This window comes from Capra hircus, chromosome 7 (genome assembly GCF_001704415.2).
Source record: "Capra hircus breed San Clemente chromosome 7, ASM170441v1, whole genome shotgun sequence".
Lineage (NCBI taxonomy): Eukaryota > Metazoa > Chordata > Mammalia > Artiodactyla > Bovidae > Capra > Capra hircus.
Window position 1 is genome coordinate 64,058,794 of NC_030814.1, and position 121,896 is coordinate 64,180,689.

The following is a 121,896-nucleotide window of genomic DNA, read 5'->3' on the forward strand; positions in this document are numbered from 1 at the left end:
TTCCTACTTTTGCATTCCAGTCGCCTATAATGAAAAGGACATCTTTTTGGGGTATTAGTTCTAAAAGGTCTTGTAGGTCTTCATAGACCCATTCAACTTCAGCTTCTTCACCGTTACTGGTTGGGGCATAGGCTTGGATCACTGTGATATTGAATGGTTTGCCTTGGAGACGAACAGAGATCATACTGTCATTTTTGAGATTGCATCCCAGTACTGCATTTTGGACTCTTTTGTTGACCATGATGGCTACTCCATTTCTTCTAAGGGATTCCTGCCCACCGTAGTAGATGTAATGGTCATCTGAGTCAAATTCACCCAACCAGTCCATTTTAGTTCGCTGATTCCTAGAATCTATGTTCACTCTTGCCATCTCCTGTTTGACCACTTCCAGTTTGCCTTGATTCATGGACCTAACATTCCAGGTTCCTATGCAATATTGCTCTTTACAGCATCAGACCTTGCTTCTATCACCAGTCACATCCACAACTGGGTATTGTTTTTGCTTTGGCTCCATCCCTTCATTAGGGAGATATAAATCGAAACCACTAGGAGATACCACTAGTGTATTATGATGGCTCTTACCAAAAAAGAAGAAAATAACAAGTGTCAGTGAGGATGTGGAAAAATTGAAACCTTTGTGCATTGCTGGTAGAAATGTAAAATGGTGCTGCTGTGGAAAACAGCACAACTATCTCTTAAAAAAACAACAACATAGAATTACTATATGACCCAGATATTTCACTTCTGGGTATAAACCAAAGAGAAACAAAAGCAGGGACTCAAACAGATATTTATACACCCATGTTCATAGCATTATTAACAATAGCCTAAAAGTGGAGCAACCCACGTCCATCAACAGATGAATAAACAAAATGTAGGCTACTACTCAGCTTTGAAACAGCAGGAAACTCTGACAGACACTACAACATGAAGGAACCTTGAAGACTCTGTGCTAAGCAACATAAGCCAATCGCAAAACAGCAGACGCTGTGTGATTCCAGCCACGAGGCACCCGGAGTAGGCACACTCATACAGACAGGCGGGAAGGTGGGCCGGGAGCGGGGTGCGGGAGGAGAGGGGAGCGGGAGTTCCTGTGTAATGCGTATAGCGCTTCACTTGGGGATGATGCAACATTCTGAAGAGAGATGATGGTGATGGTTACAGTAAGTACGATATGAATGTACTTAATGCCACTGAATTCTGTACTTTAAAAAAGGTTAAAATGGCAAATTTCATGCTATGTGCATTTTCAACTTTTTTTTTTTTACGTGTATCTGTGTTTATGCCTCTGCCTACCCAGAGAGACATTCAGAGGGTGGTACCCAGGACTTCTGGAGGCTGAACCCACCACCAGAGCCTGTCTGCTGCTTGCTGGAAGGACTTTCCCTGCAGCCCTCTTCAGCGGGCACCCTTTGAGGCCCCAGTTACAGCTGAGCCCCATGTGGCCCCCACCCCATCCTCCATCCCTCTGTGTAGCAGAGCACTGGGACCTCATTAAAGTCCCTACTAAGTGTCTGCTCTACGGCCAAGAGAAAGTAAGTGGGGCCAATGACTTTGCTGTAAGTTTAGCGTAAAATTAAATAATAGGTTTGCCACTGCCTTTTCTTTTTAAACTGAGCTTCTCTGCCAAAACACTAAACAAGACAATCTACAGAACATTACATATGTACAATACCATTTTTATTGTTATACACGCACAGAGAAATTTCTGGATGTGCACAGTGTTAACAGCAGCTACCTCTGGGTGGTGGGAAACAGGATTTTTTTTTCATTTTTCACTGAGCATGTTTCCTACTTGAGTCATGACAGGATGAATCAAATATTATTTTTAAAAGGCAAGAAACTGTGATCTGCAGGACAGCGAGTGGCCTTCTGCCTATAGGTCCCTGTCCTTACCCTAGAGGGGTCAGTCACCACCTCCCCCGGATGAAGTGTCAACGCCCAGGATTCAGTCTCACACACGGAGGGGGAACAGGCCAGTAATGACAGGTGGTGTCAAGTAAATCTTTACAGATTTTGACAGAAATGAAAATTTTTGTTTTCAAATACTTTCTTCTTTAAACAGATGTCAGATTAGTAGGTGCCAAGAGGAGTGTTCAGAGATTAGAATTTGTAATGAGCTTGTATTGCGAAGCAGAGAGAACTCAGTTTAAAAAGGCTCTCGTAAGCGGGGCACCCACCCATGTCCCCTTTGTCCCCTCACCCTCTCAGTCCTCCAACTCAGCAGCCTATTTACACTCTCACCTTGCCTGCACACATACACGTGCACACACGCACACACACACACCGTGTGTGCCTGCCAGCCAGCGTGATCATGGAATCTTTATTAAAGAGGTCCAAATTACCAAGGTTTTACTGCACTACTAAAAATAGTCATGCTTACTTAGCCTGTTTAATAAGCACACCATTTCTAATTTTTCTGCCTGAGTAAACTGAAACATCATTCCAGAAATACATTTTTACTGAAACAAGAAGGCTTGTTTTTTCCTTCTTCGTTCATACCCTCTTCTCCCTCTTTCCCCTTCTGCCTCTTCTCTCCGTCCCCTGTGTCCCCCTCGGCCCCCCCCCTTCTCTTTGTGAAATTTCAAAACACAAAGGGGAAAGGAACAGTAATTTGGACTTGGCTTTTACGCAAAATGGACCAATTTTTTTTAAGTGTTGGTAATTTGTCCCGAAAATGGATATAGGGAGTTGGGCTGGAAGGGCTTTGAAGAATGGGCTTTTATGAGTGGAAAAAGAGGCCTGAGTGTGCGGGAATGTGAGCTCTGCCTCCCTGCGTGCCTGGGACGGTGCGGCACGTGTGATGACTGTGGCTGAGAGCGCCATTACCACCATTATCACATTATATGATTAGCATTCAGCAGAATCAGACAAAGCATATTAACCCATTTAATTGAACCAAGGGCTTAACGTCCCAGTGACTTCACGGAAAGTGCTTGGCAAACCCTCCAAGACATTGCAGCCACAAAGCAGCCGGCCACTTTGCTGCTTGCCAGGCTGTGGCAGGGCCTTTGAGGGTTTCCCCAAACTGTTCCCTCCTGTGGCCTCTCTGGGAACTTTCCAGGACACACTGGGATGGATGCTGATCCCCACCCTTACTCTAGCCTTTTCACGCACACACCTCTCTCTTCCTTTGGGCAAACCTGATCTAATAAAGGATATTTTTAAACAAAACACACACACACAGAGGACAGTGTGGCAAAGGACCCCTCCTCCATCTCCCAAGCTAGCACTCCTGTTGAGTCACAGAGGCTGGTCCCTGAGTACAGGACACTGCTCATGGCTCCTCCTGAGCCTGGTGTCCACACCTCCAAAGCTGCTGCTTCTTCCCCCGTCTCCTGCTGAGGCCACCCCAGGGAAGTCCCCTGGGGATGGCTCACGGAGACTGGCCCAACACATCAAGGCAAAAATGCCCACTGAGCCCAAGGTTGGGAGAGGTGCCTGGGGGAGGCCGGGACCCTCTGGATTCTAGCCCTGGCCTGGGCTCCTTGTCCCTTCCTGGAGCCCAGCTTTCCTCTTCTGTCAGTGGGCACTGGACCTGCCTGCCTGCTTCCTGGAGTCTGCTGGCAGGGTTTGAAGGAACCATGGATGTGACCAGTATGTAAGGCTTTCGGTTGGGCTGTTGCTTAAATTGTCCTTTATTATTTCACCAACTTCCTACCACTGGAGAATCTCTGAGTGGGAAAGCTCTTTCTTGGTCAACATGCCTAGCCTCCTCCCCATTAGATTCTTACTCAGTGCTCCTGCCAGCTGGCTGCACAGGGAAACATCTCACTCGATTTCACTGGGGACAATGGCCAGCAGGACTCAGCAGGTATGCTGCACTGCCCCCACATCCTCCACCAGGACAGGAGCTACCACTTGAGTGAGATGGCATCACCTTCTCACCCTGAAGTCTATTTCCGTGGGGTCTGGGCAGTAAGGCACAGCGAGATCCCATCACAGGCCCAGCCCAGCCAACCTCCGGGGTGAGAGCCAGAGACCAGCAGGGTAAGAGTGTGGACTTTGGAGCTAGACAGGACCGGGGTTTGTCTATACCCAAGTGCAGCACTACCACTTGCTGCCACATAACCTCTATAAGCCTCAGTTTCCTCATTTGCTCAATGGGAATAAATGTGAAAAGCTGTGTGTAGTGTTTGGCACTGTGCCTGTGACATGCCAGGCTCAAAACACCTCCTGGGTCTCTGCTGCCTGCTTTCTCCCTCCACACTGGGACTCTGAAGCTGACTGATGTCAGCTGGTCTATCACTGGGATCCAGGTAACCTCCAGCATAACTTCTCAGTTCACAGCCCTCCTCACCTGGTCCTAGAGGAATTAAGGTCTGATTTAAGGACAGGTATGAAAGTTCAAGGGTAAGAGGATGAAAAAGGAGCTATCAAGGCTAACCAGAGCAATCTGGGAAGGCTTCCTCTTAAAGGGGACCTGATGCCGAGTCATGATGGACAGGGCGATGGAAATGGGTGTGCAGGAGTGAAGGTGGGCTGGGCAAAGGGAAACCCTGGGAGATACGGGGAGAGGAAGCAGAGACAGAATAGAGGAAATTTAAGTGCTTAGGTACAGGGCAGCAGGCTGTTCTCAGAGAGGAAGCAGGGATCAGAACAGGTCAGGTCACTGCCCTGCTTCCAGATTGCCAAGCCCAGGTCCTTGGGATCCTGCTTAGCATATGTCCCCAGTCTCCCCCTGCCCTTGCTTGCACTGCGGGCTGCAGCCACACCAGCTTCTTTCCTTTGTGTCTGCAGTTCTTTCTGCCTGGAATGCCCTTCCATCCAGCACAGGCATAGCTGTGCATGCACACACATGCACACTCACACACATGCACACTGTTTAACATTTTTTCCTTTTATGTTTTTGCTACACCATGCATCATGTAGGATCTTAGTTCCCTGACCAGGGATTGAACCTGGGCCCTTGGCAGTGAGAGCATGGAACCCTAACTGCTGGACCACCAGGGAATTCCCAGAACTTTTTTCAAGATGAAAACTGTGTTGTTTTTTCTGATTACAAAGACATATTGATTCTTAAAATTCAAAAGGTTCAGAAAAGAGTGAGGAAAAAGTCAAGACCACCGTCCCAGCACTAATATGATTATCCATCTGGACATCACTCAGCATACACACATGTGCGTGTACATATGTTACCCACTCTCACTCACTGTTACATAAAAGACATATCACGTGTAACTTTAGAAGCCACTTTTTCAATCATATAATATCAAGAACATCTATTCTTATCAGCAAATCACTGTTTTAAGGGCCACATGTATGGATGGACTCATACTAACTCAACCAGTCTCCTCACCAGTGGGAGCTGATTTCTTTTGCTGTGTTTCCATCACATCTCGGTGCATTGTCATTTGGCTCTTCAGGATAATTTCATAAGCAGAACTGCTGGGCCATAGGAACACACGAGTAAAATCTCATACACACTGCCTTCTGAGAAAGCCACACCTCTCTGCTCTGCCAAAAGGGGACAGGGTACCATCTCTATGCCCTGGCCAAGACTAGGTTTCGTCTATCATATTTGCCACTTGAAAGGAACTATCTCACTGCCAGTGTGTGTGTGTGGTTTTATTTCTCCCTTTCCAAATGGTGCACGTATGGACAGTTCTGCACCTGGGTTTTTCCACCTGACACTTCTTTCACACCTTTTCCACTTGCTCATTTGTGAATCAGGTAAAAAGTCACTGACACAGGTCAAGAACCTCCCAAAGCACCCCCCTGGATGCCCACAGCTTCTCCGCTTGCTGCTGAGGTGTCAGAAGGCACAGGAGCAGGCAGAGGGCCAGAAAGGACTGACCACAGCATCACCACCTAGGAGGCAGCCTCCTGGGCCCAGGGCCGCTCTGCACAGCCCTGCCTGACAAGGCCGGCTCATCCTGCCTGCTGAGCTCATGCCTGCTCGGAGCGTCCTATCAGCCCAGCCAAGCCTCCCTGGGCCTGCTTGACTGGAACCCAGGGAAGGGTGATTTCTAAGCCAAACCCCTCTTCTGCCCAGGCTATAATTTCCTGATTAGGCACCACCGTCACCACCCATCTGCACACACTGATTGCTTCCTGCCACCCTTTCCATCCCTGGAGCTCCCAGGACTGCTAAGTCAGGACCCACTGGGCCAGCAGACTTCAGAGCCTCCACGAGGCAACAAGAAGGGGCCAGGAAACTGGCTAAATGAGGCTGGTCTGAGGGACCACCCCTCCTCCTCCCAGAGGCAGGCCCTGCTCAGGAGGGAATCATGGTTTGATTTTTAGAGTTCAGCAAATCGCTTTGATAAGAAAGAACAAGGCTGCTGTGAGACTGCAGAGGGGGCCATGTATGATCTGTGTTCAGATACTGACTCTGCCCCCCAATGATGATCTCACCAAGTAACAGTCTTTCTGAATGTTGTCTGTCCACTTGTAAGATGAGGATAACATTTCCCTAGAGGATTGTTGCACAGTATCATAGCAGAGTGGTTAGAGCCAGAAATGCTTGGTTCTTCCCTCTTCGTTATACAGCCTTGGGTACATTGCCTCTGTGAACCTCAGTTTTGCCACCTGTTTAATGGGAATAATGAAAGTGCCTAAGCGTTGTTATGAGATTCAAATCATGTATGTCAAAGTATTTGAAACAGAACTGATAAAAACAGAAGGTGGTATTTTCCACAGTCAACAGAGAGAATAGGTCACACCTCTGGAGCCTCGGCTGGACCTCTGCTTGGACTCTTCCTTCACTGGTCCAGCAGCATGTTTTGAAGAGTCTTTTCAGCTCATGCCCCAATCCTAGACATCAAGGCCCCAGTGGGGAAGGAGGAAGTCAAGGGGCAGTCATGCTCTCAGGATCCTGAACTGGGGCAACGGGGGGCCTCTGCTGTGAGAGGTCATTGTCTCATTACCAGATTACAAAAGTTGGGGGTCAACCTAAGAATTTTACAGCAGACTTTTCATCCCTCGTTGGCCTTTCATGCCTCCTTTTGAGACCTCAGTTTCACTTTACAGAAGGCCAGTCACACTTAGCACCATTACCCTCAGAGGTACTTCATCTCAGCTGGGGGCTCAGTGGTGGTTTTTAAAGCCCTCTCAACGTATCCCAGTTTTAGCCTAGGAGGTCCCTATGACAAATGGTCTTCTTATAACGTAGATCCCACGTAGTCAGTTCTCTTCATGGGGCTCCATTTTCCACAGACAAGGTTCAGCAACCAGAAATCATTCCTCAATAATTCCCATCATTCATGGGCTCTCTCCAGGAGTGTCCGTGGGGATCCAGTTCTCACCCAACGAGGATGCCTGCTGTCCCCACCTGTCCCCTTTCCATTCTCGCCCTCCAGCTGGGTCAGTCTCGGTTCAGAGCCTCTGACTCGTGGCCTCAGCTTTCACTTCCTTCTTCCTCCCTGTCCCAGCTCCTATCCTGTAGGTCTAGTGAGCCTCTCCCATTACCCTGCTTCTCCGCCATGGAGGAGAAGCCAGGAGCCGACCAAGGAAGCACCAACGCTCCCCTTTCCTTCCGGCTCTCCAGCCCTGCCTCTCCCATATCCCCAGGGCTCCAGTGCACCAAACCTCAGGTGAAATCAGAGCAAGAACTCGGGGAGGTGCAGCACGTGGCTGACCATGCACAGAGGACATTCTTGGTGCAGAGTGTAGGGCAGAGTGAGGTGAGCGCATGTTGGTAAATCTTACCCCGTTACACTGAGTGCCTTTCTCATTTCCCAACCCCTGTAACTAGAATCAACAATGATTACCTCTCCTTCCCCAATAGCCTAGTTAGGAATTCAGAGCCATCTTCTCCTGACCTGGTGAAGGGCAGTTTGTTTCAGGTGTCCCGTCTCACCCGCCATTTGGGGAAAACTTCAAGGTGTGCAGTTTCCAGCATCTCAGTATTGAGTTTTTAGGGACTGTTGGAATAAAGAGGAGCACTTATAGTCTCAGTCACTTCCTGGATTTCCATATTACAGAGACTGTTTCCTGCTGGTGGAATCAACAAGCAGTTAAAAAAAAAAAAAAAAAAAAAACAAGCCGGCCACCTTCCAAACACCTCTAGCCTTGGATTCCATATTCCTTCCTACAAGAGCTGGGGGAGGGCCTGGGAGTGACCGGAAGACTTGAGCCCAGGTCCTGGGTATCCCACTGCAGCCCCAAACTACCCAGCTGGCAGGATGGAGATAGGCAAGCCATCTGGGGACAGCTCTGCCGGATCCCCGGGTAGGGGGGCGGTGGGTAGGAGGAGGGTCCTGCTTTCCACCACCAGGCCCGGGCAAGCAGAGCCACTTGTGCCCGAAGCAAATCAACTGAAAGCCTTGGCCAAGCCTGTTTGAGTTGGTGAGAGCCCAAGTGGGAATTCCAATCTGCCAGTGTTTGCTCTGCAGGCAAATAGAGCCAAACAGAAATGCTGCTTGGGGACTTCACGCCAAATATCCACTGGCTTGTGCTGCCAGCAGTGCTGAGCCAGCCCTCTGCACATCACCCTCTCCCAGTTCCTGCTCTGTGAAAGCCTTCTGCTGGTGCCCTGCCAGGCAGAGTGCCCTTCTACACCGCAGCCCTGCGGCCCATGCCTGGGCTTCCCTCCTGGGCCCCAGGCCCTGAAGGTCCAACGGGCCATCTGGCCACCCTGCACCAGCTCTACCTAGAGGCCCATTCTCCCCGACTCCTAGGTTCCTGACCTCAGCTTCCTGCTCTCAGCTCCATACCTTCAACCCCTGGTACTATGTCACTGGCCCTGTCCCGCTCAGCCCCTGGCCAGGCCAGCCCACTGCAGCTGGCCACATAGCAGAGGCGGAGCTGACAGCCGGGAAGCACGGGCCATACATAGCTGACTGTGTCTTTTTATTTTTTTTAACACTCTCAGGTGCATTTTATTTGATCCTTATAGTGAGACGTGAGTTCAGTCCCTGGGTCAGGAAGATCCCCTGGAGGATGAAATTGCTACCCATTACTGTATTCTTGCCCGGAAAACCCCATGGACAGAGGAGCCTTGTGGCCTACAGTCCGTGGGGTCACGAAGAGTCAGACATGACTGAGCAACAAACACTATAGCTGAAGAGTTTTATCAGCCCATTTCTCAGACGAAATAGCTAAGGTTTCAAAAGACCAGACACCTTGCCCAAGGCCACCTGATTAAGGAACCCCTGCCTCCTGACTCTAAAACCGTGGTTCCCTGAGGAATTTTTGAAACCTTTTGTTCACCCACAGAGGCCTGCATGTTTCCTTGTGAAAGCAGGGGAGGTGTTTTCACGTTCCCCCAAGCAACACTGGCACATCCAGAGTGGAGAGCTGGCAACATCTGCCTTGTCCCAGCCCTAAATCAGAGCCACTGCCTGAGGCCGGCACGCTGGGCTGTCTGGGCTGTACCCACTAGAGGCCCCCTAGAAGCCCCAAACCTGGAGTCACCCCCTTCACTGCTAGGCACTGGAGGCATCCCTCGCTTACTTCGGGGCCCCCTCCAGGGCACAGAGTTCTCTCCAGTCCGGGAAGGGGCGAGGCCACGCTTCCTGCCCTCGGAGGGCTCCCCTGCGGCACTGTGCTGGGCCTCATGCTCCAGAGCAGTCCTCAGCAGCTTCGCACGATGCTCAGTTTGGTCCTGAGCGTGAACATCTGCAGATGGAAACGATTTGAGGATCTCAGAGGACACATGCTCTCCACAGTCAAGCAATTACTGTCACTTCCTCAGGGACATTTCTTCTCAGCCATTCTAGGCAACCATAGGAACCAAGAGGGCCAGGAGGAGACTGTGGCTTTCTCATCACGGAACCCCCAGCACAACTCAGGAAACAGCAGTAAAGGCTTCCGCAGGCCCTTGTCTTCCTCTGGCTTCAGGGGTGCCATCATCCAGGCCTGGAGCTCACGGACCCGCCATGGGAGTTTGTCCAGCCATTCTCAATTCTATGTGTTTTTCTACTTATCAGCCTCCCCAGGGTGGGCCTGGGCCTTTCTGTACCCAGCAATAGAAGCTGGTCTCCCACCCTAGCCCGACCCAGAACTCACCACTTATCCAAGAAGAGGGCCCTGCCAAGCTGACAGGCCTCAAGAACACTCCCCAGAAACAAGAGCAGAGCAGGCACTGATGGACCTCTGGTCTGGCCAGATGGGAGCAAGGGGTGCCAGCCACCACCCGCCCCACCACCACCTGGGCCTTCAGATGGCTCCAACACTGGTGGGCCAGGGCCTTGCCAACTGCGGGACTCATCTGGCCAGGGATGACACGGAAAGGGCTGCCTTTTGAGTAAAGGGTTCTAACTAAGGGAAGGGAGCAGCCCAAATGCCTGATGCTGCCACTCTTCTGGGGCACCACTATCACCGTGAGCCTCAGGAAGAGCGGAGCAGAATTCCAGAGAGAGACCTCCATGGCACTGCGTGCAGAGAGAGAGCTGTAACCCTGCAAGCATGGGGGTGCCCACACAGGCGAGCCAGCAGAGCTTCCTGGGCCAGTGGGGCCACACCAGGTCACAGGAGCCATGCTCTCTCATGGGACTGTGGGAGGCCCTTCTCAGTCCAGGGTCCAGGTGGCCTTCCCAGGAGCCCAGTGGGACCTGGCTGCGGGGGCCGAGGGAAGGGAGAGCCAGCGTGGGCCCCAGGTGTGGCCTCTGGCAGGGTGAGCCTTGAGCTCCTCTCTCCCCACTCCTCATTCCCAAGGCCTCGCTGTGTCATGTGAGGAGGAATCAGACTTCATGGGCACCGACTCGGGTCAGCTCCCAAAGGTGGACAGATGTCACGATCACAGCAGCAGCCACACAGAGGTCAACTCAGAAAACATGTGTTTAATGGGGGGCGGTGAGGGGAGGCGGGTCACAGCCCGCGAGGCCCATGGTGGCTGGGTGCCCACATCCAGCTACTTCTCATCGACCTTCTCCGAGGACTGGGACTGCTTCTTCTGGGGCAAGTCTTCAAGCATGAGGCTCAGCACGTGCACGATCTCATAGTACAGCTCCTGAAGCCTGGGAATCGAGGAGGAGGGCCTTAGCTCACAGTGGGCTCCACTCCACCCGGCCCTGCCCACTGCTTGCTTGCACCTGCATGTCCACCGTGCCTGGCAGGTGTGGGTCAGGAAAGAGCAGGGACCTGAGAACCAGACTGGGCTGGGTGGGAAGGCCAGGTTGGCCAGGGTCCCTGGGCTTCGGGAGGAAGCTATCTCACTGCCCATGTTAGGTTGGAGATAGCAGACTCCTGGGCTGAGTGAAGTGACTGCCGGAGGGCTGCCTGGACACTGCCAGATCTACTCTTGGGCCAACACCAGGCACTCCTAGACCCCCTCCGGTCTACAACTGTGTCCCTCTTCTTCCTGCAGTAATGGCCAGTGTGACCCCAGCTAACTCACACTGAGCACAGCCCCGGGCTTCACACACACTGCTTTCCTAGTGTCAGTCCTTCCTGTGACAGGTGGGAAAGGGACAAAGACTTGGCCAGAGTCACACAGGAAGCAGTAACAGAAGCACGTCAGGAGCTTCAGCTTCTGACTTGCAGCCAGAGGTCTTTCCTCTGCCCCACTGAGAAGGGCTTGGTGAGGTGCTCTTGGAGAATCAAAGGAAGCAATGTTTAAAAACAGGTCAGTTTTTTAAACTGAGGAGGACCAATGGGCCGTGCTCCCCCCACCAGCAGCAGACCTGCCCATACAGCAGCCCAGCCCCTGCACACCCCCCAAGAAAGACCTGGCTCTGCCTTCCCTGCACATCAGCCAGCACCCCACCAGGGCCCATGGGCCAGGGTCAGCGGAGCTGGGACTGACTTGTAGATGGTAGCATCCTGGTTATCCAGGGTGGACAAGTAGATGTCAATGAAGGGCAGGCTAGTGCCAAAATCATCCAAGACCATGGGGTCAGTGTGCCGTAAAGTCTTCTTAAACTTCTCCACCAGTTCAGTGAAACTCTTGTGGTCAAGATCTTTCTAGAGAGAGGAGCATAAACAGAGCAAGACGATGAGAGTCTTGCTACACGAAGACCCGGGGACCCTCCACGAGGAACGCAGGCAGAGGCCTGACCCTGGCCCCAAGATGAGTCCTGAGTACAAGCACAGGTCACCCCAACCCCTTCTGGGCCTGGACCCCACTGCCTGGGGTCACCTGGTGAGCCACTATGAGGACAGGTGACATGGAAGGAACTGGGATAGCCTGAGCACGGCTCAGCATTTCACCCTGTTGTGGACAAGTCTCAGGCACGCAAACCAGGGGGATGTCTCCACCTCGGAGAGGAGGCTGAGGAGAGAGGCACTGGCCTCGTGGGGAGAAAGGGGTAGTGGTTCAGGACCTGGCTGGGCACTCCAGGCAGCTCAGAGGACTTCAGCCCTCACAGTTGTATCATGCTTGACAGAACATCTCCAGCCCATTGAGCTCATTCTTGTTCCAGTTTAGAAAAACTGAGGTTAGTAACACCTGTCAGGGCCTCTGTGACCTCCCCCGCTCAGCGAATGGGAATGGAGCCTGCCTGGCACCCAGTGAATCCTTGGGAACAAGACTGCTCCAGGCCAGTGGCCCAGCAATGGAGTGTTGTCCATGAAGGAGGGAAATGTTAGCGCTTCCCTCGTGGCTCAGATGGTAAAGAATCTGCCTGCAATTCAGGAGACCTGGGTTCAGTCCCTGGGTCAGGAAGATTCCCTGGAGAAGGAAATGACAACCCACTCCAGTTTGCTTGCCTGGGAAATTGCATGGACAGAGGAGCCTGGTGGGCTATAGTCAATGGCCCAGCAATGGAGTGATGCCCATGAAGGAGGGAAATAGTATGATCACAACACTCAACACTTGAAGAGGTCCAGAGAAAATACAAACAGGTAGAGAACACAGTCTGACTCTGAAAACTAGAGAGGGGTGGGCAGCCGACTCTCCAAATGCACAGATGCCTAAGGCCACCCGCCTGCCACCCCAGCCCCCAGGCCCGTCTTCCTGACCATTCCTTCAGCCCTGACTGTCTTCTGCTTGTCTGCCTGCCCACGGAGACAGCCTACCTGGGTCTGCATCAGCTTGCCAACCTCTTCCTGCTGCCGCTTCAAAATCACTTGCTTCTCTTCCATGAGGTTCATGCGTCTCTCCAGCATCAGCTCCTGCTCAAACTTTTTGATGGAGTCCTAGAGGGCAGGAGGATGGAGGTAAGATGCAGGGCTATCCCTGTGCACTGTCCCCACCTCCCTCTTCCCCAGTCTCCCACTGCCACTCAGGCCCCTCAGCAGGAGGACCCCCTCACAGGGCCAGCCCCCAACTCAAGCTGCCCGCTGCAGCTGCAATGACCTCCCAAGTACCTGTCCCACTGGCCACCATCATGAGGGAGGGCTCAGGGAGAAGGGTTGCTCCGGCATAGAGATGGGCCCACCTGGCCCCCTCCCTTCCACTTCCGGAGCAAGACGGCTCAGAGATGATCCACCTGCCACACTTAACCAACAACCACCCCGCCGCCCCGCCAGTCCTTACAAGCGCCACCTCACCTCCGTGTGGATGATCATCACACCCACAAACATGCTGAGGAAGACAAAGGAGGCAAGCAAGATGAAGATGATGGTGAACGAACGGCTCAGAATCAAATTCCGGGCATCCAGCTGCTCCTGCAGGTCTGTCCAGCCATCGACCTGTGCAGGCAGGGCAAGTGCCCAGGCTCAGGGGGCAGGGCTCCTGCTCACCTGCCCTAGGGGAGCCCTGGCCCTACTGAAGAGCAGGCTGGCTCTTCTTCCACATCAGCCCCTCCACATCACACCCCCTAATCCACAGACTCCAGTGCATACAGGCTGGCCTGGAGATGCAGGGCATCACTGGGTGTGGGCACTTCTGGCCAATGTGCCCTAAGGGCTCTTCTCCAAAAGGCCTTCCAGCCTTCCCCAAGAGACACTGCCCCTCTGCCAGGCCCTCCTTTGGAAAAGACCTCAATCTTGCCAGAACCCAATAGAATCTAGACTTTGAGACTCAGGTTTTGCAGACTTATTCTGCATGGATTTGTGACAGCCTATTCCCCAAAAGGCTTCGTGATGTGGGTTTTCCTTCTAAATTACACTTCAATTAGGATGAATTATCTTTTGAGAACTTTTAAAAAGTTTTACCACCCCGTGGGGCAAATAAGAATGCGGTAGGGAGTCACAAGATTAGAGTCAGTGATGGACTCTTGGCTAGGGTGCTGGCCTGTGCCTAATCCTGGGAGGCCATTCCTCAGCTTCCCCCCAACCCCAGCTAAGTGTCTGAGTGTGGGAAAGACCCCAAGTGAGGCCCAGCATGTCCACACACTCGCACCAGCTGCCAGTCCCCTTTCAAGGCCCCTGCCTGCCCCCAACCCCTGCCACTATTCCCAAACATGGTACCGTGGCCAAGCTGAAGAGGGTGAAGAAGGCCAAAGCCAGGTTCCCCCAGTTATTCATGTCACCCCCCTCTGGAAGTCCAAACAGGCAGAAGCCCAGGATGGCAAAGATGTACATTAGGATGAAGAACAGGATGAGCACGGAGGCCACGGTGTAGGCTGTCTGCCCCATGGCAGTGATGAGTGTCTACAAGGCAGAGACACAAGGGCTAGGTCAGGCTGCCGGCTGGGCTGGGCTCAGAGGACAGCGGTTCAGCCTGTCCCAACCATAGCTGCCCCAGTACCTGATGCCTTGCCTAGCACATGGTAGATGCTCCATAAATGGTTGAATGAACGAGTGGGAACAGTGTCCAGATTGAGGGCGGGAGCAATCTAACAGTGGTTCACCAGGGCACGGCCTCCACGCTCAGTCACCCATGGGGGGATCGCCTGTGTTGCCCCAGGGCCCGGGTAGTTGCCCCATCAGCACCCCTGAGCACTCTACTGGAACCCAGCCTGCCTCTGTTCATCCCAGGGTGTCCTGCTCCTGCTCCTCAGCTGAGGGCCAGCCCTGAATGCTCTTCCAGGTCCAGGAGGAGCAGGGGAGCCACCTTGGAAACAGGAATGAAGAGGGCTCAGAGAAGTGGGGCTTCCCAGGTTTTCTGGGCCCCATCTCACAGGCAGGTCTTCATCTTGTGATCTCAGTCTTCGTCCATGACATGGGTGTTGGTCTTATCTCCCACGCCTCATTGTTCGTTCTCCCTGCCCTGGAGTCTTGCATATACATGTTCAGTTGCCTAGATCTGTCCCTGATACCTTGTCAAGGTAGGGAGATGTTCCTATTTCAAGATGCAGGATCAGAAGCTCAGAGAAACAAAATGTCTCGTCCACAGTCACATTGTGATACACCGGCAGGGCTGGAACCCACTCTCCAGCCCCTTGCATTGTGCCACCATTGTCAACTGCAAAAATTCTTTTTTTCTAAGCCAATAAACTATTAACATAGAAAAGGAGGTACTGGTAGAGCTGGGACCCAAGACAGTAAAGTTCTGACAGTTCGAGGTGAAGTGTGAAGCAGAGAGACAGCCAAGGAGCACCAGGGCTGCCCTGCATGCAGACCAGTCTGGCAGCTGCCTGCAGGAATAAATGCCCACCCCACACCTCCCTCCTCTCCTCGGAGAAAGAAAACCAGTGTTTGGGGATTCATTCCAAAAGAATTGAGATGTTTAAAAAAAAAAATGCTGCCTCCACTCCTGCAAGAGAAACAGAACTTCTTTCCCAAGATTACCAAGATTAAAGAGGTAAGAAGTCACAAAGAACGCACCAGTGGGATGCAGCGTGTAGGTGAGGTCTGCACGGCCAATAGGTCCAAAAAAGCCCCTTCCCGGAGAAGCGTGGGCCTGAGCAGAGCCCGGGCAAACACACTGGGCCCAGGACAAGCGCCTGAGGGCGTGCTTGGGCCACCTCTGAAGTGCGCTCTGACACCACTGAGCCAAGTAAAGACCGGCCACCAGCAGGAGCAGGACTTCCAGAGCTTCCTGAACAAGTCATGAGACCCTCCCCTCAAGAGAAGCTGCAGACTTTTAGTTTTCTGGGGGAAGACGTGAGTGGCCAGAGCCATCAAAGAGCTGGAGGCTCCTGGGCACATACTCCAAAGGGTCTGGACCATAAGAAAAGCAGTCACTCTGCAGCACGGGAGAGAGGGAAAGAGGAGATGGGCTCGAGTCAGAACAGCTTTCAACGCTCAGCTCCAGTGTCTAACTGCTGAGTGACTGTGGGTCTCAGTTTCTTCCTCTGTAAAACATGGCTAACACCTTTCCTAGAATCGTCTGAGAGGGAAATGAGATAAAACAGGTAAAGATCAACCTCCCACACAAGAGGACTCAACCACCGTAGGAGAGAAACGGAAGTACCATTTCATCGGGGCCCTATCGCCCGCACTCGCAGAGCCGCAGCACTCCAGGCCACTCACCCGGATGCCGCGGCTGTAGGTGATAAGCTTGAGGATGCGCAGGGACTGCACACCGTCGGCGATGTTGAGGTAGGGGTAGTGCTTGCCCTTGATCTTGCGGAGACTGTAGGGGATGAAGATGATGATGATAATGACCACATCGAGCAGGTTGTAGCCATCCTTCCAGTAGTTGACGGGGTCCACGTAGAGTTTCATGCAGAACTCAGAGCTATAGATGGACACAAAGATGAGCTCTGAGACCTGCAGGGCGGCAAGGGTGGCAGGGTCAGACCAAGCTGCACACCTTCCCCCGCCTGGGCCACCCGATGAGGGGCATGTGTTGGCAGGGGCAGGATGCTCCTAAGTCAGCCACAGGACAGAGAAACCCAGGCAGAGTCCCGGACACACAGTGGACACAGCGTGCCTGATTCCCTTCTCCTTCTGAGTCTTCCCTACCCTGTGGCCTCGACCCAGAGAGCTTGGGAATGACTGACCGTCAGAATGACTATCGAGGCCCAGTGGGAAGTATACATCAGGCAACACGAAAGGAAGGCTCCCAAAGAGAAGATTCCAACAGCCTTCTGGCCAACTTTAATACCCAGATGAACAGAGATGAACTACTCACACATCTACTTATATTTACTCTATTATCACACCTACTTAAAATCAGTTAACTAATCTGCTTCTGAAGAATATTCTGCTTATTTTCAACTGTTTCACCTTATGAAACAACCTTATTCAAATTCTTCTGATGTATGAACAATTCCAGGGGATTTTATTTTACCAAAACGCACTTTTTGAGGCATCTAAGTTTTTTATTATCGTAAAGAAACACAACAATGAATGAGACAGAAAATGTCCAGCCCCTATGAAACGGACAGTCTAGTAGGAGAGACAGAAATGAAGGTTTAGACAAATACATATATATCGTCACACAGGAAGGAATGTGAAATGGCCACAAGGGAGAAAGGGACTGGTCAGGTGGGGAGGGGCGGTCATGACAGCTACTTAGAAAAGGTGAAGAGTGGAGGCCTTGCTAAAGCCAGGAATGCAGCCATAACAAAATCTAGAATACTTCCCAGGGGCGTGCACAAGCGTCCTAAAGTGAGGAAGGAATGGCAGAGCCAGAGTGGCTGGAACAGAAAGGGGCGAGCAGAGCAGGAGATGAAGGTGGAGAGGCCAACTGTGTACGGAGGGCCTGGCAGGCCTGGGGAAGGCTGTGAACTTCAACCTGAGCCTTGGAGCTTGAGCAAGGAAGTGACGTGAACTGATTTACAGTTTTAAGAGATCTCCATGGAAATGACAGTGTGGGGAAGCTGGCGGGAATAGCGACTAGGAGGCAAGTTAGGATGGAGATGATAGACAGTAGAAGAATTAATTCTAGCATCACTCAGGCAAGAGACTGGGTTAGATTGCACTGGACTGGGGGACAGTGCAGCGCTGAAGAGAAGAGGACAGATTCCAGATGGATTCTGTAAGCAGTGAGGACAGGACTTTCTGATGGACTCAGGGATGTACAGAAGGCACGGAAGATTCCTCACACAGAGCAACTGGGTAAATGCTGATGCCTTTAACTGAGATGAGTTTGCGGTGGGTTGAAGGGGGGGGGGGCTAGAAAGTTTCTAGAGGGAAATAGAAAAGGTTTTGAGATACACCACCTTTTAAACATGTCAGATGCTATCACTGGAAATCATAGCTCAAGCCACAACTATCCATTTGGATTACATTAGGGCCTCTGGTGGTGTTATTTGTCCTGTACACTTATATTTGTGGTCTCCACATGGCAACCATTTGCATACACTTTTATGTTTGTTAACTACAATGAAACATTTAGATACACAAAAAAGATGTAAAAGAATAATATAATGAACAACCATATACTACCATTTAGCTTAAGAAATAAAATATTACCATTACAGGCAGAACATTGATCAAATCCCCTTCCCTTTCCACAAAAGCAAGCCTATTTCAAATCTGGAGTATGCCTTGCTCATATATTTTATACTTTTACCACATATGTATCCCTAAAAGTATATGGTATGGTTCTGCATCTTTCATATACTACATAAATTGCATATATACTAAAGTATCCTTTGGGAAATTTTTTTATTTAAAATTATAAGATTCATCCATGTTGACATATGTAAACCTAGTTTAGAGTCTACCCACTATTTAGCAATTCCACTTATGAAAATATTATAATTTTTTAATCTAGTTACCCATTGGGTGATATTCAGCTTCTTTGTAATTTTTTACCTATAAAAGCACAAAAAGTTTGAGCAAAAATACAGGGCCACTTAAAAAGCAGACTTGAGGTCCTATGCCCCTGGGCCCTCCTCTCAGCCAGTGCACAGGCAAGATGGTTGGGGGTACAGTGTCCTTGAACCTATGAATAGATCCTCCGTGTCCCCAGGGACTCCTGCCCACAGCACACCAGTTCTGAGCACCCCTCGGGCTCCCAGCTGCTGGAGCGCCCAAAAGGGAATTCTCCTGTTTGCTAAGATTCTGCTGTGCCTGGAGATTCTAATCTGCCTCAATCGGTGATCAAATGATATTCACTACTATCTTATTTACCATCTATGTGTATTACCTGTACATCGAGATACAGATTACCAACTTGCCTTGGAGTGATTTCTCCCAGACCCTCATAGTAGTCACCCTCTGCCTGATCACCCGTTGTTCCTAATTTGTCCCCAGATTTTTTGCTGGACCTGCTACATGTGTTTCAAATAGCTTCTCCTACACTGACTTATCTTTTCACCTCTTTAATGATCTTCTGATGAACACAAGTTTAAAGTTTTAACGGAATCAAATTAACCAAACTTTTCCTTCATTGCTTATATATTTCATACCTTAAAATTTCTTTCCCTCCTGAGATCATATAAATCTTTTACATTTTCTTCTAAACATTTTGAAGTTTCACTTTTCAAGTTAGGTCTTTAGCTGTGTATGCTGGAAGGTAGAGATTCAACTGGAGTGTTTTCCTCCATAGGTACTGTTTAATGAAGAAACTGTCTTCCACCACTCATCTGCAGGGCCATCTGTCAGGGGCCAGGTTTTCATCCAAGCCAGGTCTGATTCTGAGTACTGTGTCCTGTTCCACTGGTCTATTTGTCTATCTGTGTTGTCTATTCATGCATTTCATCCTGCTTAGTTACTAACAGGCCTTACAGAAAGACTTATAGAAAGCCTTACAGAAAGACTTCTCCCCTTTTCACTTTAAAAACCATCTTGGTTTTCCTTTCTTTCATTCTTCCATCTCAATTTTAGCATTGGCTTTTGGAAACCCATAAAAAATCCTGCCAGATTTCTTATTGGAATTGCACTGATATTATATAGTTTAACCAGGGGAGACTGCATCTTGAAGAAACTGAGTCTTTCTATGCATGACCTAATATATCCTTCCATTTCTCTACATCTTCTTTAATAACCTTTATATATTTCTTTCTCTTTAAAAACCTCACAATACTTTTATTAGATTTGCCTCTAACACTTTCTGTATCTTATAAGAAGTGCTGTGTCTTTTGTTGCTGATATATTAAATATATTTTATTTCTTAATCATATATCTACCAAATTTTCTGGGCTTTATTTTTTATTAACTTATTAATTGTATTAACTTTATATCTATTCCAGATTCTTTGGGGATTTCTATGCAGAAATCATAACACCTGTGAATAATTACAGTCTTTTAAAACTTTCTTTCTAATTCTTAATTTTTTTAATTCCTTTTCCTTGTATTATACATTGGCTAAGACACTGATACAAATCTTGTCAAGAATAACTGGACTACAGCTTTTAAAAAAATGCTGTTATAATTTCACCATTGAGTGTGAACTTTGATACAGGTTTTTCATAGGTACTCTTAATTACTTTAAAACAAATCCTTTCTATCCCTAGTTTGATAAATTTTTATCATGAAAGATACTCAAGATAAACTGTTTTATGCATCTCTTAAAGTGATTTTATTGGACTTTTTTCTCCTTTAGTATTTTAAGCTAGTTAATAAAATACCTAGATTTTTCTAATACTTGCATTCCTGGAAAAGCCCAGCTTGGCAATGTTATATATTACCTTCTTCATATATTTTTAAAACTTCAGTTTCCTAATATTCTGTTTGGGATTATAATGTCCAAGTTCATGATATTGGGCATAATTTTCCTTTTTCATTTTGTCATTGTGTAGTTTTGGCATGAAGGTTATACTAAGTCGTCCCTTAGTATTCCCAGGGGACTGGTTCTAGGACTATCCCACGGATAAAAAAATCCAAGGATGCTCAAGTCCCTTATAAAGTATGGCATGGTATCTGCATACAAGCTACACATATTCTCCCCACATACTTTAAAACATTTTTAGATTACTTACAATGTTGTTCAGTCGCTACGTTGTGTCTGACTCTGCTACCCTATGGACTGCAGCACTCCAGGCTTCCCTGTCCTTCACTTTTTGGAGTCTGCTCAAACTCATGTCCATTGAGTCAGTGATCCTATCCAACCATCTCATCCTCTGTTGCCCCTTCTCCTTTTGCCTGCAATATTTCCCGGCATCAGAGTCTTTTCAAGTGAGTCGGCTCTTCCCAGCAGGTGGCAAAAGTATTAGAGCTTCAGCTTCAGCATCAGTCCTTCCACTGAATATTCAGGGTTGACTAGGGATTAACTGGTTTGATCTTTCTGCAGTCCAAGGGTCTCTCAAGAGTCTTCTCCAGCACCACAGTTCAAAAGCATCAATTCTTCGGCACTCAGCCTTCATTATGTTCCAACTCTCACATCTGTACATGACTACTGGAAAAACCATACCTGGAATTTTGTCACCAAAATGCTATCTCTGCTTTTGAATACATTGTCTAGGTTTGTCATAGCTTTCCTTCCAAGGAACAGTACAGTTCAGTGGCTCAGTTGTGTCTGACTCTTTGCAACACCATGGACTGCAGCACACCAAGCTTCCCTGTCCATCACCAACTCCCGGAGCTTGCTCAAATACATGTCCATCAAGTCAATGATGCCATCCAACCATCTCATCCTCTGTCATCCCCTTCTCCTCTTGCCTTCAATCTTTCCCAGCATCAGGGTCTCTTCCAATGAGTCAGTTCTTCATACCAAGTGGCCAAAATATTGGAGCTTCAGCTTCAGCATCAGTCCTTCCAATGAATATTCAGCACTGATTTTCTTTAGGATAGACTGGTTAGATCTCCTTGCAGTCCAAGGGACTCTCAAGAGTCTTCTCCAACACCACAGTTCAAAAGCATCAATTTTTTGGCACTCACCTTTCTTTATAGTCCAACTCTCACATCCATTCCCGACTACTGGAAAAACCATAACTTTGATGAGATGGACCTTTGTTGGCAAAGTAATGTCTCTGCTTTTTAATATGCTGTCTAGGTTGGTCATAGCTTTTCTTCCAAGGAACAAGTGTCATAATTTTATGGCTGCAGCCACCATCTGCAGTGATTTTGGAGCCCCCCAACATAAAGTCTCTCACTGCTTCCATTGTCTCCCCATCTATTTGCCATGAAGTGATATGACCAGATGTCATGATCTTAGTTTTGAATGTTGAGTTTTAAGCCAACTTGTTCACTCTCCTTTTTCACTTTCATCAAGAGGCTCTTTAGTTCTTCTTCGCTTTCTGCCATAAGGGTGGTGTCATCTGTGTATCTGAGGTTATTGATATTTTTCCAGGTAATCTTAATTCCAGTTCGTGCATCATCCAGCCTGGCATTTGCCATGATGTATTCTGCATATAAGTTAAATAAGCAGGGTGACAATATACAGCTTTGATGTACTCCTTTCCCAATTTGGAAAAACCAGTCTGTTGTTCCATGTCCAGTTCTAACTGTTGCTTCTTGACCTGCATACAGATTTCTCAGGAGGCAGGTCAGGTGGTCTTGTATTTTCTTTTCTTGCAGAATTTTCCACAGTTTGTTGTGATACACACAGTCAAAGCTCTGATGTCAATAAAGCAGAAATAGATGTTTTTCTGGAACTCTCTTGCTTTTTCCATGATCCAGTGGATGTTGGCAATTTGATCTCTGGTTCCTCTGCCTTTTCTAAATCCAGCTTGAACATCTGGAAGTTCACAGTTCATATACTGCTGAAGTCTGGCTTAGAGAATTTTGACCATTACTTTGCTAGCGTGAAAGAGGAGTACACAGTAGTAGATATAATGGTCATCTGAGTTAAATTCACCCATTCCAGTCCATTTTAGTTCTCTGATTCCTAGAATGTCGATGTTCACTCTTGCCATCTCCTGTTTGACCACTTCCAGTTTGCCTTGATTCATGGACCTGACGTTCCAGGTTCCTATGCAATATTGCTCTTTACAGCATTGGACCTTGCTTCTATCACCAATCACATCCACATCTGGGTATTGTTTTTGCTTTGGCCCCATCCCTTTATTCTTTCTGGAGTTATTTCTCCACTGATCTATGGTTTTTCCAGTGGTCATATATGGATGTGAGAGTTGGACTGTGAAGAAAGCTGAGCGCCGAAGAATTGATGCTTTTGAACTGTGGTGTTGGAGAAGACTCTTGAGAGTCCCTTGGACTGCAAGGAGATCCAACCAGTCCATCCTAAAAGAGATGAGTCCTGGGTGTTCAGTAGAAGGACTGAAGCTGAAGCTGAAACTCCAGTACTTTGGCCACATCATGTGAAGAGTTGACTCATTGGAAAAGACCCTGATGCTGGGAGGGATTGTGGGCAGGAGGAGAAGGGGACGACAGAGGATGAGATGGTTGGATGGCATCACCGACTCGATGAACATGAGTCTGGGTACACTCTGGGAGATGGTGATGGACAAGGAGGCCTGGCATGCGGTGATTCATGGGGTTGCAAAGAGTCAGACACAACTGAGCAACTGAACTGAACTGAACTGAAGAGGTGTACAATTGTGCAGTAGTTTGAGCACTCTTTGGCATTGCTTTTCTTTGGGACTGGAATGAAAACTGATCTTTTCCAGTCCTGTGGCCACAGCTGAGTTTTGCAAATTTGCTTTCATATTGAGTGAAGCATTTTAACAGCATCATCTTTTAGGATTTGAAATAGCTCAACTGGAATTCCATCACCTCCACTAGCTGTGTTTGTAGTGATGCTTCCTAAGGCCCACTTGACTTCACATTCCAGGATGTCTGGCTCTAGGTGAGTGATCACACCATTGTAGTTATCTGGATCATTAAATTTTTTTTCTTATAGTTCTTCTGTGTATTCTTGCCACCTCTTCTGCTTCTGTTAGGTCCATACCATCCATTTCTATCCTTTTTTGTGCCCATCTTTGCATGAAATGGTCCCTTGGTATCACTAATTTTCTTGAAGAGATCTTTAATCTTTCCCACTCTATTGTTTTCCTCTATTTCTTTGCATTGATCACTGAGGAAGGCTTTCCTATGTCTCCTTGCTATTCTTTGAAGTGAAGTTTGCTCAGTCGTGTCTGACTCTTTGTGACCCCATGGCCTATACAGTTGCATTCAGATGGGTATCTTTCCTTTTCTCCTTTCCCTTTTGATTCTCTTCTTTTCTCACCTGTTTGTAAGGCCTCCTCAGACAACCATTTTGCCTTTTTGCATTTCTTTTTCTTGGGGATGGTCTTGATCACTGCCTCCTGTACAATGTCACAAACCTCCCATCCATAGTCCTTCAGGCACTGTCTATCAGATCTAATTCCTTGAATCTATTTGTCACTTCCACTGTATAATCTTAAGGGATTTGATTTAGGTCATACCTGAATGGTCTAATGGTCTTCCCTTCTTTCGTCAATTTAAGTCTGAATTTGGCAACAAGAAGTTCGTGATCTGAGCTACAGTCAGCTCCCAGCCTTGTTTTTGCTGACTATACAGAGCTTCTCCATCTTTGGCTGCAAAGTATATAATCAATCTGATTTTGGTATTCTTGGCAAAATTCTGTTACCCTTTGCCCTGCTTCATTTTGTACTCCAAGGCCAAATTTGCCTGTTACTCCAGGTCTCTCTTGACTTCCTACTTTTGCATTCCAGTCCCCCATAATGAAAAGGACATCTTTTTTGGGGTGTTAGTTCTAGAAGGTCTTATAGGTCTTCACAGAACCATTCAACTTCAGCTTCTTCAGCATTACCAGTTGGGGCATAGACTTGGATTACCATGATATTGAATGGTTTTCCTTAGAAATGAACAGAGATCATTCTGTCATTTTTGAGATTGCACCCAAGTACTGCATTTTGGACTCTTGTTGACTATGATGGCGACTCCATTTCTTCTAAGGGATTCTTGCCCACGGTAGTAGATATAATGGTCATCTGAGTTAAATTCGCCCATTCCAGTCCATTATAGTTTGCTGATTCCTAAAATGTCGATGTTCACTCTTGCCACCTCCTGTTTCACCACCTCCAATTTACCTTGATTTATGGACCTAACATTCCAGGTTCCTATGCAATATTGTTCTTTACAGCATCGGACTTTACTTCCATCACCAGCACATCCATAACTAGGCGTTGTTTTCACTTTGGCTCTGTCTCTTCATTCTTTCTGTTATCTCTCCACTGATCTCCAGTAGCATATAGGGCACCTACCAACCTGGGGAGTTCATCTTTCAGTGTCCTATCTTTTTGCCTTTCCATACTGTTTGGGGTTCTCAAGGCAAGAATACTGCAGTAGTTTGCCATTCCCTTCTCCAGTGGACCTTGTCAGAACTGTCTACCATGACCCATCCGTCTTGAGTGGCCCTACATGGCATGGCTCATAGCTTCTTCTTAAATAGATGCTTTCTATTTCCATATCATTTTATTTCATAAATTTGATGCTAATCATGATAAAAATGTTTCATTGCTTTCAACATGACAGAAAATATGGGAATGGCATTTCTGTTTCGGCAATAGAACCAGCAGCTTATCTTTCCAGAAAATGTATTCAGAAGGATTCTTTATCTGGTAAATGACGCCCAGAGCAGTCTGGGGACAGTTACATTACCTACATCATTGTGCTGCTTCTTTCCAACCCGACGACCAGCACCGTGAATGACAGCTCACAGCTTTTGCATGTAGATAGCAAGTTGTCCCCCCCATCATTTGATGAAGAGATTATTTTTCTCCCCCTGAAAGGTTGTGGCACCCTTGTCAAGAGTCAATTGGCCATAGGTATTTGGATTTATTTCTAGAATGTCAACTCTATTCTATAGGTCTGTATCTGTCCTGTGAGTACCACACTCTTTTCATTATTATATCTCTGTAAGTTTTTTAGGGGCTTCCCTCATAGCTCATTCAGTAAAGAATCCTCCTGCAATGCAGGAGACTCAGTTCTATTACTGGGTCCGGAAGATCTCCTAGAGAGGGAAATGGCAACCTACTCCAGTATTCCTGCTTGGAAAATCCCATGGATATAGGAGCGTGGTGGGCTACAGTCCATGGGGTTGCAAGAGTCAGACACAACTTAGAGAATAAGCCAACACAGAAAGTTTCTGAAGTCAGAAAATGCAAGTTCTCCAACTTTTGTTCTTGATTTTCAATGTTTTCTTGGCTATTCACAGTCATATGGATTTAAGAATCTGGTTTTAAATCTCTTTTTTTAAAAGGCCATTGAAATTTTGACAGGAATTGAACTGAATTTGTAGTTCACTTTGGATAGTCCTCTTAATAAGTTTTTTAATCCATGAATATAGGATGCTGTTACATTTTTTATTTAGGTTTTAATTTCTTTTAGCAATGTTTTATAATTTTCAATTTATACATCTCTCATCTCCTTGGCTAAATTTACTCCTAGGTATTTTATTGTTTTGAATGCTATTGTAAATGGAATTTTCTTAATTTCCTTTTCATAATGTTCCTATTAGTGTACAGCAATACAACAAATTTTGGTTGTTAATCTTGTATCCTGCAACTTTACTGAATTCATTTAATAGCTCTAATAGTTGAGTTTGTGTATGGATGTATTCTTTAGAATTTTCTATATATAAAATCAAGTCAAATTTAGGTAATTTTGGTTCTTCCTTTCCAATCTGGATAACTTTCAGTTCTTTTTCTTGCCTAACTGCTCTGGCTAGAACTTTCAGTGCAATGTTGAATAACGGTGAAAACAGGCATTTGTCTTGTTCTTAATCTCCAAGGAAAGATTTTCAGTCTTTTACCATTGAGTATTATGTTAGCTGTGGGATTTCTTCATAATTACCCATTATCAAATTAAGAAATTTCCTTTCCATTTCTAGTTTGTTTGTTTTTTTAACCATGAAAGGGTGTTGAATTTCATCAAATGCTTCTTCAGTTATCTACTGAGGTAATTTTGTTTCCTTCACTCTACTGATGTATTACATGCATCGCTTTTCCCGAGCTGAACCACCGTTCCACTCCTGGGATAAATTCCACTTAGTCGTGGCATATAACCTTTTTAAGTACACTTCTGGGCTCAGATATATCTTGAGGATTAATGCATCTATATTTGTAGGGATGTTGGTCTCTTTATTTCTTGTGATGTTTTTGGCTTTGGTCTCAGGGTAATGCTGGCCTCATGGAATGAATTCAGAAATATTCCCTCTTCTCCTACTTTTGGAAGAGTCTGAGAAGGATTGGTGCTTGTTGTTTTTTAAATGCAGAGTAAAATTAACCACCAAAGCCATCCAGTTCTGGGCATTTCTTTGCTGCGAGGCTTTTGATTAGTGATCCAACCTCTTTATTTATAGGTCTGTTTCAGTATGTCTGTTTTCTATTTCTTCTTAAATCAGTTTGGTAGGTGATATGTTTCTAGGATTTTTTCCATTTCATCTAGATTATCTAATTCATTGGTGTACAAAGTGTTCACAGTATTCTCATATTAAATGTTTTATTTCTATAACGTCAGTAGTAACGTCCCAGCTTTTCATTTCTCTCATTATTAATTTGAGTCTTCTTATTTTTAGTCAGTCTAGCTAAAAGCTTATGAGTTTTGTGGATCTCTTCAGAGAACTGAACTTTAATCTTTTATGTTATTGACTTTTCTCTGTTATCTCTCTATTCTCTATTTTGTTTCACACTCTAATCTTATTATTATTAAAGAATGCATGCAGCCTCCCTGGACTTGAGTCTTGCCAGTCTTTGCTTGTGTGTGTGTGGCTGCACTGGGTCTTTGTTGCTGTGCGGGCTTTTCTCCAGTTGTGGGGGCTACTCTCTAGCTGCAGGGTGAGTTGCTCACTGCACTGGCTTCTCTTGTTGCAAAGCACAGGCTCTAAGGCATGCAGGCTTCAGAAGCTGCGGAGCATGGGCTCAGCAGCTGCAGCTCCCAAGCACAGGCTCAGTGGGCTTAGTTGTCCTGTGGCATGTGGGATCTTCCCAGATCAGGGATCAAACCCATGTCTCCTGCAGTGGCAGGTGAATTGTTTACCACTGAGCCACCAGGGAAGTCCATTCTAACCTTTTTCACTTCTTTTCTTCAGCTAGCTTTGAGTTTAGTTTGTTCTTTTTCCAGTTCCTTAGGGTGTAAAATTAGGTTATTAATTTGAGATCTTTCTTTTGTTATAATGCAGACATTTACAGGTATAAATATTGCTCTGAGTACTGCTTCTGTTGTAACCTATAAGTTTCATTATGCTTTATTTTCATGTTCATTTGTCTTAAAGTATTTTCTAAATGCCTTTGTAATTTCTTCTTTGACCTATTACTTAATAGTTTGTGGTTTAATTTTCATATATTTGGAGATTTTTCAGTTTTCCTGCTTTTGTTGATTTTTAGTTTCATTCCATAACTGTCAGGAAAGATAATGTATATGATTTCAATATTTTTTAATTTATTGAGACTTGTTTTGTTGCCTAATATGTGGTCTATCCTGGTAAATGCTTCATGTGTACTTGAGAAAACTATTATATCTTCTGGACGAACTGACTCTATTGTCAATATATAATACCCCCCTTTGTCTCTTGTAACAGCTTTCTTTAATGTCTTTTTTTGTGTGATATGAGTATATCCAACCTAACTCTCCTTTGGTTTCTATTTGCATGGAGTAACTTCTTTCATTTTTCATTTTCAATCTGTTTGTATCTTTGAATCTCAAGTGACAGCATATATTTGGATTTTTTTTCTAGAATCAATTCTATCTTAATTGGAGAGCTTCACTTATTTAAAGTACTGATAAGATAGAAAATATTTCTCCATTTTGCTATTTGTTTTACATAAGTCACATCTTTTTTGTCCTTCAGTTCCTCCACTACTGCTCTCTCTGGTGTTTGATTTTTTTGTAGTGTATCATTTTGGTTCTTTTCTCACTTCTTTCTCTGCATTTTTAAAGTTAGTTTTTTGGTGGTTACCCTCGAGATTACAACTGACCTCTTAAATTTAAAACAATCCATTTATTTATTCATTCATTCATTTGGCTGCACCAGGTCTTAATCTTCTATCTTTGCTGCAGCATGCAGAATTTTTTACTTTTCGCATGCCAACTCTTAGTTGCAGCATGTAGGATCTAGTTTTCTAAGCAGGAATAGAACCCAGGTCGTCTGCACTGGGAGCATGGAGTCTTAGCCACTGGACCACCAGGGAAGTCCCAACAATCCATCTTGAATTAATACAACCTTAGCTTCAATAGCACATTAAAAATTTTGTTCCTATAAATTCCATCCCTCCTCCACTTCATGACAAAACACACCTAAATATAGTGCATGCTCATTATCTATCTATAATTATTTTGAACCATATAGAAAAAGAGAGGAGTTTGTTTTCAAACCCAAAATACAATACTGGCTTTCATATTTACCTGTGCAGTTACATTTATCAATGCCCTTTATTTCATCATATGGCTTAACACATTATTGACCAGAGACATATTAACACCGTAGGCATTCAGTTCAGTTCAGTTCAGTAGCTCAGTCGTGCCCGACTCTTTGCGACCCCATGAATCGCAGCACGCCAGGCCTCCCTGTCCATCACCATCTCCCGGAGTTTGCTCAGACTCGCGTCCATCGAGTCAGTGATGCCATCCAGCCATCTCATCCTCTGTCATCCCCTTCTCCTCCTGCTCACAATCCCTCCCAGCATCAAAGTATTTTCCAATGAGTCAACTCTTCGCATGAGGTGGCCAAAGTACTGGAGTTTCAGCTTTAGCATCATTCCCTCCAAAGAAATCCCAGGGTTGATCTTCAGAATGGACTGGTTGGATCTCCTTGCAGTCCAAGGGACTCTCAAGAGTCTTCTCCAACACCACAGTTCAAAAGCATCAATTCTTCGGCGCTCAGCCTTCTTCACAGTCCAACTCTCACATCCATACATGACCACTGGAAAAAACCGTAGCCTTGACTAGATGAACCTTATGTTTCTGCAAAAATCCCCTGGTCAATAATGTGTTAAGTTACTGTCTAATTTCATTTTCACCTAAAGGACTATCTTTAGCAATTCTTGTAGAGCAGGTCTACCAGAAGCAAATTCTCTCAGGTTTTGTTTACCTGGAAAAATCTTAATTTCTTCTTCATTTTTTTTGGAGGATAGTTTTGCTGGATATAGAATTATTGGTTGACAATATTCTTCTTTCAGTACTTTAAACATGTCATTTCACTGCCTTCTCTCCTCACAGTTTCTGAGCAGAGATCAGCTGCTAATCTTATTGAGGACTCTTTGTATGCAACAAGGTGCTTCTGTCTTGCTGCTTTCAGATTTCTCTTTGTCTTTGACTTTTGATAGTTGATTACAGTGTGTCTCAGTGTGGATCTCTTTGTTTCTCCCCAGAGTTCACTAAGATTCTTGACATATTCTTTATCAAATTTGTAAACTTTGGGGCCACTATTTCATAAACTATTCCTTCTTCCTCTTTCTCACCTCTCCTTCTAGAACTCCTACTGTGTGAATGCTAATATGCTTTATGGTGTCCCACATGTCTCTTAAGACTGTTCATTTTTCATCATTCTTTTCTCTTTCTGTTCCCTAAGCTGGCTAAGTCCAGCTGATGTGACTTCAAGTTCACTGATTATTTCTTTTGGCTGCTCAAATCTGCCCTTGATCTTCCTAGCGAATTTTTTTATTATTATACTTTACAGTTCCAAAATTTGTGTTTCACTTCTTTTTATAATTTCTCTTTATTGACATATTCTATTTGCTGAAACATTGTCCTCCTAATTACATTCAGCTTTTTGCCTGTGAATTCCTTTAGCTCTCTGAGCATATTTTACAAAGTTGACTTAAAATCTTTGTCTGGTGTGTCCTCAGGGACAGCTTCTGTTTACTTCTCCTGTGTAACAGAATATCTTTTTGAAAAGTGGATGTTTAAAAATTTACAATGTGGTAACTCTGGAAATCAAATTCTTTCCTCTCCTTATTGTTGGGTTTGTTGCTTTCCATGGATAGTAGTTGTCTGTTTAGTGACTTTTGTAAAGACCATATTCTTTGTAATGCATGACTTCTGAAGTCTCTTCTTTAGTTTCTGGTCAATTAGTATTTAAACAGAGGTTTTCTTAGATGACTCAGGGAAAAAAAGAGGGGAAAAGGGAAGAAAAAAGAGAGAAGGAAAGAAAGAGAGAGGAAGGAATGAAAGAAGGAAGAGAAAGGACTAAGAGAAAGAGGGAGAAGAAAAACTCTCCTCATCTTTGCAAATGGCCTCTTTGTTGAGGAACTCCTTCCATGTTGAACCAGCCCACTTACAACTGAAACTAAGTGTTAATTTTGAGTTTGTGCTGAGCCCAAAGCTCAGTTACAGTGCAAGCCTGGTATCTTCTCAGGTCTTTCCTAAGCATGTGCCCTGCCCTGGACATGTATGGCAGACAATGCTCTCTTATTCCAAAGCATCTCTCTCCCTGGATTTTCCTCTCAGGCTTTCAACATGCCTATTGTTTGCTTCAGGTGCTATATTTTAGCTCCAGGGAGCAGTGGATCAGTCACTTGCTTTTCAATGGTTTTGAGAAATGCCCAATGCATAGCCACTTTCTGCCCTAAAAAAAATTCCAGGTTAAGCAAAATAAAGAAAATAGCTTCGGACCAGTCCTTCAGAGAGCCCTCTGATAGGCCAAAATAGACAAACACAATTCTTAATGAACAAAAATCTTCTCTGTTCTTTCTAGACCCAGGGGGGCCAAGGTCCCACTCTGGGAACACCAGCTGCCATCTTCAGGACCATCACCTTGATGAAGAGGGATAGGGCCAAAGGCAAGTAAAAATGCTGCAAAGTTTTCCTACTATCTTTTTAGAGTTCCCCTTTCTTGACTTTCTTTCTATTTAGCTTCCCTTTTGGCTCAGAGGATAAAGCGTCTGCCTGCAATGTGGGAGACCCAGGTTCAATCCCTCGGTTGGGAAGATCCCCTGGAGAAGGAAATGGCAACCCAGTCTAGTATTCTTGCCTGGAGAATCCCATGGACAGAGGAGCCTGGCAGGGTCGCAAAGAGTCGGACACGACTGAGCGACTTCACTTCACTTCACTTCTTCTTGACTCAATGTTCACTCAGTTTCTGTAAACTTTTGGCTCTTTTCCAGAGTCCTGACAGTTTTCTCTCCTTCTTAATTGTTTCTGTGAACAGATGGATTTTTGAAGCTACCTACTCTGCCTTTTCGCTGGCATCACGCGCGTCTACATTTTTGAAGAACAGTTTTTGCTAGATTTTGAATTCTAGTTTGATAGTCTTTTTTAAAGCACTCTGAATATGACATCCTTTGCATTCTGGCAACTGTAGTTGTGGATGAAAAGTCAACTACTCATTTTATTGAGGATACTTTGTATGCAATGAATCACTCCTCCATGATGGTCTCAAATTCTCCCTTTGTCCTTGTCTTTCAATAATTTATTTACAATGTGTCTAGGTGGATCTCTGAGTTTATCCCATTGGAGTTTGTTGATTGTCTTTGATGTTCAGATTGTTTTTCATGAAATTTGGGGAGTTTTGGGCCATTATGTCTTCACATATTCTATCCTTTCTCTCCTCTCCTTCTGTGACAGCAATTGCATGCATGTTTGTATGTCTGATGGTATATCATGGGTTTCTGCTCATTTTTATTCATTCATTTTGCTTTCTGTTCCTCATACTGGAAATCTCAATTGACCTGTTTTTCTGCTCTTTAGTTCTTTCTTTCACTACCTCAGACTTGCTGTTGAATTCCTCCAGGGAATTTTCATTTCGATTATTGTACTTTTCAACTACAGGATTTCTATTTGGCTCTTTTTAATAATTTCTCTTTACTCATATTCTCTTTTTGGTGAGACATTGCTCATACTTTCATTTAGTTCTTTAGATGTGGGTTTTTTCCCTAGCTCTTTGAACATAGCAGCCAATTAAAATCTTTGTCTAGTAAGTCCAACAGATGGGCTTCCTTGGGGTGAGTTTCTATTGTTTACTTTTTTTCTTGTGTAGAGACCATACTTTCTTGTTCTCTGCATGTATCACAATTTCGTTTCTTTTTTTGGTTGGAAATTGAACATTCTTAACCATATAATATTGGAAACTGTGGAAATCAGGTATTCCCTCTCTTCCTAGGGCTTTGCTGTTGTTGCTGTTTTTTTTTTTTTAAGAGAATTTCCTGCACTAATTCTACATGACTTTGTCATGTGTGGCCACCAAATTCTCTGCTCAGTTATCTTAATGGTCTGCTAATAAATGAACAGAGTATTCCTTAAATTCCTGAAATCCCTAAGTCTCCCAGCCTTGCCAAGGGGCTCTGTATGCTGGGGCATGTATTTAATGCCTCAGAAGTTTACAACCCTTAATTTATTTGCTGCTTGCACAGAATCTCAAGATTAGTTCGAGGTAACAGATCAGGGCCTTCTCCGTGCTTTCCTCATATCTTCACTGGGATCCCTAAGACTGTAAATAATTTCTCAGTTTTATAGATAACCAGGGGCTTTCATACATATTATTTCCAGTGATCTCAATAGCCACCCTGGAAGGTGTGTGTTAATACTATTTTACAAATGTAGCTGAACCACATAGAGGTTAACCAACTTGCCCAAATTCTCACATCTAGTGAGACAGTAGTAAAGCTAGGGCTTGAACCCAAATCTGTGTAAGTCTGCATCCTTTCCACAGCACAGAACTCCCTTGGGCTTACAAACAAAGATCACTACCGAAGCATGTTTAATAATCATTGTGGCTTCTGGAGAACAATCAGAGGATTCAGATCCCTCAACTCATCTCTTCCCCGATCCTTACCCGAGCCCTATACTTGACATGATGCTCTACAATCCGTGACCAAACTCTGTGGGATGCTGGTATGGAATGTACTGCCATACCAACACATTCACAGAAGTTGTGCCAAGTGGACACTGCACATTTAAGACACTGATTAGGATATTCCATCACCTCCACCACCTCTGACACCACATTCTGTTGATGTTAAACCTTTTCATCACCAAGAATGAAATTTGCTATTGACCATAAATGAAGATAAAAGTACCTCTTCAATCTTTTTTTATTGTAGAATAAAACACACATATAGAACCACACAAATACATAGCCTAATGGACTGTTCCAAAGCTAACATGCCTGTAACTACCACCTAAGTCCAGAGTTAGAACCTTGCCAGCTATCCCAGAAGCCTGTCCACATGCTCCATCCCAACCACAACTCCCTCCGTTTCCCCCAAATCAACCATTGTCCCTGTATTTATAGAGATCGCTTTCCTGCATGTCTCCATAGATAGAAACTCACGTGTGCATTCCTAGAACACATTTTTTTATTAAAAGCTTTCTCAAAATTTGATATGCCTTTTAAGTCTCCTATTCATTTTTTTCTTCCTTTCCTTAAATTTATTTGTTGAAGAAACCAGGCAACTTGACTTGTAGAATTTCATCATCTGGAATTGTGCTGACTGCACACTTATATTCTTCTGTCCTCTATTTCCCAGAAATAGGATGCTAGCTGAAACGACTTGATCAGATTCAGATCTGATCTTTTAACGTTTATTTTTATTATTTATTTATCTGGCTGTGCCAAGTCTTAGTTGCAGCATGCGGGATCTTTGATCCTTGTTGTGGCATGCAGGGTCTTTAGTTACAGCAGGTAGGATTTAGTTCCCTGACCAGGGATCAATCCCATGTCTCTTGCACTGGGAGTGCAGAGACTTAGCCACTGGGCCACCAAAGAAGTCCCAGGTTTGATCTTTTTGGTAAGATGACAGGTTCTGTTCTTTTATAGGAGGCAAAAAAATGTCTGGCTGTCTTTCTTTTTATGAGGGAAGCGATCACTAATGCTCAAAATGCCTAAATCCTGTAATTCACTCACGGTTGAAAAACTGATATTTTAATTCTATCATTTATTTTTATTAACTGGGACATTTCTATAAAGAGACGTTTCCCTTATCTACTGTGTTGTTATGCAATAATACAACTCATATAAGAAAGGTCAGGAAAGCTTGATTCCTTCCCCTAATTTAACAGTTTCTGACATAAAGTATTAGTTCCCTGTGCTGCTGTTCTCAGTCACTTCAGTTATGTCCAACTCCTTGCGACCCCGTGGAAAGGCTCCTCTGTCCATGGGATTTCCCAGGCAATAATACTGGAGTAGGTTGCCATGCCCTCAGGGATCTTCCTGACCCATGGATCGAACCTGCATCTCTTATGTCTCCTGTACTGCAGGCGAATCCTTTACTGCTGAGCCACCAGGTATCACCTTCTAAAAGTGACCCATCAGCTTTTTTTGTATCATTATAAACTTACAGATTATTTGGTGAGTTTAAAAATCCACTGTAATTATTATCCTTATTGAAGCTCAAAGAGTCCCATCTTTAGCCAGCAGGAGTCTCATCAAGTTGTCTCCTGAGTCCTTCTGACATGACCCCAGTAATCTTTGGGCTTCCCTGATAGCTCAGTTGGTAAAGAATCCACCTGCAATGCAGGAGACTCCAGTTTGATTCCTGGGTCAGAAAGATCTCTTGGAGAAGGGATAGGCTATCCACTCCAGCACTCTTGGGCTTACCTTGTGGCTCAGCTGGTAAAGAATCTGCCTGCAACGCAGGAGACCTGGGTTCTATCCCTGGATTCCCTGGAGAAGGGAAAGGCTAGCCACTCCAGTATTCTGGCCTGGAGAATTCCATGAACTGTACAGTCTATGGGGTTGCAGAGTCAGACACAACTGAGTGACCTTTACTCACAGTAATCTTTGATAGCTTCCTTGCTATGTGTACAAGATATTCTGAGCTCATTTGGTATAGTTTCAGGCCTAAACCTGCAATCAACCATGTCTCAAAGAATCCCTAGCTCCTTCTAGTGATAAACAGTATTTCAACACCACATTATGGGCACTAAGGATGCATAATTGTTAAGTTGGTCAGTGTTCTAGGTTTCTCAATGGATAATTATAAAATATCTTAGGAATTTATATTGATACTTAGAATTTAAATGCAAAACTACAGGGTTTTACATTGTCTATATTATAATCATATTTCCTTTCTTCCATGAGTAACCTGGTTCTCAAGAATACTGACGATAACAGAATTAAACTGTCCAACAATTACTCATCTGCTTTATCCTGTGTTACACACACAACAGTCTCAGAGTAATACTAAGAGCATCACCAGAAAGTTGATCTCTGACAAATGGTTTAAAATTTTGCATTGACTCTCCCATTCTTCCCCATTTTAATCAATACTATATCTTGTCAGAGTATATATTCATTTGTAATATATTCTCTCCTTGTTAACCCATGATTATGATTAGTTCTATAAATAAAAACATATTTTACTGTTCATTGCCTTTCCAATGTTGATACTTCTTTAATAATTTTAGTTGGCTGAAACTTATTCCTTATTAAATAGGTTCCTAAGAAAGGGCTCATGGGAGCAGTATTAGTCAAGATTTTTTCATGTTGATGACAGTTTGTCTATGCCCTTTAAACGTGAAAGTCAGTTCTGCTGGAGCTAGGATTCTTGGCTCACATTTTCTTCCCTAAAGTATCTTAAATGTTTTGCTCCTTTTTCTTTTCTTTATTTTTGGCTGTGCGGGGTGTTCACTGCTGTGCAGGCCTTTCTCTGGTAGTGGAGAGCAGGCACTATTCTTCATTACAGTGCACAGTTTTCTCATTGCGGTGGCCTCTCTTGTGGAGCCACAGGAGGGCTTCAGTAGTTGAGGAGCATGGGCTCAGTAATTGTGATTCCTGGGCTCTAGAACACGTGCACGGGCTTAGTTACCCCACAGCATGCAGGATCTTCTCAGACCAGGGGTCAGATCCATGTCTCCTGCATTGCCAGACAGATTCTTTACCCCTGAGCCACTGGGGAAGCCCCATTTTCGTTCAGCATAAAGCATTACCACAGCAGAGTTTAATAATAATTTTCTTTTCTTTATAAGCCTCTTAGCTAACATGCTAACAATTTCCCCCACACCTCTTTCCTTCAAAGCAAAAGTGAAAGCTGCTCAGTCGTGTCCGACTCTTTGTGACCCCATGGACTATACAGTCCATGGAATTCTCCAGGCCAGAATACTGGAGTGGGTAGCTGTTCCTTTCTCCAGGGTATCTTCCCAACCCAGGGATCCAACCCAGGTCTCTTGCATTGCAGAGACTTCACCAGCTGAGCCACCAGGGAAGCCCAAGAATACTGGAGTGGATAGCCTATCCCTCTTCCAGGGGATCTTCCCAACCGAGGAATCGAACTGGAGTCTCCAGCATTTGCAGGCATATTCTTTACTAGCTGAGCTACCAGGGAAGCCAAAGGGATTCCTTCGTATTCTTTTACTAGAATATGTTCTGGTGTTTGTTTAGTCTATATTATCAATATACAATGAGTACTCTTTCAATATATAGTTTCAATTCTTTTATTTCAGATAACTTTTCTTAGATTTTTACATTTGAGTGTTTATTCTGTTTCATTACTTTGCTTCTGTTTCTATTTCACATTCAGAGATTCCTATTATCCTTAAGTGGGATCGTTTTTCCCCAATCTTCAATGTTCATCATTTTCTCTTGAATTCTTTTTAATCTCATTTATTACTGATTTTTAATTTAAAATTACTGATTTTATTTATTTAAAAAATAAAATAAAAATTTTATTTCTCCCATTTAATCCTGTATGTCTAAGTCCTTATCTGCTGTATTTAATTGCTCTTAGTCTAATTTGGTCTTTATTTTTTTAATGATTTTATTTCTAATTCTTTCCTGAGTTCTATCACTTCACTCTTTTCTTTCCTAATATCACTTTTGTAAAAATTTACCTTGTTCTGAAAGAGTACAGGTTTTATCTGTTTTGTGAACATGTTTTTGTTGTGGGCTTTCATTATCTGTAGTGATATTATTCTCCACTTTGTTCTTTTGTTCTTATAATTTTGTATGGGATTTTACCACAATATTTTTCTATTATACTTTTTTATATGAAATTAATTTTCCTGAACTTTTAGGAGAAAGTGTGATTCTAACTTAAAATATCTATTCTTGACTTAACACATGATAGCTTGATTTTTGAGGTTTCCTGGTTCTGTTTTCCTCTTCCAATTTTATCTGAACCTCTCTTCCTTTCTCTGGGTCTTTTACCTACTCAATTTTCACTCCACTTCCAATATTTCCCATAAGTACGGAACTCTAACATTGAAAGTAGCCTTGGACGGTCAGTTTTAAAAGCTACAGGGTCTGAACCATTCTAGCCCCTTCATAAACAGCAGGAACCTCTTGTGTTACCCTACAAGTAATAGATTAGGCAACACACTCTCTGATATCAACTTCTATTCAATACTTATTGACTTCCCTCTGCTTCCTCTGCTACAGATGCTAATACTATGCAGTGTGGTTCTTGGTAAGGATCTCTTGCAACTAGTTTTTGTTGCTGCTGTTTTTGTTTTTTTTTTGGTCACATTGCGTACCATGTGAGATCTTAGTTCCTTGACCAGGGATCAAACCCACATTCCTTGCACAGGAAGTGTGCAGTCTTAAACACTGGACAGTGAGGGAGGTCCCTCTTGTTAACTAGTTTTGATGTAAATGCTGCTACTACTGCTGCCACCATCCTCTCAGATTTTAAGGTGTATTTTAATAGTCCTTAGAATTTTTCTATAAAAAATTTTTGAACAAAATGTCTTAAGAATCTTAGAATTAAAAAAAAGAAGAATCTTAGAATAGTTTCAGAAAGAAAACAGAAGGAAATGGACCCATTTTGTCTGCTTACCTCAAAAAGTCTGAACAAGTTGTATCTTGTTTTATAATCAGTCCACAAGACCATAAAAAAGGCATTCATTGAGATGGCGCTAATCATAATTATCTTAAAGAGATGACTCATTATGACTTTCTTCACAAATGCCTGAAGCTGAGTATCTTTCCTCCTGTCAAAAAGTTGAATAAGAGGTGTGATTATCTCGCAACAGAGCTAGATCCCCAAACGATGCTCACGTTTTTAGGAACTAGGGTCTGCTTTCCCCCTTCTGTGACTATAAATCTAAACTATATCTATACTTCAGATTTGCAATGAAATACTGACTAGATGACCACTGAAATATGTATGACAATCAATGGGAGGGTCTGTCCCCACTCAATTAACTCAGTTCATTCTCTCTAGACTTATGGGAAAAAAATGATTACCACTCCTTCTCAAACAAAGCATAATCTTCCTTTACTCATGCAACAAATTCTCAGTGAAAGCGAAAGTTGCTCAGTTGTGTCCAACTCTTTGCAACCCCATGGACTATAGAGTCCATGGAATTCTCCAGGCCAGAATACTGGAGTGGGTAGCCTTTCCCTTCTCCAGGGGATCTTCCCAACCCAGGGATTGAACCCAGGTCTCCTGCATTGCAGGTGGATTCTTTACCAGCTGAGCCACCAGGGAAGCCCAAAAATACTGGAGTGGATAGCCTATCCCTTCTCCAGGGGATTTTCCTGACCCAGGAATCGAACTGGGGTCTTCTGCATTGCAGGTGGATTCTTTACCAACTGAGCTATGGTGGCTCAAAATTTTCAGTAACTACTATTCAACTCACTCATTTATTCACTCAACAAGTTTTTACTGAATGATTACTATATGCCAGGCAATACAGTAGGCCCTTGAGATGTAAGGTGAAGTAAAACTATATACAGTCAGTCTAGTAGGGAAAACTGCTTATCAAATAATCAACCATACAAGCACTTACAAATCAATGATTTAAAAAACTGACCACTCTAAGAAAAAAGGGGCAAACACATAATCAATTCATGAACGAAAAACAATGGTAATGAAGTCCCCCTCCCTAGAATGTTCAGTGGCACTACTAATCGAGGAGGTGCAAATTAAGTAAAACCATTAATTTTGCTTATGAAATTAGTGAAGACTTAAACTTGATAATATTTAACGCTGGCAAGAGCACAAAATGATGGAACATTCTCATAAACTTCCAGGGGAATGTAAACTGACCAATTTTTCTGAAAACATTGGTTGTGTTCATATCCTCAGACCTAAGGAATCTACCCCAAGAGAAAACAATTGGAAATGCAAACAGTGACTTTAGCCTAATGTGATTATCTCACCATTATTTGCTGTAATAAGAACTTGGATACAATTTAAAAGTCTAACCAAAAGAAGACAGGTTGAGTAAACTATGGCACATCCAGCTAATGGAATATTGCATAGATATCACAACATGTCTACGTATTTTTCATGATTTAAGAAAAATGCTTATGACCCACTGGATAGCAAAACATAGAAACAACACAATATAAAAATTCTCTACTTATCTCAACTGTGCAAAACAGGTAGAAAAAAATTCAACATGAAATATGCCAAAATGTTGCCAGTGTCTGCCTATTGATGGTAAAGTTATAGGTAATTCTTTTTTCCTGTTTATATTGTGTTGTTCCAATTTTTTTTCATGTAAGAAATGAACAGTTTCACACAGTAAAAAAATATATATATAGAATGTATATACTTCTATAACCTATAAAAATAAAATATATAATTTCCATTATCTGATTTGAGATCATGTCTATTACCAAAAAAAAAGCCTTCAAATTATCTAACACAGTATTGAACAAAAAATGAAAAGATGGAACAAAGTAGTCATTTGGTCTACAGGTCAAATAAGAGTGTGACTGAATATCTGATTAACCAGCCAACTGTGACAGTAAAGCTCAGACAATTGTTTGGCTGAGACTTCAACAACCTCACCAGTCAGAGAAATCAGATTATCCAGGATGAATCCCTCAGTTTGGGAAGTGGAAGAGTGCCTATGAAAAGAGGCTAAGAGCCCCCAACACTGCCATCTGCATACTTGTTAAGCAAGAGAAATAAAGAATATTTACTGAAATTTCCATAATTTCTCATAGAACATATGTGACGCATTCTCGAACAGTGAGTCAGAAAGGATTCTTGCTTGGTCCTGGTGATAAAAGTGCTGAGACATTTTCCAAATTTTCAATCTTTATTCCTTGCTTTAACCATCCAACAGAAAATCTCTGCTTAGGAATCTCCTCGCATCTATATTCCACAAGGCCATGGAGAAGGGTCCACAGAGGGAATCCTTGCTTTATGAGGTCACTCTTCACAGCCCAATATGTTACCAGCCAGCAGGCCCCTGTAGGGGAGAACTCCCCACTGTTTTAACCACAGATCCTCTCTTCCCAAGGAGACCAAGCACCTCTGTTCAGCAGAAGAGTCATGAGTGAATGAGTGAGTGAAACTCGCTCAGTCGTGTCTGATTCTTTGTGACCTCATGGACTGCAGCCCACCAGGCTCTCCTGTCCATGGGATTCTCCAGGCAAGAATACTGGAGCAGGCTGCCGTTCCCTTCTCCAGGGAATAGAGTCAAGAGCACCCTGCAATTGGGAAGCTCTGGGATAAAACTAGAAGACAGCAGAAACAGGCCAGACAAGAGCCTTCCTTCTTCAGGAAGTACCCTCATCTGCCCTTAATAATGTGTTAGAATAGGTCAAGGGTCATAGAAGAGGGGAAAGCAAAACCCTCTGGGCTTCTAAAAGCAAGAGTGCACAGCCAGGGCACAGCACTGGAGACACCAGGAAGGACAAGGAAAGATTCTGATGGGTTTGGGGCTAGAACACAAGAGACAGGAGGTGCAGAGGTTATCCATGCCCCACACGGGCTAACTGGGGACCCAGAATGTACACATATGAACCACCTAAAGAGTGTAAGAGACGAGTCTTGGGGTAGAAATGTTTTAGGTTCAAGAGCAACAGGCACTATTCCTCTGTTCAATTCTTGGGATGAATATATTCTTATTCTCCTACTCCTAGCTCCTTTGACTTCCAAGGCAAATCAATATATAGGCTTCTGGGTAGTCCTGTGTTGAATTAAATGGTTAGTTAGCCAAATTGGTCAAATTCCTGGAAACTTTATTTCTCGGACTATAATAGGAGGTAAACACCTCACCACCTCCAACATCCTAAGTATTCTGGAACAAGTGTTTTCAACTATTTCTCATAGAAAAATACTCTTGCAGGCAAGCAGAATACTGAACTGGGAAATAACATCTTATCAGCAACAGCAAAGCTTTAAGCAACACTGATTTATGTTCTCAGGATTCACACTTTGGCCTCACCTTCTTATTCTACATTCTCTTCCTCAGGAGTCAAGTTTCTCTGATGCCTCCTACTGCCTCCTTTGATCATACGCCCCCAAGACCTTCCGGGCTTCTGCCTACACCCACAGTGGTCTCCTGGAAGAGCTGCTCCATCAGTTCTCCGTCTGTTTCCACGTGCCTCAATACATCAGTGTGTCTAATTCTGTCCAGGCATACAGGAGGCCCTCGGTAATGTATGCTATGTGAATGCATGAGTGTCCTTTGGGAGTCTTATGCTCACTCAAGTAGCTGAGCATAGAGGAATTTTATTTCCAGGAACCCCGAGAATATACTCCTATGTGTCCCCTCTTTAAGCACCAAAGCACACTTTAGGGAGAAATGAAGAAGAGACTAAGAATGTAAAAGATTCTTGGGACTTGCCTGGTAGTCCAGTGGTTAAGAATCCATCTTGCAATACAGGGAATGTGAGTTCGATCCTTGGTCGGGGAACTAAGATCCCACGTCATGGGGGAGCTAGGCCTGCTGGCTGCAGCTACTGAGCGGATACTATTAGAGCTTCTATGTGCCACAATGAAAGAGCCTGTGTGACCCAACAACATGACACTGCCCCCCCAAATAATATTTTTTTAAAAAGAATATAAAAAATTCTTCCATGATGCTTAGAGGGATAAGGAAAGATGGCAGGCTGGGAGCATTCAAGAAGAGACCAGTAGATCTTGGTATATGACATCAGCGCAGCCAGCAATGTGGTTTCTGGAGCCACTGATGATGAAGACTGGTCTGGGACTGGAACTCCAGCTGATGAGTGGAGCCAAAGGTGACCCGCTTCTCTAGGCCTACTGAAATCACCTTCATGGATAGGTGGGCAGGATAAATATCTTGGGATGAGAAGCTAAAGGGCCGTCTGTCCTGCCGTTAACAGCAACTCACCCTCTGCCTGACCTGCGCAGCACCACCTCAGCTGCACACAGCCAGGGACGGTCAGAAGGCACAGCAGCTTGTTGACTCAAAGTCTTCTAGCCAAGTCATTCCTAATTCCACGTAACTGGAATTGAAGCACAAAACTCACTTATTATATCCAAACCCTATTACAGTTCCTGCTGTTTTGCAGGAAACTTTACAAAACTGAAAGTTATTGAGTCCAACTAGCATATTTTTGAACACTGGATTAGAAATTATACAGACTGCTCCACATTAGTAGTCCAGTACTTCAGTACACTGATGGAAGTTAGGAATGTGTCCATATACAACATATATGCTACTGCTTTTTTGGCTCAAGCAAAAATATAAAAGAATCATGCTTATCCTATTTATCTAAAGATTTCCTAAATCCTATCAATATCAGTAATCACAATTTTCAAAACTTTCACTAACTTCATTTTAGAAAAGAACACTGTCAAATGTCCTAGCCCTGATTTATTATCTATGGAAGTCACACAAAGGGTCATAGGTCATGTCTACTTAACCCCTCCCACCCTTTACTCCAGTGATCATTTAAAAAAAAAAAAATGAGGGAAACCAAAGCTTGACATATCAGAGAAAACACTGTTATCACAAAGATTTGGAACAGAAAACTTGGGGGCCTCCAACTTTGACAATGTCTCCTTTAAGTTAAAATGTCAGTTACTTTGAGAAAATCTGGGGATTTGTTCTGTTGAAATTTACCCCAGGGAGTATTCTCATAGACTTGTGATATGAGATCTTTGATTCTCTAAAGTTCATGAGTTCCAGCAGATGTGACATCCCTTAACATGGACCTGATGTCAAACCCTCACGTAGATGCCGATTACTAGCTACATTCTCGGGTCCTGACCATAGCAGTTATTAGCTATACCTGCTCTCTCCACTGGAAAAGGCGATGGCACCCCACTCCAGTACTCTTGCCTGGAAAATCCCATGGATGGAGGAGCCTGGTAGGCTGTGGTCCATGGGGTTGCTAAGAGTCAGACACGACTGAGTGACTTCACTTTCACTTTTCACTTTCATGCATTGGAGAAGGAAATGGCAACCCACTCCAGTGTTCTTGCCTGGAGAATCCCAGGGGTGGGGGAGCCTGGTGGGCTGCCGTCTATGGGGTCACACAGAGTCAGACACGACTGCAGTGACTTAGCAGCAGCAGCAGCTCTCTCCACTGTGCCATATGCACTATATAGGTTAACAGTTTAGCCTCTCAGACTTACATTCAAAATATGGTGAAAGGTTTCCATTCAAGGAATGGTGAAACAAGTCAAGTGACACCACAAAGGAGCAAAGAAACAAATCCAGAAGGTTGAATATTCTACAGGACCCAGGTTTTACAGTAGGTCAATGACATAGAAAGAGGGAACTAAGGGCAGGGGGCTTCCTAGCTCTAGACTGAAAGCTTAGAGAGACTCAACAACCAGATGTGATAGGCAGACATCATGTAGATCTTGATCAGGACAAAATTACTGTCCAAAGACATTCTTGACCTTCAAGACAATTTGATTTTGCCCAGCTATTAGGTGATACGAAGAAATTATAGTTTTTCAGGTGTGATAAGTGCAATTTGGTTTTTATTTTTAAAATGACCATATTTTCTAGGGATGTTTACTAGAGGATGTAGAGATAAAATGACATGCTATCTGGGATTTGCTTTTAAATACTTAAGCAAAGAAAAAAGAAATGGGAGACTATATGAAGTAACTGGCAAGATCTTGGTAATTGTTAAATCAGGGTGATCAGTACATAAGGTTTGAATGGACTATTTATTTTAAAGTACATTTAAAGTTTTTCATGTATAAAAATTTATATAAAGAAATTTGATGCACTGATCTAGAAATCTTTGGTAATGTACAAGAGCTCCCAAATCTACAGTGCAGGGAATAGTTTATAAAAACATAAGACTTTGCCTTTTACTCTTAAAATTCTCAAATAAGTGCAAGATCCGGGCTCTGATCTCCCAGCAGCCACAGAGCCTGAGCGGCTCTTCCACCTCCACGCGTCTCGCCCATGTACACTCCACACCTACAGAGCAAAATGAACATACCTGCCTCTCCTGGGCCAACAGAATCAGCCAAAGATTGACTTCAGAGAGCTCAGCCTCTTCGTCATGCTCCCAAATGGCTCCTCAGCCTAGGGGTGAGGGCTGTCGGGGGTCAGGGGTGAAGCTTTGCTTATAACATAAAGTGATTTTTTCTGGCCTCTGATGTGGAGCAGAGTATAAAGATGATCCTTGTTAAATCCTACTACTATAAGGCATGTTCCTTGGATGGATATGTACACACTCTTTTAATCTACATTTTAATCTCATCAATAACTACATTCCTGAGTTCCTTCAAAGAATAGTTACTGCAATTTTTAAGCAATCGCTTACTTTATATTCCATTTTACTCCCATCAGTGACACATGGAATAAATAGAGCTTGAAACTGGATAATACCCCAGTAGCTTCAAGCTCAGTGGCCACAGACTCTCAGGTCAGGGGTCACAACACGCAAATGATGGGAAAAAAATGACCCTTGGTTCCTCTTCCCTTAGTATGTCAGCTAATGACGTGGCAAGCTGGTCACTATGACAGTGAATCCTTTTATTGCCTCACCTTGCTGGAAGCTATGAACAAGACACTTGTCTTCTTTCTCCCTGTCTGAAAAGGAAGGATAAAACACAGACAGCTCAACCAATTTATGTAATCTCTATAACTTAATTAACTACTTAAGTAGCAACAACAGGTGAACTCCAAATCAACTTTAGTGTCATGCAGATCCTCACATACAGTTAAACCCTTTACCTACAGAGTTCACTGTTCTTTTTCTACCTTACAACTGCTTTCCAATACAATGCATTTGTAAAGTCACCATAATCACTTGAATTTCTGGGATATAAAATGCTCACCCATATGAGAATCCTCCAGATATGAGAATGCTCCTGCATATCCATTTCTAATCTCTAAGAATGCTATTTGTCTTTTTAAATATTAATAGGATTATCTGGGTTGATTTACCTTATATATGTGATTAGATATAATGAAAAATACCTCAGCCTCAAGTTTAAATCATTTTTATTTAAGCACTGATTTTACAAAATGTGATAGTTCAAAAGGTGAACTAAATTTATAACTTAATTTATTCATGTAAATTGCCTTCAATGTCCATTGCAGCCAGATGTGTACGTAAGATTCTACATGCATTTCAGGAGTCACACAGAAGCAGCTGCTTTTTCAATGAACTTGGCCAGTTTCACATCTCTTTTGGTCACTCCGCCACAGTCATGTGATGTGAGCGTTATCTGGACCTAAGAAAGAGAAACAGTTTTTAAAACCCTGAGCTGCAATTCATGGTACTCTCCTTTGGTGGTTCAGAAATCAATCTATTACTCAATATTTATCTTTGAGAATTGGGGAGATTAAATGATTTAGAAAATACTACATTATGAATAAGCAATGCATTTCCAAAACCCAGTAAACTCCAGGCTGAGCTCAGCAGCCACCCAGGGATAAAAAGGTTCTCTCATAAGAAGGGCAAATGAGCTGCCAGAATCTTAAATCTTGACTCTTGGGAGAAAAAAAAGAGAGAGAGAGAGAGATTGAAGTTCCATTTTAACTCCCATTACTTTAATTACACTCTTTTCAGGCCACTGAGAAAAACTAAGCTATCAAATGTAATACCTTAGCAACCATGTTTAAAAAAGTCCATTTCCAAATTAGAAAAGTTGGGGAGGGCAGCGGAGGAACAGACTGTTGCCTCTTGACAAACCAATTAATAAGCAAAAGCAAAATTATGGGTAAAGAGAGGCAACTAGGAAATAAAAGCTTATGCTGGTACCTGCATCCTCTGAATTATTGCAATAAATCACAAAAATATGAAATTTTATGTTTTCAAAGAGGACTTTCAAGAGACAATAGAACCTCACAGAAAGTAGATAAGAAAATTCCACATGGCATGACCATGAAGGTAAGGACACTTTGTGGGTTTGTTTTTTTTTGGTAAGGACACTTTGGGGGCAAGCCTGATTGTTCTCACTGTGCCCCCTGCTGTTAAGAAGGTCAGTTCCCATTGAGAATAGAGAATTTACTTGAACAAATTAATTTCAATGAGATTAAAAAAACCCATATCTTTCTGATTTGCTACCATTTCTTTCAATAATTTACCTTAAGAGGGTTTAAAAAATGTTATCTACATGACTGATATTCAAGCTTAATTCAGGAGTCTAATTTGGCCTGTTTTTCATAGTTTCAGGGCTTTCCTGGTGGCTCAGAGGTTAAAGTGTCTGCCTGCAATGCAGGAGACCTGGGTTTGATCCCTGGGTCAGGAAGATCCCCTGGAGAAGGAAATGGCAACCCACTACAGTATTCTTGCCTGGAGAATCCCATGGACAGAGGAGCCTGGTGGGCTATAGTCCACGGGGTCACAAAGAGTCGGACACGACTGAGCAACTTCACTTTCACTTTCATAGTTTCAGCACAAGACAAGCATGAAAACAAGGAACTTAATCATTGTTATTTTGAGTAGATCTGAATTTGTTACTAAGTTGCAATAATACACAGGGATTCTGAGAGAAAGAATAAGAAAGTATTTTCCTAAGCACAATGACACTTAGCTGCACAGGACAACAAGCAAGGAAGAAAGAAGTTTCTTAACTCCAAAATTAAAGTGATCCCAAAATAAGGCAATTCAGTTACCTTGTTGTACACATTGAACCATTCCGGGTGATGATTCATCTTCTCTGCTTGTAGGGCAACTCGGGACATAAAGCCAAAGGCCTGCATAAGACGAAGTCAAAAGTGATGACTGACACTGCCCATGCCCTGGACCTGAGAGGGACCCCAGAGCGACCCGATAAAGGCATGGTTAGGAAAGCCTGGAGAATCAATAATAAAAGGGAGTGCTCTCCACAGAGGTGGGATAGCAGTGTAGCAGGACTGTGACCTGCTGCTGTATGGTGAAAACCACTCAGGCTCAAATAAACAAACCGGGAAATTGGTCTCACCCAGTGACCTGTCTGGACTGTTTAATTGTCCTCGGGATGAGACTATAAAGCAGGGAATAATTTCCCTTCAACTCAGTGTCCTGGCTCTCAAATGTCCTGGCTCTCAAATGGGGCCAGTGTACCTGGCCCCAAACCTTAGCAGTCTCTTTTCCTGCAGCACTGCTCCTTTTGTTTCTAGTGACTGGGTTGCTAAGGTATTGACCACAAAGACTATGGGAAAATGTGAGTGTGCGTCCTAAGCAAAAGCTCTGGTAGAAGTGAACCACCATCCCACCCCCCAGGCAGGACAGAAGGGGATGAGAGACTATTTTCACTGACACCCAGAGTGGAACAGAAAAGAAGGGCTTGGGATCTTCTCGTTACTGCCTAGCACTGCCATTTCAAAGAGAAAACACTCCGCTTGGGGCTGCAGAGTCAGCCACAGGCCTGAGTGGGGACCTGACTTCATACCACTGGGAAAGTGCAAACCTAATTTTGTTAAGCAGAAGGCAAACTTGTCCTGAGAGGAAAGGAAAACATTTTCTTTTTTGCTTGCTTTGCTTGCTTTCAAACTTTTATGAGGGTAATTGCAAACAATAGAAGAATTTGTCTCTTTCGTGTCCAGAAGGCAGAAATACTTGGTAAGACTCTAAGGTAATGGCACATTAATTATAAAGTTACAGTGGAATTCACAGGGCAGTACCCATTACAGCCATATAAATATTTAACTTCTTTGCCCCTATCCAGAAAAACCAATCTGATGTTAGTTGGGCTATGTTTTTTGAATCACTAAGGACATAGGAGCACATTTCCAAGTTAACAGAAATATGGAAGATGTCATTTTCAAACAGTTCTGTCATTCATAATGGTTCTTATCTCACAATAGACTTCATTCAGGACGAAGATTTCCATTTTGACACTAAATGCCTGAAGGTTTTCCCTACTAAGAAAAGGAAGGAAGTTCAAGAAAAATCCACTTAACCATGCATGGACTTATCAGTGGGCAAACAATATTCACTCTCCCACACCTTCTTATTTCAGTCTGATTCTCCATATTACGTGAGGGGGAAGGGGCAAGTCGAATGAGAAAGTTTGTTTTAACTATTAAAACAGAGTAAACCTGTACTAAATTATTATGAGAATTTTTACTCTGCTTGCTTCTAATGCCTTATTCTCATTTAGCTTTAGAAGATTTACAATCATATCACCACCTCCAAGAGACAGTAATACAGACATTAGGGACATGGATTTTTGAGCCAGGGAGCCAGGGATTCAAATCCCAATTCTATTACTCAACTGTCATGTGATTTAACCCTGAGCCTCAATTTTCTTCAGTAAAATGGGAATAATAATAAAAAGCTCACGTACTTATTTTAGTTTTTAAAAAAGAGATGGGGATATAAAGCACTCAGCACAGCACCTGGCACAGAGTGAAAGATTACTAATGGACTCAATGCTACTACTACAGCTTCTGGCCAAACTGCATACCACAAACCTTACAAGACATAACGAAAAGTGAAAAGCCCTCCTACGGTCTTGAGAATCTAAGATTCTAGTTGCTGTCTCTAGGAAGAATGGCCCTCTCATCTTCCCATGGGCCTTAAGCAGAAACGGACACACATATATCAGATGAATAATACACTGTGGGATAACATTCTGAGGCACACTGACTGGGGAAAACAAGTGAATAACAAGAAATCAGGTGGGCACAGTGGGTCCCTGTCCAAGTTTTTAAGCCCTATGGCCTCAATTTCTTTGAATCCAGAAAGGTCCAAAGTGATGCTTAGAATACTTTAACATTGCCCAAGAGCCAAATGGACTGAATGAGTGTCTGATCTGAACATGGTCAGAAGTGATCCTCAAATCTTTGACCACCCAGCATGCTATCAGCATAGTAGCAAAATCTATTCCATCAAAAATAGGACTATAAGAGAACAGCCGTATCATTAGAGGTACACTGATCAAAGAAAAAGCATCTACCCTATCTACATACAATGCTTAACAGAAAAAAAGCACATCCAAAGATTCTCCAAATTTGTATTTTCCTTGCTTTTACATATTTCCCTTCAACTGTCACCTAATATTTATATTCAATAAAACATCACAAAGCCTAATAAACTATTTACACAGGATTTGCTCCTAATTCTTCCTTAGGAAAAGAATATTCAATCTGCTCTGGGAGCAAAAAGATAATTCCATAATCTTTCTTCCTTATAACAGAACCAAATAATCCTCCAAATATTTATTTTTAAATCTATAAATTAAAAACATCTATATCAGTACACATTCAAATTAAAGTAAAATAATTTCTGCAAGGAAGTTAGATGAGTATGCAAGGAGAGGGAAAAAGCAAAACTTCAAAGGGGAATTCTGATTATCTGGAATATAATTAAGAAGGAATATGACTAAACAGCAAACTTGGCAAATCGTGAAAAGCATCTGTCCCTTCTTTCAAAGATTTATTTTTATAGCCCTAGCTACTTGTTACCAGGATGCCACTTGGAATCTAAAGGCCTTGAGCTAGCTAAATGCACAGGCTTTCTAAAACCATTCCATCAAAGAAAGTTGCTAACAGCCCAAGGCAGAACAGACACCAGCAACTAATAAGAAGTTTAGAGAACAGGACTGAGAAAATGGACAAATGAAGTAGAAATCAACAAGAGTCTATAAGAACTAGAAAATAGTAAGTACAGAAAATGAAGCATATTTAACTTATAGATAATTGTTGTCAATAAAAGAACAACTTAAAAAAAAAAAGGGAAGAAAGAAAGGAAAAAAAACCTGCAGATTTAATTCAAGAAAAACTTCCAGAAAGAAAAAAATTTAAATCTATAGACTAAGAATTCATCCATTTCCACACATTCTAGTAAAGTTAATGAACTATGAAGATTTAAAAAATCCTTTTGGCATCTAGTCAAAAAGATCAATTCACCTATAATGATGAAAAGAATCTTACTGACTTTAAACTCCCACATATCAACATTCAACATACAAGCCAGAGGAGCAATGCCTATAACGACTTTAGGAAACCAAAGTGTGAAGAATTTTATACCCAGCTAAACCGTTGCTTGAAATTAATGCAGAGGACATATATTTTTTAAATGCAGTAACTCAGGGAATAATTTCCATTCACCCTTCTTAAGGAAATTTTCATAAAAGGATGAAATATATGTAACTAAGAGTTTAATGGAGAAACTATACCAAAAGTATTGGCAATGAGTAATAAATTCACTCAGCTCTAGAAATACATTTAAAACAATTGTGGGAGTTTATACTTACAGAATAAAATATAAATGTTATAAACTATTAAAAGAGTAAAAGGACTTCCCTGGCAGTCCAGTAGTTAAGAATCTGCCTTGCAATGTAGGGGACACTGATTCAACCCCTGGTCTGGGAACTAAGACCCCACATGTCATGGAGCAACTAAGCCCACACACACTGGAGCCCATGCACCACAACCAGAGAGAACATGCACCACAACAAAAGACCCCGCACGCCACAACTAAGACCCCGCATAGCCAAATAAACAAATAAATATTTAAAAGAGCCGAAAGAAAAAGAAATAGGGAAGGTAAATGAAAGTTTAAAAAATCGTTAAAAGCTGAAATATCAAATGTTAAAGATACATGTATATTTAAAGGTGTAAAACGTAAGCACTAGAGCTAAAAAACAATATGTACTAAAACTGTACGGTAAAGGGATGAGAATGGGGAAGTAACTACAATTACGAGAAAAATTTTAAAACATACAAAATGATTTTTGAACAAAGTTGATACAAATAAACTTTAAAACATAAACAAGATAGTTCTCTGAGAGATAAAAATGATCAAAAGTGACTTTAGAAGAGAAAAAAATTAAATAATTAAAAAACTGTAAAAGAGAAATGTGTTTAAGAGTGACACGTGAAAGTAACACTTCCCAATCATTTCACAGAGGAATTCTACCAAACCTATATGGAACAGTTAACTCTAATACTGATTAAACTATTCCAGAGCAAAGAAAAAGAAGGATATTTCTAAATTACTTCCTTAAACTATAATAACATTGTCTCCAAATTCTCACATAGATAGTACATAATAATGGAACTATAGATTTCATATTAACTGAAATCCTAATAAATAAACCTTTGAGTATACTGGAACAAAACACCATGAGCAAACAGGATTTTTTCCAAGAATGCAAGGATAGTTCAATATTGGGGACTTGTTAATATAATTTACCATACTAATAAATCAAAAGAGAAAAATTATATATGACTTCTATAAATTCTAAAAAGATATTTGATACATTCAATACTTTTATGCATGAAAATTCTATATGAAATAAAAACATATGGGCTCCTCGTTAAATGAGAGAATATATTCTCAGTTCAAAAGGCAACATCTTTCTTAACAGGGAACACTGGAAGAATTCCCATTGAAGTAGAAAATAAACAAGCCCCCACCCCCACAAAAGTCAATAGTCTTTTTATAAAAACAATGAATTAGAAAATATACTGTAAGAAAAGTTCCCACCTAAAATGGCACCAAAAATTATCTAGGAGTAAAGCTTAACAAGAAATGTATAAATTCTACATGCAGAAAACTTTAAACCACTACTTAAAAAAAGATTACTACATTAAACATTTTTCTGTATGACAATAAAAATCAACAAACAAATTAAAAGACAAACAACAAACTTTATTTGCAGTACACATTTCCTCAGCATGTAAAGAGATCTGATGAATAAGAAAAAGACCAAACATGCAATTTTTTTTTTAATGGGTAAGGACATAATAGCTAACAGAAAAGAAATCAAATAGTTTTTAAACATAAAAATTGCCTAATCTCATATATGGAAATACAAATTAAAACTAAGCTATTTGTCAATTTTATCTCAACAAGTCAGGGTTTGGGGAACTAAGTTAAATCTATTGTTTGGCAAAGATCAAAAACTTTGATAATATTCTGCTAGTGAAGGTACAGGAGAAAAGGCACTTCCATATATTTTTGGTGAAAATAAATTAATATAATAATCACTATGGAAGAGAACATGACAAGATCAAAATTAAAAATGCCTATGCCCTTAGGAAAATATGATTATGCCTTTCAGCCAAGCAATTCTACTTCTAGGAATTTTTCCTGCAGACATACCCATACACAAATTACAAGAACGGTCACTGCAGCACAGCCTTTAACAGTGACAGGCTTGAAGGAGCCAAATGTCCATCAATAAAGAACTGATTAAACTATATTTTATGGTATATTTATTCACTGGAATACTATGTGGCCATTAGGAAGAAGGAGAAAACTATTTATCCTCTGACTAGACATACCTCCAAGATATATTACTAAATAAGAAGAAAATGGATAACAAGAGTCTATAAGTTGTATAAAAAGCAAAGAAAAGAAACCACGTGAATTAATATCTCTGGAATGATATACATAAGGATCTGGTAACAGTGAGTGATGGGAGTTGGGGAGAGGGAGAATTGGATGGTTAAGAATCAGAAATAGGAAGAGGAAGAGGCTTACTATACTCTTTGGTACCTTTTAATTTTTGAACCAATATATACATGACCTATTTTTAAAGCTGGCTAGGGAAAAAATGAGGAAACCATGCAAAAGAAGGTCTCACTGTGAAGGGAACTGGGATCCTGCAATGTATGTAACCTGGTTCATATTAAAATATTTTGGCTCATATTAATTTCTTAACATATGCCTACCTGTTTAGGTGGGTTTTTAGTGCCAATTTACAGCATAGTTTGTCTATGAGCCATATTCTGTTGAGCCACGGCCATTTCAAACAAACATATGTCCAACAAATAGCATATAATGGCTGATAATGGTTTCAGCCTTTCCTCTATTGCAAATTACAAACATTTTATGAACAAGTCCATGAATGCATGATGAAGTATGACTTTTTAAGTCACTCTGCCATTTTAAGGAATGTAAGCATTACAATCACAGTAAATCGGGCCAATGAAGTTTGTCATTTGGAAATCTCCAAACCATCAGCAATTAAAAGATTTTTCCATGAACCCCCAAATCAAGTATTCTTTGAGAACCTTAATTTTTCTTAAAGGTCCTTTTGTTTCAGTTTACTCACGAAAATATGAAAGACTGTCAGATGCACAAAACTGAAACAGAACCCTGTATTGATCTGTGAAATGTTTACCAGCACCCTGAATTTAGAACACAGCTTCAGTCCAGATAACATGTATGATTTATTAAAATTCTAAGACTTAACTTCTAGCACATATTTACAATATGAATCTGTCATTACTCAGAGCAATTCTCTTTGATATGTTCTTTAAGTCAGCTGCCTTTTATATTTTGATTATAGACTATTTTAATTACACACTAAAAAAGAACACATCTCCCACTAAGAAAATGAGCACCAGCAACTCCAAAGTAATTTCCCCAGTACAATCTCCATTAAGCCTCTAAATACTTCCTTTACTAATTCAATGAATTAGAACTCTATTGTTTATGAATCACCTTCATGTTTGTAGGCCTATAACCCCCCCTTGTTTTTTATAAAATACAATTGCTATGGAAGGAAATGATATTTATGTCTGATTAGAAATGAAAACACTATTACATAAATCAGTTCGGGCATTTCTTCACGTCTTGAAACATGATCGGCAATTTAGTCTAATTGGTGATCAAGGAAACTATCTTGTGATCAATTAAAGTAATTACCAGATTCCGGCAACACAACCTACCTTAATTTCAGCTAGAGTCTGCACTTCTTCAACTTTAATTAAAAATAATGAAAATTATTAAGCAAAATGCAGAGCAAGATCATTGCCAAGCACGCACATGTCACAGGACAGGACCTTCTCTTGGTGTTGATGACTGATCAATCACATAAACATTGCTTGGAAAGGCATTCTTTGCCCTAGAATATGACTTCATGTCTCATAATGACTTTCTCTGAAAAACATGGGCAACTATTGTAGTTGCTGCAAAGAGAACATCAGATCTTAATCTGCAGGCAACAGAAGAATATTCTCAATTAACAAAACAAGAAATGTGCAGAGCAGATCCAACCAAAGATGTATCTGATCATGTTTTTTTTCTCCAAACTGTCACTGGTATGTTGACACAGTGGTCAACTGCAGAGACTTCAGGGTCAGAGACCTAGGTTCAAGTCTAGCTCTTTTGTTCACTAGTTATTTGACCTCAGAGAAATTACTTAACATGTGAAATGAGCCTTAGTTTCCCCATATGTAAAAAGGCAATAACTCATGTGGCACACTTTACAGTAAGACGGGCATTCTACTAGGTGCTCAGTTAATGCTACTATTAATTATCATCACCACCAACACTTCAACATTATAGTGCCTACACTCTGGAAGGGAAGAATTTCTTTTAAAACTCAGTACAAGAACAACAGAAAGACCAAAGAAATTCACCTTTGCAAGGCTGAGAAAACCAGCAACATATTTAAAACTGTTTCTCTATGTGGGTACCCTCAAAAGAAGATTTCCAGTGGAACTGACAATCTGTCAGTAAGCATCTTAGCCAAGCAGGTGACTCACATCTCCCTGAGAAGCCAAACGAAAGGCCTTACCTGAGGACCATGCCCTAGGCAGTCCAGCATGTGTGTGTCTGGGGCAGACAACCCCCACCAACACAGGGCCTCTAGTCTACTTGTCTTTTACATGAGCCACTGCAGAGCCCAACATTTCCAATAACCCAAGCCAAGAATATCCAACTCCAAAATTAAACTGGCTTCCCCAGGCTCTTAAGACATCGTCCACAAGCTACTGAATGAGCAGACGCTCTGCTGTGCCCTAGGCTGAATTAGTGCCCTTTCAGCTGTTGGCAATAAGTACACCACCTGTGAGATAGCACATACTTCTTAATAGTACCTTCGAAAGCTGTATTCACAGAACCATAATATTTTTAGAGCCTTAAAAATAAGTTCCTCAGTCACCTTTTTTTTTTTGCAATAATCATAATATCTTAAACAGCCATTTGGAAAAAATAGGCAGCTCTTTTAGTACTACCTTCAATACATACTGTTAAATGAAAACACAAGGTGCAAAACAGTTTTCTTTGCAGAATTAGGATTTATAATTACATTAGTAAACACCTCCTGAATTCCCAGGCTAGGGAGATGACTGTTTGACAGAGGTCCACTAGCATGAATCCACTCTTCTCAAGGCAGCGGAGATAAGCAACATAAACACCTGTACACACAATTTTATCTAAGAGTCCTTCATTTCTGTTCTATTTTCAGTGAACGTTCTCTAACTACAGTAGTTAGGCTTCACACAGCTCTCTGTGCCAGAAAGACATTCTGACCAAGACGATCACTCACTGAAAATACCTTTTCCCTGAAAAGACACCATTCATTTCCGAATTCCTCTGCACGTATATTTAAATTATATGTCCCCATGTCATCAGTAGCTACTACTGGGCAGACAAACAGCTCAGTCTGATTAGTTCCCTCTAGAATTTCTTACAATCTGTTAGTTTTGCTCTCCTGGATTCAGCACTTTTCACCAGTTTTCTATCCATCCTTTCCCCCTAAAGCAGACAGAAACAACGGTAAAAGTCATTTACACCAAGTTCACCAACGTCAAAATAACTTCTGATTCCTTGCTGTTCACTGCTGCTATTCATTATTGCCAATCAGTTGCCTCAGAAAAGTTCTTTTGGAGGTTTTCTTCCCTAATCTGCTGATAATCCATATTTGTTAGCTTTCAGGAGTCTTACAAAGGGCGAGTATGGCAAGGACTACCAAAGTTTTTTGTTTTGTTTTAGCAACCCTTTAAGAATTACAATTTACACTCCTTTATACTGTGATCATCATAAAATTTATAAATTCAAATTTATATAGAAAAAATATCCCTAGGCTTCAATGTCATGCATCCAAACCATATATGGGGATTATCTGGCCAAATACATTTTTTTAAATGGAATAATATGCAAAATAGCAGTTTATTCCCTATGTTTTCTTCTTTATAATCAACTGTTTCCTTTTAATAGATGCAACTAGTATTTACACGATATAATTCCAGTTTATATCTGATGGGAAACTGCCTTGCCTTATCTTTTATATATATGCACTTAATTTTAAAAAGAGAAAAGGCAAAAAGGTTTCTTTCTGCCCAAACTGGATGTGTTAAATTAATCTGAAAGTCAAGATCCAGTAACAATAACCAAAAGGGTAGAGGAAGAAAATAAGGGCTCAGGGCAAAGAGAACACCCGATCCCCCACCATCTGGGGGTGGGGGCACTCAAAAAGTATTTTAAAGAAACAAAGTAGTATCTAATTTGGCTTAATGGTACAGTAAATACATTTTCTACAAGAAGTATACATTTTGTAAAACAGTCTCATTCCACTTCACATCATAAAATATCCGATGGTATAAAAAGGTCTGTACAGCATCAGTGAATTCATACTTATCCTTTCTTTCACTATTTTTAAACAGAATCAAGTCTCCTTGTGAGAGTTTTTAAGTACAGTTTCAGCAACACTTGCCAATATTTTCTGTAGGAAAAATATATCACCCAACTATTCAAGCCCCATCAGACATCCTAATCATTCCACAGAGGACATCCAGTGATAGACGGCTGCAATGAATCACTGGGAGAAAACAGTCTGCCAGACCCACATCTCAGAAAACGATGCCAATCCTGAAGAAGCCTGGTGCAGATAGAGACCATTCCATAAGTCGTCTGTATTTATTTGTTTCAAAGTGCACACACAGGTTATGAACTTGGAAAGGTCCATGAACTTGTCAGTCTTCAGACACTGAGCTGAAGCAAACCACAAGTATATTCCGAGTTTATCCTCAATCTGTTATGATGAGGCTTAAGGAGAGCTCTATTCCTACCCTTACTGATGAAACTAGGGACTTTTTTGGTTTTATGTTCTAAACAGTATTACTAACGAATTAAAAGAAAAATATCAAGGTCTAAGGTACAAGAGTAGAAAAAACTTAGCACTTACCCTATTTTTGCTATCAAAAGATCACAAGGTCTGTTGGGGAGCCGGGCGTCAGTGGGGGGATGGGAGGGGGCAGGTGTCATCATATTCCAAAAAGTTCTAACCCCAGCCCTGTCTCATCCTATGGCCTTGAGCAAATCCTGAATCTGTCTCACCTCTCCCCATCTCTGTAAACCAGAGGCTCTACTACTTCTTAAGCTCACTCTAAGTGTAAGGAGGTCTGATAAGAACATGAAGAAAATGTGCTACTGTGGGACACTGAAAAAGCTCCAATTTGCTTAAATCCCACACCAAGTAATTTCATGCCTTTTTTTTAATCTAGAAAATTTGTTCTGTGTAGCCAAATAAATTTAGATGCATCCTGAATACAAATGAAAAATCGTCTCTGTGTTTAAAATTCATAATAAGGCAACTAACTCAGAAAACCAGTAATGAACAGGAGAATTATTTAAAAGAATAAATGCTTACTTAAATCAGTTCTTTTTGTAATATTCTTACATAAATTACCTTAACTTTAGTTGTTGATCAAGTACAGTTTTAGGGTTTAGGTTGTTTTTTCACTTTTTTTTTTTTTTTTTTTTTTAACTAATTCACAAAGTCCTGAAAGGAAAAAAAAAAAAAAAGGTTTGTTTTCCTGGACGTATGTAAACGGGAAAGTTTTTCTCCACCTTAGAGCAGGCTCCCATACAGTTCCACCCCAGAGCAGTTGCCTTCTCTGTGCAGGTGAAGGCTGGCGGGCAGGCAGCACACAGCAAAGCTTCATCTCTGCGCCAAGACCTGCACTCACGATCCCACTCACAATCGCATCAGAGGAAAGGACCACGAAGTGGCTTCAAGACAGCACAAAGAAAGCATACGGATCCTGATGGAGTGAGAGCACTTTGCCATTTGATGCAACTGCTAAAGAGAATTTCTTCCCTTTTGTTTTTGAAAGTTTATTATTTCATACCTTATGCAAATCATACTTTATATATTAGGCAATAATATTTCAGAAATACTCAAGTCAAATTAAAGGCTTCAATAGCCTTGCCAAAAAGCACTGTGATTTTCCTATAAAAAAATTATTCCAATTTGTTGATCTTACATAGGATGAAACATACTGTAACAATCTTCATAATTTATGTCCTGTTGGGACACAATGATTTAAAGTAACATAATACAGAGCCGCATCATGGCTAATCTAAACCACCTGACCAGATAAACACCAGCTTCCCTTCTCTCTTCAGCAAGGGCATTTCTGTTTATTGTCATATCATTTCCTCATTCTAAGAACATGCAGAATAAATGCAGCCAACCTGCATTTCAGTGGAAGGCTGAGCTGGCCTTTCCCATGTCAGGAGGTTTGTGTGCACACAGGTACCAGTACAATGTCAAGGGCTTACAAGACACAAAACAATCCAAGAATTCCACCCTCAAAATCATTTACAGCGAAGCAAATATGGATTCATCCAGTACAATGTGGACCAGGTGTGGTGTTATAAACCACAATCTCTGGGCTTTTTTTTTTTAATAAATATAATGTCACTGAAGAGGTAATTCTTTAAAACAAGTTATGTGGCTTACTATGAGCCAACTTTTTACGAATGCTTCACAGGCACTCACGATCTGATTAACCAAAGTGAGATGCCCGCATTAACCAACGTCTTTCGGGGGTGAGGAGTCTTGGTAGAGGAGAAGGACGCAGAGCCCTTACGGCTCGGACCACAGGCGCTTCTAGTACACAGCTGCACGGGCAGGTTTCAAATGGCAAGCTTTCTCCAGGGTCCCAATCCCGTCACCCTCCTCCCATACGCAAACCTTACTGGGCAGAGGAAGGTTTTCAGGGGGATTTCAGGGAAGGGTTTAAATTTCAGTCATGAAAGAAAGAGTGCAGGAACACATGTGCATTCAGCAGATAACAATTCACTGAAAATATTTTAAATCAAAACAAAACGCCTGTCTGACCAAATTTTTATAAACTTGGTTAGGAAAGAAGAAAACAAACAATTGTTTAAGGGTGGTTTCAAATATTGCTTTCTGCTATTACTGAGAATTTTCAAAGCTTTCCATGCTCCATTGGAAACAGCTCTGCTTCACAAACTGTTCTGGTTGGTCCTGCCAAAGAAATGGTCTGATACACTTTATTACAAGTTGATCGATTTGCTTACCCAGGCAAATATATATAATTATCTTTGCCCATGAAGACCAGAGTAAAATAGGATTCTTCCACTGAAAGCAATGAGATTACTTAAACACAGCTGGGTAAGACAGCACTAGCAGACACTCAGCATCTATCCCAAGCCCAGCTCCACTACATCCCAGTTCAAGTCCACACTACATCCCAGTTCAAGTCCTCCCGTAACCGAATGTGCAGAAGCTAACCGACCTGACTAGCACCACTTTTCAGTCTCACCTACACATATCTGTAGAGGAAAGGAGACAGCAAGTAGTTACATTTCTATCACAATCTGGAGCTTTTTGATTTAAGAAATTAAAGGGAAAATATCCTTTTGGAATATCGTTTTTCAGGCAATAGACATTTATAAAATAATGAGTTTAAACCTAACCTTTGCACATTTATAAACATGTAAGGTAGCAAGTTACAAATCTGCAGTATCATAGATGACATTTCAAGTCAGCGATTTCAACAGTGACTTTCGGTTAAAAGTGGATCTCTTCCGCCCTAAAGTACTCAGCACGTGGGCTGAGGCCCCACTTGTGCTCTATCTTGGCACCTTACGCACACTGTCCCCAGATTTCCAGAGCCACTTCACAATCAGCTCCGACTGCTCTGAAGTCTTAAGGGCTTAGGTCACCACAGATTTCACTGGCTTCATGTATGGGTGGGGTTCTCAATGACAAACAGCCTTGTCATTGGGCTTCTGTGCGAATGTCTCCAAGTCCTGTCCTTCACGCAATCCTGAACCTTAATTTTTTATTAATCTGTATACCAGAAGGTTGTCCCAGCAATTTCATTTTTAGATCTATACCTTAAGGACACTCTCACACCTGTCCACAGGGAAATAAAAGGATGCCTGTTAACAAAACTCACTGTAGTAATGAACATCAGAAAAAACAAATGTCCATCAACAGGGAAACAGATAAAGTGTGGTTAACTTATTTACATTTTAAAATTGTTTTGCAGAGGAAATGAACATTTTAAAAACACATCTACTGTAACAGAAGCATACAATGAGATGGAAAGAATATCAATCCGAGAATTCAAAACCTGTGTTCTAGACCCAGACCTGGAGCAAGCTACATGCCCTGCCTAGGCTGAGATTCCCCCATCTGGATACAGGGAGATGATGTACCAATCACACAGCACAGTGCCCTCACACACAAAGTGAAGTTCAACAAAAAAGACTACTAGCTAATTATAATAGCAGCATGCGATGGAATACTACTCAGCCATAGAAAGAATTAAATAATGCCTTTTGCAGCAGTATGGACGGACCTAGAGATTATCATACCAAGTGAAGTAAGAAAGAGAAAAATAAATATAGTATCACTTAAATGTGATCTCTAAAATATGACACAAGTGCTGCCATATTTAAAATAAAGTTTTTCCATGAAAAAAATAAAATGAGAACTTATCTACAGAACAGAAAAAGAGTCACAGTCATAGAGAACAGACCTGTGCTTGCCAAGGAGGAAGAGGGTGGGGGAGGGATGGATTGGGAGTTTGGGATTATGCAAACTAAATAGATGGAAACTATTACATGGAGAATGGATAAACAACGAGGCCCTCCTGTATAGCCTAGGGAACTGCATTCACTATCCTGTGACAAACGATAAGGGAATCTTTATGGAAAAGAAGGCGTATATATGTATAGCTGAGTCCCTGTGCTGTACAGGAAAAACAGACACAACACTATAAACAATTACACAACCAAAAAATAGATTTTAAAATAATAATAACAGCCGCAGCACTTAATAGACACGAGAAACAGTTTATCTCTGATTACTTTCTGATGATTTCAGCATTAACCATAAATTGCTTTATCAGTTACTTGAATACATCTGAATATACTCCTTTCTGATTAAGCAGCACCCTCTGAACATAATTACTTGTCACTGTCTAGGAATCCCAGTGTATCTCAGGGGCTGAGATACCACTGATTCTCACTGTTTCAATCTGGATAAAGAAGGAAAGGGGAAAACCCAAAGGGCACTTAAAAAAACCACCACTCCAGGCCAGACATTTACACAACTCCACAAACAGACTGACCCTTCCTATTTCACAGAGAAGAGAACTGAGGCCCCAGGAGGAGGCAAGCACCTAACAAAAAGTGAGGCTGGGCCTCGGACACGAGGATGCCCAGCTCCAAGCGCTCCATGTGTGCTGAGGACCAATCTCTAGCGTCAGATTATATTCCATTTCTTGCTTTTACCTAAAAACTAATGATAGCAAAACCAAGTTTCCGGTAATTTTTATTCTAAAAACTTAACTATAAGAGAAAACTAAAGCATTATAGAAGGTTTAGAAAAAGAAGAAATCACTATATTTTGTTTTCATTTTTTCCCTCATGCCCTTTTCCCCACAACTGTCATGATAGTATTCTTTTATTGTGGGTCCTGAACCATCTTATAACACTGAAGCATCCTACTCATTTCCCATGTGGCTCCATGGTCTTCTTATTGTTAGAAGCTGTATAGAATGGATAATTCCAAATAGAATGGATAATTTTCTCTTATAAAAACTATTTCATGTAAATGCTTCAATCAGAGACATGTATAAAAATATATCTTTCTAACCAAAGCCTTCTGAACATATTCTTTTTTTACTGAAGTAAATTTGTTTCAGTTGTACACAAAGTGATTCAGTTGTGCATATACATATGTGTGTGTGTCCATACATAATTCTTTTCCAGATTCTTTTCCATTATAGGTTATTACAAGATATTGAAAAGATTCTTTGAATGCTTTACCAATACACATTGTGAAGTTTCAGAGGAGGCAAAATTGAGGAACTGTATAATTGGAGGTTTATGCAACAAATGAGAAGTCTTTTTTTTTTGAACCCCTTTTCCCCCCAAAGTCCAGTGAAAACATTAGCTTGTATAACCGATTTTTCTTTAGCTGAGTATTTGTTAAAGCTACTGATTAGTTCTGGTATTCACCACCTGCAGTGTTAAAACCGTGACAACTGCACGTGTTAGAACAGACACTCCACCCACCGAACTGGAAATGTCAGGGGCACTGTCATCAAATCTTCCCAGGCAGTGTGCCCTGTGGAAGGATCAATCCCCAGAGCAAACTTCTCTGGGACCTGAGGTCTTACCCTCAAATATTTCTCCCAGCCACACATGTGACTATGGGCACAGCACCCAACCTTCTTCTTTTTTTGGCCACACCGTATGACTTGTGAGATCTTAGTTTCCCAAAGCCCCTTGGCAGTGAGAGCACAAACCACTGGGGCACCAGGAAAATTCCCACTACCCAACTTTCATATAGCTCCCAATCTGCCCAGGAGAGGACTCACTGAGGGGTAGAGAGAAGGCCCAGGAGTCAGGATACAAAAGAGCTCTCTATGTTTTTGTTTTTAGTGCTTAAAAAACAGAGTACTGCTCTGAAATGATCTGCATCTTAATATTGGTAGAGTTTCATAATGAAGTTAAAGTCTCCATTACCCTCTTGGTTTGCCTAATCTTCTTCAAGCACCCAGTGAAAACCTGGGGCCATGCCTACCCTGGTGGTCTGAGTTGTATTCTTCATGGAAATCTTGAGAATTATGGCCAGTTGCAAATCCAGAGTTACAGTAAAACAAACAAAAAAAATACACTGATCTGTAAATTTGGGGGGTGGGAATGAGACCAGAAATAAACTGGGGGTGGTTCTGAGAGAAATGAGCAATGCCAACAGCCATCCTCCATGAGACCAACAGGGTCAGAGTTGCTAGGACCTGAATCCCCAAGGTGCAGAAAAGCATGCCTTACAATTTTTAGCCTGAATTCATTTTCTTTACGAAAAAAAGGTATGCTGCTTTAACTTCAAATCTTATCTGGACTCACACAGTATGTTATGGAAAAGAGCCTGAAAAGTCCTGTGATACAGAAAGACCCAGAAAGGAAAATGTACACTCCTCCTCCCTCTCAGCCTTGGATTCCTCTTGCAGGAGGAAGAGGGTGGACCGGTGACGGCAGGGCTCCTCCCACTTTGTGACCTGACAACCAGAGTAAGGAGGTAAGTGCTATGTTCCCTGATGATTAACAAAACATAGAAAAGATTCTTCTCATTGCACAGACTGGGGTTTTCCTAGGCCAGCAACCATATTGTTTAGGAAGTGAGAGTTTGTTTCTTCATGGTAGTCAGGAAAGAACCTAGAGTTCTCTGTGTGGCATAAACGACCTATTTGGGAAGGCAGAAGTGTTTTTACAAGCTCCAGTAAAACTTTAAGGTAGTTAAGTGTTCAATTTATCTTTCAGTTTCATACATTGTGAGAGCAGACACCAAGTCACAAAACCCTGTCTCAGCCTTTCACAGAGAATTCTGAACCTTCTTGTGTGTTTTTTTTCCTGATGAGTGTCTGCTTCCTTCCTTAGATGCATCGAAAGTATTAGGCCTAGAGGTTGTGCTGACACATGGTAGGTGCTGCACAGGATTTAAGTCGTCTCTGTGTTTTGGCAGACTGGGGCACTCTGCATCACTCTTTCTCCTGACTGCCTCAGATGTGGGTAAAACTCTTTTCAAAAATGATAAAGGTTCCTGTGACCCAGAAGATGACCCTCACATATTTAGGCATTACAGGTTATGGATACAAGGTTCTAAAAATTTCAGAATCTCAAAAAAGAAGAAGAAACAAAAAACAAAACCTGAATATAAGAAAATCATCTGGCCAGCTTCTTACTGTGTACCAGTGTCTAAGAAGGCAGGGCCATACTGATTAATGACAATGAAAAGACACATACATGCCTTTTTTAGAAGGTTCAAGGTTGGTGTTTTCTCTCAAAATTCAATACTATTGAGTATTTTCTTCCACTATATTTCCTTTAAGCAGAAAATATGATCAGGTATGATCCAAATAAGACTTTTTAGAAAGACTAAAAACATAATAATGAATTTAAGAAAAATCTGCTCACAAATCTGATAAGAGAGAAAATAAAGGTCAAATTATTATAAGAAGTATAGGTAGGCTCTATTTTTAAAATTTTAAAAATTAAAGCTAAATAAAGAGATTTTTTTCTTTTTGTTGCAACACCTTTCTTGGGCCACTTGTAACTTTATGAGTTAGTAAGAAATGACTTTGTTTACATCAAAACAAATGGGAAATAGTTCGGGTTTGCAATTTTTAAAAGTTGGTAACAGGTTCCTTTAAAAGCACTCTAAATATATGTGTGTGTACATGTATATACATATTAAAGTAATTAAAACTTCCAAACAAAATGTTTGAATTTCAGACAGCATTTAAATACCCTTGAGTTCACAGCCTCCTAACCCTATTTCTTCCCCCTCCGCCCCACAGTACCTCTGATCAGCACCACTTTTCTGCCTCTACCCTCACACAGAAGTGAGTCAAAGGTTAATTTCCATTCTAAGTCAAATTCTAATCCAATGTGCTCCCAAAGTACCCCACCCAACACACAAAACTACCATGCAAACAGTCTTCTCCAAAGTGGGAGGTTCACGAGAGGGTGACAAACACTTGACAAAGAGTGAAAATCAGCTATAAAACTGAAAAATCCCACTGATACCCACACCCTACTAGACATAAAATGGTCAGTTCAGGGGGAAACCTACTTCTGTATCTCTCTACTGCCATTTCTTAGTGAGAAAATGACTTTTGAAAGCTAGTCAAAGAACCATGAGCGGCAAGGCTGACAGCCACCGCTGACTTCACTCTGGCACCCAGCAGCTACGGCAGTAGTGATGGACCTCGAGACATTCATGGCGATCAGCACTAAAAGGCAGCGACATCATAGGCATGAGCACTCCAGGAACTGCAGACCAGAATCAAAACCTCGAACCCTACACTCACAGAGCTAAAACGTTTCCTCATGTGAGGGAGAGAACCACCACTAACAATCTTTGGAAATAATATTTGAGTCTTGGCTCAACTGGATAATTTTGTTCCGCACCAAAACCGTTCAAATTCCCAAAGTCTACGAGCAGATTCATACTAATTTCAAGACACAGTTTCCTTCCAAACCCAATGAAATGAAAGGCAGAAACCAGCAAAAGGAAAAAAAATACATAAGATGGCTTGCCATTTTATGAAAAACAAATGAAGAATTACACTCACATCACACTGATAAACTGAGAGGCTGCCAGTGGTTTTCAGGGCAGATGTAACATTTTAACAAATGTGATTGTTTGTGAACGAAATAATTCTGATCAAAAACTTAATTGCAGCCAAAGTTAGCCCTGCGCTGTGTCACCATAATCCATTCTGACAGGAAGCAGTGAGTGGAGATTCCTACTGTGAACGGAGCACATGTGAAAGGTCAGCTTTGGCCTGGAACTTCAAAACCGTTAACGTGTAAAACAGTGTGCATTAGAGCCCGGAACGGCTAACCACTGGATTAGCGGATGTCCGCTATGTGGGTCTGATGTGCTTTTGGCAGGTAATGGTTAATTTGTAAATAGGCAATGTATTATAACTTTCTTCTTTGCCCTTCCCAACATTTACCAGCAGAACTCACTCTTAATTACAGACTCAGAATATTACAAAATTAGATTTATAGCATGGTCTCATTATAACAAAGTCCTTATTTGTGAAATGAAACTTATTTTTAATAATTTAGTGAAGGAAAAGTTACATGCATTTTTTTTAATGTTTGATGAATGAAAACTTTTTTCATGTAAAATGAATATATCTGTTCACCAATAGCAACTATATTATAAAAGCCAAAATTTGCCAAATGAGGATTTCATTATAAGAAATGGATAATTTACTCACATATTATAATCTGAAAAACCAATTACATGATACTATTTTGCATGGCTTAAAAAAATTCTGAATAAAAAAGCAGTTAATAAAAGTTTTCATTTTCCAATGAGCTGTTACTTATGAAAGAACCAAGCTAAATACTGCCTTATAAACCAAAGCATATGAAAGTACTTTATATATATTTAATGCTATAAAATTGGTTCATTTGGCTTTAAATTAGCCATTTCTCTCATATATAAACCACTTAAAGGTAATATGGCATTAATGAGTGAGAAAAGTCGACACTGTGCACTTCCTTGATTATTTTAGGATTTAATACATTTCTGAGTTGAGGAGAAACAACACTTCTCAATGAAAAAAGTAGGTCTTCTACAATAAGTTTTATTTCTATTCTCAAAATCAGCCTTCTAAAGCTACATCTCTGGCCTTTGGACAGATGCAGCTCCTGGACCCTCTGCAGACTAAATACAGAAATCTTGAAGATGGCTACATGGCAAGGGTAGCCTCATCGCCAGCAATCTCACGATTCCTATCCCCTTGAGAATGCCCACAGACACCTTCAGAAACAAAATCATACCTGTGCTACTAACTGCAATGGAAGGCTGAAAACATGGTCAGCAAAACAAGTTACCGAATTCTTATGTTTCTGCTTTCCATACTGGATCTGAAAACAAAACCTTCAACATATTTAGAAGATTCAGAATCTCCCTAATACTGTGTTTCTGAAAGTATGGACTGTGCACATTTACCAACCACCTTCCTAGACTCTAGCCCTTCAAGGACCTTACAGTTTGGTGGAAGAGGGCAGATAGTCAACCATAAAGACCTGGCAGGAAGTAAAGGAGGTAGGGAGGAAGCAATCAAGAGAGGCTGTGTGAGTGGGCGGTGCTGAACATATTCATCTTACACTTTTACCCCTTCTCTCCACAGACAGAACAGCAATCCAGATTCATAAGAAGAGCTCCTAAGTTACCACAGGAGCTAAATTTACCCCAAGTGCAAAACTTTAAAGAGAGATGTGCAATTAACACATAAAAAAATATTTCCGAATTGTTCATTAAGGTATTTTCTTATACTGTTATGTGATTGACTACACCTGGTAACACACTAAATATATATAATTTTATCTTCACTCCTAATCATTTCTTCCATCACCACAACCTTTTCAGCGTAATAATTCTTGGCCACCATTCTACTTCCTTGGTGAGGCTCAGGCTCAAAGAAGCTCATGGACTTCCCCCCAGAAAGGTTACCAACAGAGCAGAAACTGCCCCTGCTCTGAGTTTCAACTTAAAACGGACACGCCCACTCAGGGACACGCCCACTCAGGGACCGTGTGCCCAGGTGCATTCACCGCACCTGCAGTCCATGCTTAGGATTCTCTCACTCAGGAGCAAGATTAGTACTAAGGCAATTACAACTACTGATTCTGAAAGAGATGTTGCTTATTTCTTAATTGCCTTATGTTTGTTTACATGTCTTAAAAACAAATGTCCAGAAAGTTGAACTTACACTTTAATTCAGTTCTGCTCTGTGAGCTCAGTTTTCACAAATACAAAGAAATATGTTGTTACCAGTTTCTTTTTAAGGACCCATGTTCAAATGGGAGGATACTAAAGAAATTTATCATTCAATTCTTATTTGTAGGAGCAGATTCTCTGTAACCTGTAAATTATTTTGATTTACAGTGAATCATTATTATATTTATAAATGCTGGAAAGTTGGTGAACAACATGATATAATGACACCCCAAAATAATTTTATAACTGCAGGTGTGCAAACCATAACATGTGGGAGATGACTCAAAGGATAATGGGGAATAAAACAGTTTAGGAAGGGTCACATAAAGAAGGGAAAGAAGCGAGGACATGTACCGCAATTTTCCAAGATGTCTTCAAGCCCAAACTACTCGTTTAGAGGCAGATGCAGTGGAGCAGAGTCTGCACGGGCAGCAGAGTCAACAGTTACATTTAAACAAGCAAAGGCAAAATGCTCCATAATTTACAACAACCCAATCACATTGCTCATTCTTTTGAGGTTAAATGCTACTGACATAAGCTACACCTGAATCCAATCAGTGCAGAGACGCTGAGAAGATTCACACGAAAGGACTAAATTTGTCACAAATGGGTTGGTTTCCGATCTTAATGTAGCCGAGTTGCTTTACTCTGACCTCCATTGAACAAATCAACTTAATGGGCACTAGGAGTGCTATAAAACTTAACAATGGAGTGATTTTTAACTTTTAAAATATAGTTATGAAGCAAAATGTTGGATAGCTTCTACAATACTGGAAATCAAATTAAATCTAGATGTTTTTTAACAGTCTTGACAGATATAATCCTAGTTACCATGTAAATTTATGGTAAGCTGCTGTGATATTAGCCACAGGTGCTACTTTTAATATATGAGCCGCATCTGGCTGGGAATAGAATTTCTCAGAGGACTGAAAATGACCTCACTATCAGACAATGGAAGGGAAAAAAACAAGACCACTGTGGCATATAAAAAGCTGAAGATGTGGTCCACAACTAAATATTTCACATAAAATTCATTTTAACTCTGCAGTTGTAGGTTAAAAGATATTATGCTTTCAATATTTAAGAGGCGTAGATATATTTCAACCAAATAGCCAAAAGATTAAGAATGTAAGACAGTTATGAATGCCCTGGCTACGTATACAATACTAGTGTTCCATCCTTTGATCAATGTTGGGAAAAATGATGCACGAAGACTTGAAAAGAAAATTCTTTCATGGTTCCCAAGCACACAACTTGATTAGACACCACTAGGCATACCAAACCAAGATGTAACAACTACTGATCTCTAAGCGCCTGGCCAACATCACTGGTTGGGTTTTTAAAGTTCTTTGGAGCCATTCATAATGTCCAAGAAAACATTCTCATCAGGTGAAATTTTTAAAAAATCATTATAAGTAATCACTATTTCAAGTCTGAGAACCAGCAATATCACTACAGACAAATACAAAGAGAAAACATAAATTTCTCTTACCTACCCAATTCAAAAATAGAAAGAATATGTATAAAATATACAATTGTTCCCTTTTAAGAAACCCTTTCTGAACCACTCAAAAGCCATCATTTGCCAGAGAACTGGCAAGTGTGGAAATGTGATAGAGGATTTACAAAGATTTAATTTCCTATGAAATAACTCTTCCCGAATTAAACAGGCCTTCTTTATCTGGAAAAAAAAAAAAAAACCTCTAAAAGAGAAACATTTCTATGAAAATATTCCCTACCTCATTGCCCTAAGCTGTGAGAATGTTAGCTATAAAGCCCTATAACAAAACATTTTCCTTCTGACCTTCTCAAGTAACTTGAAGGGCTTGATTTTTTAGCTTCAATAGATCAATGCAATCTAGATGATGACTTCCATTAAACAAATAAATGGATCTATGCCTGATTTCAGTGGGCATGAAGATCCTGGGTATCATCAGCAAGAAGAACCTGGTATGACACCCTGATGCTCTTGTGATAAATGGACAGCATTTATTAATATACGGAGCATTTAGAAAAGGTAGGCTCACCAAGCCTCATCTGTGCTATGAGGTTAGTTATGATAGAAAGGCACCAGTTAAATTAAACAGGGCCTTCCCGTTCAATGGAATACTCTATATATCCCACCATTAAAAATCATGAAGCAAAATATTTTACTGACAGGAAAAAATGTTCATCATGTATGAAGTAGAAAAAAAGTGACTGAGAAAAGCGTCCTCAATATGACTCAAAATACATATATATAACCATATGTACATACATAGGAAATTCCCTCGTAGCTCAGTTGGTAAAGAATCTGTCTGCAATACAGGAGACCCAGGTTCAATTCCTGGGTAGGAAAGATCCCCCGGAGAAGGAAATGGCAACCCACTCCTGGAGAATCCCATGGACAGAGGAGCCTGGTGGGCTACAGTCCATGTGGTTGTAAGAATCGGCCACAACTTAGTGACTAAACCACCACCACACGTGTACATACATATGTACTCACAAAATATGCATTCACGCATATTGCTTCGTAAGTGTGCAAAAGATATATTTTTCTTCTTGATACTTTACAGTGTTTTCAAAGCTACAAAACATACTATGCAATCAGGAAAAAAAAAAATGTATTTATTAACAAGCTAAACAGACCACACAAACCTAACAGGGTGCTATCATTCCCGTAAGAGAGAGTGGCCTGGTTAATCTCTGTGGGGTATGAGTAATCCATAAATGTTAAACCTTTCTATTTAAAGCTTACAGTTTTAAACAAATAAGATGGAAGAGACTCATTTTCAAGCTTACATAACAGAATCATAGATGAAGACATTTAGAATTACAGTGGCCCTCTCTTCTACACATCTGTATCCATAGCTGAATGGTCAGAAAGCTGGCATCTCTCAATGCAGAAGTGTATCTTATCCGTGCAGAGTTCTAATTTGCAAAGTTAAGTTTTCAGAGGCTCTCTGCAGACCTTCTATCTGAACGTGACTTTCTCCTCCAGGTAGAAGATGACCCCCAATCTACAACTGACTCAGGACAAATAACTGGTCAGTCAACTAATGCTTTCAGGACAGGGCATGCAGAACCATGTGGCAATTTACAGGTCAAATTCCTATCAGTAGCTGCTTACCCTTTCCTTTAAAATATGCAAAGAACATATCGCCTCTTTGAAGCCCTCCAAAATAAACACCATTTCTTAAATACAACAAAGAAACAGACTCCATTTTGAACAGCTGAGTTGTTCATTCGAAGGTCTAGGATGTTCCTAAATAGAACAGCATCTGTATCTTGAATTATTCCACAATCCTTCAAAACACAGACTTGGGTTAGAAAAGAGCTGTGGCCTTAGAGTAAGTAGGAAGCTGGGCCTTGGAAGCATGGCTCATTGCTGCTTTCTCTGTGAGTCTGAGCAGCTTCCTTCCTACCACTCCTAAACTGCGCTTCCTAATACCCAAACTCACAAGACTGCTGGGAAGCTTCAATGAAACCACCTATGTTATTTCCCAGGTCACCCAACAATGAGCTACTAATGCCTAGAAAACACTCACTGGTTCGTAAAATACTTTGTGACTCTCCAAACTGTCAGAAAGAAAACTGACTTGGCTGCATTTCAGGTAAATAATGCTTTTAGAATTACCTATCAATATTAAGAATGACCTCAAAGTAACATTTTTATATCAAAAAATGTTTACATTAAAAATGTATCAAAATTTTAAAACTTTTCTATCTGGAAGACCACCAAGTTATGATTTAAAAAAAAAAAAGAAAGAAAGAAAAGAAAATCAGCCAAGAGGGCTGAACCAGTGGCTATAGAAAAGGAAAGGGATCTGAGATTAAAAGAACTGTCTGGAAACAGAAATGAGTGCCTAATTGATAACAGGCAAAAGGCCTGCAGCAGTGTGACATCTGTAGAGTCTTGGAAGAACCTGCCATGGTCCCTCAGGGCACCAAGATTTATAAAAGTCTGGGTGTGTGTGGCTGAACTGTGGAGCCAAAATATCAAGTAAGTGCCAACCCCAGCCATTCCTTATTGGAGGTGATTTACTAGAGATGCCACAAGTGGCCTGTTTCTTTCTCCAACACTTTTAAACTGCCTGCAGAACAAAGGCACAAATCAGTGCTGTTCTGCTGGGAAGGGCGCCATGGCCCTAAAGCGCATCCCATCAGACACAGCAACTTAGGGGCCAGTAAGTTGGTCACCGTTCAGAAACATCTGTGTCTAGGAGTAAGGAATGAGAAGGAGAAGTCCCTGGTGAGAGTTTTAGGTAATAACCTGTAGGAGACAAAAAGATAAAAAACACTATGTTCCCCTGAGGCTAAGGGCACTGACCAGGGTCACCTATATGAGCCCAATCAAGGGGCTTCGTGGATTCAAAATACCTAGACGATACGGGGAGGGCACTGTGGGAGGGGTTCACAAGCCCAACCCAAGCCTTGGCCCTCAAGGTACTCACACATTAGACGCACAGAGACAAAGCTAAGTCATCGCAGTCTTCTGTTACATGATCTAAGCTGCACTTACATCCTAATTCTGCCACTGGTTCTCTGTCAGCTGCACCCCTAGGCCTCATTTGCTTCATCCCTTCCAGTGCTAATGTTCACAGGTTGACTATAAAACAAGGCTGAAAGAGAACCACAAACAAATAAGATCATGCAAGGGCTGAATTACAAACAGAAAGAACAGAGAAGAGACTAACATTTGTGGCTACAAAGACTTATCTAAGGCACATGAGCTCCACTTCCTCTCCAGGCTGGCCTGCACCCCCCACCCTGCCTGAATCATCCTTCCGATGGCCACGGATGACTCCAGGCTGCTTCATCTGTGATCATCTTTTAGAACTCACCTTACCTGGAGTGTCGGCAGAGCTGATTCCACTCTCCCTTTTAAAACACCGTCTTCCAAAAACAAATAAAATAAAATAAAATAATAAAAAATAAAACACCGTCTTCCTTTGGATTCTATGCACAACACTGGCCTGACTGTCTTCCTGTCTCACTGTAAAGTCTTTCTCGGTGGTCTGCCCGCACCTCCTCTTCTATCTAGCCCCTTAATGGACTGAGCTCCTCACACTGCAGCTTCTGCCTGGGTGACCTCATCTATTACATTCGCTTGGCTCCACACACATCTATGTCTCCCCAGTTACCTACAACGCAGACATAACGCTACCTTGTTGTAGGTGATGGAGGAGTGTCTCACAGCAACTCACACTCGACAATATCCAAACCAGAACCCTTGATCGCCGCACCCAAATCCTGTTCCTTTGCCACACCTACCCAACTCAGTAAATGTCACTTCTGACCACTCACTTCCTGAGGTCCTGAACCTGAAAGTCGTTCTTAACATCCCCTGCTCTTCTTCCTCAGCACCCATCGCCATTCCTCCCTACTCAGGGAGACTTGGGTTTTCTCCTGATATTTTTATGCCCGGCAAGAGTTATGTGTGGCACCATTGGTCCCTGTTCATGTAAAGAACTGAAAGTAGCTCCAGCCTCCAAACCTTTCTGCTTCCCTCCATCACTCCCAGTCCACAATCTCCTGCTGTGTCCACCTAGCGACGATGTCCCACCTGGACGAATGCAACAGCCTCCTTACTGTTCCCCTGGTGTGACTCTTGCCACCTTCTGCCTCCACTTCATCCTCTAAGTCCCACACAGTCTGTCCACTTTCCATTACGCTGCACCCTTCCTGTCTTCTTCCTGTCACCTTTCTGTGTGGCCATGGTGTCCTATGTACATGAATGCTTGGCTGACGCTCTAAGAACGTTGATGATGCCAAAGAGATGCAAACACCAGGTTCTTACTAGACTGTGCTCCAAAGTCATCACCCAGTTCCTAACAGTAGTAAGGAAGAATGGTTACACTGGCGAATTTGAAATCACTGATGATCACAGAGCTGGGGAAATCGTTGTTAACCTCATGGACAGGTTAAACAAGTGTAGAGTCATCAGTCCCAGATTTGATGTGAAGCTCAAAGACCTAAAAATATGGCAGACTGCCCATTTGGTTTCCTTACGCTGACAACCTCAGCTGGCATCATAAGAAGCAAAACAAAAACAAAGGAAAGAAAGTTCTGACATTCTTTTCCTAGGGATGCAATATACACATGCAAATAAAATGCCAAATGGACAAAGGAATAAAAAGAAAAAGAAAATGCATCAGCTTATTGGTTCCTTAAAGAGGTCTTCTCTGACAGCTCTCCTCCAGCTGAATTCGGGTTTCCCATTTTTCTCTCCCACATTTTTCTCTCTCTTTTCTGCAGGAGAGGTGGTATCCACACCAACAAACTGATGCAGGGATTGCTGAGCTCAAACCCCAACTCCACTGTGGGGCCTCGGGCAAGTTCCTTAATCTAAACTTTCATATCCTTCTCTGTAAAATGAGTCAAATATTCTCTGCGAAGACAGGGATTTGTGAGGATTAAATGAATACATGTGAAGTCCTCAGCACATAGTGCCTGACCCAGAGTTTGAGTGTTCATTAAGCATTAACTATTAGGGTGTTCCTTCATGGCACGTATCACAATGGGCAATTCTACATGCACTAGTTTCTTTGATTATGCTCTCTCTCCCCTACTATACTGTAAGCACCATGGAAATGGGGGAAACACCTGCTTTGCTCACCAAGCATCTGTGTCTAGTACAGTGCCTGGCCTACAGTAAGGCCACAGTAACTGTTTGTTAGTGTTGAATGCATAAGATTAAAACAAAAAAAAAACCTTTCTCAAAACGTGTAGCACGTGATGAGCTGGGGACAGGATAGGCGTAGGTGAGGTGCAGTGTCGGAGGGGGAAGAACAGCTTGAAACTGCAAGAAAGAAATGAACCGAAGCACTCGGGGAGGGAGCTCTACCTCCACCGTGTTCCTGCTATCATGTTCCTCCACTGCTGCCCCTACTCCCCCATCCCTGCTTTCCCCACTTCTTCAGTGAAGGGGATGAACAGGACGACTCAGGCACCTCGCCGTTCTAATCTCTAACAGACTCAAGAGGTAAGGCTAGAGACGGCAGGCGGCTTTGAAGTCCTCTGAGAAGATGATGTCCTAGAAAACATAACAGGAAGGAACTGGCATTTTCTGAGCAGAGACCAGCTTGGTTACAATGAAGCAGCACGAAAGCCAATGAACGCAGAGGGCCTAGAAACAAAAAGCCGTCAGCAAAAAGCCATGGCCTCCAGGAGAGGAAGGCGGAGGGGAGGCGCACCCAGACGGGAAGCACAGTCAGGTCCGTCCCTGGTGACTGATTGCCAGGGCAACTCTTCAGTTTCATGCCTGGGGGCTTGAGAGAATGGTGGTCCAGCTGAGACAAACAAACAGGTTTCTTTTAGGAAATTTCCTTGTAGGAAAGACAGAAAGATAAGAGTTTGCTTACAGAGACATTAAACCTGAGGCAATGCTCAAAGAAGGAGAGAGTGCTACAAGGACCCTCCTCGCCAGCCTTCAGCCCAGCTCACTGAACCAATCTTAGGGCCCTCACCGCCCCACATGTCACAGTAAGATGTGCCCTCTTGCTCCTCGTCCCTGACCTATGCCACCTGCTGACCCCTCCCCCATAACTCCCGCCCTCTATAAAACCTCTCAGATTTATCAAACCCCTGCCCCCACTCCAGGCGGGCTTCCTGGATTACACCTCTTTCAGCATCTTAGTATTTCATATTTTAGTGCCTGGTTAGCATGGCAATTTAAAAGATCAACTATCCATATCTTATACAAGTCAGATGTTCCACCTCCGCAACAAAACTGGCAACTCTCCTGGGCAGGGACGAAATCAGCTATTCTGCATCTTCCTCCTTCCCGGCCTTGGACCTAGGCAGTGCCAGTCCTTCAGTGGTCTGGCTGTAGCGAGTCCCAGAGATCTCACTACACTCACTGATCCTGCCATAGACAGGCCCTCTGGCTCCCAGTGGGGAGACCACATGGCGTCCAGCCCTGACTGGGCCTGCTCCAGGCACATGGTACACATTCGTGGCCAGGGTTGCAGAGGCAAGGACAAGGCATTTCAAGCCAGTTTGATGAATGATATAGCAGAAGGCCACAATCCTGCCCTACTAGCTGAGAGCACAGGAGCAAAGTGATTCATTAGTAGCATTTGCTATTTTGATAAAACTGATTTTAACAATACAATTAAACTATGCAAATAAATGTAAAGGTCTCCTTTAAATCATTTTCCATAACCTCCGATTGCTCAACAGTGATATCTGGGTTGCTCCCACACAAGTACAGCTTTGTTTGTTCTAGCTGGTGAACAGTCCCTTTCTCAGGGAAGTATTGTCAAACCCATTTTAGGCAGAAAAGTAATCCAACTGGCAATCCTTGGAAAACAAGGAAAACACAGAAGAAATAAAAAAATAAAAACAAAACACCTTTCTGTACCAGAGTAGGATCTAAAAACATTGCTAAGGGAACCAGAGATGAGTCCCTGGTAACTGTGACGCAACCCTAAGTGACCATGGCCAGGCCACGATCTCAGTCTGGGTCAGTGTCCTGTAAAATTCAGGAGACTAATTCTAGTGAGTTAGTCAGAATAGCTCAATCCAGCCTGGATCAGAAGGGCAGTGTGATAGCAATAAATTACCTGCGAGACAGGGGAGAGGGTATATTACTTTGTTTTATAAAGGTTAAACAGAAAAGAGCACAACACGGAGAGCTCAGAGCCAGGGTGAGCTCAGGGGGGCCACGTGCCTCCTGAGGCCGGAGCAGCGCTGGACAGCACCTGGCCACAGAAACCTGAGTGCGGAACTGCATCAGGCACCCAAGGTCCGTATTTCAGAACAGCTGGAGGCATGTTTCTGTGTCATGGCTCTAATGCACCAAAACTCTACTGACCAAACTCTTGCTGTGCAAACCTAAACACTATTGATAATGGCTGCACTGAAGCAATGGGCTGGCATACCAAAGAAAAACAGAAAAGAATAAGACCAAAATATTTTTAAGTGATTACTTAAGGTCTCCTTTAAATTATTTTCCGTAATTATCAAGCCAGCAGTCCATTGTTATTAATTCATATACAGCCTATTTAAGCGGTACCAGCAACGCAGGCTGAAATCAAATGCCTCGGTAATTTCCTAACTTTCGAGTGTTATTTTCTTGTCAGTTAAATTTAAAGCAGTCCATTTGTGACCACATTATACCAAGTTAATCTCATCTAAAGTGCTTCTCAAACCCTAACAGCTACACTAAGGTTTTATACTAATGAAAGCAATTTACATAAATGAAATTTATGTCAATGCATTTCATGACAAATTTTTTATTTTATAATAATTATAGTACTTATATGATAACATCTGTTGATATTCACAGTCTAAACCTGGCAAAGATTTAAACCCACAACACTCTCCATGCATCATGTACATTATCTGTGAAAAGCAATAAAAAAGCAATGAATGCATTAATCATACCAATATCATCTGCAAAGCATAAATCTGAAATGCCTTTCACGTCAGCTCAGACTGCTTTTTATTTTTTACACACCTGATTTTACGCCATCTGTAAAAGGGCAAGACAAAGACTTTTGAGGAAATTATATTTCTTGGCTGTTTGACTTCTACAAAATACTCAGGCAAAGTTGTGTAAACAGAAGATTTACTATACGACTAAGAAAAAACGATGCAGTTAAAAGTCCATTTTTATTAAAGGACGGTGTAATGACCACAGCATTTTCACACTGCAGTGTGGTGTCATATTTGCATTTTTTACACCTGTTTTACATTTCCCCTCGTCTATCTATCACATGTGTTTTTACAAATATACATCAGGCCTGAACCTATTCTATGACATAAACAGCAGAAGCAAGACTCTGAATGACATTTTAGGCTCTAATTTCCCTATCTTGATGGACATCAAACCAACATCCCAGCCACCACCTGACAACACCAGCATGTCCTTCCCAGGACTCCCCAGGGCTCCAGGAACAACTTCAAAGTGAAAACCAACATGAATGCACCATACAGATATTCTTACGAGCTTCTTAAATTTTAGGTAAGTTTACAAAAATGCTTACCAAAAAAGGTTACATAAATGTGTGCATCTCTAGTCTCTACTCCAGTGATAACTATGAACACTTTCTCAGGGTTCTAGCTGGCTAACAAAGCCCATCTGTGGGCACATGTTATGAGCAAGCTACTGGTGTGATACTCAGACAAGTTTTCACTTTACCTGGCTCCTGGACACACGGATACTAGTCTAAACTTTAAAAGCAAAATGATATCTTCTAACCGCCATGGTGCTGAAGCCTCAGGAACATTCTCACTGGAGTGTTTCTCTGCCTTCTCCAGGCAGTGAACAACCACTTTCCAGAGTGCTCAGATGTGACGTTTGTATTACAGCATTACCGACTCATAGCTTTGATGCGCACCAAGACATAGTACACAACAATGAACAATAAAACCTGAACTAATTATTTCACAAGGACAGCGCCTGAGACCTCCACCCACGTCCTTTGAGGACCGTTAAGATTTTCATTAACAGTTGTCTGTCTTCTGGTATCAACAAGCCTTTGACTTCACTAACTGTTTCAAAATGTTAACCATAAGCCTATTATCAAATTCCTCAATAAAACATCTTTACAAAGTAAGTCAGCGACAGTAACTTTCAACTGTTTTACAGCAGGAGCTCCGGGCACAGGAATAGAAACCATTTTACAAACCCCAAACTCACATATGGTGCTACTGCAGCTAGACACACAGAAACCTCCCCCCACTGGCACAGCTGCCACAGCCGGGGCCATTCTGAAGGCCTCTCACCACCCCAGTGCCTGAAATCTTTTAATGGCAACAGTTACATTAACCAAAATGTGATGGACAAGATAACAGCACGAATAGAGCTTGGACCCTGCCCTACAAGAGATACTCTACTTGGACCAGCTATTGGACTGAACCATGTACTAACAAAAGAGCCATTTTTATAGGTTAAACCTGGCTGAGCATCAGCCAGTTCCTAAGAGTCCCTCTAACAAAATCGAATGCCCTGCAGGCAGCCCACCTAATAAAGCCTAGACAAGGTATACGAGCTCCTCCAGGAATGCAGAGAACTACAGGTCTTTCTCACAAAGCTCATGAATCAAAAGTGCGCTCCATCACCAAGTGGAAACTCTGTATCTCCTGCACCCAGAACTCTTCATTCACTCAAAAGGTACCAAATTAGGTCAGCTGCCCCACCCCCACTCTTTATCTATTCCTGATATGTTTGTTTCTGTGCTGAACAACAGAGGTCCAGTATCCAAGAGTGAGAAATCGGATAGCCTTCCCCCATGGCAGGGGAGGCCTCTGATGCTGCCGGAACCACCTGGCTCCTGCCCTGGAGGGCTCCACCTGCTGGCATCTTGGGTAGCCGGTGCCTGGGTTCCAAAGCTTCACCTTCAGCACCTGCTTCCAAAGCATTAAATTTCCTCCTCTGATTTTGTAAGCTTCCCACTTGTCCCCACATGACAGTGCCTAATAAAATGTATCTTTATGGAAGGCTCACACCCACATTTCTAACTGACATTTTGTTCTTTCAATGCAGTCACCCTGCAGTTGCCAAACACCTCAGAATACGTTTACATGCCACTTAGAGACCTCTCCCTCCTTATGTCTACACGAAGAGAAAGAAAAGCAAAACTCCTTTACAAATGCTGACCCCACCCTGAGTCTAAGCACTCCGAATGTCGAAACTTCCTGCCTCAGCCTTGGCACTGCTGTGCTCAGAACACTCATGGAGTCTCACCACTGCCTTTGCATCACCACTGAGGAAAGACAGCGGGCTGACGGCAACTGAAACCCACGGCCACTTCCTCCACCTATGCCATGAGGATCCCTTGGGAATTTTCACACGTATAATCACACTAAGTATCTCCACTGATCTGAGCTACCAAATGCACGTGAACTATTTGGAACTAACCATATCTTGGAATAATATGTCTGAAAGGAAAAAAAAAAATCTTCTTTATAGTAAAACCTAGTATAACCCAAAGCATTGAGAAGTAGGTTTTTCATCCAGGGTAAATGAAAATCTTTCTAAAATGTGTGGTTCAAATTCTACAGGAATAAAATAAATGAATTCTAAAGCAAACTTAGGATACCGTTTCATGTATACCCACCACATAAACAAAGCATTTAAAAACTGTAACACCCAACAAAGGTAATCTCACTTCTGAAAGATTTATTATAAGTAAAATGACAAGACTATGTAAAGAACTGAAAAATGTTCACACCCTACCTAGCGAACAAAACAGAACATTTTTTACCTATATATTCAGCAAAGGCCAAATATATATGTATGCTAATACCCAGTGTGGAGTGAAGCCTTTTAAGGGAGACGCAGGTCGTCAGCTCTGCCCACAAGTCCCTCCAGGGTATAAAGTCAAGGCCTGGAGAGGTGCTGTCACATGGGGCACAGCGGGCCTCCCATAACTCTGCCAAGGGCAGGGCTGCAGTGAGGGAGACATGGGCTTAGCAAGGGGTACACATGCGTGTGGAAATGCCTGCTCACAATAAAGAAATTACAAGCCCACGGGGCTAGAGTGGACATCTTGTCATATCCATCTGGCATACACGGGGAGCTGTACCTAGAAAATAAATGTGTAGACTCAGACAATGGGTAAGTGTATTTTAAAAGTTGATAAACATCACTTAACTGCCCTGCAAAGAGGATGCATTAGTTGACACTCCGATCTCTTCACTCTCCATCTCTCACATCACAGCTGCACTTCCCTCCTCACCAGCTTAGACTCCAAGGTCCAATATTTTGACCCCTTATCTGCACATGTCCTTAGTTTCCTTGCCCCCTATTCCGCCACCGCACTCTTCTAGCAAAAGTTCAGCGCTTGTTAGAAGTTCATGCAACCCAACGACAAAAAACAAACAACCTATTCAAAAAATGGGCAGAAGGTCCAAATAGACATTTCTCCAAAAGAGACATACAGATGGCCAAGAGGCACAGGAAAAGATGCACAGCGTCACTGATCACTGGAGAAATGCGAACGCAAACTACGATGAGGTGCCGCCTCACAGCAGCCAGCATGGCCGCCGCAAGAACAGCCACAAAGAAACGCAGAAGAGGGTGTGCAGAACCGGGAGCCCTGCGGGGGGATGTAAACTGGCAAAGCCACTGTGAAAAACAGTTTGGAGGTCCCTTAAAAAAACTAAAAACAGAGTTGCCATACGATCCGACAATCCCCCTCCTTAAGCATCTATCTGGACAAAAAGATACACGCACCCTACTTTCACCGCAGCACTGTTCACAATAGCCAAGACACGGGCATGACCTAAACGCCCATCAACAGACGCAGGAATAGGCAGACGCAGTGTGTATAAAAACGGAATACTGCTCAGCCATGGAAAGGACGGAATAACACCCTGTGCAGCAACATGGGTGGACCTAGAGATCATACTAAGTGAAGTACATCAGGAAGAGAGAGAAATATCACACGCGGTCCTTATATGTGGGATCTAACATACGACACCAATCTACCCACAAAACAGAAACAGACTCACAGACATAAAGAACAGATTTGCTCACGGGTAGGGATGGACTAGGAGTTTGAAATTAGTAGGCACAAACTATTATATAGAGGCTGGATAAACAACAAGGTCCTACTATACAGCACAAGAAATTATACCACGATAAACCATAATAGAAAAGAATCATGAAAAATAATGTGTATATAGATAAATAAAACTGAATCACTGAACAGTAAGAATACAACATTGTGAATCAACTGTATACTTCAATAAAAGAAATTAATTAAAAAAAAAAACTTCAGCCTTCATTAAGCCCAACCCAGCACCTTCTCCAAGCCTGTGAAAAAACACACAGGATCTTCACCTTAAATGTTTGCCCACAAATCTCCAGTGACACTGAGACTGCTCAGCAACCAACCACATTTCACTAGTTCCTTCACTGTCTTAGTCTCTAAGAGGACTGTTTCTTGCCTATTTCCCTATTTCCCCAGATCTCCAACACCCCTCCCTCCCACCCTGACTCATTCTCAGTTGATGACTTCACTTTAAAAAAACAGAAGCCATCAAGAGAGAACGCCACCTCCTCTTCCCAGGACAAGCGCAGCAACCTACCTGCACCTGTGCACGTGCACTCAGCGTTCCTTCCTAGCACAGGGGACACGCGCACGTGCACCTCCACCTGCTCGCGCCAGCCCATCCCAGCCATGATGGTGCGCTCACAATTACCCTTTCTGGAGGCTCCCTGTTATCTCCAGCCTGAACTCTGATCTCATATCTCCAGCTGCTGACTGACATCGCCACTTAGGTGACTAGTATCTCAAACCTGTCCAACACAGGGATTCTTAATGCCCTATCCTGATCTCTGCCCCACTTTCCTCAGCCAAGAAAATGACACCACCCTTTACCCTACAGCTAGAGCCAGAGCCTTGGGATCATCCTTGACCCTCTCCTTCTCCCCACATCCAATCTGATAGTCTGGATTGTCCTACCTTCAAAAGAAATGAGAAATCCTTCACTTCTCTCCACATTCCACTGCCACTGCCATGGTCTCCCACCTTCTCTCGCCTAGCCTATTACATAGCAACTTCCACACTCTGCCTGCTGCCACTCTTGCCCTTCCACCATCTGCTCATAGCAGAACAGCCAGGGTGAGCTCTTTACAACATAACCCAAACCATGGCACTTCTCTGCCTGCAATTCTCCAGGAGCTGTCTTTCACAGGGTTACACTCAAACTCCTTGTCAAGATCACAAAGTTCCTGTGCTTGGCCCCTCCCTCTCTTTAACCCCTTCTCCCTTCTGTCCCCTCCAGAACGCTGGCCTCCTGGCTCTTCCACGATCATGCCAAGATCCCTGCTGCTCTAGGAATCTGGTCCCTGCTGTCTCTTTACCCGCAGCGCCCGTTCTCCAGCTCCTCACGTGCTGAACTCCCTTGTATTACTCAGGCCTCAGAGTCCCCTCCCCAGGCCCCTCCATCATAAACAGTGAGCTCACCTCTTCACCCCTCTCCATCCCAATATCCTGCTTTACTCTCCCTCTTGACTTATCACTACCTAAAATCACACTATCTATTCATTTGTTTATTGCCTAACTTCTCCACTAGTATGGGAGCTACATGCACTTAGAATAGTGTCTGGCACAGGGGAGGTGCTTAATAAATATCCGTTAATGAGTATTTCCTTTACAATAAAAATTAAACTACTTTTTAGAATTTAAATGTGTGTACAATTGTCACAGTATGAGTCGACTACACATGTGGAGAAAGACTACAAGAGGATAGAAAAAAAGATGGAAACAGTTGCAATGGGAAAATTTTTTTTTATTTATACAACCCTATTTTAATGTTTTATAGCACTGCTTTATAGTTTAAAATGTACCTTTTCTGTATTGAAAAATAAGTGAAAGATAAGTGAGGATCAAACAGGGCCAGAGGGTCACCATCCTAAACGTTAGTTGTGAAAAAGACAAAATCAGCCTGGCAGCTGCCTGGACTATGATCGCCTAAGCCTCTAAGTTGCTAGAAGCCTTCCTGGCACTCACATCTAGGCCATGGTGTTGAAAATCAACATCCAGACAGGGTTGCCGTGTGACCATGAAAGATGAGAACAAAAATAAAACCATTCCTGTAACAGTGACTGTAATCGTGACAATAACAGAGTGTAATACAGAGAATCACGGACACCACAGTATCTCAACACAGACAAAACATAAACACTGTCCAAATCACAAAATACCACACACCCGCCCGCCCCCCAGGCTAATGAGAGGCTGCTGCTGCTTTACCAGTTTCAGCTTTGGTCCCACTGTAGGCTATTCTCCCTACAGATAACACTTATTAAAATAGTGAGTCATAGAAGAACCCATTTTCTGACAGCATCCAACCCAGATCTGAGCCCTGATCCTTAAAGACTCCAAGATCACTAGCACCAGCCCAAACTCTGTGATAAATTTTTCCCTACACCATCCTCCTGAGATGCCCCACAGCACCCCGTAGAGGGTAAGTGCTCTCCCTCACCGCAAGCAACAGCCCAACTCGTTCAGCTATGGCTGTGTTCCCGGTGGGCTCTGGGTGGTGGGCGCTGGCACTTGTTATGACATCAGTTGCCATTACAGGCCTTACTGCTTAAGTCACAGAAGCCTGACTGGAAAACTGACCCCAGGACATAATCTCAGGGCTGGTTCTCTGAGTATGTGCCCTGATATCAGCTGATCTTCTTAACATCTGCCTCTTTCTCCTGAAAGGTGAGTGAAGGTAGGATAAAAAAAAAGAGTCAAGTTAATTAAATGTCCTGGTGAGTAATATTACTGTTAATCAAGGATGCCCTGCACAGCTTCCAAAGGTACCCTGAGCACAAGGTTAAGAGTGGGGCTGGATGACTGACTCATGGGCAGAGCCTTAGGCAACACTACTCAAGTACTTTAAGCCACATGTTCAAGCCCAATAAATTAGCCCAGGCTTAAAGAAGTCAGGCTGTACACATGTAAGAATTTTAATAAGCTTGGAAAATGCTACCTAGAGCTTATGCACAAGCTTACTGTACCAATGGGATTCCCTGCCACCAGCCACAGAGTGCTAAGCCCCTGACAAGAGCCGTCGAGCACGTGGGGCAGCAGGGACAAGGAGCCAGCTTGGTCCAGGCTTCCTCAGGAGTGGGAGACACAGCAGAAGGCTGGCAGCCAGATGGATGGAGAGCAGAATGGGCGTGCAGCACAGTGGAGCCAACGGCATTTACTAGGAAAACATGTCGAAAGTTTCTTTGGTGGAAATCTGGTCCTCACACACCCTTCCATAAACTAGCAAACACTGTAATCAATGTCTGCATTTATCCAATGCTTGTTTGTACCCAGAACTGTGTTAGGTACAATAGACAGTTATTTGAGCAAACATGGTCTCTGCCTTCTAGATGCTGACACCTAATATAAATAAAAACAATAAATCTGTCCAGAGGATTACCAAACTAACTGAACAAACATGGAACAGTCTAAAGCATGGACCTTATATAAATGCAGTGGAGTAAGAACTGAAGGGTAAGTCATGGGAGATGACTCTCTAAACAGGGTGGGGCCCTATGGAACAGTTCCCCTGTTAAGGCTCAATCTTCAAGGTGGGGGCCAGCTTTCAAGAAAAGTTACAAGGGCTGGCTATTGGACTTGGAGAAAATGAACCAATCAGAGAAGAGGGTGCAGCCTGGGGAATGATTTAGAGACAGAAATGCAACTATCAGGAGAAAGAAAACCTGACAACCAAACAAGAAAACTCGGAGAAATCAGTCAAGCAGGTGTATGTTTCTCAACCATTTTCCTCATGCCCCCTTGTGATAAATATAAAAAGCTGACACCCCATTAATGTTATTGAAAATTTGAAAAGGAATTAAATATCCTAACTAACACCAAATCAGAGCAACAGTGGTTTCAGAATCTGACTTTTCCATATCACACAAATCATCCCCTTCCCCTAAAGCTGAGAATCACCCAGTTGGGTGGCAGTAACTGTCAACAAGGAAAGAGTAATTATCAATGAATTATTTAGGAAGAAAAGATTTAGATCCTGGATCCACAGGGCACCAGACACCAGTACTAAATAGAGTTACAGTCTAAGGTGACCAAAAAAAAAAAAACATGGCACAAGCAAAAATATGTACTAATTACCTGATTAAAATTTTTGAAAGAGAACTCTTTGTAGATGGCATCTCTCTCACTTAATTCCAACCATCCTGCTGCTTTAAGGTCAAGTATCATCTGGCTCCTCTCCTCTGCAGTCAACTGGTGGGTACCTGCTGACTATGAAAAGAACATATTTAATACCTGAAATATAGAGGTTTGGTTAAATTCAAATACATGTACAGCTCTTTACTTATGTAGAGATACAGAAAAAAGTGTTAAGGACAACGATTTCTAACCATTTCCGATTCTTTTGTTCTCAAAATACAAAGTTCTCAAAAGAGATAAAAACAAGACTAGCTCTGTACAAAATAAGTTGCCTCCATGGTATGCGGGCTTATCACCCCTTACAAACGCCCCTAACTTTACAATTCAGCTTTCCTGGTTTCTTACAGATAAAGTTGAGATTGACCATTTGGACATCTTACCAAAGATCATAACCAATGGCCAACATTCCAGGACTTAGGAAACTGAGGTAACACACTCACCCAAGGGAACACTGCAAGTCCAGAAGCAGAACCAGGATTAGAACTCAGGACTCTCAACTCCTGGGCCACTCTCTTTGGATGGCCCCATATCACCTCAGCAGCCTTCAGTCCTAACTCACATGGGTCTCAACTATCTGAGTTCATCATCCCCTTTCAATTCTAATTAAGACCGATCAATCCTCCGAGAGGAAAAAACAAATGCACATTTACAGGGGATTTTGTAAAATAACTTCTAGGAGCTCACACACCCTCTGGGCTATAGGTTAAAAAGCCCTTGCTTCAGTGGAGTGAGTTTTCTCAGAAGCGTCAGTAAGACAAATGCCCTCAACCATCTGGCCACAGCACTGCCCACTTGGAAGCACTTGTGCACAGCTGTCCACCCTGTTCCTATTCATCCTGCTGAGGACACTCCCAAACCCAGAGTTCTCTTAGCTGACAGGCCCACACCTGCCGTGCTGATCGTTTTTTAACTGAAAGAACTCCAAGCAGCATGACAGACAGAAGAGCAGAGCACCCTAGGAGAAGTCAGAAGAGGTATGTTCTCATTCTGGCATAACTGCCCACCAGTACCTCCTGTCTTACCTGTACGCTGGGCTACTACCTGCTCAGGTGAGGGAGGGACTGGCCCCAGAAAGAATGAACTAACTTAAGGGTTCCTTATCAAAGGGCAAGCAGAGGCTGAGCTGGATACGCTGCCGTGAAACTTCAACTCATTCCCACTTCAGAAATCCTAAAACCCTTTATCAGCGTAATAATGAAGGCAAAGTAAGTAAACTTATAGAAAATTTGCCAAAAGAGAAAAAGGATGCTAAGGAGCCAACCTTCTAGTTTCTCTTCCTTGCTTAGTCAGCTACCCTTCCCTACAATTAACAGGAGATAATGAGAATGCCTCTTAATTAAATAGAAACGTTTAAAGGCTTGTTATCAAAAACCACATACTTTCATTAGCTTTTTAATGACAGCTATGAAAAAGTTCACAGAAGACCTATTACAGGAAATTACCTAAAATTTTTAAACATTTAAATATTTTAATTCAACTAAGGCTATTTTGCCAAGGAAACAGAATTATCATTGAATAGCTGCAAAGAAAACTATTAATTATGCTGTAGGTTATGCAGCAGTCACTGGGAGTCTGTGGAGCATACTCTGAGCTGTTTTCCTCCTCCCTACACCTCCACATCTCCAGTGAGGTCCATGAACTGTGCTCACTACTGGTGTCTACCTAGGAACAGGAACCAAGTTCAGAACTGTAAAATGGAATCACTTCACCCATATAACATAAACAGTCCCCTTAAGGACACACACGCCACAGAACCCTTTGTGGTGGACTTAATTTTCTTTCTGTGGGAGCTATGCAGAGAGACAGGGAAAGCATAGGATTTGGAGAGCAATCTTCAATCCAAGCCTAGCTTTGTTACTTTCAGCTGTGGATGCTGAGTAAATCTTAGCCTCTCTGAATTGCAATGTTTTAGAGTGCGGATGTTACAACATACACCTGCCAAGATTTTTACAAGGCTTAAAGAAATCTTAAGTGTGGAGGCACCCAGCATAGAGCCTGGCACGTGGCAGCCACTCCAAACGCACCTGTTTATTCACTCCTCCCCAATGCCACAACTGTACTCGATCACCAGCGCCCCAGATAGAAGTATGCCTTAGGACACGCCTAGGTGACAGTAAGCACTCAACTTGTGTTCTCACCTTGAAGGCCATGAAGCAGAATGCTTATCTTCTCCATCATCGAGTCACCTTTTTTTTCTATTAAAAAAAAATTCAAACTGCCAAATGGGCTCTAACAAGCAATTTAAGAAAATGAAACGGTGAGTTTAATACAACATATTCCCACTAGGTGGTGCTGCATGTTAAAACTTTCAAGTCAATTTACCCCCAATATGTTAATTTATAAAACGGGGAAACGCACCCGGCGCCTCTAGGTATTTTTTAAAAAAAAATCAGTGTGCAACTCAAAAGATAATTAATTAGCAAATACTCCAAAAAATTAATACCAAGACAAAGGAGTTAATTCAACACTCAGGGCCCCGTTTACAGAGAGGGAGAGACGGTGCCTGCTCTCACCGACCGGACAATCTAAACGACCCGACAAGCAGCTTTAGTCACATCACGAGTGAAGAGTTTTCACAACTGCTTTGCATACTTTTTTTTTTCACACCTCAGTCGTGGTGGTTTGTTTTCCGGTTGGCAATTTCGGAGACTACGACGAAATTCTAAGCCAAGAAAAAACTGGAAGATGCTACAGCCACCCCTGTCTCAGACCAGCGCGTCGGCAGGTGCCGGGTGCCCAAACGTGGCTACCCGAAGTCCGGGCCCACTTCGGGGCCTGCCGCGGTCCCTTCACCCCTCGGCCGGCATGGCTGGGCCTCGCCCTCCTCCCGCACCGCGGGCCCTCGGCACTCACCATGGCCGCGAGGCTCTGGCTCCTGCCTCTCAGCGCCGCGAACCAGCGCCGCGTCGCCCCCCGCGTCCCCAGCGCCGCCGCCATAGCCTCGCGCCCAGGGCTGCCCGGAGCGCTGCCTGCCCGCCGCCCGCCGCCCCGGAGCCAGGGGCCGTGCGGGAATCTCCCAGCTGCAGCCCAGACCGTCCCGCAACGCCCTGCCCCGCCGCGCAGGCCCAGACGCGGACCGGCCCCGGAAGGTCTCCAGGAGCTCCGATGGCGGGCAACCCCGCAGGCCCCCGCAGGCCCCCGCAGGCCCCCGCAGGCCCCCGCAGGCCCCCGCAGGCCCCCGCAGGCCCCCGCAGGCCCCCGCAGGCCCCCGCAGGCCCCCGCAGGCCCCCGCAGGCCCCCGCAGGCCCCCGCAGGCCCCCGCAGGCCCCCGCAGGCCCGGGCGCTGTCAGCCCCGGCTTGAAGGGCCTTCGGCGTCATCGCCGCTCGGGTGCCAGGTTTCCCGCCTGGTGCGGGGCGGGTAGAGGGGCTGGCGCGGCTCTGAGGATGGACCTGCAGTTCGCTTTTCGGTGTCCGACCCTCGGGTTGTCGCTGCCTCGCCCACTGTCTGACCTCGCTGGGGCAAACAGCACCTGCGGGCTGGAGGATGTCGCGGACGGCGACAGGATGAGATGAGCTGCAGGGGGGTCGGGGGTGACTGGAGACCACTGCGCTCTACTAGCGGTTGTGGGACAGTGAACTACAGAGATGCAAACAGGGCCTTCTAAGTAGGAGAGCCACCGGTAGAGTCTAAGCTCTGCTTTGTTATTACTTAGCTGCCAGCGCCCTGGGCAGACTAACTCATCTCTCTCTGTCTAGATAAATAATTTGGAAAACCTAGCTCCCAGTGCTTTCTAAAAGGTAGCACACTCAATATATAGTAGGCATCCCGGATATAACATGTGGACAGATTTAGATAAATTTTATATAGAGAGAGAGGTATAGATATATAGAGAGATATAGATACGTGGACAAAAGGGGTAGTCTTTCTTATATATATTTGTATTAGTATTTTATTATCGCTTTTTTTTGAGATATAATTCACATACCATAAAATTCATCCCTTTAAAGGGTACAATTTAGTGGGTTTTAGTATATTCTTTTTTTTTTTTTTTACTAAATAGTTCAAGCAAATTAATAATGTTTTGCAGAGAACATAACAAGACACTCAGGAATATACTTCTGAAACTATGAGAGTCCATTTAAGTTCAGCTTAGCAGCTGCTAGCATTTGGTTTTATTTCCCATGTGGACTTGGAAAAAAATAAAGCCTTTTCACCTAGAATAGTCTAAAATTCAGACTTATGGCCCAACCCATCTTCTTCACTCTTGCCCACCTGATGAAAACTCAGCAGAGGAATCTTGCTGTAGACCTTCATCAAACATCTCTGGTCTCAAGGCATTTATCTGAGACATCCTGGTTTCCCTTGCCTGATGCCATAACATGGATATATACAAGAGCTGGAACTGCAGATTGTAATTCCAAAATTTACTTTGGGCATTTGGGATCATGAAAAATGTTCTACTGTCTTGCTCATTGAAGTGAGAACAGAAATTAACTGGTAGTTGTGAAGTAACAAGTTGGAGACCACTCATCATTTTCCTTCCCTAATACCGCTGGACGAGACTGTGACACGTCAGCTCTTGTCATGAAAGCATTAGCAGCAGTTAGCTGGTTATGGTCCAGGGAGAGTGATGTCCACTGACAGGGGCTGTGAATGCCCTGCCCTAACATAGAGCTCTCTTACTAGGATCTAAGTCCCTTAGCAAAGATTTACTGGGCACGTCCTCTGTAATGGACGCTGTTGAGAAAAACAGCCTCCTGCTCACAGTCTTTCATGTCCTGCTTGGCCAAATGGACTAGGCCTTGGGCCTGGAACGCTTCCTTACCAAAAAAGAGCCCACACAGCCTGTGCCAGGCTGATCGGCCTGTGAGAGTACCCTTCCTTGTTTCAGACTGAAATGTGTGCTCCTTTATTCTGCTGAAGTATGGATGTCAGTGACCCTGGGGCACACACCATTTCAGAACGTCACATTCAGTGGGGGAGAGGGTGGCACTAGATGGGTGCTCTTTGGCCATAGGCTGGGGGTGAGGGACATCCTTGAGCCATGAGGGACCTATGCACACTACTGGGACTGGCCTTGCTGTCTTTTCTCATGAGAATAAAAACGCTCTTCTATCCAGTGCTTGACCGTGTTGTCTTCCTAGGTAACTCTAATACCAAGAAGTCAGGGACAGAAGAGTTGGGCTTACATCCCTGGTGGCTGGCATTGTGATGATTCTTGCTCTCCTCCATGGAGCTGCAGTCCCCTCCTGGCACGGGTTCCTGGTATACAGTGTTCTCAACAGACAAGTTTGACTGGTCTTGGACCACTTCCTTCCCCTCTAGTTCTCTTTCCCTCAACACTAGTGCTTCCCAGCTGACCCTCTACACTTGTCCTTCCAGGAACCACCTCTGTTCCATGTTTCCCTCCAGGGGAACCTCTGTAGCCTGCCTCAGCTAAGTGTCAGAGGCAAAGCCACGGATCTGCTGGTCATCCTGGGAGTCTTTCCTCACCCTCCAGACTAGTATTGGGCCCCACTATATATGAAACCATAGGAAAACTCCTGTCTCTTTGATAGGATAACTCCCACTCTGGGGATCTGCCACCAAGAGAAGAATATTATTTCAGTTCAGTACAGTTCAGTCACTCAGTCGTGTCCGACTCTGTGACCCCATGAATCGCAGCACACCAGGCCTCCCTGTCCGTCACCAACTCCCAGAGTTCACTCAAACTCATGTCCATCGAGTCAGTGATGCCATTCAGCCATCTCATCCTCTGTCGTCCCTTTCTCCTCCTGCCCTCAATCCCTCCCAGCATCAGAGTCCTTTCCAATGAGTCAACTCTTCACATGAGGTGGCCAAAGTATTGGAGTTACAGCCTCAGCATCAGTCCTTCCAATGAACACCCAGGACTGGTCTCCTTTAAAATGGACTGGTTGGATCTCCTTGTAGTCCAAGGGACTCTCAAGAGTCTCCTCCAACACCACAGTTCAAAAGCATCAATTCTTCGGCGCTCAGCTTTCTTCACAATCCAACTCTCACATCCATACATGACCACTGGAAAAACCATAGCCTTGACTAGACGGACCTTTGCTGGCAATGTAGTATCTCTGCTTTTTAATATGCTATCTGGGTTAGTCATAACTTTCCTTCCAAGGAGTAAGTGTCTTTTAATTTCATGGCTGCAGTCACCATCTGCAGTGATTTTGGAGCCCCAAAAAATAAAGTCTGACACTGTTTCCCCATCTATTTCCCATGAAGTGATGGGACCAGATGCCATGATCTTCATTTTCTGAATGTTGAGCTTTAAGCCAACTTTTTCACTCTCCTCTTTCACTTTCATCAAGAGGCTTTTTAGTTCCTCTTCACTTTCTGCCATTAGGGTGGTGTCATCTGCATATCTGAGGTTATTGATATTTCTCCTGGCAATCTTGATTCCAGCTTGTGCTTCTTCCAGCCCAGCGTTTCTCATGATGTACTCTGCATAGAAGTTAAATAAGCAGGGTGATAATATACAGCCTTGACATACTCCTTTTCCTATTTGGAACCAGTCTGTTGTTCCATGTCCAGTTCTGTTGCTTCCTGACCTGCATGTAGGTTTCTCAAGAGGCATGTCAGGTGGTCTGGTATTCCCATCTCTTGAAGAATTTTCCAGAGTTTATTGTGATCCACACAGTCAAAGGCTTTGGCATAGTCAATAAAGCAGAAACAGATGTTTTTCTGGAACTCTCTTTCTTGCTTTTTCGATGATCCAGCAGATGTTGGCAATTTGATCTCTGATTCTTCTGCCTTTCCTAAAACCAGCTTGAACATCTGGAAGTTCATGGTTCATTCATGTATTGCTGAAGCCTGGCTTGGAGAATTTTGAGCATTACTTTACTAGCATGTGAGATGAGTGCAATTGTGTGGTAGTTTGTGCATTCTTTGGCATTGCCTTTCTTTGGGATTGGAATGAAAACTGACCTTTTCCAGTCCTGTGGCCACTGCTGAGTTTTCCAAATTTGCTGGCATATTGAGTGCAGCACTTTCACAGCATCATCTTTCAGGATTTGAAAGAGCTCAACTAGAATTCCATCACCTCCACTAGCTTTGTCTGTAGTGATGCTTTCTAAGGCCCACTTGACTTCACATTCCAGGAATGAAGATTATATACACAACCATAAATCCAGCAAGAGGACAGGTTAGGTAAGTAATGCTGAATCTATTCAAAGGCCTATATTATAGCCATGGTTAGGGACACTATTACCAACAGTGAAATATTTATCTTTGTTAAGCAAAAGAAGGGAGAAAAAGAAGCAATATCATGGCTACAAGTATGGGAAACGTAAGAGAAAGACTGGAGTGTTATGCATATGATGGTTGCCTGGGCCACAGAATCAAGGCAGGACAGGGCTCCAGCCCACATAGAGGCTCTGGAGAATGCTTAAGTTCGAAGCTGGGTTCCACCACTGGAAATATATAACGAACAGCAAGTTATTTAGGGCCTCACTTACTCATTTTCCAGTGGAGTCAACCTCAGAGGGCCACTGTACAGGATAAAGGAAATGGTGTATGTCAAGCACTTAAAGCAATACATGGCACACATAGTAATACTCAAACATTATTATAAGAGATGGAATAATTAGAGGGCTTTTTTTCCTTAAATATTGTAAATACAGATACACATATGAAGGTTCAAATCCTAGATTCATCAGCATACCATGTATATAACCTAGGTAAGTTATTCAACCTCAATATGCTAGTTTAGGCTCCTGTGTGAAACAGAAATAATAATGGTACTTTTCTGAGCTACGGTCCCCTCCTGCCAGGGACTACCCCAGCCACAGCTGTCCACAGCATGACACATACACTGTAAACCCCAATCGAATGTTACACTATGGGAAGGAGGCTCATCTAAGGTTCTGTCTAAACTCTGGAAATGATCAGTATAATAGTAGTTTATTATGTAGTCAGCTGTCATGTCTGAATTTAAGGGATCTTTTAGAAACAGCCTTTTGAAAAGTTCATGTAAATTACATGTTGTCTCTTTTCTACATGTGTCCTAAACTAGACCATAATCAACTGTGGGTAACAACAGTACTTTGTATTTCTTTCAGCTTTCATTAAACCTAGCAGAAGGCCAAGAACATTTTAAGTCAGTTAATGCATGCTATTAACATCTGCCTTACCCAGAAACAACTTCTTAAACCACTTTTCAGATCCTTTCAGTGAAATCAGAGGTCACAAACACCATAGTATCCAACTCTTTATTTTCCCATCAGCTGCTACTTATAAGGTCACACCTATTGATCCTAATTATTCTTCCCATAGGAGAACATTTTCCTGCTTACTGATTCTGGGAGAGAAAAGACAAATGAACAGAAAATCAACTTTCTTAGATGTATACAAGAAATCAACAGTTTTCTAAATCTACAATCTGAAAGTCTTTTTTTCTGCCTAAGTAAGCATACTGTCACTCTGTTCATTACTCCACCAGAATACATCTTCACATGTCAAACTGGATTAGTCCCTTAAAATGTTCAAGCAGTAAAAACAAGAATGGTGAATTCTACTGAATATGTTTGCATTTGCTTATTATAGGACTAGTTAAAACATCAGTTTATAGTTTTTTTTTTACACATTCAACAGTTTAGCAAACACATGATTCCTTCAATCTGACTAAAGTTGCAAGCCAACACTTCACTGGAGAAAATACACGAAATTGCAGCATTAGTCTTTGAACCGAAGGACTGAAATTCTTCCCAACTCTCCTTTGAGTCTATCACTACTCCGCATGTTCCTGCTCTTGTCCCGGAATCAGCCACCGAATACTCTCAGTTCGAATGGTAGCGTACATAATAAAGCTGATTAAAAAGAATAAGGAAAATACAAGCAACCAGTCCACACTTTTTATCAGAGTGCTGGGAAGAGGGCCTATTTGGTCAGCTTGAGTTACCACCACATTTTTCTTGGCTTCTATACCTGAAAGAGAAATCAGTTTTGTTTCAAATGAGATAGAAAACATTCCCACTACAGATTTTTCTTAAGTATTCTGCATGGCATGCAAAATGATATGTAGTCTTAAACGGCACAGCTAGTATACCTGGGATGGGCTTCACTTGCCTGTCAGTGTAATTTGTAACTTGCCCTTCTCTCCACCACATCAAAGGAGCAGGAATCCATTCAGCGGTTCAAAGCTAAAACCCTAGACTTTCAGTGAACTCACCAGGAGGGTCTGTGTCGGTGCACTGTCGGAGGTGTCTTTTGTTCTCTTTCAAGACCAAAGTTCAACAGCTTAGTAAAGCTATTCTCAGCAGTCTACAGAATGCTGTCACAGGGGGAGTAATGCTAAATTCAAAATGTTTTAAAATAATTTACTGAAAGAATTGTTAGAGCAACTAACCAACACTGGGAGCAGTGATTACCAAAGTGATTACACAGATTCCACTTGTGTTCTAAGTTTCGTGAGAGCCCTGAACAAATTGGCTCCCCTTCTCCATATCAATCTAAACGACAAGCAGGGATCCTTTACAAGACTTGGAATAACTCAATACCTGGTAGGTAGTTACCCCCATAAGGTAATTCAGCTCTCTGTTCTTCTGTGTTAGATCTAAGTAACTACATACAGCTAAGAATACATGGAAGGTATGCTATAACTTTTATTTACTTCCAATGAATATATTTCAGGAAAAAGTGGGTGCTCATAACTGAGGCCTTAAAGCTTTTGAGGAATGAACTTTTCCAATGAAGGAAATTTTATCAGTATTCAGTACTCAGACTTGTACAGGATAAAAATAAGGGCCTGTGTTTCAGCAAATATTAAGGAATTAAAATAGCATCTACACATGAATTAATAAATAGAACTCCGTACAACAACAAAAATGAAAAAAGCACAACCATACACAATAATGCAGATGACTCCCACAGACATAATGGTGAGTAAAACCAGTCAGACATGTACGAATCCATACTGTATGTCTGCATTAATACAAAGCTCAAAAACAAGGAATGCTATACTATGATAGTAGGAGGGAAGATGGTGCTTATCCTTGGGGAGAACAGGAGTGATAGTGCAGAAAGGGGGCTGGTAAGGTTCTCTTTCTGAATCTGAGCACTGGTTACTCAAGGTGTTCGCTTTGTGAAAATTCATCACTAGTCACAGGCACTAGTGACTGATGCATATTTCTGTGTAAATATTACACTTAAATGAATAATGTATATAAAAAGGTATCTATAGGTGTATGGCATGTGAATGGTATCTCAATAAAGCTGTTACATTTTTCAAAGCTATCTATAATCATATTAATATTACCTAATCATGTTAAGCTTGCCACTGATTGACACACATTTAACAGGACCACGACATTTCATCAGAAAAGAAGTTTTACATTCCAAAGCCAATCTTGAATCCTTCACTTAAGGGTAATAGCTGATCAAAAGTCACAGAAGACATATTCCTCCAGCAATAAAATGTTGTCTTCTACAGCATATTATTTCTACATACCTGTCTGGTTAAAAATGAAGATTTTCAGCGTTTCCAATGTTCTGTCTGTATGATTAAATCTAGCCATCGGTTTAGCCCCTTGAAATAACAAAATGTTCGGAACAGCCACGGTGCCAAACCTTGTAGAAAGGCTACAAGAGAGAAAACCTGAATTAACAGTGGGCTTCCTCACACAATTACGATTTCAGAATGGATGGAAATACATCAGAAAGGATCAGTTTCCCGTGACCTGTGGAGGCTTCTGACAATGAAATAAATAGGCTGTGGTTGTCTCTGACTGCCTTCCTCGTGGGTCATGGTTGGGGGCATTCCCATTCTGCTCTCTGACTTGCTTTCTATTACAACGTGGAGCTGCCCCTGACACAATTATTCCACTACTTTTGTTTCTAACAGCCAAAACAGATCAGACCAGGAAATTCTAATGCATGGACAAATTACACTGTGTCAATTTACTTGACAGAAGAAACTTCAAATCTCCAGAATGCTCATTTCCATCCCTCATAAAAGATTCAACTTATGGATAAGCAGTTAGGTTGGTGAGTCGGTGCAAAGGAATCCACAATCTAACAAACACACCAGGAAGCTCACAATTAAGGCGGGACAGTTCAGAAGTAACATGGCCTGAGCGGTACTGTTTCAACTTTTACAGAATAGCGAGCAGTGGTGTAAGTCAAAATGCTCTGGGTTCAAGCCTCAGTTCCGCCACTGAATCAGCTGTGTGACCTTTGGGCAAATTATTTAACATTTCTAAGCCTCAGTTACCCCCACTAATAAAATGGTAATACTGGATAATCAGGATTTTTTTCTTTTGCAAACATGCTGTAACATAAATATTAACTGTAAGGTCGGACCCCGCGGGCCATGATGGGCCGGCCCTCCTCTCCCTCCCGCCGGCGAGAAGGTCCCTAACGGAAGGATCCTCCCAGATCCCGGGACCAATGACAGCACACTTCACCGCTAAAGCCACCCCGCCCCAGCCGCATAGAAAGACCTATCAGCCCACGACGAACCGGCAACCTATCCAAAACCCCATCCACTAAACCCTGCCATCCCTCGCAGGGTGCATATATAAACAAACTTCTAACACGGCCCGCGCACGGACTTCCTCGACCTGCCCCTTTCGGATCCGAGAACCCCACCGCGCAGCGCTTCGCCATTAAAGCCTGCTAGATATTCTTTTGGTGTACCTGGTCGTCTTTTACCTAACATTAACATATGAGGCAAATACATGCCCCTCAATACAATAAGACAGTATCCCCTATTCTCCATAACTGAGGCTCCATACCAGGCACTGAGAAGGATGCACAGAGATGCTGCTGCTGCTAAGTCGCTTCAGTCGTGTCCGACTCTGTGCGACCCCATAGACGGCAGCCCACCAGGCTCCCCCGTCCCTGGGATTCTCCAGGCAAGAACACTGGAGTGGGCTGCGATTTCCTTCTCCAATGCATGAAGGTGAAAAGAGAAAGTGAAGTCGCTCAGTAGTGTCTGACTCTTAGCGACCCCATGGACTGCAGCCCACCAGGCTCCTCCGTCCATGGGATTTTCCAGGCGAGATTACTGGAGTGGGGTGCCACTGCCTTCTGATGAAGAAGCAACAAAAGGGATGATAAAAGCCTGCAGGGAACTGAGGATAGCGTGGAGGCTGGTGTCAGATCCATAAGCAAAGAGTGCTGAGCATGTGCTGGGAGCTAGCCCTGCTGACTAGGGGGCCAGTGCAGGGCCCCGTCAAAGCTGGACAGTGACTTCAAATGTTCTTCCAATCAGTCTGTAACCTTGGGCCAGGCCACTGAGATCCTTCCCTGAAGGCTTTGTGGGAAATACTAATTTGTGGGGCAGTTTCTTTCTTCATAAACAATTTCAGGTAAACATTATCCACACTGGAAATGAGGGCCTCATTTTCATCACCAACTTGACTATGTTCCAAACTTCACAAATTTATTCATACACAACCGCTATGTGACCTAAGAAGTAGCAACTGACTTACAGCAGGAGAGGAGGACATGGTTTATTACCTCAGACAGAGTCACAGGGAAAATATTTAACATCTGCACTAAGTTATTTGTAACTTATCTTACTGAACATTCAGAAAAAACAAAACCCCACTGAACACTGTGAACGACTACAAAACAAAGGTAAATGTATATCAAAGTCCTAAAACAATTCATCAAATTTATTGAATGTCTACCAAGAACATGCATTCAAGAATAAATATAAGCAAGAAGAATGAGGGCAAGAAGGAAAGAAAAGAATTGTTTTTTTAAAAAAGGACTTCTCTGGTGGTACAGAGGATTAGAATCTGTCTGCGAATGCAGGGGACACAGGTTCGATCCCTGGTCCAGGAGGATATCACAGCCAGTCAAATTGCCAACATCCGCTGGATCGTGGAAAAAGCAAGAGAGTTCCAGAAAAACATCTATTTCTGCTTTATTGACTATGCCAAAGCCTTTGACTGTGTGGATCACAATAAACTGTGGAAAATTCTTCAAGAGATGGGAATACCAGACCACCTAACCTGCCTCTTGAGAAATCTGTATGCAGGCCAGGAAGCAACAGTTAGAACTGGACATGGGACAACAGACTGGTTCCAAATAGGAAAAGGAGTACGTCAAGGCTGTATATTGTCACCTTGCTTATTTAACTTACATGCAGAGTACATCATGAGAAACGCTGGGCTGGAAGAAGCACAAGCTGGAATCAAGATTGCCGGGAGAAATATCAATAACCTCAGATATGCAGATGACACCACCCTTATGGCAGAAAGTGAGGAGGAACTAAAAAGCCTCTTGATGAGAGTGAAAGTGGAGAGTGAAAAAGTTGGCTTAAAGCTCAACGTTCAGAAAATGAAGATCATGGCATCCGGTCCCATTACTTCATGGGATATAGATGGGGAAACAGTGGAAACAGTGTCAGACTTTATTTTTGGGGGCTCCAAAATCACTGTAGATGTGATTGCAGCCATGAAATTAAAAGACGCTTACTCCTTGGAAGAAAAGTTATGACCAACCTAGATAGTATATTCAAAAGCAGAGACATTACTTTGCCGACTAAGGTCCATCTAGTCAAGGCTATGGTTTTTGCGATAGTCATGTATGGATGTGAGAGTTGGACTGTGAAGAAGGCTGAGCGCCAAAGAATTGATGCTTTTGAACTGTGGTGTTGGAGAAGACTCTTGAGAGTCCCTTGGACTGTAAGGAGATCGAACCAGTCCATTCTGAAGGAGATCAGCCCTGGGATTTCTTTGGAAGGAATGATGCTAAAGCTGAAACTCCAGTACTTTGGCCACCTCATGCGAAGAGTTGACTCATTGGAAAAGACTCTGAAGCTGGGAGGGATTGGGGGCAGGAGGAGAAGGGGATGACAGAGGATGAGATGGCTGGATGGCATCACGGACTCGATGGACGTGAGTCTGAGTGAACTCCAGGAGATGGTGATGAACAGGGAGGCCTGGCGTGCTGCCATTCATGGGGTTGCAAAGAGTCGGACACGACTGAGCAACTGAACTGAACTGAACTGAACTGAAGCAATAAAGCCCATGCGCCACAACTACCAAGCCAAGTACCGCAACTACTAAAGCCCGGGCGCCTTGAGGCAATGCTCTCAAATAAGGGAAACCACTGCAATGAGAAGCCCACACATGGCAACGAAAAGTAGTCCAGGCTCATCACAACTAGAGAAGGCTCACCACAACTAGAGAAGGCTCACCACAACTAGAGAAGGCTCACCACAGCTAGAGAAGGCTCACCACAGCTAGAGAAAGCCCACGCATAGCAACAAAGACTCAGTGCAACCAAAACAAATAAAAAGAATAAAACAGAAAGAAATCCTTAGCAGACATAAAACAGGAGTGCCAAGAGTTAGGCTGTTAGGTTGGGGACCTACGCTGCAGGTGAAAGTCACACAGGAAGAACGTACTTAGGATGCTAATTTTGCTAATTCAATCCGGCCAGGACCCTAACATATCCTCTGCCCCCTCCCTTGCCATCAGGCAGAGCCATCTTTAAATTCCACCAGAGGAAGAACTGTCTTTGTTCTTAAGGAGCCTCCAGAAAGTCTCCCTCAGGAATGTGCCAATCCTCACTGTTCACACTGTCTCTCCTTCCCTCAATTCCATCTCAAAGCTCAGGCTCAAGACGGCCTCCTCTGCTCCTAACTTAACTGATTACGACTCCCAAGTAACTGTAACCATCGTCCAATGGGATGAGACATAAACCCCACTGAGGGAAGATACCTGCTGTGCTGAGATGCATCCAGTGCCAAAAAGTGAAGAGCTGGAAACGCGCGGGGCAGAGAATTAAAATGAGGGGCCAGACTGGCAGAAAATCGGCACCAAGGGGTGTAAAACAGGACTAGAGTGCAGTCACTACCATTTGGGTTGAGAAAATCCATAAGGTCCTGTGGCAAAAGAAACAGAAACTGTTAAAGTCAGCAGTAAAGGATGGGTACTTCTGCTGGAAGGATACTCAAGGGCAGGAAGCACCACTGACGCCAGGGTGAGGAGGTGGGGGCGGGGACAGCAGTGTAGCACCCGGAGAACCTTCTGGGGTGGACCCAGATGGATCCACGGACCAGCAGAAAAGCAGCATCAAATGCCACATCACCAGCTTTCCTCCAAGGTTTTCCTTTTTTAACATACATATTAATAAAGGATAGTTCATCTACAATGTTGTGTTAATTTCTGCTGTACAGCAAAGTGATTCAGTTATACATACATATATTCTTTTTCATATTCTTTTCCATTATGGTTTATCACAGGATATTGAATATAACTCCCTGTGCTATACAGTAGGACCTTGTTGTTTATCCATCCTATATGTAATGGCTTGTCCATCGTATATCTGTTAATCCCACACTCCCAATCCACTCCCTCCCCACTGCCTCCCCTTGGCAACCACAGGTGTGTTCTCTGTCGGTGCGTCTGTTTCTGTTTTGTAGATAGGTTCACTTGTGTTGCATTTTAGAGTCCATTTTTAAGTGATATCATATGGTATTTGTCTTTGTCCTCCACTTAGTATGATAATCTCTAGTCCCATCCACGTTGCTGCAAATGACACTATTTTTCTCCTTTTTACGACTGATTAATATTCGTGTGTCTGTGTGTGTGCACATGCGCGCACGCCACATCTTCATCCGCTCCTCTGTCAATGGACATTTAGGTTGTTTCCACATCTTGGCTATTGTACACAGTGCTGCTATAAACACAAAGGTGCATGTCCCTTTTGTTTGTTTTTGGTCACGCAGTGTGGCTAGTGGGACCTTAGTTCCCCAACCAGGGATCAAATACCCACCCCCTGCTGTGGAAGCACAGTCTTAACCAGTGGACCGCCAGGGAAGCCCCAGCATATGTCCATTTGAGTTGTGGTTCTGTCTGAATATATGCCCAGGAGTGGGGTTGCTGGATCATATGGCAATGCTAATTTTAATCTGATGAGGAACCTCCATACTGTTTTCTAGAGTGGCTGCACCAACTTACATTCCCACTAACAGTGGAGGAGGGTTCTTCCTCTAAGCTTTCTTAATATTACTATAGAGCAATTTTAATATTTTTCATAATTCTTCAATTGATACACTAAGTACTCACAGGGTACAAGCTAATGTCCCAACCTTAGAACTGTGCATCTCACACAATCTAACAAAATCATTAAAGCACTGTGGTCTCAGGCCCAAGCTATAATCTCAGCAGATCCAAGTCTATACTAAGCAGTCAGCTCCATGTATTTGGCCAAAGGTTACTTCAGTCTGAGGGTGGATCATCCCCGCCACCACGCTAACTCTGACCACTCAAAGTGCTTTCTCCTGTGTACGCATGGAACAGCCACACGACAGTTCACACAGCTGAGGCCCAGCATTCACCAGGCACCGAGGGCAGGGTGTGACACCTGCCTTGGAAGGGAGCTCAACGTACTGTATGTACCCTAATTTAAAATCAGCAATCACATGGAACTTCCCTGGTGGTCCAGGGGCTAAGACCCTGAAGTCCCAGTGCAGGGGGCACAGGTTCGGTCCCAGGTCAGGGAACTAGATCCCACACGCCACAACTAAGAGTTCACATGCCGCAACGAAAAACCCTACAGCCAAGACTGAAGGCCCCTCGTGCCCAGCCAATGCCCAGCGCAGCCAAATAAGCAACTATTTCTCAAATGATGATAAAATCAGCAACCACAGTTCTCACAGCTAGGATTCTTTTCTTATATAAGCAGCCTGAATTCAGTCTGCTCTCTGGCTTTAACAATCTGACAGAAAACATTAGTCAGAATCCTGGTATTCTCTTTAGAATCACCATTTATCCAACTAGCTGGAAAGCACGGCTGGCCTGGACAAGTGTGTCGGCTCTCAGTCCAGAGTAAACACTAGGTTCATACTCTCTGGAGGGAAAAAAAAAACTTTCCATCAATATAACAAACTTCTCAGGGACATGACTGGTCCGAGCAATGGTACATTACAATTTTAGTAATTCAGATATCTCATTTTTATGTCTCCATAACAAATACCTCACTGAGAAGAAAAGTGCTATGATTCTGATACCAAGCACCTCCCTGTCCACTGGGATTTTTATCATGAGTCTTGGTGGTGAGATTACCCCAAGGATGACTAGGTTTAGGCCACCTAAAAAGCATAGTCAACACTAGTTATATCTCCTCCTTTCCCTACATATATCACAAAAATTCAAGTGAATTTTCACCAATGCAGCCACTAAATGCTACCCCACTTACAATATGATGAAGATTATGACTCTGCGTGTGAAAGATGACAGAGTATTAAATCATAAAAGCAATGTGCAGAAAAGGAGGAAAGTACTGAATAATTTTTTCTTACCTGTGACATATTCAAAATTTTCAGAGTGAAATTTTCTAATCCTGTCACATTTCTCTCCTCACAGTTGACCTTCGGGGATTTCAGACTTTCGGTGGCATTGGCATCCTCAGTTGGGGCGGGGTCGGATTCCGCCACGTCGGGCTCAGTGTAGTACTCCTCTTCTCTCTCCGAGAAACTTGCTCCAGCTCTGTCCAGGGAGAAGAGGCTCTCCCGGAGGTTGCATCTCGAGTCCTCCTCCCCTCTGGCCCCACAGGTGCCGCTGCTGGACTCTGGGCTCAGCTTGTCCTCGGCTTCCCCAGGAATCACCGACAACATCACCATGTGGTTGCCGTCAGCATCCAGCCCCAGCACTGCCTCCGTCTCTTCTGCAGACAGGTCCTGGCCCACCGGGTCAGGGGAAGGCACCTCCTCACTCATGTACACAGCCCCCACCTGGAATGGGTAAGCAGGCTGCTCCTCTGACCATAAGTGACTTCTTTTCTCTGCAGCTAAAACATGCCAGCACGTTCACAGTCATATCTGACTTCAAAATAAGTTAATTCCAAAGAATCACAGTCCTCAAATATGAAAAATTTCCCCTCCAGAGTAAAAAGTTACATTCCCGTTAAACTATCAGAGAGCCACCCATCATTCTCCAGGTCATGAAGATGATCACAAGGGGGTACCAGATCAATGAATGCCCAGAAGTGGACAAACGCACAGCTTCCCATGAAACCTGCAGCCTGCCATGTGGATCCCAAGCAAAAACATTCCGCTCCAGACATCCAATTAGGAAAGTACAGTACAAACGCTTTAACAATTTAATTGGTTTGATGAGACTATCCCAGAAAATAATGATGGCTTTATGGGAAGATTCTCCAGTGGTCATGTACAGGTGTGAGAGTTGGACCGTAAGAAGGCAGAATGCCAAGAATTGATGCCTTTGCATTATGGTGCTGGAGAAGACTCCTGCAAGTCCCTTGGACAGGAAGATCAAACCTGTCAGTCTTAAGAGAGATCAACCCTGAATAATCACTGGAAGGACTGATGCTAAAGCTGAAGCTCCAGTATTCTGGTCATCTGATACACACAGATGACTCACTGGAAAAGTCCCTGATGCTGGACAAGATTGAGGGCATAAGGAGAAGAGGGTGTCACAGGATGAGATGGCTGGACAGCATCACAGATGCAATGGACGTGAACTTCAGCAAACTCCAGGAGGTAGTGAGGGACAGGGAGGCCTCATGTGCTGCAGTCCATGGGGTCGCAAAGAGTCAGACACAGCTGGGCAATGAATACAGAAGATTCTACTGTGGCAAAGCATCTTTGCACCCATTACATCAGCTCTGAGACACGGATGGGATGAAGGTTACCAAGTCAGCTTAATAGATGACTGACCTGCAGTACAAGAGGTTCAGCGTGATGCGCAATGGCACAAAGCAGTAAGCAACAGGAGCGAAGTCTTACGGCTACTGCTCCAGAGCGGGCCTTACCTCCCTGCAAGATACCTCAGAGGGCTTCCAGGCCACTCTACCCGAGGAACACCGCTACCTCTAGCAGCAGCTTTTCCTGGGGGGGCCTCCACCACTGGCCTCTGCTTTCCTGTCTGCTGCCCTTGGGCTACAGCCCACAGGAGTGCTTAAAGAGGTGCCCAGCAGAGCTGGCATAGCAGCCAGGAGAGGAGGCTTTCCTCTCACTCTGGAGCCACTAGATGGGGCTTGAGCCAAAGGTTTGGGTAAGGGAGGAGTCCGAGGCAGTCTCGCACATCCATACAGGGGGCTCCACTCACTTCTGTAATAATAGCTCCTGCCCTCCGCCTCTCATGACCTCAACAACAGCCGCCAGACTCTGGGTAAGGAAGGAGTGCAGCTGCACCCGGACGAGTCCACCATATCGCTGGGGAGCCAGCAGCTGTGGAAGGAGTCCTGCATGCAAAGGAGCGTGTCTACCAGAGTGTGAGTGACCAACTGGCTTCAAAGCTGGGGAGGGGTCTGGGAGCTTCCTAAGGCAGGCACGCTTGTATAATGTCTCAAAGAACATTTCCACAGATGTCTGCAGACTCATTCGGCAATTCAAAAACACTCTCCGGGAATTCGTTTCAGGCTAAGTGGAAAAACAGAAACCAGATTTACTCTCCCTCCTGAAACAACCCCCAAAACAGCCAAATATGTTCAACAACAGCTTCAGGAGACTGAGACAGGGAAGGACAGTGATCACTGAAAACACAGCAAACACACGAGAAGAGCCCTACAACAGCAGCAGCTTACTGCCTGAGGGAGTTCCTGCCTTGACTCAGTTGAGATAGAGGGTCCAGAAAGACTAAGAAAGCCAGAGTCTGCACAACAGAACCCTGGAGGTGGGAGAGCTGCAGAAAGAGCACTCCGGTCATCTGTGGAGGGGCCTCCAGAGCGTACTGGTCAGCATATGCATGTAAGTAAACTACCCAAAACCAGGGAAAGAACCACTCAAAAGGATTAGAGATAACAATTACCCAATATCCACAGAGAGCTGGGAATAGGACCTGTCCCCACCACTACACTGGAAAACCTCATAAGCCACAGAGCCCTGGGAAGAGTGCACAAAGGGGACTTGCTTTGGTGCGTGCATGTTGAGTTGTCAAGTTGTGGCCAACTCTTTTCAACTTCATGGACTGCAGTCCACCAGGTTCCTCTATCCATGGAATTTTCCAGGCAACCATACTGGAGTGGTTGCCATTTCCTCCTTCAGGGGATCTTCCTGACCCAGAGATCGAACCCACATCTCCTGCATTGGCAGGCGGATTAGCAGGGTCCAATTAACCCTAAAGTAAATACAGCTCTGCTCTCATCTAGCAAACCTGAAAAGTAAGAATCAAACTGTGTTCAAATAACTGGATATCTGAACAAAGCTCAAGAGTATTTATAAGAATACTACAATACCTAGCACTCAACAAACTAAAAATTTACATCTGGCATCCAGTCGAAAATTACTAGGCATGCAAAGAAGCAGGGAAATTCTCGTTATCCATAATGAGAATAATCAAACCTGACCCAGAACTTGCACGGTTGTCAGAATTATTAGACAAGGCTATTAAAACAGCAACAACTGCATTACATGTTTAAAAAGTAGATGCAGAGAACACAAGATATAAAAAAAAGAGAGAGAGATCAAAATGTAAGTCAAAACCACAATGAAATATCACCTCATACATGTTAGACTGGCTATTGTCAAAAAGACAAGAAATGACAAATGTTGACAAGGGTGTGGGCAAAGGGGAGCCCTTATGCACTGTCAATAGGAATGTAAATTGGTGCAGCCTCTATGGAAAACAGTATGGAGGTTCCTCAAAAAATAAAACATAGAGCTACCATGAGATTCAGCAATTCCACTTCTGGGAACTGATCCAAAGAAAATAGAAACACTCAAGAAGATACATGCACCCCCATGTTCACTGCAGCGTTATTTACAAAAGCCAAGACAGGAAAGCAATCAATGGACCAATGGATAAAGAAAATGTGATATATACATCATACATACTAACATGAATATGTTACTACCACATCAATAATATATTAATGTGATATTATATGTGTGCATATATATCACATTGTTCAGCCATTTAAAAAAAGGAAATCTTGCCATTTGCAATAACATAGATGGACCTCCTTGAGGGCATTATGCTAAGTAAAATAAATCAGAGAAAAACAAATACTGTATGATCTTTCTTATATGTGGAATCTATCAATGTATAAACATACACAATTGTTTCTGAAAATCTAGCTCTGAAAAGGAAAAGAAAGAGCAGGTAGTTGTTACGGGCAGGTAGGGGCCTAAGGGACAGGGTTTGGTTGTTAGGACATAAGGTAAAGCATCTGTCTGCAATGCAGAAGACCCGGGTTCGATCCCTGGATTGGGAAGATCCCCTGGAGAAGGAAATGGCAGCCCACTCCAGTATTCTTGCCTGGAAAATCCCATGAATGGCAGAGCCTGGTAGGCTACTGTCCATGGGGTTGCAGAGAGTCGGACACGACTGTGCAACTTCACAAGGACATAAAACTGATGGGGAAACAGGTAAGCAGGGAGAGATGACAGGTTAGATACAGCAGAGTACAGGGTTTGGGAAGCAAGGCAAGTCCTGACGGAAGTGGGTCAAGCATTATTTTGACTATGACCTAGGGAAGGGGTTGGGTGCCTGGACAGGGAGTTCTGCCAAGATGGTGGGGATGGCAGTCTTTCTATAGCCCTGGGTTGATAAATGTGTACTACATGTATAATCAGAAGTCAAACTCAACGTGATTACTGGATTGTTCTTAAGATGAGAGCAGGGGATGAAGCCAGAGAGGCTAAAAGTCTGGAGAAGAACAAAAGGTGGCAGACTGGGGAGCCAACCCCACTCTCAAATGCACCAGCTCTGCAGAGATCTGCTCTCTGAACCTAACCAACATTCCAGGTCCCCTAAAGCAAATGGAGAATGCCAACATCCTGGAAGAATCTCCAGAGAAAAAAATCAGGGCACAAAATAGAATCTGGTGCTCCTGATCGCCTTCATGTACAACTAGATAGATTTCCCTTACAGAAAATCAAAAGGATCTGAGTGATGCAAAGAGTTAGAATTTTGAGTCAGAATAAGAGAAGACAGAAACTGTCATGCGATGTCTCTCCCCAAAGTCATCATGGGCTTTGGATTTGTTTTGAGTACTTTTTCTTTTCCTTTTTTTCTCCTTTATGACCTTCAGGACACTGGAAATACCCAGTGAACTCTCCACCATCGATGTAACTGTACAGACTCTGCTGCTGCTGGCGGTATGGTTATACAATTTTTGTGATAGGAAAACAAGTTCTTTTGAATAAAAATAACCAATGATGCTCAAAAAGCGCTAAGGATACTGCCTGGCATTTAATGAGTGTTTTCATTACTTTTCATAACTCAGCAAGCCGGCTGCCTTGCCTCTTTCCAGGACATTGTTGCAAAAGGAAAGACCTGCATACTTCTGATCCACGAGCGCTAAGTCGCTTCAGTTGTGGCCTACTCTTTGCGACCTCATGGACGGTAGCCCGCCAGGCTCCTCTGTCCATGGGATTCTCCAGGCAAGAATACTGGGGTAGATTGCCATGCCCTCCTCCAGGGGATCTTCCCCACCCAGGGATCGAACCTGCATCTCTTCTGTCTCCTGCATTGGCAGGCGGGTTCTTTAGCACTAGTATTACCTGGGAAGCCCGCGAATTCCTGGTTAAGTTCTGAATAACAAGCAAGGTCAAAGGGTCTGGACTTTAACAGAGCTGTGAGGAGTGGGGAGAAAGAACAATGAGAGTAAGTCCCAGCCATGCCTCCAGGTGGCTGCCTTCCTCCACCGAGGAGGGCCTAAGAGCATGGTCTGGCAAGCAGCGGGTTACCCGGGGTGTCTGCTATGTTGTTCCCATCTATCCTTCACACAGGCACCTGAGCAAGAATGACCTTCTTAAGAAAGTGGTCCAGCAGGGTGCAAAGTGAATCGTGGGCTTTGCAGTGAGAGATACAGGCTCTGCCAATTACCAGAAGCACAAATGTAGGCAGATTACTTAGACTCTCTGAGCTCAGCATCTTCACCAGTAAAACAGGGATACTCAGAACATATCTCGGTGGGAAGACAAAAGGAGAAAATGATAGAAGGTACTATGCACAGTTCCTGGCTCCTACTAAGGGCACGGTTGTTGATCAATCTCTCTAAGTCGTGTCCGACTGTTTGCGACACGGTACAGGTCGGCTACTGGTTATGATTATCATTAATAATAAAGTGCTCAGCACATGCGGGTACGCCTCAGTAAGCGCTAATACACGGTCGGGGCATCCCGCCCCAGCGCCTCCCACCCCGGACCGCGAGCCGGGACCACCGGAGGAAAGAGGTCGGGACAACGCGGAGAGGGGCGCTCTAGAGGGCGCCAGGGAGAGGCGAGGCGCGCAGATCGGGGCCTTCGCGCAGATAAAAGAGCGTCGCCCAGGTAGACCGCCTTGCCGGTCATTTCACGCACAGCCTCCCGCGCCGCCGCTCACGGCCCCAGCCTGTACTCACTCTCCTCGGCGCGGGCAGGAGACCCCAGCACCCACAGCAGAACCTGCCACCAGCCTAGGAGCCGCATGGTGCGGGGCGGGCCCCGGCCCGTACACCCAGGCCGAAGGGCAACAGGCGCACAGCGGCGCGAGTCGCGCTCCCCGGCGGAGGAAGGCTGGGGGAGGAGAGGCCGGGAGCGCGGGCGCGGTCCCGTGCCGCCATCTTGGCAGCTGGCAGCCACCGAGGGCGCCATCTTGGAGTCGGGCGGCCGGCTCTGGCTCCTGGGCTCTTGCTTGCGGCGTGGGGCTCCCGGCTGTTTTCCAAATTGCCTGACCCTGGTGCGGCCTGGCGGCTGGCGGCACACCCTGCGCCCCTGCCCAGCACTTCCTTCTCGGGCCAGAAAGGCCCAGAAGCCTCCTGTTGGAGCGTTCATGGAGGTTCAGATCTCCAGCTATCCTTCCCAGGTTGCCAGATAAAACACAGGATGTCTATTTAAAAATTTCACATAAACAACGAATGATTTTTCTCACTGTAAGAGACCAACCAATGCTAGGCTGCCCTAGTTTTGCTATAGTACATTTTCTAGTGGGACCAGAAGGATCTGGGACAATGGACAACATGGGTGGAAGAGCCCACATTTGTAAACTAGATCACTACAGTCATCATTTGGAATAACAACCTTACCCCCAACAGTGTAGTAGCAAAGATTTTCTTTAATTTCTTGTCTCCCGTAATCTTGGGCTTCCCGGGTGGCTCAGGGGTAAAGAATCCACCTGCCAATGCAGGAGACTCCAGTTCCGTCCCCACTTCAGGGAGATCCCCTGGAGAAGGGCATAGCAACCCACTCCAGTATTCTTGACTGCGAATGCCTATGAAACAGAGGAGCCAGGAGGGCTATAGTCAAGGGGTGGCAAAGAGTAGGATAGACTTAGCAACTAACAACAACATACCGTCCTTACTGGATCTGAAGGGGCGTGGCAAGCCACTGGGACAGAGGATTAAAAGAATTTAGGATTAATGAACAGGAGGCTGATTTGGCTCATCCACACACTCTTTCCTCTTTATTATGTCCTATTTCCCTCTCTGTTTGTGTTTTGGCTGTTTGTTTGGACACATGCACTTCCAGATGTTAGACTTGTTTTACAATAAATGCTATCTCTAATGACAACTCAATATATACAGCCAACAGAACAGAATGTATATTTGACTGTCTCTCCACCAGGTGGCACATGCACTTAGTAAGAGTTTAAAATATTCAGGTTTAAAACAGGTTTTACTTTCATTTCCTACGAGGTAAAAAAGTTGACATCATCCTCTTTGGCTGAACTCTATGCACCAACACCATACATCCTGGGGATTGTTTACACAAGAAGCTGATAATATTTGGAATTGTTGGGACTTCCCTTGTGGTCCACTGGCTAAAACTCCAGGCTCCTGATGCAGGGAGCCCAGGTTCAATCCCTTATCAGGGAACTACATCCTACATGCCACAACTAGGACCCGATGCAGCCAAATAAATATTTTTAAAAGAAAGGAGAAATTGTTACTCACAGCTACACACCTGCACTCACAGTGTTTTGTGTAGGGTAAGGGAGTTAGAGAAGGCGAGGTTCGGAAAAAACGAGACCGGCACTTTACAGGAACAGATCAGATCACCTTTAATAAGGGGAGAGGGGGCAGTAGTCAGATTAGTGAGCTGCCGCACTAACCCAAGAAAAGAGTAAGTATATATAGGCATATATGTGGAAATCTACTGTCTTAAGGGGGCCTGTTTGTCTCCAAGGTTGTTCAGAGTAGTTATCTCTTAAACAGCTAGGTCAAGGAATTCTGGAGATGGCCAGAGGCTGGATGGGCTGGGAGCTGGGTATAATCTACCTTAATGCCCATTTTTTTTCTTTGGGTGAGAGAGTTCTTTGTTTTGCATAGAATGGTAGGGAGGACCCAGAGGGAAGTTTTAACTCCAAGCTATTTTGAGCCATGTAACTTTCCTTCACTTTGTACCCCTTAATATGTGCTTAGTCACTCAGTCATTTCCAACTCATTGCGACCCCATGGATGATAGCCCACCAGGCTCCTCTGTCAATGGGGGTACTCCAGGCAAGAATACGGGAGTGGGTTGCCATGCCCACCTCCAGGGGATCTTCACAACTCAGGGATTGAACCCAGGTCTCCCACATTGCAAGCGGATTCTTTACCATCTGAGTCACCAGGGAAGCCCGTCCTCCTTGATGAGTTTGTCTAAATTATTTTAGTCTGGTGAGTCATGAGGACCTCTTTCTCTCTCCGCCCCCACCCCCTCTTTCATCAGCAGACAAGTATTTGCTTTCATTTAGATAACCAGGAAGAAGACTGAGCCCCAAAGAATTGCTGCTTTCGAACTGTGGTGCTGGAGAAGACTCTTGAGAATCCCTTGTACTGCAAGATCAAACCAGTCAATCCTAAAGGAAAGGACTGATGCTTAAGTTGAAGCTCCAGTATTTTGGCCATCTGATGTGAAGAGCCAACTTACTGGAAAAGACCCTGATGTTGGGAATGATTGAGGGCAGAAGGAGAAGGGGCGACAGACAGACAGTTGGAAGGCATCATCAATTCAATGGACGTGAGTCTGAGCAAACTCCAGCAGATAGTGAAGGACAGGAAAGCCTGGTGTGCTACAGTCCATGGGGTCACAAAGAGTTGGATACGAGTTAGCAACTGAACAAGATCACTGTGGCAAAATGAATTTTCTAAAGATTGCCACAAAAATACTCCCCATCCCACATGCTGTTGTGCAAAGCAATTTTGTCACTGCCCATCAATTTTTGCTGTTGTTTAGTTGCTAAGTCATGTCTGACTCTTTTGCAACCTCACAGACTGAAGCCCACCAGGATCCTCTGTCCATGGGATTTCCCAGACAAGAATACTGGAGTGGGTTGCCATTTCCTTCTGCAGGGGATCTTCCTGATCCAGGGATTGGACCCACATCTCCTACATTGGCAGGTGGGTTCTTTACCACTGAGCCACCAGGGAAACCCACCTCATCAACAGGTAGAACCTAATTCCCCTCCCCTTGAATCTGTGTGGGCTTGTGATTCACATATAACCAAGAGAATGTGGCAGTTTATGAAATGATCCTGTATGACTTCTGAGGCTACACAACTTTATCCTTTTTAGCTGGAAGCTTTTACAGGCAAACCTGAGCCACTGAGTAAGTAGACAGACTGTCCTGAGGCTGCCGTGCTCTGAGGAAGTTCAAGGTAGCTTGCATACAGAAGCCGTGACACTTCATGAAGAGGGATGCCCACCACCACCATCTGATCCCAGCCCTACTCTGTTCCAGCTTTGGCCAAAGTCACTAAGTTTTGGTGATTTTTTTATTTTTATTTTTTTGGCCGCACTGTGCAGCATACAGGATCTTCCCTAACCAGGCATGGAACCTGCACCCCCTGCAATGGAAGCAGGTAACCCTAATCATGGAACCACCAGGGAATTTCCTGGGTGATTTTTTAAAATAGGATAGATAATTGGATGTTATTTTATAATGTAATACCTTTCATCTGATGAGAATATTTAATTAATAAATCAGTACTTTGGGCATGCATTCACATAGTTATTCTTCCAAGCTCCTTTCCTGCCTTATCATTTTGATGTTGTATTTTGATGGACTTAAGATGACCCAATGTACTCATTATTATTATTTTTTTTTTTTTTTTAGAGACAAATAGTTTATTTGGTAACAAGGAGTAAAAAGGAATTCTTGATTCCTCTTCTCGCTTTTGGCGGCTGAACTGAAATGTGATAGTCAAATAGACAGCAACACACACAGGAATTCCCTCGCAGTCCCTGATTACAGAAATGCAAAAATGCCCGTCACACGACTCGCCATTACTGTTTTCTAGACAGAAGTGCCAGGTGCTGTGCTTTCCGGGACATCCGTGGTGGCTACATTCTCCTTCTTGTCTTCAGGTTTCATGGCAGGAAACAGAAGCACTTCCTTGATGTTATTGGAGTCTGTGAGAAACATGGTGACGCGGTCGATGCCCATGCCTGAGCCGCCCGTGGGGGGCAGTCCGTACTCCAGGGCGGTGCAGAAGGTTTCGTCTATGAACATGGCCTCATTGTCGCCAGCGGCCTTGGCCTTGGCCTGTTCTTCAAAGAGCTGGCGCTGCCGCACAGGGTCGTTCAGCTCCGTGTAGGCATTGCATATTTCCTTCTTCATGACAAACAGCTCAAAGCGCTCAGTCAGACCCTCTTTAGAGCGGTGCCATTTGGCCAGAGGGCTCATTATCTGCAGGTGATCACAGATGAAGGTAGGATTGATGCACGTCACTTCCAGGAACTCCCCGACAAGCTTATCAAGCAGCCTGGCGGTGGTCCGGGGTGGAGGGCACTCGACATCTTTTGCCACACAGATATCAAGGATTCTGCGAGTTTCTTCCGTTTCGAAGAGGTTCGTTTCTGGCAGCTTCATGCCCAGGGCTTTCTCAAGCTCTTCTACCATGCTGATTTTCCAGAAGGGCGGGGTGAAGTCAATCTCATAGGCTTGGCCTTCTGGGCCATCTGGATGGTAGGTGACCTTGTAACTGCCTGTAATGTGTTTTACCATCCCTGAAATCATCTTCTCTGTGATTTCCATAAGATCATGATAGTTGGCATAGGCCATGTAGAATTCACAGGTGGTGAACTCAGGATTGTGGGTCAAATCAATTCCTTCATTCCGGAACTGGCGTCCAATTTCATAAACCCGGTCGATGCCACCAACCACCAGCATCTTATGGTAAAGTTCCGGAGCAATTCTCATATATAAATTCATGTCCAGCTCATTGTGGTAGGTGATAAAAGGCTTGGCCACAGCTCCCCCTGGGATGATGTTCATCATGGGAGTTTCAATCTCTAGGAATCCCAATTCATCCAAGAAACTTCTTATATACATGATGATCTTAGAGCGGATGATAAATTTCTGCCTCACAAAGTCATTCAGGATCAAGTCCAAGTATCTCTGACGATACCGTGTTTCCTTGTCTTTGAGGACGAAGTGAAGATGAGGTAACATGTGCAGGCAAGGAGACAGCAGTGTGATTTCATAGGGGATGATGCTTAGCTCGCCCTTCTTGGTTTTCCCAGGATTGCCCTGGACTCCAATTATGTCTCCCCGGCGCAGTTTGTTGTTAATATGAATAAATTCTTCTTCAGATTTGTAATTCCTGGAATTGGCCATGACTTGCAACTTGACCCCCTCTCCTCGAAGGTCATAGAAGATGAGCTTTCCTCCAGAAGCTCTTTTGGCACGGATCCTACCTGCCATCTTTAAGGTGATGTCAGTCAGGTGGTCCCCAGGCTGCAGGTGACTGTATTCTTGGATGAACTGAGTGAGCGAGATGTCCACATGGAACTTGTGTGGGTACGGATCTTCCCCACTGACCTTCAGCTGGTGGATTGCTTGGCTTCGGATTTTGAAATATTGATTTGGGTCCAAGCTCTCCTCCTCCGCAGCCATGCCATCATCAGCACTGTGATTGGTGGCGGCGGCCTGACTCAGCTGCTTCTCACTGAGCTCCCTCTGCTTGGCCTCCTTCTCCGCTATTTTCTTCTCAGCTTTCAGGCGTCTCTTTAGCTCATTTTTGCTCCGTTTCGGCTCGCCGCAGTCCACTTTAACTTCAGCGCCCTGCACATCAGCCATCTTCCCCGAAGGCCGGACCTAAAGAGCTGTACTCATTATTATTTCATCAATACTGGATATTCTTTGCAGTTATAACAAAAGGCGATTAAACTGAGCTCCTTCAATAATTAAGTAGCCTCCCAAGATATACAAGAGAGTTATGTCCTGAAGCACAGGTTAGATTAGGCAATGTATATTAGTTAAGGAAACTCTTTTTAAAAAGAGGGGGAAAAAAAGGACTTGCCTGGTGCTCCAGTGGCTAACACTCCCCAGTCCCAAGGCAGAAGACCCAGGTTCCATTCCTGGTCAGGAAAATAGATCCTATATGCTGCAACTAAGAGTTCAAAACTAAAGATCCCTCATACAGTGACTGAAAGATCCCTCTTGCAGCAACAAAGACCCAACACAGCCAAATATATATTTATTTAATATATATTTATATATATACATATATATGTATATGTGTGTATGTATATATGTATGTGTGTGTGTATATATATATATATTTGTTTTAATCACAGTTTCTTTTTCCCCATTTATCTACTCAGGGCACATACCCTAAGTTTCATTCCTAATCAAAATCATGCTTTACTCTGTTGTACATGAAATGCTGCCTGACAGGATCACAAGTATAAACTCAACTATAAAACTAGAAGACCTCACATTTCTGACCTGGCTACTAAGCCCTTGGCATTTATGATTTTACTCAGAAGGCTTTCTCCCAGAGATCATTCTTATTTGACTCATTAGGAAACTAAAGCACAGAGAAAGCTGCTCAGTGTCATATAGGGAGTTTCTCACAGAGCTGAGGCCAGAATATTAATCGGAATTCAAAACTTTTTACATTGCTATATAATCAGGAGCCCATTTCAAATGTTATTACACTGTTAACCAATACGTCATAAGAGCTCATATACATAAATATTAGATTTAACTACATTGACTGTTTCAAAGCTAACAAGAAGGATCCTATTGAGAGAGGTCTAAGGTATAGGAGGGTAATTTTTGAGAAGAAAGTAAGGTGGGATCCAAAGGATAAACTAGAGACAGTAAGAGGAACACCTCCTTTGTTGTAATTGGAGGAGAGGATGAATGCAGATAAGCTATTTTCTCAGTAAGAAGAAAGGTGATCTGCTGAGAGAGAGAGCCTGTGGTAATACCTAAGTACCTAAGGAGAATGGAGAGTGGAAACCTGAAATAATCTAAATAAAATGCCATGACAGCTGACTAAGGATACTACTAGGACAGTGTTGGGGATCCAGCTGCGGTTGCAAAGCAGGAATTTATAATGGCAACTGGCACAGTTGCGCATTTTTTCCCAATAACATTTAGCAGCCCTGAGGTAAAAGGGAGCCAAAGTTAGGTCGGAGTTAGTGTTTTGCCAGGCTTGTGTGATGGAAAGACGGGGGTGGGGGAGAGTTAGTTGAAGAGGATGATAGTTGCTAATGTCCTTATCAGCATGCTGCTGCTGCTAAGTCGCTTCAGTCGTGTCTGACTCTGTGCGACCCCATAGACGGCAGCCCACCAGGCTCCTGTCCCTGGGATTCTCCAGGCAAGAACACTGGAGTGGGTTGTCATTTCCTTCTCCAATGCATGAAAGTGAAAAGTGAAAGTGAAGTCCCTCAGTCGTGTCCGACCCTCAGCGACCCCATGGACTGCAGCCTTCCAGGCTCCTCCGTCCATGGGATTTTCCAGGCAAGAGTACTGGAGTGGGGTGCCATTGCCTTCTCCGCCTTATCAGTATAGTTGAGTCCTAATATTAATTGGAAAGGGAAATCTTGAGTTGGCTATTCCTTATGTACATGATCACTTAGTATAACCTAACAATCATTTATAATCAGTGTATTGATTATCTAATGTTGCATAACAAATTCCCTAAAACTTTGTCTTAACATAGTAATAACCATTTATCATATCATACCATTTATGTGGGTCAGGAATTGAGAAGGGGCTTAGCTGGGCCGTTCTGGTTCAGGATCTGTCATACAGTTGCAGTCAGGATGATGACTTGGGCTACGGTTATTTGTGGGCTTGACTGGGGCTGGAAGATCTGCTTCCAAGATGGCACCTTGACAATGACTGTTGGGAGGAAGGCTCAGTTCTTAATCATGTGGATCTCTCCATAGGACAGTTTCTATGTTCTAATGACATGACAGATAGCTTCCCCCAGACCAAGTGATCCAAAAGAACAATTATAAAGCTGCAGTCCTTTATGTCCTAGACTCTGAAATCACACATCATTTCTGTAATTCCTGTTGGCTATACATCTTACCATGTACGTGTAGGATGGGACTACACAAGGACATAAATGCCAGAAGGTAAGGATCACTAGGAGCCATTTTGGAAGCTTGCTTATCACAACTAATAAGGTGTGAATTCCTATAATATTAATACTTGATGATGTTATAAATAATAAGAAAATAACATACAAAATACCTATCTAAGCCATTACCTAATGGTCAATTACCTACTTACCTAATATGTTCTTCATTCCCCTTTCAACTCATTGAATCTCATTTTTTTCAGATGTACTTGAGCTTACAACACATTTGAGAAGTTCTGTTTAGGAAATGCCAAATCTTCAAGCAAAAAAGAAATCCATAAATTATGATTCAACTTAACTGCGTTTGATACTATACCCGATGTACCATTTGGAGATACTGATTCACTAATACTATCTTCAAAATATTAAAACTGACATCAAAATGGTGACTATAAAAAAGGACAGGGAGTTTCCTGGCAGTCCAAGGGTTAAGACTTGGGGTTTTTAGCACCGTGGCCTTGGTTCAATCCCTGGTCAAGGAACTAAGATCCTACAAGCCACATGGCACAACTGAAAAAAAAAAAAAAGGCAACAGGTTATATATCTTTTGTTTTAAAAATCAAGTGAAGTGAAGTCGCTCAGGCATGTCCAGCTCTTTGTGACCCCATGGACTGTAGCCTACCATGCTCCTCCATCCATGGGATTTTCCAGGCAAGAGTACTGGAGTGGATTGCCATTTCCTTCTCCAGAGGACCTTCCTGACCCAGGGATCGAACCCAGGTCTTCTGCATTGTAGGCAGACGCTTTACCATCTGAGTCACAAGGGAAGTCCTAAGTTTTAAAAATAGCACATGCCAAAAAACTCTGTGACATAAATCATACCAATTTTTTTTGGATCTGTCTCTTAAAGAAAAAAAAAAAAAAAAGGGACCTAATTAGACTTAAAAGCTTTTGCACAGTAAAGGAAACCATCAGAATCTACTGAATGGGAGAAAATATTTGCTTATAATATGCCTGGTAAGAGATTAATATCCCAAATATAAAACCAGTTCATAGAACTCAACATCAAGAAACAACCCAATTAAAAAAATGGACAGAAGACATGAACAGACATTTCTCCAAAGACATACTGATGACCAACAGGCACATGAAAAGATATTCAACATCTTTAATCATCAGAGAAATGCAAATTGAAATCACAATGAGATATCACCTCACACCTGACAGGATGACTATCATCAAAGACCACAGATGTTAGGAAGGATGTGGAGAAGAGAGAATGCTCATACACTATTGATGGGAATGTAAAGTGGAGCAGCCACTGTGGAAAACAGTGTGAAAGTTTTTCAAAAAACAGACATAGAACTACCATAGGACACTGCAGTTCCACTCCTGGATATATATCTGAAAAAAACAAAAACACTGATTTGAAAAGATACATGCCCCTCAAAGTTCCTATCAGTATTATTTATAGTTGCCAAGATAAAGAAGCAACCTGTGTCCATCAGTATACAAATGGAATACTAAAAAAAAAGCCACAAAAAGAATGAATTTCTGCCATTTGCAACAAGATAGATGGATCTGAAGGGTATTGTGCTAAGTGAAATATGTCAGACAAAGAAAAACAAATATATGCTGTCACTTATATGTGGAATCTAAAAAATAAACCCGGTGAATATAACAAAATGGAAAGAGAGTCACAAATAGTACAAACTACTGGTTATCAGTGGGGAGGGGAGGAGAGAAGGGCACAAAGGGGTAGGGGCTTAAAAGGTACAAACTAGTAGAAAATAAGCTACGGGACCTACTGTACAAAACAGGGAAGATAGCCAATATTTTATAATAACTATAAATGGAGTATAACCTTTAAAAATTGTGAATTACTATGTTGTACACTTGAACCTTATGTAGTATTGTACATCAATTACTATATTTCAATCTTTTTAAAAGAAAACAAACAAAAAAATCAGTACATACAATTCTTAAGAAGGAAGGTAAAATCATTCAAGCTTTGAAAGTATCCTTGACTATCCAGACAAGTCTCCAAGCAAGAATAACTGTGCAGGGAATTCCCTGGTGGTCCAGTGGTTAGGACTCCGTGCTTTCACGGCTGAGGTTGCAGGTTTAATCCCTGCTAGGGAAAATAAGATCCCTAAAGCTGTGTGGCAAAACAAACAAACAACAACAACAAAAAAAAAAACCAACTCTGCATCAATTGATGTTCTTTTTCTTTCTCTGATCCATTCACCACTCCAGATAACCTTCAGATAACGTGGAAGTTAAAGGACTATCTTAGGATATTGCCTGATGTTCTGCTGATTCGAATAATAAAATACCCAAATCAATGGGCATGTTTTAAAAATTAAAATATCCAGCATCTTCTCTCATTTTATTAAGATACTTTCATGTTAAAAGGCCTTTCAGAATGTGTAACAAAAGTTAAAATTCTCATACTAAAATGTGTCAGGTGGTGGGTTAAATATTTTAGTTTGGTCATATATCCCATATTATTCTTGCAATATCCCTGACATAGACATGATATACATTTTTTAAATGAAAATAAAAGAGTAAGTAAATAGCCTAAGTTCCCAGAGTAAATGACGGAGCTTGAATTTGAACCCCAAATTAAACTGTCGGTATGCCAATTACACAAATGCATTATTCTCATTTAATTCTCACTATAAACCCATTTCTGAGACTTAGAAAGAATAAGCAACAACTTGGGAAAGGTCATAAACTAATGAGTGGCTGTTCAGGGACTCAAACCCAGGTCTCTCTCTAAATCCAATGTGTTTTACTACAAACATAGCAAGGAAGAGAAAAGTAACATATTACAAATCCCAAACTAGGAAGATGAAATAAATAAGTTACTGAAATAGGCAGTGAGGGCCTCGGAACAACACTTGACTAGTAGTCAATATATCTATTCCAAATCAAGGTTCAAACTTTTCACAAAGGTTAGATCAACAATATCTAGCTTCATATAAGCAAATTGCAACAAAAAATATTACTTTGTCAAATGCCATGAAGAGAACAAATCTGCATCCAAATACTTCTCACTAAGAAGCAGATGTGGGGTGCTGTGGCAGAGGTGAAGAGGAGAGAAAAACATTTAGAGGATGCTTTGGAAGAACAGGAAACTGGCAATTGTACGGTAAGACATCTGTGTGCAGAGGACTATAATTTGAAAACAAGAGTAATATGCTTAGCCATATTTCATTCACACTTCTGAAGTCTGCTCAAAGGGATACCCTAGAATCTAAAATTTGCTGGGAACAGATCTCAAGCCAGATGTTGTACTTCAAGCTAATGTCCTGTTTTGTTTTCCTTGCTCATCCCACCTGGCTTTCTTTAAATATCCTTTGTTTATAAAAAAATTTTTTTAAAGTAATAGTATCATTGTAAGGATTCTTCCAGTTTAAATATTTTGTAAAATAGCAATTCTGGAAAATGAAGAAAAAATTTGCAAAACCCATACCTCATAAAATTCAAGGTACAACACACCACTTCCCTAAATTGCCTTGCTAAGTCAAAAGATCTCTTTTTGTGAGTCTGGGACATCTTGTCACATCAAAATGCAAGAAAATAGATGAAGAATACTAGGGTTATGCCAAAATGATTGAGGAGTCAAACTAGCTCCTACCAGTCAAAGATGGAACAATTTGAGCATAAAAATGAGTAATTTCAATAGAAGGAGATGCATGATACACATTAGAATCCATGAATTCATACTGATTTTTTTTTAAAAAAAGCTTTTTAAACTTTTAATGGATCAAAATTGTGTCAACGATTCTGTTTCTATTTGGAAGTAGAGAAATCATAACTGACTAGTTTCCCTATCATTTCATGAAGTAGGTGTTCTTACTATGCCATCAACCAGGTTAGGTCCTGCTGTTTCTACAGTGAGGCTCATTTAGGTCAAAGCAGCCAACCAATACTGAGAAGGCAGGGCTCGGAAGTCTCCAGAATCCTCAGCAAGTGACCATGAAGAGTGCGTGCTCACCCTCTGTTGCTAAAATGGAATAAAGGGACTTTTAGGAACTTTTAACAGACTCCTTTAAAGAGTTCACACTTCAATACTGATCTGCAAATAAGTATGGTTTCTTTGCTTCCTTTTTTTTTTCTTTTTATTAGTCTACAGTATCTGGTATTCCCAAGCGGTCTCCCATCCACGTACTAACCAGGCCCGACCCTACTTAGCTTCCGAGATCAGATGAGATCTGGCACGTTCAGGGTGGTATGACCACAGACTGCTTGTTTTTAATTGAAGTGTAGTTGATTTATAACATTATCTTAGTTTCAGGTGCACAACATAGTGATTCAATATTTCACAGATTCTACTCCATTTAAAGTTATTCCAGGACTTGCCTGGAGGTCCAGTGGTTAGGACTCTGGGCTTCCACTGCAGGGGGCACATGTTTCATTCCTGGTGAGGGAACTAAGATCCCACATGCTGCATGGCACAGCCAAAAAATTTAAATAACATTAAGTTAAATTAAAAACAAAGTTATTACAAACAAAAGCAGAATGCTCTTTGATATAAACCACAGCAGTATCTTGCTCCACCTCCTAGAGTAATGAAAATAAAACCAAAAGTAAACAAATGAGACCTAATTAAACTGAAAAGGTTTTGCACAGCAAAGGAAATCATAAACAAAACAGAAAGACAACCCACAGAAAGGGAGAAAATATCTGCAAAGTGACCAAAAACGGATTAATCTCCAAAATATACAAACAGCTCATGCAGTTCAATATCAAAAAACAAACAACCCAATATAAAACTGGGCAGAAGATCTAAAGAGACATTTCTCCAAAGAAGATAGATAGCCAAGAAGCACATGAAAAGATGCTCAACATTACTAATTATATTAGAGAAATGCAAATCTAAACTATGAGGTACTGCACCACACAGGTCAGAATAGCCCTCATCCAAAAAATCTACAAATAATAAATGCTGGAGAGGGTGTGGAGAAAAGGGAACCCTCCTACACTATTAATGGGAATGTACATTGGTAAAGCCACCATGGAGAACAGTATAGAAGTCCCTATAAAAACTAAAAATAGAGCTACTATATAACCCTGCAAGCCCACTCCTGGGCATATATCCAGAGAAAAACATGGTCTGAAAGGATACATGCGTCCCAGTGTACACTGAAGAGACATGGAAGCAACCTAAATGTCCATGAACAGAGGAATGGATGAATATGTACTTATACACAGTAGAATATTACTCAGCCATTAAAAAGAACAAAATAATGCCATTTGCAGCAACATGGAGGGACTTAGAGATTGTCATACTGAATAAAGTCAGTCAGAGAGAGAAGGAAAAATATCATGACATTCCTTATATGCAGAATCTAAAAAAAATTGTACAAATCAATTTCTTTACAGAATAAATAGAAACAGATTCACAGACTCAGATAATGAACTTATGGTTGCCAGTG

General features: G+C 42.9%; 3 protein-coding genes and 1 pseudogene across 12 annotated transcripts; all 4 read right to left on the reverse strand.

The window, feature by feature from the left end:
- Positions 10,728–38,289, reverse strand: CATSPER3 (cation channel sperm associated 3). Of its 2 annotated transcripts, XM_018050360.1 has the most exons (7): positions 38,139–38,289; positions 16,183–16,422; positions 14,236–14,418; positions 13,375–13,515; positions 12,901–13,020; positions 11,690–11,847; positions 10,728–10,901 (listed from the first exon to the last, which is right to left on the reverse strand). In XM_018050360.1, exons 1-7 carry the CDS (start codon positions 38,247–38,249, stop codon positions 10,796–10,798), a joined length of 1,059 nt encoding a protein of 352 aa, XP_017905849.1. In that variant the 5' UTR covers positions 38,250–38,289; the 3' UTR covers positions 10,728–10,795. The 2 variants fall into 2 exon arrangements, with proteins under 2 accessions (XP_017905849.1, XP_017905850.1); XM_018050361.1 differs by lacking the exon at positions 14,236–14,418.
- PCBD2 (pterin-4 alpha-carbinolamine dehydratase 2) lies at positions 45,473–88,493 on the reverse strand. Of its 8 annotated transcripts, none has more exons than XM_018050363.1 (5): positions 88,202–88,493; positions 87,487–87,543; positions 85,289–85,416; positions 47,110–47,190; positions 45,473–45,722 (listed from the first exon to the last, which is right to left on the reverse strand). In XM_018050363.1, exons 2-5 carry the CDS (start codon positions 87,524–87,526, stop codon positions 45,627–45,629), a joined length of 345 nt encoding a protein of 114 aa, XP_017905852.1. In that variant the 5' UTR covers positions 87,527–87,543; positions 88,202–88,493; the 3' UTR covers positions 45,473–45,626. The 8 variants fall into 8 exon arrangements, with proteins under 8 accessions (XP_017905852.1, XP_017905853.1, XP_017905851.1 ...); XM_018050364.1 differs by having other exon boundaries at positions 85,289–85,420; positions 88,202–88,442; XM_018050362.1 differs by lacking the exon at positions 87,487–87,543 and having other exon boundaries at positions 85,289–85,420; positions 88,202–88,441.
- On the reverse strand, positions 93,501–108,812 carry TXNDC15 (thioredoxin domain containing 15). Its single transcript, XM_018050371.1, has 5 exons — positions 108,573–108,812; positions 102,565–103,052; positions 99,980–100,143; positions 95,752–95,882; positions 93,501–94,229 (listed from the first exon to the last, which is right to left on the reverse strand). The coding sequence occupies exons 1-5, from the start codon at positions 108,802–108,804 to the stop codon at positions 94,033–94,035; spliced, it is 1,212 nt and encodes a 403-aa protein (XP_017905860.1). The 5' UTR covers positions 108,805–108,812; the 3' UTR covers positions 93,501–94,032.
- Positions 112,234–114,241, reverse strand: LOC108636366 (annotated as a pseudogene). The gene has a single exon (XR_001918304.1). The product of XR_001918304.1 is annotated as a lysine--tRNA ligase pseudogene (transcript).

Excerpts from the sequence above, each read along its gene's own strand:
- CATSPER3 (XM_018050360.1), bottom strand. The coding sequence starts at position 38,249 with ATGAGTCATCTCTTTAAGATAATTATGATTAGCGCCATCTCAATGAAT. Across the intron at positions 16,423-38,138 it reads ACTTGTTCAGACTTTTTGAG|GTCTCAGAGCTCATCTTTGT; the intron begins GTAAGCAGACAA and ends GCCGCCCTGCAG. Across the intron at positions 11,848-12,900 it reads GCAAGCTGATGCAGACCCAG|AAAGATCTTGACCACAAGAG; the intron begins GTAGGCTGTCTC and ends TCCTCTCTCTAG.
- TXNDC15 (XM_018050371.1), bottom strand. The coding sequence starts at position 108,804 with ATGGCGCCCTCGGTGGCTGCCAGCTGCCAAGATGGCGGCACGGGACCG. Across the intron at positions 103,053-108,572 it reads TCCTGCCCGCGCCGAGGAGA|CTGCAGAGAAAAGAAGTCAC; the intron begins GTGAGTACAGGC and ends GGCATGTTTTAG. Across the intron at positions 94,230-95,751 it reads CTTCATTTTTAACCAGACAG|GTATAGAAGCCAAGAAAAAT; the intron begins GTATGTAGAAAT and ends TTTCTCTTTCAG.
- PCBD2 (XM_018050362.1), bottom strand. The coding sequence starts at position 88,285 with ATGGCGGCGGCGCTGGGGACGCGGGGGGCGACGCGGCGCTGGTTCGCG. Across the intron at positions 85,421-88,201 it reads GCCAGAGCCTCGCGGCCATG|TCAGCAGGTACCCACCAGTT; the intron begins GTGAGTGCCGAG and ends TTCTTTTCATAG. Across the intron at positions 47,191-85,288 it reads CTTTCAAAAATTTTAATCAG|GCCTTTGGCTTTATGTCCCG; the intron begins GTAATTAGTACA and ends CGTCTTATGCAG.